We start from the raw sequence: 144,179 nt of genomic DNA on the forward strand, positions 1-144,179 counted from the left end.
CTGTTCTTCAGGCTCAGCTGTGGAGTCGATGTGGAGCTGCCCTGGTGAGAGAAAGCGTGAGAAGGTGAGGAGATTGTAAATGGGGGGGGGGGGGGTGTCTCCTACGTTTACCTGTGGAGGAGGTCACTAACTGCCAGGAGTCAGTGTCTCCATCCATCTCCTGAACTGCAATAGTTGGTTTCTTTATCAGCGGCCCTGGAGTCATCATGGGTGAACCGTCACGGGCCCGCTCTGTGATTTGGGATAGTTCCTGCACTATCCCATCGATGTAGGCCTCATCCTCTCTAATGCCTCTCAGACGTTTCACCTCCTCCCTAAGGCTTCTAAGTTCCTGCATGATGTTTTCATCCCACTGACCGACCTCCTCCGTCTGTGTAGAGACCGTGATGTACTGCTGTGGGATGGCCTCGGTCTGTGCGGAGATATCCTTTCCCGGGGCTGTGTTTTCTTCCGTCTGTGTGTAGGCCGAGTTCATCACTTTAGTGTAGGGGATGTCAACCTTGCTTGTAGTTTTCACACTCCTCGTCCGCCCTGCCATAACAAAAGGGAGAGAGTAAATGAGAGATAGTAAATGTATGAGTATAAGAGATAGTAAGAGTATGAGAGAGATTATGAGAGAAGAATAATGTTTTTTTTTTTTATACAGTTAAAGTTTAGAAAATTAGGTATACTGCTGGGATGCCTGGTCTCCTTCTCAAGGCTCCTTCGCAAAGGCGCTCTCCTTCGCTGCGCGCCGAACGGCTGGGCGCCGTTGGCTCCCTTCCTCTCAAATGACGTCGGGAGGTGGGCGGAGTTACAACCCGCCTCTTCCCTCTCTGTGTCCCGATCTGCTGCGCTTCTCTCCGCTCCTCTCTACAGCAGTCCTCTGCCTCCCCGACTGCTTTCTGCTCCTCTTTCCCACTGCCTCAGCCTCTCTGCAAGCTCTGTTGCTTAACTGCCTTCACGCTCCTCTCTCTGCCCTTGCCGCTATCTCAGCCTGCTCCCTTCACTGTTCCTGCAAGCAGCCTCACTCTCCAGTCACCACGTGCTGCTTGCAGTCCCCTTTGGCTGGCCTAGCGCTGGGAAGTCTCCGGTGGCTCGCCCCTTTTAAGGGGGAGATCGGCTGTGATGTCGGGAGGTGGGCGGAGTTACAACCCGCCTCTTCCCTCTCTGTGTCCCGATCTGCTGCGCTTCTCTCTGCTCCTCTCTACAGCAGTCCTCTCAGTTTTCATATTCTCCACTCCCTCTTCGGTGTCTACTCTGTTACAAATCTTGGTATCATCTGCAAAAAGGCACACTTTTCCTTCTAACCCTTCAGCAATGTCACTTACATACATATTGAACAGGATTGGCCTCAGCACCGAACCCTGAGGGACTCCACTAGTCACCTTTCCTTCCTTCGAGCGACTTCCATTAATCACCACCCTCTGGCGTCTGTCCGACAGCCAGTTTCTGACCCAGTTCACCACTTTGGGTCCTAACTTCAGCCCTTCAAGTTTGTTCAACAGCCTCCTATGAGGAACTGTATCAAAGGCTTTGCTGAAATCCAAGTAAATTACATCTAGCATATGTCCTCGATCCAGCTCTCTGGTTACCCAATCAAAAAATTCAATCAGGTTCGTTTGGCACGATTTACCTTTTGTAAAGCCATGTTGCCTCGGATCCTGTAACCCATTAGATTCAAGGAAATACACTATCCTTTCTTTCAGCAACACTTCCATTATTTTTCCAACAACTGAAGTGAGGCTCACCGGCCTGTAGTTTCCTGCTTCATCCCTGTGACCACTTTTATGAATAGGGACCAGACACCTTTGTCTAACTCCCCTCTCCAGATGAAAACGTTCTGGGGGAAGGTGGGGGGGATTTGCAGTGTTATTTTAAATTTGATATAATTATTAATAAGGTTTTATGTAATTTCCTCTTGATTATTACTTAAGTGGGTGGGAGGGAAAAATGATTGTTCAAGTGTCTCTATAAGTTCAATGTGCTTTCTTGTATTATTATATGTATAATTGGTTTGCACGATGGCTGTTTGGAAATCAATAAAGAATTAAAAAAAAAAAAATGAAAAAGTGTTATTAATAAATAATCTGGCAGAAGGGAACTATACAAAGTTTGAATCATTTGTACAAATCCGAAACCAATACCAAACCAATCCATTTCTTGATACATGAAGGTCTACTCTACACAATCAAAAGCCTTCCCTGGATCCAAGGATACAGAGAAGGCCGGATCATCCATGGCTTTTGTTAAATTTAGCATGTGAAAAGCCAATCTTTTGTTGTTTGAAGAATGTCTTTGAGCAACGAACCCCGTTTGGTGCATACTAATAATATAAGGGAGAGCCTTGGCCAAGCGTAAAGCCAATAACTTAGCCAGAAGTTTTCCATCTACATTACTCAAAAAAATAGGCCTGTAATTTGAAACCAATGTTGGATCTTTATTTGGCATCGGTAAAACTATAGTTAAAGATTCTGCCATAGTACCTGTAATACAACCTTTAGTCAGTTGAGCCTAATATAAATTTAATAGATGAGGTAAAAGGAAAATTTTAAATGATTTGTAAAACTCTACAGTGAACCCATCACCACCTGGAGCGGATCCAACTCTAAGGGACTTTAACACTGTTTGTAGTTCTTTCATTGATATAGGTGCATCAAGTGTTCCTTTTATATGCTTGGGAATTTTAGGCCCCTTAATTAACTTCAAGAACTCTAATCCCTCAAGTTCTTTATTTTTTAGCTTTAAGGTAATTAGCTAATACTCTTCCCGCTTTATTCGAGTTTCCATAATACAGAGCCTGTTGAGAAAACAACTGTTTCCTAGCCATTTGAGAGGAAATCTCATTGTATTTGTATTTAGCTTTTAAGAGTGCCTGTAATGTAGTTTGTTCCCATTTCAAGGCCAATTGGGACTCTAAAACCTTAATATTTTGTTCCAAATTAGGGAATTTCAATTTAAGTTGTTTCCTAACATGTGCCGAATATGAGATAATTTGCCCTCTCATGGTAGCTTTGAAAGCATCCCATAGTGTTTCTAAAGCGATTTCCTCTGAAGCATTGATTTGAAAATATTCATTCATTTTTAATTGAAATTCTTCAATAAAGTTTGAATCTGCAAGCAATGTATTATTGAACCTCCAAACAGGTCTATTACAATCTTGTTCTTCAAATTTTAATTCAATCCAAACTCCAGCTTGATCTGATAAAACAATTGAGTCTGTGCCAGCTTTGGTTACCTGTTGAACTAATTGATTTGATACAAAAACATAATCTATTCTTGAAAATGATTTATGAACATGGGAGCAAAAAGAAAACTCCCGAGCATTATAATGGAGAATCCGCCAGATATCTTTTAATCCATAGGAATGAACAAAATTATCCAATCCCATTGATTTCAAAAGCTTACTGGGTTATTTATCCAGCAATGGATCCATAACAGCATTGATGTCCCCAGCTACTGCTAGATTAGAGGCAGCTAGCGTTAGAAGTACCTGTTGAAGAGTTTTGAAAAATTCTGCTTGATTTGAATTAGGGGCATAGATATTAAACAGCATCAGAGCATGTTTCCCCAAGGTCATATTAACCTGAACCCACTTCCTGAAGGATCTGCAGAAATAAAATTAAATACAGTTGAACATTTCCTATGCACTAAAATAGCCACCCCCGCTTTCTTTCCCATAGCCGGCACAAAGAAACATTGCTTGACCCACCTCTCTTGACCCACCCCTCGGAAGATTGAACTTGAGTTTATAGGGGTGATAACTGGTGAAATGAAGCAGTGTGTTTCTAGCCACCAGTTTTCTGTATAGGGAAGTATAGAATACCCCATGGATCCTTTCGATATGAAGATCCAAAAACTCAATGTCAGTCATATGGCAGGTCATAGTAAAATTAATGTGTTCATCCCTAGAGTTCAAATATTGAAGAAATTCACCCAGATCTTCATAAGTGCCATTCCATAAGAAAAATCTTCCGATCAGCCAGTTCCTCCGGGTACGTCGTATCTGTTCTACAATGGAAGAATTCCATTCTCAGGTTTACCAACTGCAACGGAGGTTTCAGGCTAGGGGTTATCCCATTAAATGTATCAAAAGAGCATTTTTGAGAGTTAAGTATGCTCAGAGGGATCTCTTGTTATTGAAGAAATTTACATCTTCAACGGATCAACAAGAGGGTGAGCGCCCGGTTTTCGTTCTCCCTTATTCTCAGATATCCAATAAATTGACCGAAATTATGAGATCTTATTGGCATATTCTGAAGTTACATCAACCTCTTCAACAGTTTCCTATGATAGCCTACAACAGAGGGATGATGATCACCCAAAAATTGGGTTTTCAGAAGTTCCAGAGATGTGACCAAATTACTCTCAAGAGTTCTGATGAGTACCACATTATATGTGGTCGATGCCAGTGGTGTGTAAAAACCATAGAAGGGGGTGTATGGAGAGAACCGAAAAATAGGAAGTTACTTAAATCTAAGCATAAACTGATTGTAACAGCCAGCAAGTTGTTTATGTCCCTGTAAGCTGATATATATTGGTCGTACAAGTAGACCGGTTAAGCTAACATTAAATGAACATAAATCCCGGATTTTGAATAAAAATCTTCAAGCACCCTTAGTCCAACATTGGATTTAAAAAAAATCATTCAGTGGAAGCTATCAGATGGCGAGTCATTGATCAATTACTAGAAGGTAGGGAGGGTGGTAATTTGGAAAAAGTTTTGAATTTGAAAGAACAATGCTGGATCTATAGATTGCATATGGTAGAACCTGGAGGTTTAAATACTGAGATGGATTGGGTCAGTTTATTTTAATTAAGTTCACTGTAATAGAACAATGGGCCGGGGCCCCCAAAGGTAGAATGTCTTAGGGAATGGGATGGGTGTCTGTCTCTTTAAACAGTCCTATATTGAGAATGAACAACTATCAATAAAGTTATTTAAACAATTCTAAGAACGCCGCACTCATCTTCCTCTAAGCAATAGGGAGAGTCAGATGACTTTAGCAGCACTGGTAAGGCTATTTTTATTTGCGGTTGTATTATAGCTATTTCACTGAAGTTTTAGAATATGGTAAAAGATGAAATATTTATAAATTTAAAAAGTTTAACTGTTTTATTCATTTGTAGGGAGTTCCTTGACAAAGCATTTGTGAAACATGTTGGACTCCCAGGTGTAGTTAATAATTAAAGAAAAATATAAAGCTAAGTTAAAAATTTTATATTACTTATTCCTAAAAATGAATTAAAAATTAATAAATATTATTATTAAATAATATAAAAAAGAAGTCGGTGAGGATCAATCTCCCATTACTCCTAGCTAAACTACCATTGCAGTGGAGGAGGGGGTGCAACTGAGGCTTCTAAGAAAAGAAAATTGATTAAGCTATATAAGTCATTTTTACTCATATCACTTTTTGGATTTAAGAAAGAGAGGTTGTGGATTCATGAAACACAGATTGGCTAGTGATAACACCAGACTTTTTTCTCATATCATATCACTAGCTTCGTCTCTTATGCCTGATGGAGTCACAATGGCTTTAGATGCGGAAAAAGCTTTTGACCGCGTAGAATGGCGATTCATGTTCCAAACTTTGACTTGGTTTGGATTTCATACTGATTTTATACGTATGATTCAAGTTCTGTATTCTAATCCCTCAACGAGGCTTCGTATCAATGATGTATTCTCTACAGCTTTTACTCCGTCTAGAGGGACACGTCAAGGGTGTCCATTATCGCCTCTACTGTTTAACTTAGCATTAGAACCTCTCCTCATTTCCATCAGAAATGCTCAGTCAATTATTAGCTTTCAGATCAAGGACCTGACGATAAAATTATTGGCCTATGCAGACGATGTCCAAGTCTACACTACTCTGGATTCCCTCCCACATGTCATTCAAACGATAAGGGCCTATTCATCTGTGTCTGGGTATAAATTAAACACCACGAAAACTGAAGTAATGCCCCTTGCTGGTAACCCCTGTAGTGACATTGTTAAAGCTTTGAATCTGAAATATGCTCCCACCAAACTGAAATACCTTGGAGTTTATTTTGGTGACTCGATACAAGAAACTTTATTATTCAATGTGGATTATATTTCTCAAATCATTCAATCTACTGCATCGCGATGGTCACCTTTGAAACTGACGTGGTGGGGCCGTCTGGATTCAATCAAGATGGTACTTGTACCGAAAATAACATATATATTATCTATGATTCTGGTTCTGTTTCCACTGGTGGAATACAAGAAATTTGAGTCTATGCTAACGAAATTTTTATGGAACAACAAGGTTCCCCGCATTGCCTTGAAAAAATTAAAATGTACAAAAGAAAACGGGGGAGTCAATTTCCCTAGTCTTTACGAATATCATTTGGCTTTCATTTGTAGACAAGGCTCTAGATGGCTTACGGATCATCCCTTTTCATCTACCCCAGCCTGGTTGCAACTGGAACATCGCATTTTTGATAGTCAATATCTAAAATTTCTACCTTTTATTCAACCAGATGACAACATTCGCTTGAAACCTATAATACTCTCCACCAAAATTGCATTATCCACGGTTGATAATCTAGCTGATGTGCCATGGAATAATACTTATAGTTCCTCTATTTGGCGAAATCCACAATTGAAAATTCAGGGTAGATACATGGAGTGGAAATCGTGGAGAAAAAAGGGATTATGGTCAATATATCAGATCAAACCAGACGAATCTTTCATAGCTTATCCGAAGCTGGTGGCCACTTATGACCTTGAACCTAATCAGTATTACCAGTGGTTACAACTGAAACATTGTGTGTCCGCGTTTCTGAAAACACATACCCTCTCTTTTGATACCCCAACTATTTTGACATGGTCATCTAAAATTGGGTCAAGTAAAGGTCAAGCTTCATTATGGTACAAAATTCTCCACAAAAGGAAATTTCTTCCTCCTCAAGTACTGTATGATATATGGATACAAGATACTGATGCAAAGAACTTAGATCTAATATGGTCTGAGCATTGGCTCTCCTCTTTTAAAGCGTTGAGATCATCTGCTATTTTACATATGGTCCTTTTTCTTTTTCACAGAGCTTACTGGACTCCGCTAAAGCTCTCCAAATTGGACTCCTCAGTCTCTAACAAATGTTGGTCTTGTTTGCTAACCATTGGCACCTTTGAACATATGGTGTTTGGTTGTTCACATTTACAAGTTTTCTGGCAAAATGTTTGGTGCATGATATGTAAAATTTTGTCTCTTACCGATACGTTCTCCTATTCAATATTGATATTTGGAGAACAAGCGTTGAAATCACCTCTAGACAAATTTGAAGCTAGATTATTGAAATGTTTGTTGCTATTAGCACTTAAGTCAATTCTCTCCTGTTGGAAAGATTTTTCTTCGCTTAACCATGTTATGTGGTGGAACACTGTCTGTCTATTCTCTAAGTATGAGAAAATTGCTGCTGAAAAAAATAATGCCCTGTTGGCTTATAAAAAGGTATGGTCACCTGTTGTTCAATATTGCAATACTTGATTATATATATATTGCTGGATTGGACATTACTATGTTTGATCCTTAATTAATTCTATAAGAGTTGGTACCAGATTATTCTTTCTCATTTTGTGAAAATGTTACTACCTGCATATAACACTGAGCTCTTCTTGATGCCCTCTGTATGATGTGCGTTTACATTGTTGTTCTCTGTTTTTGTTCTTTTTGTTATTTTGCATAAAACAATAAAAACTTGATTGAACTTAAAAAAAAAAAGAAAGAGAGGTTGGCATCTAGAGCTCAATTTTCAGGTAATCTTGTTTAAAAGCAAATGATCTTTAACCAAACAAGTACATCCACATATCCACTTGTAAAGAGCAGCTGACCCAATAATTAGCAGTGGACCCAACATGGTCCATGTTTTGGCTCCCATAAGCCTCAGAGGTCCCGGTCAGAGATAGCTCATGGGTAAGTATTCAAAGCAAATAAAAGATACCTTGCTCAAAGATGAGCCTGGAGTGAAATGGAGTGGCTGCGGTGCAGTGGTGGTGTTGGATCCACTGATATTTATTGGGTCAGCTGGTCCTTACAAGTGGATATGTAGATGTATTTTGAGTAAAGATCATTTGTTTTTAACCAAGATCATTTCAAGAACATTGTATTCCACAGTCTTTACGTCTTTTGGATCTACCTTTACTTCTGTAGAAACCTTGGGCTTTCTGTTGTTTGTTGTAGAGCCTAGGGCTGTCTTGCCTCAGAAGATCTGTAGAATGGCTACTTTGTCTAACCTCCATACCTTTGCCAGGTTCTATAGGGTGGATGTGACAGCCAGGAAAGATTCTGCTTTTGGGTCCTCCATTCTGAAGGCAGGCTCAGCGGGGCCACCCTAGACTCTGGGGATGGCTTTGATATGTCCCTAGCATTCAGGACCACTAGATACATTGCACTAGAAAGGAAGATTAGGTTCTTACCATGACAATCTTCTTTCTTGTAGATGTGTCTAATGGTCCTGAAGCCCTGCCCTGTTCATGGGCTTTGCCTGCCTTCTGCCTCAAAGGATCAGTCTAGAGCAGACGTAGGCAAACTATGGCCCACAGGCCATATCCGGCCCGTTTTGTTTTTTAATCCGGCCCGCGGTGTCAAAGGCGGCCGTAATTTGCCCATGTCTGTGCTAGGTAAAAGTATTGGTTGGCCCATGGTGCTAGTGGGCCAATCTGCTGTCATCATTCTTAAAGGTAATAAACACTCCTCATCACAGCCGTCTTGTGAACCGCCCTACCTTGTTCATTGGTTCCTGCCAGCCCTCCCTTTATTTTGGTTGGATTGCAATGACATCCCTTTGAAATACGTTCCTCCCTTTTTACACGATGACGTATCTGCGAGGCGAGCACTTTGAAATGACGGGATGCACTGAAAGATGCATTCTGGTTACCAGGCGGTTACGTATTTTGGTAGATGGTGCCTCTTAGAGAAGGGAGGTGTTACGCGATGGCCATCACGGTATCGACTGCGATGGGGCTGAAGTGGGCTGTTGCAGCTAGGGAGCCTCCAGGGTTGAGAGTGGTGGCTTTGGCATCGTTGCCGCTGCTCTTCATTCTCTGTAGCCCAGCAGCGGCAGGTACAGGCTGCAGTGGTGTCGACAATGGAAAAACGTTCCTATCATTTTTACCCAAGTCAGAAAAAACATTGATTACCTTTCATTGAGTTCCTCTACTGAGGAGGGGAAGTTTACAGTTACTCTGGGATAGTAGAGAGGGAACTTTGGCGGGTTAAGTGTTAAAAAAAACCATAGGGAAAACTGATATTTGAGATGAATGAATTTTCGGTGCTTTCTTGTTTTGAATGGGATACTTATTAAATGGAGTCTACACCGTTCCTTGTTGATGGTTTTCTCTGAATGGGTTAGTTTTGCGCATACTGTGACAGAAATGAATTTCACTCTTGAGCCAAAGCATGTGGAGTATGACTTCATGACTGTCAGACTGATTTACTGCTAACTATCGACGTAGAATGTGTTGTAGGTGAAGGTGTTTTAAGAATAAGTTGGAAACTAGGTAGGCTGTATAAATTGCTAGTGTTCTAAGCTAGTGAAAGCTGTGGTTGTGGCTGGTGAAAGCTGTGGTTGTGGCTTGTGGTTGGGATTTAGAAAAGCTTCCTCTCCTCCACCTTTTTTTCCCTTTCATTTTCTTGGAAGACACGGTCTCCACCCCACCCCTACCCTGCTCTTGGTCCGGCCCCTATGTCAAATTTAAGACCCCTTTGTGGCCCACCAAACAAAAAGTTTGCCCACCCCTGGTCTAGAGCTTGTCACTCCAGGTCATGGCAATATTTCTGGCCTGGTGTATCCCCTTCTTCTAGAGGAACCCTTCAGGACTTTGTTGAACCCAGGCAACTGCCTAGGACACTGTTCACAGGTAAGTAGCTTTATCTTCTACCTTAAAGAAGGATTGCACAGTCAGAATGTCAAATATCTTTGATTTGTTTAGGCCACTGGCCAAACGATGATTATAGTACTTTGTGGTCAACTTAATACAACAGCAGATAACAGAGGGTGCAAACAGATTAGAGTTTTCACAAAAAGAGCAATACTCCAGAACTTGAGTATTAATCAGGCTGGTCAGCACCCCGATGTCTGTCTCTGATATTTCAATCAATGTGGCTGGCTTAGTTCTCCTCACTAGCATAGCCTACTCGGTCCAAAATCCAAAAGAGTACACAAACATAAACACCATCATAGGAAAAGTAATGTGGTCATCAAAAGAAAACATATACCAAAAAATCAAAAAATATTTCCTTCTAGTTTCTTCAGCCTCTCTCAGTAGGGCTGAGCACTGTGTCCAAGCTGTGGTAAGGTAAAGGACAGACAAGAGTCCCTGCAAAAATAAGAAACAACCAAAACCCAGGACAACTGTTATGACCACAACTTTGCTCAGTACTACATGGTCAGTTTTCTCATAACCCAGAATCGTTTTCTTAAAGGGTTAGTACTTTGCAATTGTGCTGACACCTCAGCACCATTCGCTATAATAAAACCCTTAGCACACATGCGCAATTGAAACTCCATGCGGCCGTGATCCCTAATCCGTGGCTCCGTGTCGCCGCATGGGCAGTAGGAGCCTTCGGCAGTTTGCGATGCGTGCAGCGGTTTCTCCAGCAACGTTCTTGCCCCAATATCCGACGCCTGCTGACTTCTGACGATGCCTCTCCTTCTCACCCCTGGATCAGCAGAGGCAGCAGCCGTGAGGCATTTGCTAGGCTGGCCCACTTCGATAATGCGAGGCGGGCCGGCCTAGCAAAAGCCCCGAGGCTGCCTGGCCTAGCGGATGCTGGACAGTGAACAGGTAAGGGAGAAGGTACTGGACAGGGGGGAGGTAAAAGGAACAGAGAAGGGCTACTGCTAGACAGGGGGAGCAGGAAAGGGTGCTATTGGACAGGGGGGGAGATAAAAGTAAGGGAGAAGGGAAGACAGATAGGGGGAGTGAGACAGAAAGAAAAAAAGACAGACAGACAGGGGGAAGAGAGAAAGACAGAAATGCCTAAGTCTACACATTTATTCTAGCACCTGTTAATATAATGGGCTAAAACTAGTAGTAAAAACAGCAGACTATGGTCTTTTCCTCCAGAGAATTCTCCAAATCTTTTTTAAAACCAGCTATGTTAAATGCTCTTACTACAACCTCTGGAAATACGTTCCAGAGCTTAACTATTCTCTGAGTGAAAAAATATTTCCTCATACTGGTTTTAAAGTATCTCCCAGTAATTTCATCGAGTGTTCATAAGAACATAAGAAGTTGGGACGTTGGATCATCTATTGTGCTATTGTTCCCCCGTGTACGTATCCAAAAATTCCATTCAAATTAAAAAAATATCTTACCCACCCACCCTGGACATGTATTATCAAAGGGCAAGATCAACAATCACTCCTTACAGAATTTTGTCAATAGCTCCCAAATATCCATAAGCTTCTTATATTCTCCCTATTGTATGGCCATCATACGTTCCATTTTAAAAGTGTGACATAGAGATTCCCACCAAAAAGTATAATTTAACCAAACTCAGTTTTCCAGTTCCTCAAAATAAGTTGTATGGCAACCCCTGTCATTATAAAGAGAAGTTTGTTATTCTGAGCATATATTTGGCTTTTAGCCCTTATTAACGTATCAAATAGGATAGTATCGTACATCAGTGCCACTGGATTTTCCAATATTTTGTTCACTTGATCCCAAATGGATCTCCAAAATTTAAGTATCAAAGGACAATAGTACAATAGATGATAGTCTGCTGTTGAGACAGACATGGGGGAAGCCACTCCTTGCCCTGGATCAGTAGCGTGGAATGTTGCTACTATTTGGGTTTTCGCTAGGATTGGCCTGGATTGGCTAGGAGTGACCTGGATTGGCCACTGTGAAGACGGGCTACTGGACTAGATGGACCATTGGTCTGATCCAGTAAGACTAATGTTATTATGTGAAAGAAATCCTGCTTATGCTTCAATCGATAAAAATCCTTTTTAATCAAATATACATTTTGTTTTCATTGTCTTACTGTTAAACCTGAACTCTATTGTAGTCCACAGTGAACCTACAATTCAAAGTTTATTGATAAAATGCAGAGCTCTGCCATCACATGAACAGTGTTTCTCATTTGATCAAACAACAATCAAAATCTCCCAAGCTTAAAATGCTCAATACTTAATGCGAGTCCATTAAATCACTTCAGCTGTAACAAGCAATTAGCTCAAAAAACTCTGCAGTCATAAAACTACTCATAACGATCTTTTAAAAGCAATATATTTTTCTATGTGTTTGTTAATTACTCTTTGAGAAATCAGATGTGTAAATCACATATGACACATGAGTCCCTTGTACTAGTTATAAGAGCATAACTTTGGGAGATACTAGCAGGAGGTAGACATTTAGGGCTCCTTTTACTAAGCTGCGATAACGATTTTAGCGCGCACTTAGTGCGTGCTAGATTGCCGCGCACGCTAGACGCTAACGCCAGCATTGAGCTAGCATTAGTTCTAACTGTGTAGCGTGGGTGTAGCTCACGCGGCAATTCTGCGTGCGCTAAAAACGCTATCGCAGCTTAGTAAAAGGAGCCCTTAGAGCAGGAGTAGGGAACTCCGGTCCTCGAGAGCTTATTCCAGTCGGGTTTTCAGGATTTCCCCAACGAATATGCATGAGATCTATTTGCATGCACTTCTTTCAATGCATATTCATTGGGGAAATCCTGAAAACCCGACTGGAATACGGCTCTCGAGGACCGGAGTTCCCTACCCCTGCCTTAGAGGCTGATATTTTACAAAACTGAGCTCAAAAATTAAATCAATTTTAAGTTCCTAAGTTAGGAGTTTTTGTTTTGGGGTTGTGGTTTTTTTTGCTAAATTTATGTTGCATAAAGTTTCTAAGTTATATGAAACTCAATCTAAATGTAAGATCCTAAATTTTAGAATCATAAATTCAGGCCTATTATTCAATTAGTTAGGTGTCTAGTATTGAAAATCATTTCTAAGTTCCAAACTTTTTTTTTCCTTGATTCACTCTTCCAGCCATCTATTTCTTTAGTTTCCAAATTTAGGTGCCCAGGCTGTGAAGGTACACAGATGAATTTTTTTTGCATTTTCTTTAAAATGGCAATGGGCCTGTTTCTATGAGGGTTCTTCAAAAAGGTTGGGTTTATTAAATTTTATTTTTATTATTTTAAACAATTTACAAGTTAAACCACTTGTTAATGAAATACAGTGCTAAGAAAATTATTATTGCAACAATAAATTTTTAGAAGAACAAAGGAAAATGCACTTCCTCAGACCACTATTAATTTCCAGTGGGGGAGGACCTTAATAAAGGTAATGGGAGAACCATTAAAGAAACAGAAAAAAGCTAAGACGGATTCTCAGGCTGTCTTCTTTTCTTATCTTTTAGTAGTGTCAGTTGTTGTTATCTTCTTGAGGTCCAGGAAAGACCTCAGATGTTCTGGTTGAAAAAAGACATATCTCAGTCCCAGATATTTAATTACACATTTACAGGGGTATGCCAAGAGGTAACTGGCACCTAGTTTCTTTGTTTCCTCTCTCATTACTAGGAATTGTTTTCTTCTCTCCTGAGTAGATTTAGTGACATCAGGATACAGCCATAACCTCTGACTGCAACAGAGAGAAGTACATTTTTAAAGTATATCCTCATGATTGAATTCAAGTCCTGTTCGAAAACAAAATTGACTAATAAAGTTGCTCTTTCTTTAACTTGAGAGAGGGATTCCTCCAAAATCTCTATAATATTAAGAAAATCTTGTTCTGATTATATAGCACTCATAGCGACTGGATCCATTGACTTATTTCCTGCATCCTTCTTATTAATAAGAGGTAAATGGTAAGCTTTGTTTATAGGCGTGGTATTGCTTGTGGTGGATAATTTAAATTTTCCAGCAGATATTTTTTGAAGACTTCTGCAGGTGGTAGGCCAAAAATTTAAGGCAGTTTAGGAACCTAAGATTTAGGCATTTATTATAGTTTTCAATTGCTTCGATTTTCCTATGAATAAATTTTTGATCTTTTATAACCTCGGTTATTCTACTTTTCAGAGGACTAACTTTAATTTGAATTTTCTCCATACAGTCCCTATGAACTTTACCAATGTTAAGGGAAAACATATCAACCTTAGAAATTAGTACCTCTAGGTCCTGGGCAGTCTTTTCAACTTTCACATTCATCTTCCTATGGCCTCAAGGAGTGTCCCCAAAGTGATTTATTTATCCATTACTGATCTCCCAGTCTTCATAGTAGGTTTTTCAGTTGGTATTTCCATCAGGGATGACACTACATCCAGAGCGTCCCCTGGGGGTCTCTCCTCATCCACACTCCCAGGGCTCAAATCCAGCACATGCTCCTTAGCCGGACAATGAAGAGCAGTCAATATTGGGGGGGGGGGAATGGGACAAAGAGATTTCCCATTATTCTAGGTTGAGCGCTTCCATGCTCATACCTGATGCGGAACTCAACCCCCCATCATTAGTCCAATCCATGGAAGCGGCTGACATCCTCTCCAGGTACTGAGGAATAGTTTGCTGGAGCGGGGTTGACACTAGGGCTGGTCCCACATCTCTCACAACCCCTTTCCTCTTAGAGTGCGGCATCACTATCCTAAGATAGAGGAAAAATCCACAAAGACAAGAAAGTGCAGACACCGTCACAGACCAACAGCCATCTTGGATCTGCCCCTCTCGGTTCTTCAAAAAGTTTCTGCACTTTCATATTTTTGTGGGAAATAGTTGGGGCTGGAGAAGTGGTATGAGGGTGTATTGTGGAATGCCATATGACTAGTCAGGCAAAACAGGGTGATTATGTGGAAAAGTGATACATCTTGGATACTTCTCCATAAGAAATTGATATTCTTTAAATGTAAATATTTTGTTCTCATATTGCTCCGAAAGATATGCTCCTATAATTCTCATCAATTCAGGAGTAGGATCCTCTTCTAATCTCCTATATGCCTGGGTATCCGTTAGCTGATGCTCAGCTTTTTTCTCATATGTACTACTATCTTGCACCGCCGTGGCCCCTCCTTTATCAGCCTTGACAATCACCACCTCACTCTTGGTTCACTCCACCAATGCTTGTCACAGAATTTTTTTGTTAAATTATCCTTCAACCATCTTTGTGATGACATATTATTGTCAAAGTCCTGTAATCCACATCACGATAAATTGCTACTGTTGTATTCATGACTCCTGGTGGTGTCCATGAGGGCAGTGATTTACAGATCGATTCATCATCTATAATTTGAGTATCCAATAGAAAAATCTTAATTTGAACCTTTCTCAAAAACCTAAAAAAAGCTATCTTAAGATGAAAATCATCACATGTTGACCAGGATACAAACCCTAAGCCTAAGTCCAACACACTCTTTTGGATTGTAGACAGAGTGTATCAATTCTTTTCTCCATTAACTCTAATTGAGTTCCCTGTTGATTCACCTTTTTTGAAATATCAGTAGAAAATTGGCAAAGCTGAATGACCGTGATCTGTAACGAGCTCTCAATTCTGTTAACCACTGTCCAAAGATCTTGTAATGTTTTAACTTTATCGCCCCCTTCAAAGGGGTTGAAGAACACTGAGGCATTTGGACAGGAGCTAACACCTTATTAGAATTCCTAGCCCACATTTGAGTTGAATCCATATCAGTTAGTTTAGGAGAAATTAGTTCCATTCCAGCTTCGGGTGTAGAGCCAGTTTTCTCTAGTATACTTAAAGCAGGTTGGGTGGAGGAGAAGGTTTGCCAGAGAAGAGCAAGGCAGAATGGGACTGGAGGTCAATCTTACCTTCCAGAGATGTTAACAAAATGGGATTTAGGTGGCGGTCCATCGGTCCCATGACTGGTGCCATTGGGATGACTTTAGCTTTCCTTTTTCCCATCTTTTTCTCCTTTTTCTGTCTTGTTACTCCTCGTGGCTCCTCGTGGCTCAAAAGGGGCATGTCCAGCTCCTTTGGCCACGTCCCTTCAGACTCACATCTGCGGGCCGCATTCGTGGCATAAAGGTTTTTTTGTAGTCGGGAGAAGGACTTCCCCTCCCGAGTCTTGACAGCCATTGGGTAGTGGCCGCTGGGTTGCCTGCCTGTAGGTCTCTCCTCCCTCCGGATAGGGCAACCCTCGGAAGGTGTATTTTCATCTTCGGTTAGTCAATGGACTTAGGCCTGATTTGGCAGTTCCATTGTTTAGGATGGTGTTGCAGTCTGGTGTTTGTGGGAGTGCCAGTCAGTGTTGAGTGCACTTCAGGTGGCTCAGAATTCAGTAGTATGCTCTCTATTTAAATTGGACAGACTTGAGCATGTGACGGAATATTTTCTAAGGCTGTAATGATTGAAAATAAAGGAAAAGATACGTTACAAGCTCTTGGTAAATGTTTTCATGTGCTTATAGAAGTTGGCCCCCGAACACCTGGTCCAGAGCATCTTGCTGCGTGAGCCGGCTGGACTGTTCCGCTCAATTAAGCATTGTGATCTGTTTGTGCCAGCTGTGTGGAACTTAAGGCTTTCCTCTTCCAGGAACAGTGCTTTTCACTGTATCGGTCCCAGGGAGTGGAATAACCTTCCAGGATATATTCGTCAACAGCAAAATTTACAGAGCTTCAAGAAAAAGTTGAAAAAACCCCCCACCTGTTCTGTAAGATGAAATATATAGTATGAGTTTGGCTGAGGGGGTAGGAGTGATGACTGAGTGCTGAGTGTTGGTCACAGAGATTTTTGATGTTTTGGTTTGTCTCATTTGGCATAAAGATGTTTTTCATTGAGGCATTTTGTGTGCCTTATGTAATTTTACATTTTGATGTATGATAGGGTTGGCAAGTTCTTGACCTTAAATGATGTTCGTCATTGATGCGATGTATGTCTTTATGCAATTTGATTTTATATGTATGTATGCAGTTTGTTATAGTGTTGTCTAGATGTGTTTTGTACAATAAATGTTATGTTTTAATTTGTATGTTAATATGTAACTCGCCTTGGATAAGGGCGGGTGATAAACAAATACAAACTGTTTATCAATCCTTTTATGATAAGGGTCACAGTGATAGAGATCAAAGAGATAACTTCTTCCAAGGCCTTGAGCTACCTTCTTTAACATTGGAACAGAAGGAATCACTCAACACACCAATGGATAGTTCAGAAATCCAATACGCTATAAAACATCTTAAGTTAGCCAAGGCTCTGGGACCTGATGGGTTAGGTTAAGAATTTCACACAATCTGAGGCAATAAACTGATAGCCCCTTTCTAAGATCTTAGTTATATTACAAAAACCAGTAGTGACAAAGAGCTCTTAGGGTCATTTCACCAATCTCTTTGCTCAGTCAAAATATCAAGATTTTTGCTGCTATAACTTCTTCAGGCAGCAACAGCGTTACAATTAACTGCTGTTGCCAGGTTTGGGCCTTCTTCTCTGCTGAGTCCTGCCTACTTCCTGTTTCTATGAAGGCAGGACCCGACAGAGAAGAAGGCCCAAAGCTGGCAACAGCAGCTAATTGTGAATGCTGCCTGAAGAAGTTTATGATGCCAGGCCTTGGAGCACCCACTCAGGGGCTGTACTGCCGACCGGGGACGGGGTGACAGGAGGAAAGGGAGCAGAGGAGGAGAGAATTGCTGCATCCAACTGGAGGTAAAGGAAGGCATGAAAGGAGATGCCTGAGCTTGGAGGGAAGGGAGGGAGAAAGAGATGCCAGGGCATAGGGAGGGGTGGTGACAGAGGGAGAAAAATGGAGAGGTGGCAGAGTGTGACATTTCCATTCCTAAGAAGGAACCTGTCAGGGTTAAGTCCTGTACTAAATCCATTCCTCAAGGCAGGAATCTGGTTGAAAGTAGAGCCCCAGAGGTTGTTGAGGACAGGGCTGCCTATTCTGAAGAGCATGAGCAAGAGCATGACCTAGAACCCATGCTAGAGCCAGAGCCTGCTAAAAGTGTAAGCTCCCTTGGGAAATTCAATCAGTTCCCCAATAGCAATATACCTAATGAACTGAGAGGGAGCCAGAGAGCATTCAAACCTGTGCCCCAGCCATGTAAGATAGGGAGTGGTTTTAACTCCTTAAAACAGCTCTCAAAGTCTGTGAAGCAGGCAGCACAGGAAGACCTGGCAGATAGGGCTCTTCTGGCCAGGCAAAGGCAAGGTACAATCCAGGAACCCATGGAATGGGAAGGCTGTATACCCCAGGAGACTATAGAGCTGGCAGTTCCAGAGGAAAGCATGGACACAGCAGAGTTTGAAATGCCTGAAGCTGAACCCTTGGAACCAATGGACGTAAGTTTGGCAGTTTCTTGCCAATGATTTAATTTACTCTTTTTGAATTTTTTTGTTGGAACAATTTACCAAGGAGCTGTTTGTTTTTGAAAGTTTGGTTTTTGTGTTGCACAGCAGTGAGGGCTGGGCTGAAAAAAGTGCTGGAGTTGTGCACAGCACTAATTAAGCTGCTACACACCAGCTGTGACTGAGCCAGGAGAAAGCTGGTGTAATATTCTTTTGTTGGCTGTATTGCAACCCAGTGACTTACAGGATCAGGGAGGGTTCCCCAAAGACCAAGGGTTGGGATTTTTGCAGGTGCTTGAAAAAGCCATTATTAAAAGGGGACCCAGCAATTCTGTTCTCAGTCTTCATAGGCTGAAGAGTTGCTACAGCCTAAAGAGGCAGAGGCTACAAACAGCATTGCTTTAAAGTTTATTATGTGGTGTATTGTGCAGGAGCCTAGTGAAGAACAGGACTGGATTACTAAAAGCCCAGGGCTCCAGGAAGACTTGGAAAAGTGTTTGCTTTATTTTCTGTTCTCTGGTTTGAAGCTGTGTGAAGCTGCCAGAAGGTTACCTGGAACTTATAGTTACTTACCCGGGACTAAACTTAAGTTTATTCACTGGACTACAACGGGTTTCTATGAACTATTTGTTGGAAGAAGAAAAGCCAGTGAAATAGTTTTTGTGGGTTTTTTTTGTTTTGGATGAATTAAACCTGTTGCATTTGTCTGAGCACACATGTTGGCTTATTATTATTATTGTGAAGCCAAGGAATTTAGGGTCTCCCCCTTTAGGAGCTGTGCCAGGGTCGTGCTGCCACCTGTCGGCGGTCCCCCACAGTTTCCTTGCCGGCCCGGCAGGTGACAAGAGCTGAAATCAATCATGTACAAAGGAGAGACGGGGCACAGGATAGACAGTTTATGGAAGGAGCATGGAAAGAGGGAAGATGCCATTTGGAACAGGGAGAGGACGGACAGTGGATAGAAGGGGCTGATGCCGCATGGAAGACAGAGGGAGGACAGATACTGGCTAGAAAGAAGAGAGTGAAGACAAGATGATTAAAGCAGAAACGACAAAAGGTAGAAAATATTTTTTTGTTGCTTTAGAATAAAATAGTATTTTAGTTGTATTGATGGAACTTTTATTAACAGAAAATAAGGTAATCTTTTTATTGGACTCATTTTAATACCTTTTTTTTAAACTAACTTTTAGCGACCAAAACCCCCTTTCTCAGGTCAAGACAGTATAATGTAACAGCAGTATATTATATTGACCTGAAGAAGGAGGCTATGGCCTCTGAAAGTTAATTAAAAAATGGATTAGTTCAATGAAATGGTATTTTTATTTTCAATTTTTGTTTTATTTCTATTTATTAATTTGTAAAGTGGTGATTGTTTGTCAAGTTTCTTCAAATTTACATCTGCTATATTTATATTTTGCAGAGTATGTGTCACTGTTTCTGTGGTGTTTCACTGTATGCAGTTTGGCTTCTTGGCGGTTCAGTGTAACCTTTATCTACATATTTCTGTTTTTAGTTTGTGATTACTTATTCTATACTTGGTGAGTGCGTATCTGTGTTCTGTGTGTATGAAAGACATGGTTTTCTGTTAGCGTTGACTAGCCTTGTTTGGTGAAATGTATCGGGCATGGTTCTTGGGAGCACCTTGAATTAACCCGATTTGAATCTCCTTATTTTCTGCCAATCTTCTTTTGTTTCATGTTGGATTCTTTGGTGGATTGCTTGCCTTGTTGTTTCATAACAAGTTAACATACATGGAGTGGAATGTACTAGAGGAGTTACAGATTTGGTTTTTAATACATACATATGGGTTACAGTTGGTTGACGTAGAATGAGTCAGTTGAGAGACATTGTAAACTTGTTATTAATATAGACATATTTTGGATAGTATTACTGCTTTACAATATATTTGAACACTTTTATAAATGTATGGAAAGGTTTCCCTAATCAATGTGGATCTCAAGCTTTTTTCCTGTATTTTGGTAAATAAACTTCTTCCCTATGTCCCCACATTGATATATGGAGACCAGAAGGGCTTTGTTCCAGGGCGTCAATCATGGTTGAACGTGCGTAAGATCTTACTCGCTCTGGCTCATGCTCAACAGGTGACGATCCCCACCTTGTTTGTGAGCTTGGATGCGGGTAAAGCATTTGACAATGTCTCCTGGTCTTATATGTATCAAACGTTGGATTATATTGGTGTCTCTGGGTTTTATCGAGCTGCTATAGGTTCTCTTTATGCGGACCCTATGGCTTCTCTCTTGGTCAACAGGATTGCCTCTGAGAAATTTCCTATTTGTCGGGGGACCCATCAGGGCTGTCCCCTGTCTCCTCTACTTTTTATTCTTACCCTTGATCCCCTATTGTGCACTTTACGGAACTTCGCCGCGGTGGAAGGGTTGCATATTGAGGAGCAGGAACTTAAAACTTTGGTGTTCGCGGTTGACTTGATGCTTATACTCACAAACCCGACCTGTTCCCTCTCATTGGCCTTAGATTTGATAGTAGAATATGGGTTTTATTCGGGCTTGGTTATCAATTTTGATAAATCGGTTGCTCTACCGTCTCATCTTTCCATTCGTCATCAGTGGGAAGGGGTGTTTCCGTTGCAGTGGGCCGAGGCTTCCTTTAAGTATCTTGGAGTCTTAATTCCGTATGATCTCGCTACTCTATACGCTATTAATGTGGAGCCCCTGTTTTTTTCTCTATCTTCCAAGTTACGCATGCCTTTCTTCTCTCTCTTATGGGTCGAGTTGCATTACTCAATATGATTGTGATTCCCTCTTGGTTATATATTTTCCAAGTCCTCCCGTTGTATTTGTTACATCGAGACGAGACCAAGTACATTCGTTCCCTTCAGAATTTTTTCTGGAGGGGCCATCGTGCGCGGCTATCCTATCTGCAAGTGGAACGCCCGCTTTATAAAGGGGGGTCTGGGATTGCTTAACCTTCATTACCTCACTATTGGATGTGGTATGTGCCATATCAATGATTACTTTCGGGGGACGTCTGATTTTTTTCCAACACCCCTTTAGAACTAGCTTGCTTTCAGGGGGCTCATTTTAGTGCATTTCTGCATTCCATTTCCCCCCCCCCCTTCCCCACTTCAGGTGTGTGGTTTACCCTTGCAACGGGTCTGGTCATGGGTGTGTCGGTTTCATGGCCCGCAAGTCCCACTTTTTGCCTATTAGATTTAACAGACATTTTTTGCTTGGCATGGGGGTCTCGCGGTTCACTCACTGGGAGGCAATGGGGCTGACCTATCTGTTTCATTTGGTCCATAGAGATGGCACTATGAAGTCTTTTGCACAGTTGTGTCGGAACTACGGTCTGGCGGGTATAGACCAGTTTGCATATTTGCAGATTCACCATTATGTGGCTTCCCTTCAGCGTGCTAATTTGTGTGCTGGTAGACAGGAAACACTGTCTACGGCCTATACCTTGGGTTCTCAGATGCTGGTCCCCCTCAGATTTCATCATCACTATCTGAAGGATGAGACCCATTGCCTGATTATGCCAGATACCAGACCTCCTGTGCAATGTAGCATTGCCTGATGATATTATTTTAATTGCTGTAACTAGACTGCCTGCTTTAAGGAAATATGTATATTTTTTTGAAATGCAATATAAATTGTTATTCCGGCTTTATGTTTCGCCCAAGCGTATAGAGCAAAGTTTCGCCCCTCTGCAGTTTGTGATAAATGTGGACATTTGGAAGCTACTCTTGGCCATGTGTTTTGGTCTTGCCCTGCGGTTCAGGTTTTTTGGACTAGCCTGTTCACATTTATTGGATGCATTTGGAGGATGACTGTCCATTTTACACCTGAACTTCTATTTGGAGTCTGTCTACCTCATCACCCTCGATAGCCTGGCACAAAGGCTTTCTTGCGGTGGTCTGTTCTGTCTGCCCTCAAATGTATTCTACTACAAAGGTTGGAGCCGGAAGCTCCGCTTTCCTTGTGGAGGATCCAGATGATTACTTTGCTTGCTTGGGAACGTCAGAGTGTCCTGGATTTATCTTCTTCCCATGGTTGTTGCTTTAGAGCTACTGGGAACCCTTCTGGAGCACTATGACTCCTGTGGCCAGGAGTCAGATTTTGAATTGTTGATTGGGTGATTCTCTCTATTAGTGGTTCCCCCTTTGTTTTACCTTTTAGTACATTGATTGGTTTCTTGTTCTGATAGTAGTGGACTCCGGACTGGGGAGGGGGTGGTAGGGGGGTGTTTGTATATTTGAAATTAATTTGAGCTTTGTTTATCTGAAGGATCGGTTGATTGTAAAACTATCTTGGCTCAATAAAAATCATTTAAACATAAATGTATGGAAAGGAAAGTCCTTCCATACATATGGAAAGTCTTTCCATATATGTATGGAAAGAGTTAAAGTCCTGGGTAAGTAGGTGGAAAGGGAAGGAAGGGGGATTTGTTCAGAGATGTTTGGGGGTTGCATAGAAGAAAAACTGTGCACTGGTATGCTAATCTTTGTTTTGAATTTTTTTTAATTAAAAAAAAGAAATACAAGGGGAAATAAGAAAACAGATAAATGGGAGTGTGGGTGGGGCAGGGGGCGGGGCCAGGAGGGCCCAGTGTACTTGGGTGCCTAGAGGCCCTCGAAGAATTAATCCTGCCCTGGGACTAGGGGGCATATAATGACGCTACTAAGTAGTAAATTTAAAACAAAGTGGAAACTATTTCTTCACAGAACTCTGGAATTCATTGCCGGAGAATGTGGTGAAATCAGTTAGCTTAGCAGGGTTTAGAACATAAGAATGGCCTTACCGGGTCAGATCAATGGTCCATCTAGCCCAATAGCCCATCCTCATGGTGGTCAATCCAGGTCACTAGTATATGGCAAAAACCCAAAGAGTAGCAACATTTCATGCTACCAATCCAGAGCAAGCAGTGGCTTCCCCCCATGTCTGTCTCAATAACACACTATGGACTTTTCTTCCAGGAAATTGTCGCAACCTTTATTAAATGATCTGGATAATTTCCTAAAAGAGATGGCTTGGGGAAATCCATTGCTTATTCCTAGGATAAGCAACATAAAATCTGTTTTACTACTTAGGCTCTAGATAGGTACTTGGCCACTCTTGAAAACACAGTACTAAGCTTATGCACCTCCAGTTGAGTGCTGCTCAATAGGAAAAGTTTACCAAAACCTAAACATCTTTGATAGCAAGTGTAACTCCCGATGTTGATCTTTTAGTATTTATAGTATTACTACTATTATAGTATTACTACTATTATAGTATTACTACTATTATAGTATTACTACTATTATAGTACTACTATTATTATACTACTATTATAGTACTACTATTATTATACTACTATTATAGTATTACTACTATTATAGTATTATTTTAGTGTTTATAGTATTACTACTATCCATTCAGTCATGTCCGACCCTTGGATTCGCTGGAGGCTTCCCTATTTTCCACAGCTTCATTAAAATGCTTGATGTTCATTCCCGTGTCATTCTTGATGGTATCCAGACAGAAACTGGCCTATTTTGGACATGTGATAGATGTTTATACCCCTTCTAAAATGGGGAGAACTTGTCACACACTTGTCCTTCCCAAAACATGCCCCTTCCAAATGGGGACTTGGATGTTCATGCAAGATAAATGTTTAACTGCTGGTTTGTCCTTTATATTTATATATTTTTCTTCTTGTGCACATGCGTACTCTTGTCGTACTTCTCACAAACTTTGGTATAAGTTTGCTTCTTTTGTTATGATGGATTCTTAGTCATTTGTTATGTATTTTTTAATTATAATAAATTTTATGTTATATTTGTACTCCATTAGGACCCCTGACGAAGGTTTGTCCGAAACACGGACCGTGTCGGGTCCCCTGATTGGTAAAGGGTTTAAAAAAAATTTTTTTTGTCACAAATAAATTTTGCCTGCGTCTTGTACAGATCTGCAGTTCTGTCTTGTTTGCTCTTAACTGCTGGTTTTTACATGTCTTAAATGTGAAAGCCATTCTAAAAATACAGCCATAATAAATAGGAAACCAGTGCAATGTTTTCATAGATGAAGTAAAATGTTCACATTATATGACTTTTTAGGCCAAATTAAAGAAAGATCAGCAAATCACTGTACCCCCTTACTCAAAATCTGAGGTTTTTATGCTGATATTTATTAAAATGTTTGCTTTACCACACTTCATGAAAAATATCAACAATATAATTTTTCTTGCAATAATATTTTCATGAAAAAATATTTTATTTGCAGTAATTGTCTGTCAATATCTTTATGTCTCTGTGTTGTTGGTTTTTTTTTCCTGTTATGCAGTCTCAGTCTCTCTCCCCTCCCCCCCCCCCATCTTCTTTTATTCTCACCCCTACTCTCTGTCTGTATCATGACTCCTTTATAAGGATAATGTTTTAATACTGTCCAGCAAAATGACTGATGCTGTAATGGAGAAAAAAGTCACAAAGCTATATTTTTCATTTGAAGGATTTTCAATTCTCAGTAGGATTTCTTTTGATTCGGTAGTTCATCTCCAACCTTTGTTTTTCTCTTGATAAGAAGAGACTGTAGTACTCAATTTATTTGCAAATACAGGGCCTCTTGGGGAAGTCTGGTCAAAACCTATGGTGGCTTATGCATGCCAAAGTGTAAGTCATGATAAGAAATTAAGATAAATGGTATGCTTCTCTAATTATCTCTTATTTTGCTACCAGACTGGATGCTTACACTATAAACATTAGCATCTGTTTCATTGTCAGATTGAAACAACCCACAATAGTTTTTGGAGTAAATGCATAGAAGTGAAACTTTGAACTTAAATTGAAATTTGTCACATTGTTGTTACATTGAGAATCTCCTGAGGTTTGCCACAACAGAAACAATACTAATTTCAACTATTATACCATACAGTTCTAATGGGCAAGGATATATAGACTAATCTTTCATTGTTTATATTTACTTCATACCCCATAATCTAGATCTCTAGTATTCCTTCTGTCATGGCATCTATGCTTTTTAGTAAACAACTATATGACAGAGAATATGAAGACAAATAAAAACCATAGCACCCAGTCTCTCCAAACTGCTTTCTGTGCCTGTTGTAGAACTCAGTTGATCTCCTACTTTCCTGCAATTAGGGTAATTTTATAACTGGGTACCTGGGTGAATAGGGCAGGCAGGCAGGCACTTACTTTTTTTGCCTCTAATAGAAAGGCATATAGATGGATATGATGCTTATTTTTGAAGCATACAGATGTCTCAAAAGGCTGAATAGGATGTCCATATGCTTGAAACATTTAAGTACTGATTTTGCAAAGGAAGGAAAGATATGTTCAATACTGCAATACATCCAAATAGCAGATTATTGGGGGAGAAGTCAAGATGGCGGACTGTGCTTGAAGGCATTCTGCCTGCTTTCAAACTGCTTTAATTTTTCTTCTCACAAATTATCTGAAAAATTACTTTGGAATGCCGCATTCAAAGAGGAAACGAATGGTTAGAATCACAATGTCGCCAGCTCTTTCCTCTTTTCCAATTCAACAAACGCTTCCTCAGGTCCTGGAGCGGTAGTTGGCTGCCATGCCTCGGTCAGAAAATCGGGGGTTGGAGTTCGCTGTGGAGTTGAGTGTGGGAGCACTTGACTCACTGGAACCAAACATCTTTTTGTCACCCCCGATGATTACCGTGCCTCCTTGTCTAGTGGAGGCATGGAGCTTTGAGTCAAGCTCAGGGAGAGAGAAGGGGGAAACCCTATAGCTCAATTTAGGCAGTGCTTCACCCATGGAAGACTCCAGCTTAACTCCACCTACCACATAGGCCCAGCACCTATTTTCTTTCTCCCCACAATCCCAAGACCAGATCCAGTAACAGTCTCCCTTCCCTTCAGTTCCAGTTGCCAAGCAGCCCAAACAAACCCCTCCCTCCTTCAAGGGTGCAGTAGCAGCCCCCTTGTGAGTCCAGCACCCATTCCCTCCCTATTGCAGATCCAACAGCCCTCGCACCCTCTCTTCCTGAATGCCGGCGACAATCCCCCTCCCCCAAACACAACAAACCTGCGACTCTCCTGTGTTGGCCTCTTTGTACCTTTAGGGGCAGCCTACCAGCCAGTTGGAAGCTTCCTGCATGCAGTGCTGCTCTGGGAGCCTTCTTGCCACCAAGTCCCTCCTTCCGACGTAACTTCCAGTTTTGCCAGAAGTTACATTGGAAGGAGGGACTTGGCGGCAAGAAGGTTCCCAGAGCAGCGCTGCATGCAGGAAGCTTCCAACTGGATGGTAGGCCGCCCCGGGAGGCAGAAGTGGCTGATGCAGGAGAGTTGCAGGTTTGTTGGTTTTTTCCCGCCAGCATTTGGGGAGCCAGGGAGGGAGGGTGTGAGGGCTGTTGGATCTGCGAGAGGGAGGGAGGTGGGCTGCTGGACTTGCTAGGGGGCTGCTGAGCGGGAGCGGTGGGAGGAGGCAACTTGCAGTAGATCCTTTACTGTGGGGACAAGGCCATTCACCGCTCTATGGGGCGGTGAATGGCCTTGTCCTTGTACTCGTGGCAACCAGTTAATTTCTCCCCCTGATCCTGCAGTTACCCGTGGCTAGCAATGGGAAACAGTCACCATGTCATTCTCTACTTGGAGATTACTGGCTGCCAGACCAGAGGAGGTGGTCTTCATCTGGCAGGGTTTTGGAATTCTCACCAGCCACAGCAAGGGAGATGGTTAACTTTTTTTGTGGACCTGGGCCTGGTATCCCTGTGTGTTCAGTACAGAAAGAAGTGCATATCTATTTTTATTTTTCCAGTTTTGTAATAATTGCTGAGTTTAACTTCTTGGGGCTTCCAGTTCAACTTCTGTTTGTGATCCTTTGTTCTGTATTTGGTAAAGATCTGTGTTGTGTGTAAAGAAGTAATTTAAAATTGTTTTATGTGTGGTAATAATGGGAGGTGGGAATATCTGGGGGGCGGGGAAAGAGTAAGAGAGAGGAGGGGATCTGGGGCCCCCTCCTTAATTTCTGCCCTGGGCCCCAGCATGCCTAAAAATAGCATTCTCGGAGATCCTACCAGTACCGAGGGCAGATGTGAAGAGGCAGACGGAACTACAATCAATCAATGTGTGGCTGAGGAGATGGTGTGAGGAAGAGGGATTTCACTTCGTGAGGAACTGGACGATGTTCTGGGGCAAGAACAAGCTCTACAGGAAAGATGGACTGCACCTGAGCATGACGGGAACTAGACTACTAGCAAGCAACGTCAGGAGAGGAATAGAGCAAGCTTTAAACTGAGAGGAAGGGGAAAACCGACAGTCGACCAGATGTTGATGATTCGGAAGACAGTATCCCGAAAAGATACTGAGTGGGAAAAGTGCTGGGAAGACAAGCAAGCTATGAAATACCGATGGAGCCAGACAAATCAGGAAAGGGACAAGAGGAATCTACTCCATGGGGAGGACAATAAGGGCCAAGAAGAAGGGAATGAACGTAAAGAGGAAACATACCACGCACCACAGGGGGAGGACAAGAGAGACAAGCATCAAAAATCTCTAGAACAAGAAGAGGACGGAACAAATGATGAATTGCAAGGGAAAATTCCAAGAAAACAAAACTATCGAGACTTAAACTGTATGTACACTAATGCAAGAAGCCTGAGGAACAAAATGGGAGAACTAGAAACCAGGGCCAAAGATGAAAATCTAGACATCATAGCAATCACAGAAACTTGGTGGAACGAGGACAACAAATGGGACACAGCACTACCAGGATACAAGCTATACCGAAGAGACAGGATACACCAGAAAGGAGGAGGAATAGCACTCTACGTAAGGGATACCATTCAATCGACCGGAGTGGACAAAGCAACAACAAATGGCCATTTGGAATCAATATGGGTTAAAATACCAGGAAGAAAGGGAACCGAACTAAAGATGGGACTGTACTACCGCCCACCCGGGCAATCAGAAGCAATGGATGAAGAACTGAGAGACGAGTTGAGGCGAGAATGTAAAAACGCAAACACCATAGTTATGGGAGATTTCAACTACCCGGGGATTGACTGGAGACATGGAGCTTCAAAATATTCAAAGGAATCGGAGTTCCTGGAGGCTGTGCGGGACTGCTACTTGGAACAGCTTGTCAAGGAACCAACGCGAGGGACAGTTGTTCTGGATTTAATTCTTAATGGACTGGGAGGACCTGCCCAAGAAGTGGAAGTAGTAGGACCTTTAGGGAACAGTGATCACCACACTATCCAATTCAAAGTGGAACTAAGTATGCCAAAGGGGAGGAGAACCATTGTAACAACGTTCAACTTCAGGAAAGGGAACTATGATGCCATGAGACAAATGGTAAAGAGAAAACTCAGGAACAGCTCCAGAAAGGCACAGACGGTGGACCAAGCCTGGACCTTATTCAAGGACACGGTGAACGAGGCACAAAACCGGTATATACCCAGATTTAGAAAAGGGTACAGAAAGAATCAAACAAAAGACCCAGCATGGTTAACCAAAGAAGTTAAGAAGGTGGTAAGAGATAAGAAAATATCCTTCAGGACGTGGAAAAAGGACAAAACCGAGGAAAATTGGAAAGATCACAGGAAGCACCAAAGAGAATGTCACCGAGCAGTCAGAAAAGCAAAGAGAGAGTATGAAGAGAGACTTGCAAAGGAGGCACAGAACTTTAAACCTTTCTTTAGATATGTGAAAGGAAACAGCCAGCAAGGGAGGAGGTGGGACCCCTGGACGAGGGGGACAGGAAAGGAGTAGTAAAGGAGGAAAAAGAAGTAGCGGACAGATTAAACACGTTCTTCTCATCGGTCTTTACAAAGGAGGACACATCCAATGTACCAGAACCGGAAAAATTCTTTAAGGGGGACCAAGAGGATAAATTATCGTGCATGGAAGTAAGCCTCGAAGACGTATTCAAACAGATAGACAAGCTAAAAACTGACAAATCTCCGGGCCCGGACGGAATCCACCCAAGAATACTAAAAGAACTTAGAGATGAAATAGCGGAGTTACTGCAGCAGATTTGCAACTTATCCTTAAAAACGGGGGTAATACCGGAGGACTGGAGGATAGCAAATGTTACACCTATCTTCAAGAAGGGATCCAGAGGCGACCCGGGGAACTATAGACCGGTCAGCTTAACCTCAGTTCCGAGGAAGATGGCTGAAGCGCTAATCAAGGACAGTATCAATGAGCATATAGAAAGAAATAAGCTGATGAGAACAAGCCAGCACAGTTTCTGTACTGAAAGATCTTGCCAAACGAACCTGCTGCACTTCTTCGAAGGGATAAGTGAACATTTGGACAAAGGTGACCCCATAGACATAGTATACCTGGACTTCCAGAAAGCCTTTGACAAAGTACCTCACGAGCGCCTACTAAGGAAACTGTGGAACCACGGGGTGGAAGGAGACATACACAGATGGATCGGTAACTGGCTGGTGAACAGGAAGCAGAGGGTAGGAGTAAAGGGACACTATTCTGACTGGAAAGGGGTCACGAGTGGGGTCCCACAGGGGTCAGTGCTGGGACCACTGCTATTCAATATATTTATTAATGACCTGGAAACAGGAACAAAGTGCGAGGTTGTTAAATTTGCAGATGACACGAAACTCTCCAGTAAGGTTAGATCTGTAGAGGAATGTGAAGAACTTCAAGGGGACCTGAACAAACTGAGTGAGTGGACAAATAAATGGCAGATGAGCTTCAATGTAGAGAAATGTAAAGTTATGCACATAGGGAAAGGGAACCTGATGTACAACTACACAATGGGGGGGGGGGGGGTTGTTCTGGGGGAAGGCAACCTAGAAAAGGACTTGGGGGTTTTGGTAGATAGAACAATGAAACCGGCGGCACAGTATGCAGCGGCCTCAAAAAAGGCAAACAGAATGTTGGGCATTATCAAAAAAGGTATCACTACCAGAACCAAAGAAGTTATCCTCCCGCTGTATAGGGCAATGGTGCGACCGCATCTGGAGTACTGCGTCCAGTACTGGTCGCCGTACCTTAAGAAGGATATGGCGATTCTCGAGAGGGTCCAGAGAAGAGCGACAAAAATGATAAAGGGCATGGAAAACCTCTCATATGCTGAGAGGCTGGAGAAGCTGGGGCTCTTTTCCCTGGAAAAACGGAGACTTAGAGGGGATATGATAGAAACTCATAAGATCATGAAGGGTATAGTGAAGGTAGAGAGGGACAGATTCTTCAGACTAGCAGGGGCAACAAAAACTAGAGGGCACTCAAAAAAATTGAAGGGAGATAGGTTCAGAACAAATGCTAGGAAGTTCTTCTTCACGCAGAGGGTGGTGAATGCCTGGAATACGCTTCCAGAGGAGGTGGTAGAGCAGAGTACGACGTTGGGGTTCAAAAGGGGATTGGACGAGTTCATGAAGGAAAAGGGGATCCAGGGGTACAATTAAAGGGTTACTATACAGTACTGAAGGCTGTAAAGTAATAGAGTAATAGATCACTACAGGTCATTGACCTGGGGGGCCACCGTGGGAGCGGACTGCTGGGCGTGATGGACCTATGGTCTGACTCAGCAGAGGCAATGCTTATGTGCTTATAGCCCTGCTGTTCACCAATGTTCTTAATTCTGTTGTTGTGACAGTATTACAAACTATCTATACTGTATATTCTGTCCATTGGTATAGCAACTGAGCTATTTTCATGGTTAACATCATCTAGTTGATTATCTGCAGTGTTTCCAAATTGTCAGGATTTTGAACATCTTCCTTTAGTCTGCTTTGTGTACCCTGATTCTATCTGAGTAACATTTACGTTTGTGTTGTGTTATTTGTCACTTATAATGTAATATTATTTCTTCCATTTGTCTCTAAGCAATTGATCTCCTGACTCCCTCCAAGCTCTTTCTAGTTTTCAGCATTCTCTTTTTAAGCTTCTCAGTTCTGCCATATTTTTTTAATTTTTTTATCGCTTCTAAATAATTTTCTCTCTGCTAAAGGAGCATAGGTTCTAATGTGAATTTTATTGCTTTCGTCCTCACTATATGATTTTGGTCTGGGTTTGAGTGCATTGTTTGCAGGGAGGGTCCCAGCTTTCTCAGAATATATGAGCATCAATTTTCCCTCTATATTTGTTAGATTTACTTATTTGGTCCTGTCCTTTGTGGATCCTGATTTAGGATCCTGTTTAGGCAGGCTTTCTTAAAGAGGAAGGACTTTTTGGATGCTAGTAAAAAATAGGGTGGAAAGATGCTGTTTTTAGTATTGTCTAATTTATTATGTGTGTAAAAATGTTTAGTAACTGCTTAATGGTAGTAAATGAATAAATAATAAAATGACTGCTACAATGTCTAGTGGTAGTCTTGTGGTACTACTGCTACAGGCTGCCCCTAGCGGTAGTACTGGAAGACTACCACTAGAGGTCATAGCATCTTTTTTCTATTAGGAGCCGTGAGGGGCAGGAGTGAGTGAGGTTATCTCCTGCCCCGAAGAGAGGTTAGTGCAAACTGGGGTGTGAACAGGGAGATGTTTGAAAGGTATAACATGATGTGATATATAGTATCTCCATATAAAAATAGGCCAGCATTAAATGAATAAGCCCTCTTTGTGGATGACGAAAGGAGAAGCAGTAGAGGCAATATGAGGTCACATTTTGAAGGACTTTGGTGCACAAAGGAGTTATCCACCTCAAATCACTAACCTGACAAATGCCTGACATGTACTGGCAACAAACTGCATATGCATAAGATCTTACAGCCTATCTACCTGTTATAGAAGGGGGAAGCAAAGTACACAGGAAGGTCATCCAGCTACTTGAGACACATAAATGCCCCCAAGTGCTCCCATCATGCTCTTGCCCTACCTATTTCCCATGTACCCAATGCGGCAACACTCATAGCTACAGCTCGTAGACTTTCCTCTCTGGAAAACAGTGATCTGGATTAGTGTGCTGGTCCTGAGACACCGAGAATGGGTAGAAAGAGTGGGAATATGAGAAAGGCCTCTAATCTTTTTGACACATTCCTAATGGCATCTATGAGAAATTTTTACTCTGGAGCTGCAGTGGAGGGTATGTGAAGGGAGGAGCATGAGGCTTTCTGAAACCTAAGCATGAAATGGGCAACAAAGTTGCTCCAAAAGTGTCCCAGCAGTCATCTTATTTTACATGCACTCAGTCCTTCCTAACTTGTTGGCATCTTAGTCAGTGTCAATGTGTGCTGACTTACTTGCAAACCATTATATCTATTTTTCTCTCTTCCTATGGTGACAACTCAGGCCACTCAAATAATGTATCGTCAATGGTAGAAATTTTATGGTAAATGGCAATACAGTTTTTGGGATTTGCTCTGTCACAACACGTAATACTAAATATATCACTAGATTCTTCTCTGGTATCAGGAATGTATTCTGGGAAATTATAAAACAATTATTATAGATTATGAATTATGGCAATGGATAGGGCTCTTTTTACAAACCCTTGGTACCGAGTCCCAGCCCAGCAAATGCGACACAGCCCAGAGAATTTGAATGGCCTACATTGCATTTGCTGCACAGAAAGCGCTACTGTGGCTTTTTAAAAGGAGCCCATAGATTAATAACAAGAAATAGCAGAGACCCATATTATGAATTTTTTGGAGAGAAATAGTTACCCTAGCTCCTCCCAAAAATGAATATTGTTAACTAACGCCCCCAAATATATGTAGTCTTGAATTTATATATTTTTATTTACATATTTGAATTTATATCCAGTCCTCCCAGAAGAGCTCAGAATGAGTTACAAGTTCACATATACAATAAAACATAATCCTAGGAGATATAAACCTCCATCTTGAAGACCAAATCTCTAAGCAAGTAGAAAACCTACTATCCTATCTCGATGCCTTAACCTACAAGATCTTAAACCCACAAACCACACACGAGAAAGGTCACCAGCTTGACATTGCAGCCTTCATGAACCAACAACCCATTCTACCAAAGATTCAAACCTCAAATGGAAAGTGGTCCAGATCCATCTATTCAGACCACTACACATATACCTTCAATATCAATTGGGCCAAAGGCAAAACCAAACCAAAACCCCAAAGCTTAATCCACAAATCACATACATATATTGACCCCTCCAAATTCTGGAACAAAACAGATGCTATAAAGACTTCATCTCACAATGGTGCAATATAAGTACAACTACCCTAGATGAGCTAGCCCTAATACTAACAAAAACCAGAATCAGCAGATGATCAGACAAATGGTTTAACAACAAACTACTCTTACTCAAAAGACAATGCAGACGACTAGAAAGAAAATGAATAAAAAGTAACCAAGAACACACAAGAGCAGCATGGAAAACACTAAACCAACAATACAAACTAAAAGAAAAAAGAAAGACATACTACACAAACAAAATAGGCATAGAAGCCCAAGACACAAAAAAATTATTCCAACTATTAAAAGAACTCAAACATACCAAACCCTACCTAGCCAAAAACTACAACCCTGCCCCTTCAGCCACCCTTTTAGCTGACTACTTCAAAAACAAAATTACAACTGCCAGGACAAACTTCGCAGGAACCCCAACCCACTTAGAAGAGATCACAATGCCCCCCACAGAAAAAGAATCAGCTGCAGCAGATTGAACCTGGTCTCACTTCTCCATAATACAATGGTCCGACCTCAACAAACTCTATAAAAAATGCTGCCACGCAGCTTGCGACCTCAACCAATGCCCTCCATACCTATTAAAAACCTCCAGCCTAAAATTCAGCACTCTCCTCATGCAATGGATACAAACCATGGCCATTTCCCACAAGACCTCTCCTAAATCATCGTCACCCCGATCTTAAAAGACCCAAAAGGAGCAACAGATCAACCATCCAACTACAGACACATAGCCTCAATTCCACTATATGTCAAGCTAATGGAAGGCCTTGTGGCTAAATTACTCAACAACTACCTAGAAAACCACAACTTGCTCCACCCTACACAGTCTGGATTCAGAACCAATTTCAGAACTATTAGGCTCCCTTCTGGACACAGCTAGACAACACCTCAGCACAGGCAAAAAAATGCTGATTATACAACTAGATCTCACCGCAGCATTTGACCTGGTAGACCACGACATCCTGCTATAAATACTAGATACAATAGGAATCACGGGCAAAGTACACGCATGGTTTCAAGGATTCCTACAATCCAAGCCCTACAGAGTAAAGACAAACAATGAAAAATCAGAACCATGGTCCAACCTCTGTGGCGTACCCCAAGGATCGCCATTATCCCCAACACTCTTCAATCTCTACATTGCATCCCTCGGCACCTGCCTAGACAACATAGGCTTAACCTCCTATGACATCACCATTCTCCTTCCTTTGGATCAGCCAACACCCACCATAACAGATACACTACAAAGAACTCTAGAAACAGTGGCAACATGGATGAAAGACCACAAACTAAACTGAACCCAGACAAAACAAAATTCATACTTCTCGAAAAAAATAAAACCTCAACCATAACAAACCTAATAATAAACTCAATCACATACCCCATTCAACCCACTCTAAAACTTCTGGAAATGACGATAGACAGATGCTGCACCATGCAACCACAAATCAACAAAATAATACAGAAATCATTCATGGTCATGAGAAACCTAAGGCAGATTTGAAAATTCTTTGACAGAAAGCAATTCCAGCTCTTGGTCCAGTCCCTAATCTTAGGTCTCCTTGACTACTGCAACATCCTCTATCTCCCCTGCCCCGCAACAATAATAAAACAACTGCAAACAGTACAAAACACAGCCCTGAGACTAATCTATTCACTAAGAAAACACGACCACATCACTGAGGCATACCTTGACTCACACTGGCTCCCAATTCAGCAAAGAATACTATTTAAAGTCTAATGTCTACTATTTAAATCCATAAATGGTGACAGCCCAGCCTACTTGAACAACCGCCTAATCCAAACTACCACAACCAGACACAGGAGAACCCAGACACCATTCACATACCCTCCAATCAGAGACATCAAACGGAAAAAACTATACATTAGCCTTCTAGCCACATAGGCAGCAAAACTGGACCACCAACTCTCTAATCTACTAATCGTGACCCCAGACTACAAAACTTTCAGAAAAGAAATAAAAACCTTGCTATTCAAGAAATCGATGAAGACTAACTAACACCGAATGAAACATTTCAATCCTCTGAAGCAACCTGCTCTACTCTGTAACACCTTTGGACATGTCCAGAAATCCTCTTCTGTAATCCACCTTAAACTAACTGCAAGGTAATGGCGGAATACAAATCAGTAATGTAATGTAATGTAGAGTATGACAGTATATATACGAGTGTGTATATACATATATAGAATAAAAAAATATATATATACACTCGTATATATACTAGAATTTAAAAAAAATATATATATATATATTTTTTTTTTTTAATTCTAGTTCAAAGATTTTATTGAGTTTTATAACAAACAAAAACAAAGTACACAATTAGTAACTTAGACAGGATACAACCTAGTTGTACAAATAATGTAAGCAATGATTGAAGGCTAGTGTTGCATAAGTGACCCAACCGGTTGACCAATATCAATCTTAGAATAGGAAGGTATACGTCTCATTGATAGAGTCTAAGCGTATGAAAGTGAGAAAAGAGTACGATCCCAGTGAGTCCCACATAATAAGACAATATATAGGGGAGAAAGTATTTCACCCAAAAGTGCTCCAAAAATGTGGAGTGTACCAGGTGGCCTTTCCTGGAACCTTAACCCTTGTCATTAGCATTTTTTTTGTCTGTTCTTTCTTAGTGTCCTTTCTGCTCCCTCCTGTTGGTGGTATCTGTTCTGTTCTTTCTTTCTCTAATTTCTGTGGCACACTTCTAAATTAATTGAAGGCATTACCTTAATGGGATCTCAGAGTCTGCCCTACATGATGTAGTCAAAGTAGGGAGCTTCTTGGTAGAAAATTATAACTAGTTCATGTTGATGTCATTCTACATGCCCATCATTCTGCACCTCCAGTCCCCACTAGAAACCAGATGTTTTTGCAAGTATGTGACTGTTTCTGGGGGGAAAAAAAAAGACTAAAGTCATAGATCCAAAATGTTTGAGTGGTTTTCATATCATGAGTCGATAAGCAGTCTGAAACAGTTACATGCTTGAACTTCTATTACTTTTTCATATTTTTCAAATATAAGGATGTTATTTCGATTGTCTTATTAAAAATTGGTGCGCTAATAGAATTCATCAAAGCCTCAGTTTTGTTTTTTTGGTTCTGGTGACTTTAGTCATGTTTTCTGAGAAATGGTTACACATCTACAATATTTCTACTATCTTAAACAATTAAAACCACAAGTCTTCTTCCCCTCTTGCTACAGGGGGTTCTCAGCTTCCCTTTTTCATATATTTCTGTATGGGGTAATGATAGGGGTAATGGGGCTTGATATACCCTCTTTTATGAGGTACAATCAAACTGGTTTACATTTATTATATGTTGGTATTTTTCTGTCCGTAATGGGCTCACAATCTAAGTATTGTACCAGGGGTAATGGAGGGTTAAGTGACTGGTTATATTTTGAAAATAAGCAAAATAGGCAGTCTCTCAGCTTTGTTCATGATTGGAATCTGTGCACAGTGACCATCTGCTGCCCACAGGCCTAGAGTAAATTCCACAGTCTGAAGTGCTCCATCCTCTTTGTCTATTCCAGGGGTATACAGCTGTACCATTAGAAGAAGCCAGTGACACTTTCTTCAGACAAAGCACCACTAGCAGGCCAGTGCTTGAAGACCAAATATGTTCATGAGGTTCTATGAAGGATCAGTAACAAGGAAGGATAGAAAGGCTGTCCGTTGTGAATGACCTTATTTGTAGGGTTACCATATGGTTCCAGAAAAATGATTATATATTTAATTTAATTTAAATTTAATTTAATTTAATTCTTATATACCGCTAATAACCGTGAGGTTTCTAAGCGGTTTACAAAAATGAATGCATTAAAAGATACAATAAATAAGATAGGTACTTGGAAATTCCCTAACTGTCCCAAAGGCTCACAATCTAACTAAAGTACCTGAAGAGACAATTTATGAAAAATAAAGATAAAATATAAAGACAGAGATAGATATAGTGATTGAAATGAATATTCTACCAAGTAATGAATAAATAAATTTAAAGATAGAATTAAAAATAAATAAAAAATAGAGATAAAAAATAAGTATCAAGAGAAATAAAAAATATATATTTAAAGTATTCTCCCCTGCTGGATCGGGGGAGGGGTGTAACTGTGATCAGGTGCCCTGCTGGAGAGGGGCTCCCGATACTGCTGCTGGTCTCGGTGAGCCGTTGGCACCGCTTCTTTTGAAAGTGTTTTTAATATGTTTTAATATGTTATAATTAAAAAACTTTCATCCTCTGCTCTTACAAATTCGTCAATAATTTAATTTCAATTAAGTTGTCAAACAATATGAGGGGAATAATCGAAAGGAACGTCTAAGTCCGTTTTCGTCTAAGTCGCAAGTCGTCCAAAGTAAAAAACAGCTTAGGACACATTTTTGAAAAATATGTCCAAATTTTTTTTTGTTTCGAAAATCGTCTAAGTATATGTCCTGTCGATCTGATCGTCCAAGTTGCTAAATCATCCATCTTTATACCACATTTTAATCCAACTTTTCATCCAAGTCAAAAATGTCTAGAACAAACTCTGTTGGACATGGGAGGGGTCTGCAAAGTGATGGACTGGACACCCAGACATGGCACCTAAATAGTGGGGTACCTTACAGGGCACTGCTGTGAACTTCAGAAAAACAGTGCCATGTCTTTTTCTCACTACAGCTCCCTTATAGGTCATGGTGAGCCCCCCCAAACCTCCTCCAGAATCTTCTAGACCCACTTATCTACCACCCCAATAGCCCTTATAGCTGCAGGAGCCATTTATATGCCAGTACAATAAGTTTTTGGGGTTGTATAGGGGAGTGCACATGTTTCAATATCAATGTAGTGATTACAGGGGCATGGGTCCTCCTCTCCATGGGTCCCTAACCAACCCCCAAGATAGCTTAAGATGCCTCTGTGCAGCATGACTAGGCTTTCCTATGCCAGGCTGCCAGGTGATGATATTCTGGAGGCACAATTTTCAAGTTGCGATAAATATTTTTAGAGGAGTGGGGGAGGGTCAGTGATCACTGGGGTAGTGTTTGGGGGTCTGTATGATGTGTTTGCAGTGCTTATCTGGTGACTTTAGGTGGGTTTTTGTGACTTAGACCATGTTTTAAATAGTCTAAGTCACAACGTCCAAGTTCCGTCAGTCCTGGGCTGTATAACTTTCGGTTATACATGCAGTGCGACTAAGTCTAAGCCGACCCATGTCCCCCCAACTCCTGCCCTCGACACTCCTCCTGAAACGCCCCGTTTAGCTATGGTCATTCAGCGGCACTATGAAAGCCTAGGTCATTTAGAAATACATCCAAAACCCGTTTTTATTATTGGCACTTGGATGTATTTTGACAATGTTCGTCCAAGTGCCGACTTAGGCTGGTTTTTGGATGTTTTTCTCTTTCGATTAAGAGCCCCTATCTATTTCTATGCACAATAGGGATAATTCATCAAGTCTTTTGTGGATCATTGTTGTACGTTGAGGGTTTTTGAGTCTCTTCAGGGATGAAAATGAGCATTCTGTTGTGCAGTTTGTGCATATTCTTAACTTTAATGGTTACAAAGCAATTTCAAAATTTGGAAATACATACTATCAAAGTCTCTACTTGATCTTCTACTCAAACATATCTTTGAAGCTTAAACCTGTGGTTGTACTGAGGCTGTATTCTATTAAAGAGAGACTTCAGATCCTTAATCCAAACTTCATTTAATAATTGATAACAAATTAAATACCGTATTTTCATGCATATAACGCGCATACGTGTATAACACGCATACGCGTATAGCGCGCGGGTCCAAAGCATTTCTGTAAAAAAATTTTTATATAGCAACGCACACGCATATACCGCGCATGCTGCTATAACCTCCTCCCACTCCCGCTTACTCTTCTGGCCTGCGAACCGGCATCCTCCCCCCCCCCGCTCGCGTCACCCCCCATCCCCCACGATCCTACATCCCCCCCAGCACCGCAAAACATCTCTTACCCAATTGGGCACCGGCACCAGCACCAATGCACAGGACGTGCCAGTGCCAGTGCCCGAAGATCCTCCCTCGTTGTTGCTGGGCTGGGCTGGGCTGGGCGATGCGAGGGAGATCCTCCTTCTTCCTTGTGCCGGGCTGGACTGGGCTTTGAGCATTTGCGCATGCTCAAAGCCTTCTGGTCTCGCTCTCTCCGAGATTCTCAGATTGAGAATCTCGGAGAGAGCGAGACCAGAAGGCTTTGAGCATGCGCAAATGCTCAAAGCCCAGTCCAGCCCGGCACAAGGAAGAAGGAGGATCTCCCTCATATCGCCCAGCCCAGCCCAGCCCAACAAGGGAGGATCTTCGGGCACTGGCACGTCCTGTGCATTGGTGCTGGTGCCAATGCCCAATCGGGTAAGAGATGTTTTGCGGTGCTGGGGGGGATGTAGGATCGCGGGGGAGGGGGTGACGCGAGTGGGGGGGAGGATGCTGGTTCGCAGGGGGGATGCCGGATCGGAATGAAAAAAAAACATTGTACAACGCGCTCACGCGTATAACACGCAAGGTTATGCATGGTTTGTAAAAATCGTGTATAACGCACGCGTTATATGCGTGAAAATACAGTAATCAACAAGTCATTTGCAATAATAAAGCGGGATCAGGATTCTGTCCATACAGAAGGAGTCTGCTTGAGTAATTTCATTCTCTCCCAGAGAGAGTTGTCAATGGCTAATAAAGCTGTGCTCACACACCAGTTCCAAAGACAGAAGCTATATCAGTGGGCATAATTGATCTCCCAGTCCAGTTATTAGTCTCCAACACACTGAGATAAAAACGCTGTGGCCTTCTATGTTTAACAGGGAAATAAAGCAACTGGGGGTCGCTACCTCAATATGGAGTGATTTTTTTTTGGTACTCGGATACAGTGGAAGCTAACCGTCAGCCCTGTCAGTTGCTATATCTTTTATTTTCTCCTCAGATCAGGCAGAGGGAGTGGGGAATTCTGCTCCTCCCAGCATGCCTAGAGGCAGGCATCACAACAAGCCTCGGGCACTGAAAACAGCACAGATGCCGATACAGGCTAATCACTGAGGAGCAGAGAAATGCAGGTCTCAGTTCATTCAGATATCCAAATGTGAAACAATATTAAACATATATGCAGCAAAGGCTGTCCCCATGTAGTGGGACCAGCACATATACAAATCTATACTCTAATACAGTAGTTCCCAAACCTGTCCTGGAGGACCCCCAGGCCAGTCGGGTTTTCAAGATAGCCCTAATGAATATGCATGGAGCAGATCTGCATTCTTGGCATCTCCATTATATGCAAATCTCTGTCGGGCATATTCATTAGGGCTATCTTGAAAACCCGACTGGCCTGGGGGTCCTCCAGGACAGGTTTGGGAACCACTGCTCTAATAAATAAGCACTGGAGAGTACGAACAATAGGGACACTAGTACACTTCATCTGTAGAGAACTGCCTTCACAATTACTACAGCTCCAACTTTTGGCAATGTATTAAAACTGATGCAAAACAATACGTCACTATGAGCCTCCAACATTCGATACACTTCCGTTGCCTTTCAGATTCCACGAAAAGGAGCTCTTCACTTCATGTGCAATACGTCTCTGTTTCTAAGAAAGAAACAGTACTCCTGAGAGAGACACTGAGATAATTATGCGTTTCAATTGCAAGGGAGGCAGCCGTAGGCGTTGAGACCATATATTTCAATGGATTGGTTGAAGTGGTTGGAGCCTCGTAGCTTAAACAATCTTGCTCGAGGGTGACCTATCATGCACTTCTACTTCTGGCAGACACTTTCTTGCACACTGGAGCTGGTGGTGCCCTTCCAATGTTCTTCTTGGATGTTTCTTGTGCATTATCTGTTTTGGACAACTGGTGCTCCTTTTATTGCCGATTCCCTAAGCATGTGCTTTCCTTGCTTATTGGGTAATCTATCAATGATGAGAGTTAAGAAAGGATTTGAGTGTTCTAATTTTATGTAAAGCTATAAGCATTTGGATGAGCCAGGAAATGCGAAGTTTAAAACACTGTATTGCTCTTCCACAATAATTGTCCTACATGAACTACCCTTTCAGTTTCCCCAATGCTGGTAACTGGTATGCATCAGTCTGGGCATTAAAGCTGGGCGCTGTGGTTAAACCTCCGATGCTCATAGAATTCCGAGGAACATCAGAGCTTTTACCACAGTGACCAGCAATACAAAAAATCCTAATCCAGTTTGATAAAAGGGGGCCTAAGTTATGCGCATAATTTAGACACCTCTTATAGAATTTCCCCCTTAATGTTCCATTACATTTATTGATTTCTATTCTGTCTTAACCTTGCAGTTCTAGGCAGATAATAAAAAATGCAGCTAGTAAATTCCTGTGAATTATAATTAAAAATATAACATAAACTTAACAAAATCATAAATTAACATATTTCCTAAATAGCATTGTTTTATTTTCTTCCAAAAGACTTTATAATCTGGCGTAGTAAGTAAAAGGCATTTCCCACACAGGAAAGCTAGGGACCTCCCTCCACTTCAAAATCACTGAGCTCTGGAACAACCTTACCTCCCCTCTTTGGAACTTGAGCTCTCTCCAAGTTTTCCGCAAACATCTGAAAACCTGGCTTTTCTCAAAAAATGTAAGTCTCCCTCCAACTTAGGAATCAAGGAAACTCTTATATCTTGGCATCCCAAGTCCTCTAAATTTTCTTCACACTTCTATCTCTAACCCTCTGTTGTAGTTCCTTCCTATTTCTCCTACTGTAAACCGCGTCAAGCTCTACGAACGTGGAGATGATGCTGTATACAAACCTAAGGATTAGATTAGATTAGATTAGAACATGTTTGCTGTTTTAAATTTTGACTTGTTTCTTTTTCTATTTGGAAAGCAAATTTGTTTTTATTATTATTATTATTTTTTTTTGGGAGGGGGGAGATTGAAGTTGTAAATATATTATTTCATTTCCTGGATGGTTATGTTTGTTGTTTTCCATATATTCATAAGCTGTTTTTCCACTTTTCAAGGGTTCTTGAACTCTATTACGATTAAATGACATAAAAAAAGGAGTTTGCATGCATAAACTGACATTCTTATGAATACATTGAGGAACTGAAAAATTATGGTATTTTCTAATTTTAATTTAAAAGATCCCCTCTTTACATAGTAACATTAAGAGCTCCTTTTACAAAGGCGCGCTAGTGGTGTAACGCGCGTAATAGCGCGCGTTAATCCGCCAGACGCGCTAGCCACTACCGGCGCCTCTTGAGCAGGCGGTAGTTTTTGGCCAGTGCAGGGGTTAGTGCGTGATGAAAAGTCACGCGCGTTAACCCCGCTAGCGCGTCTTTGTAAAAGGAGCCCTAAATCTTCTCTTGAATGTGCTCAATATGGCCAGATTAACATCATTTTCGCAAGACATATAGTAGGCCATGTACAGCTCAAGGGGTAGAGGCAGATAAAAAGTGTTGGGAGAAGCTGCTAAAAGTTGGGAGAAATATGAAAGCTAGAGATGCCAGTGGAGCACCTGCTGCTTAGCAGCCACCGAGCCAAGCTTCTGCTGGAAGGACTGACAAAATAACAAGATTGCTCTTTGTGATAAACGCTGTCAGCGTGTTCAGTGGGATGGAAAGTTTTGATCTGGGCTTTATCTGCGTTGCACCATCAGTAATGCCATTTTAATGTTCACCGAGGGCACTTTTAAAGGGCCATGAAAAAAACATGACCTCACCCGTGTTAATATTTAAATGCATGCTAAAAGCGCCTAGCTCAAAACCCCCACAGTGTGCCTGGTGGGAGTCTCTGTGCAATGAAAGGCCCTTGTTTTGCAAAAGAACACTGGTCCCTTTCGGAAATTAAAAAGTGAAAGCAGGAAAAAAATGTAACGAGTTGGTTTATGGTATCCCATAAGCAGGCTTTGTAGTCCACATTGTTGAGTTATATTTTTCATAAATTTAAATAAAGCCCAGTGGTATTCTACATTGTCTATAATAGCTGGTGGTGCTGATTGCATTTGCATAGTTTATACTAAATTTGAATTATGAATTTACTGTCTCGCGCTATAACATGCACCACAGAGCCTACTTGTTTATTATATTACTGTAATATTATTTCAGCAGTATATCATGCATCTAACTCCGAGCAAATGTGAACCGTGACTGGGCAAACTCTCCGATGAATACAGAGCTAATGTCCTTTCCATAGGAAGCTCTAGTATCGAAAATTGCAGCTGAAGACATTTTTCATGTAACAAACACAATCCCAAAGACATAGACATTATCCAGTGGCATAGTCGACATTTAACTTTCAACATATAACTTATACATGTAAGACTATACATATTTTTAAAATGCTTAGACCAATCTATGGGGGGTCCTTTTACTAAGGCACGCTAGTCCATCTTAGCGCTCTCTAAAAATTAGTGCGCGCTAAATGCTAACGCACGGCAACGCACTCATAGGATATAATGGACACGTTAGCATTTAGCGTACGCTAAAATGCACTAGCGCGCCTTAGTAAAAGGACCCCTATGTATCTTCAGTTGCACTATCCATGTATGTGCTGGCATTCAAAACCCACATTTAACTATAGATGACCAGCTGTATGTTTAAAGTTGATTTTTATCAATTTATAGTCTGCCTAAATACTCTCAAATTTTGTGCATGGCGCCTAAAATTGTATACATATACACACAACTTAATTGATCAATTGGGATAATTGGCATCAATTGACACCTCATAATTGATGCTAATTGGGACTAATTAAAAGTTATGAGCACAACTCAGAAAGCACAATTCTGTAAAAAATGTTCAAAAGTGTGCGAATTTGAAAAGGGTGTGTGGCCAGGGGCATTGTTATAGAATATGCCCGATGCACACATAACTTAGGTGCAGGCATTTAGGCCTGGGTTTATCTAGCCTGAATGCCTGTACCTAAGTTGTGTGCTGCATACCGGTGCAAAGCATTATTTTATAAAAAGTATGTGCACCTTATTGAATCACGCTAAGCGCTGTTATAGCCAGTACTAGAGAATGACACAGGGACAAAATTTCCCTGTCCCCGTGGGATGTCTCTATCCAAATCCCGTCCTGCGAGTTTTGTCCCTGTCCCATTCCTGTAAGCTCCGTCCTCATCTGCACATGCCTTAAACACTTTAAAATCATAAGTGTTCAAGGCTTGCATAGTTAAGGAAGGCTTACAGGAATGGGACAGAGATAGACCTCGCAGGGATGGGATGGGGATATTGAGATCCTGTGTGGATGGGAACAAATTTGTCCCCATGCCATTCTCTACCAGTACCATTTTTTTTTTTTTTAATATATCCCTAAGTGGATTACAATAAAAACATACATAAAATAAATACAAAACCACCGATAAAAAACAACATACATCAAAACAAATAAGGGAAAGAGCTGAAAAACTCACATCATTGTGCTTATGCTTCACTTCAAACCAGAGGATATGCAAAAAAAAAAGAAGAAAAAACAAATAGGTTATGGTTTTAGCTGCTAGTTACCTGTATTCAACCTATGTATTCAATGCCTGGATTTCACCACTGATCATATTTTGGGTGCTGTTCTTGCTCCTCTACATAAATGCTCCCCTTTTTTGGGATTTAGATTTAGCTCATGCTTTTCTCAGTAGCAGCTCAAGGTGAGATACAATCAGATACAGTAGATATTTCGGTTCAGCTTCTATAAAAGGTGCCTAGATTACAGCGCTTAGACGATCTAAGCAACTAACTTAATTATTAAAAAATTTTAGTTGGAGCCAAGAACAAGCCATTAGTACCTCATAATTGACCTAAATTAAAATTAATTGAATGGTAGGCACTTAACTCAGTAGGCACCTTCCACTTTCAGGTAGGCATCTAGTCCACAGCGCCTACCAGAAAGTAGGTATGGTTATGGGCTGCTCCTCTGTAGGGTTACCAGATTTTTCCAAACGGAAAATCAGGACCCCCCTAGCCCCGCCCCCTAAGCCCAGTTCCACCCACCCCCAATCCCACCCTAGCCCCGCTCCCACACTGCCTGCTCTCGTCGTGCAAGAGGACATCTGCACAAGCACAGATGCAATGCGATGACGGTGATTTGTTAGAAGCTTTTCAAAACCTGGACAGTGTCGGGTTTTGAAAAGCCGTCTGGTCCCCCAGGGAAATCCGGATGTCTGGTAACCCTACTCCTCTGAGAGCATTTAGCCAATGTGAGTCCCCACCAATTAGGAGTTAAGCCACACCTGTCAGGCTAGTTAAGCAGGGCAGGAAAGCCAAGGTTAGAGAGCTGCACAGGATACACTGGGGATCGGAAGGTGAGCAGACAGCCTGTGCCACTTCCTAAAGGAAGCCAAACCAGAAGGGTTGGAGAAGCTAAGGGTAACCTAAATCCACTGGAGCCTAGAGTACCCAAAGATCCAGTGCCAGTTAAGGTCCCTCCTAATGAAACTCAAGAAGAGTACATGTTCTCCTGTTCAGAGGAGGAAGAAAGAGTTTCAAGTTTCAAGTTTATTAGTTATTTGATTAATCGCCTATCACAATTACTAAGCGATGTACAAATAATAACATAAATTTTTAAAATATACAAAAAATACAAGGTAAACAAAAACAATAATATAAAAATCATTAAAAAGTGACAAATTAAAACAAGGTAATTAAAACTATTACAAGGAAACAATGGGGTAGAAGGGAAAGAAATACAATTTATGATAGGAAAGAGAGTTTCTGTGGGAGAGGAGCCTATGGAGCTTGGGGATGATTTTTCTGTAACCACAGAAGAAGAAGCAGAAATGATCTGTGAGCCAGATGAATTTGGGAGAAGTGCCTCGGGAAAGATATTGTAATTTACTGGTTTAAGGTTACAGCTGTACATTGCACTGAAAGTAGATGGCCACAGTTGAATAATGTAAAATGCCAGAGCAGTATTCTAGTTGTTCGCAGAGTGTGGAAGGTTTGGTGAGGAAAATGCAGTTTTTTAAATCCTGCCCTTTCAGGCTTAATGGAGTAAACTACTGTGGGGGGAGGGGATTAAAAGTTTTCTTCTAAAGGCTGTGTTAGCAAAGCCAGAGCAGGCTCAGGTAGAGGCCAAGCCTAAAGGAGCCAGGGTCCTGAACAGCTTTAGGGATGAGCCAGGCATGGAAGGCTAAGGACCAGATGGTGTCCCCTGCCCAAGTTGTGAAAGGGAGGAGGTGTTTAAGTACAAACCTTCTTGTTTCCTCAGTGATCATGTAAGAGCTCTGGAATATTTTAAAGCAGTCAGAAGGGGAACTTTAGGGTAGATAGGTTCCCTTCCCACTGGGTATATAAGGTGCCTAGCAGTCCGCTCCTGCCGCAGCCCTTAGGTCAAAGACCAGTGCCCTAACTGAGTCTAGCCTTACCTGCATACGTTCTGGTTTAGCAGGAACTTATCTAACTTTGTCTTGAATCCCTGGAGGGTGTTTTCCCCTATAACAGCCTCCGGAAGAGCGTTCCAGTTTTCCACCACTCTCTGGGTAAAGAAGAACTTCCTTATGTTTGTACGGAATCTATCCCCTTTCAACTTTAGAGAGTGCCCTCTCGTTCTCCCTACCTTGGAAAGGGTGAACAACCTGTTTTTACCTACTAAGTCTATTCCCTTCATTATCTTGAATGTTTTGATCATGTCCCCTCTCAGTCTCCTCTTTCAAGGAAGAAGAGGCCCAGTTTCTCTAACCTCTCACTGTACGGCATCTCCTCCAGCCTCTTAACCATTTTAGTAGCTCTTCTCTGGACCCTTTCGAGTAGTAGTGTGTCCTTCCTCATGTACGGCGACCAGTGCTGGATGCAGTATTCCAGGTAGGGACGTACCATGGCCCAGTACAGCGGCATGATAAACTTCTCCAATCTGTTCTTGATCCCCTTCTTAAATATTTCTAGCATGGAGGAAAAAAGTGTGATTTATCAGACATTGAAAAAGGCATGATCTTGGGCTACCAGGCAAAGGACGGCAGCATTTTTGAAAAAGTATTTGTGAACTGCTCACAGACTGCTGTGGTTAAAGTGTACCATGAGTGAATGAATGGAACCTTTTCAATGACCTGATGTGGTAACTGTGGGGTAGCACGAGACATCAGCTGCGCAGGTTGGTGTGAGCCGATTGGCACGTTACCATGGAGCAACTCACCGTCCAAATGAACCACGGGGCTTCCAGATGTGTGTCCAAAATGACTGTTCAGCAAACCCTGTTGCAAATGGTGTTTCAGAGTAGAGAATGACACGGTGACAAAATTCATCACCGTTCCCGTCCCCGCGGATAACCGCGGGAAACCATCTTCATGTCATTCTTTAAAGGAAGAATCAAAGTATAATTGGACACAACCACTGACCTGCAATCTTTGCTTTGAAGAATGCTGATGTAGAAGGACCGAGGTTGAAATAGACACTAGAAAATGACATGGGATTATTTCCCGCGGTTATCCATGGGGACGGGAACAGTGATGAATTTTGTCACCGTGTCATTCTCTATTTCGGAGCAGACAGCTAGTAACTGACCCATTCTCATGAAGGTTCATCACAATAAATGGCTGCAGTTTGCACAGGAGTACCTATATTGGTCTTCCTCTGACTGGTAGAGGGTTGCCTTCTTTGAAGAGTCATGTTTTGAGCTCCATCAAAAGCATGGATGTTGGCATGTCAGGCATGAAACCGCCGAGAATAAACACCCAGCAACCATTTTGGGATGTACTCAAGCTGGTGGCAGAAGCGTTGTGGTCTGGTAAACATTTTCTTGATTTGGTCTGGGTCCCTTAATACCTCTAGAAGGCACTCTCAACCGATTGGGTATCTTCCCATTCTTGCCTATCAAGTACATGTTGACGGACTTCCCTGTGGCCGATGGGATCTTTCAACAGGATAATGCGACTTATCATACCACCACAATTGTTCATGAGTGTCTCACAGAGCATGACCAAGACTTCCAGCTACTTTCCTGGCCTCCAAGTTCCCCAGATCTTAACCCAATTGAGCACATTTGGGATCATCTCGATCAACATGTTCGACTGGATCCACCACTATGCTGCATGTTAGTGAGTAGGAGAGAGAAGGGAAAGATGCTGAAGGAAAAGTGGGGAGGGGAGAGAGAGGGGAGCACATACTGGATGGAAGGAGGTGATAAAAGAAAAAAGGTCACATGCTGGATTGGGGAGACGGATACCAGATCTGAGGGGAGGAAAGGAGGAGAAAGATGCTAAAAACCACCTGGGGGAAGGAAGGGAAGAGGGAAGGGAAGAAGACAGAGCTGCCAGACTATGGGGGGAATGGAGGGAAGAATATGGGTACCAGACCAATTGGGGGGAGGGGGTGTTGAGAAAGATGGAAGAGTGAGGCACAGTAACAGAGCAGATGCCATATGGAAGAGGTAGAGAGAAGGTAGACAGTGGATGGAAGGAATAAAATGACGAGAAGATGAGGAAAGCAGAAATCAAACAACAAAGGTAGAAAAAAAAAGTCTTATTTCTTTTCTTTTTTTTGCTTTAGAATAAAGTTGTATATTAGTTGTGTTGATATACATTTATAAACAAAGCCCTGCTAGCTGAAAATCTTTCTCTGGTTCGGCAGCCAGAATTTTGATTTATAAAATGACAATTGTACAGAATATTGTTTCTTATTATACTTTAATAAAATAAGTTCAGTATAAACTATTTGAGGCTTGTTTGGATGGGCTCAGATGGATTGCGGAGACGGGGACTGAGCTCGCAGGGACAGGATGGGGACAGGGACTGAGCTTGCGGGGATTGGACAAGGAAGGGGACCAGGCCTGTGGGGATGGGATGGGAATTAAATCACAGGTATGGGGCAGAGATGGGGACAAATTTTTTCCCTGTGTCATTCTCTAATCGTTATTCTAGATATTAGCAGGTATACATAATAATGTGACTCAACTGTGTAGATATATACCAGGGGTCTCAAAGTCCTTCCTTGAGGGCAGTCGGGTTTTCAGGATTTCCCCAAAGAATATGCATGAGATCTATGTGCATGCACTGCTCTCAATGTATATTCATTGGGGAAATCCTGAAAACCTGACTGGATTGTGGCCCTCAAGGAGGGACTTTGAGATCCCTGATATATACTGTATACACGGATGAGTGGAAATAAATATTTCTATATACATTGAGGTGGGCAACCATGATTCTCAAGGGTCACAATCCAATCTAATCTTCATTTTATATTCTAAATCTACTCCCTAAGGAGCTTAACTTGGTTTACAGGTCGTTAAAAAATGAAACATAACAAGTAAAAACTGTGGGATAAAAACAGAAATTGGTTAGATTAGATGGATGGAAAAAGTTAAATTTTTGAGATTTCTACATTGAATATTTATGAGATCTAGTTGCACACAATGGAAACAGTACATGCAAATCAATTTCATTCATATTCATTGTGCAAATCTTAAATACCTGACAGGGTTGTGACCCTAGAGGACTGTGGTTGCTCATCCCTGGTACAGATAGATATAGATATCCCTGTAGACCAGTCCTTTAGTTACATATGTGCCTGATCATGGCTTTGGTATCCTTTTGAAATGGCCAAGTCCAACCATTCTTCCAATTTTATATTATGTCATACATCAATGTGTGGAGGAAAGAAAGGCAGTAGGTCTTCACAGACAATGTCCCAAACAGCAGACTTTTGTAGACTACAAAAACATTGCTGTTGCTAACACTGAATAATGTATAACATAATATAACATAACAAACCATTTATATCCCTCTCAAAACCTCTCAGTTTGATGGGGTTAACAAATGCAAGAACTGCACATGCACTGGGAATTACATATTTAAATTACAGAATACTTATTTATAAAATGTGGCAAAGAGATGAGTTTTGAGCATTCTTCTAAAAGTTTGATATGAACAGAAATTAGATATCAAGTTACTAAAATTCTTGCCCCAGAGGCCGACTGTCCTGTTAGGTGTGGAGATAGTGAGTGACCAAATTTATCATTACATTGCATAGGAGCATTCATGAGCAGTCACTGACACCTAGTATAATTATATCCAGCCAGATCAGTATGATTTTTTTAAAATCCTAGCTTTGGAAAATGTATCAAAAAAAACCTTTTCCTCCTTTTTGCTCATATAAAACAGCATGCTTCCAATAACAAGTATCAGTGTGTATCTTCATATGAAGATTATGCCAGAAGCAATCATATCAATTGTTAACAAATTATCAGCGGAAGCCTATCGGCCTTTTTTACAAAGCTGCGCTAACGGCCCCGAAGCCCATAGAGATTTAAAGGGCTTCGGGACTGTTGCCGCACAGCAGCCGCTAGCGCGGCTTTGTAAAAGAAGCCGTATATCTCACTAGATTTCCTCAAGAAACCTTTTCTTTTAGCAATTCATTTCTCATTTACTTTCTCATATTCCACCTTACATTCGGGTCTAAATTATACTTTTCAATTTAAATATTAATTTCAGAGCCACTGAAATCACAGTAATATATCTTATAACTTTAACTAACTCTCGCTAGGGAATATCTTGGGGTGGGGTTTCTGGCAGGAGGAACTGGGCATCCCTCATGCTGGTCATCTTCACGGGGGATGGGTTCTCTGCCATGGCCACTAAACTGATTGCGGCAGGAAGATTGCCTTGCTGCGATTGACTCAGCGGCCACGTCTATTTGAAATGTAGACCAGCAGCGGGAGAAATGGCCACTCCCACCGCTACCGTTAATTCACCCCCCCCAGCACGGCAGCGGAAAAGATGTCCCCTCTTTCCTGCTGCCAAACAATGCACCCCCGATACCCCCCCCTCCAGCAACAGGAGAGACGCCCATTCTCTCCCATTGACATGCAACCCCCCTGTGCCTCTGACAACCCCCTGCTCAGTGGCATAGTAAGGGGGGGCGAGGGGGTGGTCCGTTCCGGATGCCATCTTGCTCAGAACAACAGCACCCCTCCTTCTCTCCGCCCCCCCTTCCCACTCCTCCTCCTGCTACATGTGTACCCCTTCCCTTCCCCTGTACCTTTTTCAACTTCAGTGCAAGCAGCTAACAACTTGCTTCCTGTGTCGGCTTCAGCACTCTCTCTGATGTCACTTCCGGGACCTGCACCTAGGACGTTATGTCAGAGAGAACGCCGATGCAGGCAGTATATTGGTGCTGCTCATGCCAAAGTTAAAAAGGTATGGGGAAGGGGCGTGTGTGCACAGCAGGAGGGCGGGGAAGAGGGTGAAAGAGGGGGCACTACCCCGGGCGCCGCTCACCCTCACTACGCCACTGCCCTGCCCCCTCCTCCTTACCTTGCTTAGGATGGCTGGCTGGAGGAATGCCTACTCTCTCCAGCCAGCAGTGTTGGAGCATTTACCTCGCTGGCCCACGGTAGAAACTTCTAATGTGGCTTTGTAAAAGGAGCCCAAAGATAGGTTTGACTTTTATGTGGTTTTATTTATCTATTTATTTGGTTTTATATCCCATCCTAATCTAATCTTTGATTTTTTTTTTTTTTTTACTGATTCATCCCAACAGGAGGGCATGACTCGGTTTACAAAATGTTAATAAAATTATACAGGAGAACAGAAACTATATCTTTTAGGCCAGAATTTTATCTTTTATGATTGATTATTTGAAAAAGAAGGATCATAAGTAAAGTTCTGAAATAAATATGTCTTCAGTACTTTATGAAAAGTAGGTAGATGAGAGAGAACTCTAATTATAGAAGGAAGGTCATTTCAAACATTTACGAATAAAAAAGAAAATGATCGACAAAAATTGGCCATAGTTTTTATTCCTTTAACAGTGGGAAAGCCAAGTTTATATTTCTGAAAGCTCCTAGAATTAGAGATTTCTTGTGAATTAAATAAGACAGGAACCAAAGGAGAAGAAATACCATATAGGATTTTGCACATTTAAATTGGATCCTTCAGTAAACAGGAAGCAAGTGAAGGGATCTCAGTAAAGGTGTGACATGACCATATTTAGGTTTACTGTATATCAGTTTAGCCGCCTTATTCTGGATAAGTTGTAGCCTCCTCAAATTACATTTCCTTAAACAAGCATAAAGTGAGTTGCCATAGTCTAGCTGAGATAAAATAATGGCCTGAACCAAAACTGCAAAATGTTGCTGAAAAAAAAGATGACGTACTCTTCTAAGCATCTTTAAACTGAAAAAGGATTTTTTAGTAACATGATTAATTTGATTAGATAATGAGAGTGAAGAATCCAGAATAAAACCCAGAATTCTAGATGAAGAGTTCAGAACAGTTATGCGGGAATTATATGCTGAATGTCAGCATTTAACCAACCTAGTGCTACCCCCAACTCCCAAAATAGCTGGTTTTAAGATAGGCATTCACCAGACATTTTCAGTAGCACTAATTGGAGAAACCTAGTGCTACCCCCAACTCCCAAAATAGCTGGTTTTAAGATAGGCATTCACCAGACATTTTCAGTAGCATTAATCGGAGAAACCTAGTGCTACCCCCAACTCCCAAAATAGCTGGTTTTAAGATAGGCATTCACCAGACATTTTCAGTAGCACTAATCGGAGAAACCTAGTGCTACCCCCAACTCCCAAAATAGCTGGTTTTAAGATAGGCATTCACCAGACATTTTCAGTAGCACTAATCGGAGAAACCTAGTGCTACCCCCAACTCCCAAAATAGCTGGTTTTAAGATAGGCATTCACCAGACATTTTCAGTAGCACTAATCGGAGAAACCTAGTGCTACCCCCAACTCCCAAAATAGCTGGTTTTAAGATAGGCATTCACCAGACATTTTCAGTAGCACTAATCGGAGAAACCTAGTGCTACCCCCAACTCCCAAAATAGCTGGTTTTAAGATAGGCATTCACCAGACATTTTCAGTAGCATTAATCGGAGAAACCTAGTGCTACCCCCAACTCCCAAAATAGCTGGTTTTAAGATAGGCATTCACCAGACATTTTCAGTAGCACTAATCGGAGAAATGCCACTGAATATGACTGTTTGACACAAAACAACTGAATTAATCAGCCAGAAGCCATTTCTGGCCAGTTAAATTACCTTGAATATTGACATTTACAGTATAAAAAATTTGGGGGCTTCATATTTCATTATTAGGGCTTTAAAAAATTTATGAGTATTTTATGTAAAAAGCAGAGGGGGAAATAAAGTACAAGCCACACATGGAGCAAAACAAAAGCACAAAGAGCCGTCAGGTTCTGAGCAATCAGATGCCAATTTATTGATGAACTATCCAATATCATTTTGTAATTGTCACATCATCATTCATGATTTTATTTATCATTTGTGCATGTATATTATTTTATGTAGACCTCTGAACAGGCGGGTATGCTGAAACACAGCCCGTGTCAGGTTCATCAGTAAATTGCTGTCTCATTGACCAGAACCTCACAACCCTTTGTGCTTTTGTTCTGCTCCTTTTATTATTTTATATAATATTCCCACATGTAAAAGTACATGAAATGGTAATAAAGAATTCACATGTTAGAGGAGCATTTTTAAAGAGGGCGATTTCACAAAGAGGAGCATTTCATATAAATACATTTATATTGCATGACCTGGCCTATAGTTATTTTATCTTTTTTCCCCTGAGCACAATTTTATTTCTTAGGCTGCAAAGTTTGGTGGAACTGCTTCTAAGATCCTTATATCTGCTGACATGAAATATCCTGATCTGCATTTATTAAGAAGAAAATCTTGTTTCAGACTCAGAGCTGTTAAAACACCAAGATAATTCAGCTCACATTGTATTTGCAGTTCAAGGCAAGAAGCCTTCAAATTATCCACAGATCTTTCTTCACATAATAATCCTGCATCTTAGAAGCAAAATTCATCTTACACTGTTTTTTTGTGTTTAAAATGTAGTCTTTTCTAATGGTGCTGTTAGATACTTCAAAAAATTTACAAGTATAATTCAATTTGTTCTGTTGGTTGATTTTGTGCAAAATAAGTTGCAATATGTCTTTTCATTCAATGCCCTGTTGAAATATTTTGGGGAAAAAACACATTTTGATTGTTGTCAACATCTGTGCCAGACTTACTTTACTGTTTAATGTTTTTGAAACGCTTGAAAAAATGGAACATCCCTTTGGCAAGTGAACATTCCTCTTGCTGAATGACTAATATGTGGTTAGGAAGCTTTCATGAAATATAGGCTACCTCATAGTACTAATGCACAAGATTATTGTTATCAGAGATACCTAAGGGCTCATAATTTCCCTGCAGGACTGGCATTAAGGGGGGAGGGTAATTTGCCCTGGGCCCCACAGTTCCAGGGGGGTCCCCATGGGTTGGGATGTTTTTTCCTTCTCTCTACCCTGTTCTGAAGACCCCATCACCTTTTAAAATGCAAAGGGGTCACTGGTGCAGCAGTGATTCTCTAGTATTGCTCATGGTTTCCTTGGCACTATTCCCCTGCCGTGGTCCACCTAAGCAGAAACAGGAAGTTGCATCAGATGAGGTGGACCGATGCAGGGGAACAGCGCCGAGGAATCCATGAGCAGCGACAGATAATTGATGTTGCGCCAGCAACCCTTTTACATTTTAAAAGGTGAAGGGAGCTTTGGAATGGGGTGGGAAGAAGGGAAGGACATTCAGGTCCAGGGGGCTCCCTGTAGCAGTGGATCTTTAAATGAAGAGAGGGATACTGGATGGGAGGGCATGTGGTGGACCTGGGGATGTGAGAAGATGGAGGGAGGGAATGAAGGAGGAGGAAGGGAGAGATGCTGGATGAGAGGGCATTTGATGATTGGAGAAATTGAGGGAGTGGCAGAAAGGAGAGGAATTAGGGGCTCCTTCCTTAATTTCTCCTTCTCTCCATTTCTCTCTTTCCCTCATGCACAATGGTCTCCCCTCTCCATCTCTGGCTCCTCTCCCCCATTTAGCATGCCCCTTCTCTTTCCTCTATCCAATCCCATATCTTCCTTGTCCTCTTTCTCATCCAGCATTGCTCCATCCCTTTTCCTCTCTGTGTCTTCCTCCCTCCCTTTCCAGCATTGTGCCATCTTTCTTTCTCCAATCCAGCATCGCCTCCCTCCTCTTTCTGTTCTCCATATCCCCTCCCCCATGCCCCACCTCTCTGTTTCTTTTTCCTTTCTCTCTCCTCTCTCGCTACCCAGAATTACTTTGTCTCTCTCTTTTTCTTCCTCCTGCTCTCCCTCTCACTGCCTTCCCAGGTTGGTGATAACAGAGGTAAAATCTACAGGAAAGACACAGTGGACCATTTCCCTTTACACACCGCTGCTAGTTGAGCTGGTTACACCACTTCCGATGTAACTTTCTGTGTTGCAGGGGTATGACTAGCAGAGCCAGCAGAAAAGGTCTTGTTTGTCATTCCTGTAAATTTTATTGCTGCTTTCAGCAACAACTTAACCTAGCAGGCCTAGCAGAAGCAGCAGCAATAGGGTGAGCAGGAAAGAGGGGAAGGTCACAGTTTGGGCTGGGGCTAAGCTTTCCTAAGCCTCTTACGAGGGGCCGCTGAAAAGTTCTCAGTCCAGCCAAGAACAGAATGATGTGGAGCCATGAAATTTACAAGTTATTCCACACTTTTCTTGACTCTTTTCATTTCAATGAGACAAATGTATCTAGCAAATGGGCACAGGTATAGGGAAACCAAGCCATTGAGACATCACTGATGAGGCTGGCTCTTAGGCATTGGTGGAATGAGGCATTAGGACATTACAATATGAGGGGCCACTGAAAGGTTATCAGCCCAACCCGGAAGGAAATGATGTGGAACCATGAAACCTACAATTTATTCTACACTTTTCTTGACACTTTTTTGTTTCAATGATATGAAATAAGAAAAGTGTGGAATAAATTGTAGGTTTCATGGCTCCACATCATTCCCTTCCGGGTTGGACTGAAACATTTCAGCGGCCCCTAGTATATGAGTTACAGGTTGCCTATGAACCTCTCACTTTATTTATTTTTTTTTTATAAGAGTTCATTTAAGTTTATGTGGCCACATACACTTGGGAATAACTGTATAACTAGGGTTACCAGACATCTGGATTTCCCTGAACATGTCCTCCTTTTGAGGACATGTCCAGGGGACCAGACAGCTTTTTAAAACCCGGCACTTGGTCCGGGCTTTGAAAATCTTCCAACAAATCCCCATCTGGTAGGAGGGCATCTGTGCATGCACGGATACCATGCGATGTCGCATGCACGCTCGACATCATCGCATCGTATCCGCGCATGCCCTCCTGCCCACCGAGAACAGGCAGTGGGGAGCAGGGCTGGGGTGGGGCTAGGGCAGGATTGGGGACGAGACTGGGGCATAATGGGCCAGGAATGGGTGGAATTGGGCAGGCCTAGGGGTCCAGACTCCAGATTGTCCGTTTGGAAAATCTGGTAATCTTAACTGTATATACTACCTAGTAGGGAGATATACAATGTTATTCTGTGATATTTATTAACTAACTATTAATTATTATCACAGCTCTTTATATACAAATTAAATTAAATTATTGTTAGTGAAGTGTTCAGACCAATACCCATAATTCTGTGATCTCACTGAACTGGGGAATCTTAACTGTATAACATTATGTTCATAATTGATAAACTGTGAATCACTTAGTCAATATTTGTATCTACTAACAATGAAAACCAAATACCAAGATCAGGAGAAAAATAAAATCCAAAATACTTTAAGGTTTTTACTTCCCCCTCCTTTTTTTTCGCAAAAGCGTGGAAGAGGTTTTTAGTGCCGGCCGGTGCGCTGAATGCTCTGCGCTGCTCCGACGCTCATAGGAACCCTATGACCGTCGGAGCAGCATAGCGCATTCAGCGCACTGGCCGGCACTAAAAAACTCTTCCGTGCTTTTGTAAATGGGGGAGGTTAATCAGAAAAGAGCTGTCCAAGCCAAAAGTCAGAATAAAGCTTGTAAAACTAACATATTGTGTATTTGTACCGCAGGGAAATTCTCTGCTCTTTTAGTTGGAAAATTGAATAACATGCTGAAAGCAACATTGAGCCAGATGTGTATGCAAGAAGGAGATCTCCCAATGTAGTTCTGTGGCAAAAAAATGGGAAGAGAGCCCCAGATGTGTGTAACTAATTCATTGTTATTAGATCCATAGCTTGCACTCCCGGGGCAATAGTGTGAAGAAGAACTCATCCATATCTCAGTGACACTTGGAAAGGAACAATTCTGAACAAAGCTTTCGGCAGGGCATACTTTGATTTTGCTGTTCACAACTGAAATTAGATGTTAACAAATTACAACAATATACTTGTTTTTTCTGTCATTCAGGAATGCATGTCTCAAAATCAATTAAAACTTAATATTGATAAGACCAAGGTGTTATACATTGGCCGTGGAAAGAACTTGGAGACTTGTTCTTCGGAGATTTCACTTGCAGGTGAAGTTGTTCCTGTACAAAAGCAGTGTAGATACCTGGGGGTTGTGTTTGATTCCACGCTGTCCTTTAAAGCTCAAATTAAGGCTGTTATATCTGCTGTGTTTTTCAAGTTGTGTTGTGTACAGAGGTTGCTCGACTATCTTTCAGACGATAACTGTCGTACAGTCATCACGTTGATGATAACGCCTTTGCTTGACTATTGTAATTCCATTTCCTTATCAACAGCAGCAGAGGAATCCAGAGACTAATGGGATAATACACATCTACCAGCAGGTGGAGATAGAGAACTGATTAACAGGTGGTCCTATTGGTTGGCACGCTCTCTGTATCCTCAGTATTCTCTGTATCCCAGTGGTCGCTGTTCCACTAACTCCTGGATTCTAGCTGGATTCTTGTTTCTTCTTCTGTTTAGATTTTTTTCTCTTCAGGTAGATAGAGGTGTTTCGCTGAGCGGTGCCAACTTTGGGAGTTACACCTGGGCCCCCCAGGTCCCTTCTCCATCCTCCTCTCTAGTGAATTGAGGTTTATTCCTGGTCCTCTGTGTTTTTTCTTCTTTCCCAACAAAAAAAAAAAATTGAAGCCAGAATGCTGTTGCTGGACAGTGCTTTCCTGTCAGTTCCAGCCTTAACAACGGTGGACTCGGGTGAGAGAAATTTTCCTTTCTAGCTTCTTTGCAATTGTTTATTTGGTCTGCCGGTTTGGTTGCTGGGGTTTCTGCCATGCGGTTTGGTTTGGATGGCTGCAGTGCTCGGCGGTTTGTTTGGAAATGGCGGCAGAGGCAGTTAAGAGGTGTTCCCGCTGTGGGAAGTGGTGAGCACCATCAGGCCTCTGTTCAGCGGGTTGCGCAGACGCAGTGGGGGAAGAAGTGCAGATTGCGCCTGATGTCTCTGTCACTTCCTGCGCAGTTGAAATCGGGCCTGCTTCTCCTACACTCGCAGCTGCTTCCGTTCCACTTTGATGCACGTCGGCAGCTGCACCGGCGGTCAGCTGTTTTTCTTCTTCCTTTGCGGGGCCGGTTTCTGGACAGGAGAAGATTCTTTCACTGCAGGCACAATCTAATCCAGTGGCGTTTTCCCTGGAGTTTATCATGCTGATGCACAAAGCTTTCTTAATGCAGAACTCTCAGCCTGCTCAGCAACAGGAGTGTAATTTGGACCAGGTGTCAGTGCTTCAGGCCAGTAGACCTCCTCTGGAGTCTCAGGCAGCTAAGAGGTGCAGGGTGGCGCCTTTGGATGGCGGTGACCCTCCATCAGACTCTGCCTTATCTCTGGCTCTTCCAGAATCTCTGGAGGATAGTGAGGTGGCGGATTTAGAGTTTGAGGATGCGCTGGCTAGGGAAGTGGATGATCCTACCGCGCTCCATCTTTTTCATAGGGAGGAATTGCCGTCTTATTTCCAAGGCGCTGCAAGGCCTTAATATTTCTCAGCAGGATCCGCAAGCAACGGGATTAGCTAATCTTCATATGGAGGGCATGAAAAAAACCTGCTAAAGCATTTCCGGTCCACAAAGCAGTACATGAGCTTATTTCTGCTCAGTGGGACACGCCAGAAGCTGGTCTCCGGGTGGCAAAGGCTATGCACCAGTTGTATCCCGTATTTCAGGACGAGCTGGACAAATTTAAGAACCCCAGGGTGGATGCTTTGGTGGCTGCGATTACCAAGAAAACTACCTTGCCGGTTGAGGGTGGTATAGCGCTCAAAGACATTCAGGATAGGAAAATGGAATATTCCCTTAAGCTGTCCTTTGATGTGGCGGCAGTTAACTTGCAAGCAGCAGTGTGCAGTTCCTATGCGGCACGGGCTTGTCTGCAATGGGCTCAAGGTATGGCAGATAAAATGATGGAGACCGGGATGCCTGTGCCGTCCGACTTTCCAAATATGGAAACAGGTCTAGCATATAAGGCGGACGCCCTCTATGATATTATTCGAGCTTCGGCAAAACAAATGGCTCTTTCTGTTGTTTCTCGACAATCATTGTGACTCCATCACTGGGCGGCGGATGCGGCCTCCAAGCTTAGACTCGTGAGGCTTCCTTTTAAGGGTCGTTTGTTATTTGGGGATGATTTAGACAAATTGGTAAAATATTTTGGGGATACCAAAACGCAAAGGTTGCCGGAAGATAAACCTAAAGCCCCTTTGAAGGCATTGTCTGCCAGAAATTGTTTCCGGGATGTTAAAAGATATAGGCCTGGAAAGCCGTCCTTTCCACCATCTTACGGTTCTTCCTATAATTTTAGGCCTAGGGTTACACCGAAGAATTCCTTTCATCCTACAAAACCCTAAACTGCCCCGCCAGCCCAAATCCCGGCCTTACGTATTTCCCAATGACGGGAGGGCAGCTCCCTCCGTTGTGGCCATTGGGGGTCGGCTGTCTTCCTTTCTGTATGCTTTGGTGGCTGCGATTACGTCTGATCAGTGGGTATTGGACATTATTCGAGACGGTTACAAATTAGAATTTTCCTCTCCCGTCGCAGATTCTTTCTTAATCTCCCCTTGTATGGGGGCTGCCAAGAGAGAATCGGTGCGGTGCACCCTTCAAGTTCTTTTGGAGATTGGGGCTTTTATTCCAGTCCCTCAGGCAGAGAGGGAGCAGGGAAGGTAGTCCATTTACTTCATCGTGCCCAAAAAGGGGGGTTCGATCAGACCAGTCTTGGATGGAAACAGTGAGGTCAGTCATAGCAGTGGTTCAGCCGGGGGAATGCCTTACGGCACTGGACCTCAAGGAAGTTTATCTGCACATACCAATATGGTCACCACATCAAAAGTATCTTTGCTTTGTAATCCTGGGTCAGCACTATCAGTTTCGAGCCATGCCATTTGGCCTAGCCATGGCTCCGCGGACGTTCTCAAAGGTCATGGTTGTTGTGGTGGCTTTCCTTCACCGGGAAGGGATTCGAGTGCATCCTTACTTGGATGACTGGTTGATCCAAGCGTCTTCCAGACAGGAAAGTTTGTCAGTGACCCAATGGGTAATATCTCTTCTTCAATCCTTAGGGTGGGTATTCAACTTTCCGAAGAGCTCTCTTACACTGTCCTAGTCTTTGGAACATCTGGGGGTGCTGTTTGACATGAAGGTGGGGAAAGTGTTTCTTCCTTACGACCGGGGAGAGAAGTTACGGTCTCAAGTTCGCCTACTTCTACAGTCGCCCAGACCAAGAGTGTAAGTTCTCGGCTCAATGGTGGCTGCGCTGGAAGTGGTGCCTTGGGCGCACTTTCACATGAGACCACTGCAACAGTCACTTCTCTCTTGGTGGTCCCCAGTGTCTCAGGATTACAATCGCCATCTGCAATGGACGCCTCAGGCTTCACACAGCATGACTTGATGGCTCAGCGATCTCAATCTGTTCAAAGGCATGCCTCTGGTGACTCCGGATTGGATGATAGTTACGACGGATGCCAGTCTGTTGGGCTGGAGAGCTCACTGCCTTCAATCCTCAGCGCAGGGAGTCTGTTCTCCAGAGGAGGCTCAGTGGCCCATCAATCTTCTAGATTTGAGAGCAACCAGGCTCGCCTTTCAAGCGTTCCAGCAAATAATTCAGGGCCATCCGAGGATTTTTTTCAGACAGTGTCACAGCAGTGGCATATATCAACAGGCAGGGCGGTACCCGAAGTCCTCGGTTGGCAGACAATGCGATGCTTCTCTTTCAATGAACCGAACTTCATCTTCCTCTACTCTCGGTAGCTCACATTGTGAATCAGGCAAATGTTCAGGGGGATTTCCTCAGCAGAAATCTTCTAGATCCCAGAGAATGGGAACTCTCCAATCAGGCGTTCGACCTTGTGGTGCAAAGGTGGGGTTTCCCGGACATAGACCTCATGGCCTCATTGACAAATGCAAAGCTTCCTCGATTCTTCAGCAGATGCAGGGAGCAGGCATCATAGGGAGTGGACACGTTGGCTCTTGCATGGCCTCCGAGTTATCTCCTTTGTGTTTCCTCCTTGGCCGATGATAGGTCGGGTGTTACATCATATAACTCACTTTTCTGGCTCGGTAATCCTAGTGGCTCCGGATTGGCCGTGTCGTCCATGGTATGCGGACCTGATACATCTGTCCACAGGTGATCGGTTGATATTTCCAGTGACTCCGGACTTACTCACTCAGGGTCTAATCAACATAGAAAATCCATCCTGCTTTGGTCTTACGGCCTGGCTCTTGAAAGGTCACGGCTGAGACGTTGGGGATATTCAGAACAGGTTATTTCCACTCTTCAAGCCAAAAAGAGATCTACCTCTGCTACGTATGCTAGAGTCTGGAGGGTTTTCAATTCTTGGTGTGCTACTCAGGGTATGTCGCCCTTTCAGGCTTCTCTCTCTACCATTCTTTCTTCAAGATGGAGTAGCCAAGGGATTGGCATATAATTCTCTTAAAGTTCAAGTGGCCGCTATTGCTTGTTATAGGGGCCACATGGCTCGTTCTTCCCTGGCGTCACAATCGGATGTCGTTCGCTTTCTCAAAGGGGTGCAACATATTCATCCCCCTGTTAAAAAGATATGTCCGGAGTGGAGTCTTAAAGTAGTCCTTGGGGGGGGGGGGATTTTTGCAAAAGCCTCCATTTGAGCCTTTGTCGAAAGGAGGGATGTGACGTTGAAAGCAGTTTTTCTTGTCGCAATGGCTTCAGCCAGGTGGGTGTCTGAGTTGCAGGCGTTATCTTGTAGAGACCCTTTTTTGCGTATTTTGGATTCAGGTGTGTCGGTTAGGACTGTGCCATTGTTTCTTCCTAAAGTGATATCGACTTTTCATGTGAGCCAATCTCTCTTTCTTCCAGCCTTCTGGGAGGAGGACTGGGGGAGAAATTCGCTTCACTGCATTTCCTAGATATACGTAGGATTCTCCTTCATTATCTCTGGATTACTAATGATTTTCAACGTTCAGATCACCTTTGTGTTGTTCACGGGCTGCAACAAAGGTAAGGCAGCATCCAAAGCTTCCATTGCTCGATGGGTCAAGGAAACCATTGCTTCCACTTATCTGACGTCCGGTAAGCGGTTGCCGGACAAACTTCATGCTCATTCCACTAGATTAATGTCTTCTTCTTGGGTGGAATGCAGAGGTTTTTCTTTGGAGGAAATTTGTCAAGCGGCTACATGGTTTTCGCGGAATACTTTTTCTAAGCATTACCGGTTGGATGTGGCGATGCATGCGGAGTCTGCTTTTGGTGCTTCGGTTATTGTGGAGGCGGCGTTCGCTTCCCACCCAGATTGAGGATTGCTTTGCTATATCCCACTATTCTCTGGATTCATCTGCTGCTGTTGATAAGGAAGAAAAAATTATGTTCTTACCTGTTAATTTTCTTTCCTTTAGAAGCAGCAAATTAATCCAGAGCCCCACCCTGTCTGGCTCTTTGATCGTTGTTTGTGTTTTGCGAGTTTTGGAAATTTTGTTATCGTTGGTAGTTGTTTCTCTATTCTTACATTTGCAATTTATTATGGGAAAGACGTTTTTTACATGTTAACCATATTTCTGGTTCCAGATGCTTGGGCAAGGAGCTATACTGAGGATACAGAGAGCATGCCAACCAATAGGACTATCTGTTAATCAGTTCTCTATCTCTACCTGCTGGTAGATGTGTATTATCCCACTAGTCTCTGGATTCATCTGCTGCGTCTAAAGGAAAGAAAATTAACAGGTAAGAACATAATTTTTCCTTATTTAGGTCTGCCTAAATATGTCTTGCGAGCGTTGCAGCTGGCGCAAAATGCTGCGTCACGCCTTATCATTCACACTTCTAAATCTGATAGCATTATACCGATACTTTGAGAGCTTCACTGGTTGCCTATTGGCATAAAGATTCTTCAGTATAATTGCCCGTCAAGAGTTCACTCTCTTCTCCAGTGACATTGTCTTTTGCGTGAGTTACAGTCTTCAGATAGCTCGAGTTTAAAAGTTACATCTTTAGCGGTGGTGAGGTTTACTGGAATTCGTAAGTCTATGTTCTCTGTCCAGGGCCCCGCACTATGGAATGCTTTACCTTTGTTTCTGCGCCAATCTGATATGCTCTGGTATTTAATTTGAGCGTTTTTTTGGTGTGAGCAATATTACAGTGTGAGTTGAGACAGTTCTTCTTTATCCATTTTTTTTTTTTTTTTGCTGTTTTGTATTTGTCTGCATTATTTTAATGTGATTTTGTTCCTCGCCAAGACTATTTTCTCCCCTCAAATACTGCCTGTTTGTTTAAATCACAGTTTTATCTGGATAAGAGATGAGTAAATGACTTCAGGTCCACCATATTCCCTTTATTAATTAGTATACTCAGCTGCCCCATATATTCTTCCTCAACACAAGAATACATGTGAATTGCAGAGTTACAATATTTTATCTTCTCCCATCCCCCCTCAGCAGGTATATACAGCTACAGGTGCACTTACAAGATCATGGATAAAATGAGCATCTCGAGCTCTTCAAGGTTCTTCTGTCTATCTGGTCTGCTTCTGTGGATTCCTTTCTAGCTCTCATAGCAGTTTGGTTAAGTTTCAGCACCTCATTGGATCTGCTGCACTCATCTGTTCTGTCCTCTTTTGACTTCTAGGTCCTTTGGGACATTTCTTCTCTAGTCTCTTTGTAACTGAGGACTACTCTGAATCCATTTCAGAAATCCTACTTCTACCACATTGGAGGCAATTCAATAAAATGGTGCCTAGATACAGGCACCCCATAGAAGCCAGTTCTATAAATGAATGTAGCTGTTTTGTCTGTCTTTCCAAATGATAGATCTTCATCTTGCTACCAGTCTGACTTCTCATCTGCTTTCACCACCAGTTTGCACATTTAATACAGGTGCTCAATTACTGTATTTTCACGTAGATAACGCGCACCCGTGTAAAACGCGCACACGGGTATAGCACGCAAAAAACACAAATTTATGTACAGAAATTTTTATATACCGCGCACACCCGTATACCGCGCATGCTGCCCGACTCTCCTTTTGCCCGCCCCGACTCTCCTCTGGCCACCCCAACTCTCATTTCGCCCGCCCCGACTCTCCTCTCCCCCTTGAATTCCTGTCCCTACCCTGAAAGCCTGATGCCCCCCGACGTCCGATTCACCCCCCCCGCAGGACCGCTAGCACCCCACCCCAAAGGACCGCTCGCACGCACCCGTACCCCCACCCCGAAGAACCGCTCGCACGCACTCCCACCCGCACCCCCACCCTGAAGGACCGCTCGCACTCTCACAGCCTCCCGCCCCCCATCATGTAGAAGCTCCTACCGGTGTCCTGCTGCTTCCTCTTGGCGGTCCCGACTCCCCGACACGATCGGGGCAAGAGGGAGCTCAAGCCCTCTTGCCCCAGCCAACCGCGGCACCCCGGACACGATCGGGGCAAGAGGGAGCTCAAGCCCTCTTGCCCAAGCCAACCGCGGCACCCCCGACACGATCGGGGCAAAAGGGAGCCCAAGCCCTCTTGCCCCGCCGACTCCCCAACTCCCCGACAATATCGGGCCAGGAGGGAGCCCAAGTCCTCCTGGCCCTGGCACCCCCCCCCCGCTAGTTGTTCGGGCAAGGAGGGAGCCCAAACCCTCCTGGCCACGGCGACCCCCTACCCCCACCCCACACTACATTACGGGCAGGAGGGATCCCAGGCCGTCCTGCCCTCGACGCAAACCCCCCCCCCCCAATGACCGCCCCCCCCCAAGAACCTCCGACCTCCCCCTAGCTGACCTGCAACCCCCCTGGCCGACCCCCACGACACCCCCACCCCCCTTCCCCGTACCTTTGTGTAGTTGGCCGGACAGACGGGAGCCAAACCCGCCTGTCCGGCAGGCAGCCAACGACGGATTGGCCCATCCGTCCCAAAGCTCCGCCTACTGGTGGGGCCTAAGGCACCTGGGCCAATCAGAATAGGCCTGGGAACCTTAGGTCCCTCCTGGGGGCGGGGCCTTGGGCACATGGTCGGGTTGGGCCCATGTGCCTCAGGCCCCACCCCCAGGTGGGACCTAAGGCTCCCGGGCCTATTCTGATTGGCCCAGGCGCCTTAGGCCTCACCAGTAGGCGGAGCTTTGGGACGGATGGGCCAATCCGGCCTCATTCCGTCGTTGGCTGCCTGCCGGACAGGCGGGTTTGACTCCCGTCTGTCCGGCCAACTACACAAAGGTACGGGGAAGGGGGGTGGGGGTGTCTTGGGTGTCGGCCAGGGGGGTCGCGGGTCATCTGGGGGGGCGGTCGGAGGTTCTTGGGGGGGCGGTCGTTGGGGGGAGGGGGTTTGCATCGAGGGCAGGAGGGCCTGGGATCCCTCCTGTCCGTAATGTAGTGTGGGGTGGGGGTAGGGGGGTCACCGTGGCCAGGAGTGTTTGGGCTCCCTCCTGTCCCGAACAACTAGGGGGGGGTCGCCAGGGCCAGGAGGACTTGGGCTCCCTCCTGGCCCGATATTGTCGGGGAGTTGGGGAGTCGGCGGGGCAAGAGGGCTTGGGCTCCCTTTTGCCCCGATCGTGTCGGGGGGGGGCAAGAGGGCTTGAACTCTCTCTTGCCCCGATCGTGTCGGGGGTGCCGCGGTTGGCTGGGGCAAGAGGACTTGAGCTCCCTCTTGCCCCCATGGTGTCGGGACCGCCAAGAGGAAGCAGCAGGACACCGGTAGGAGCTTCTACATGATGGGGGGTTCGGGAGGCTGTGGGGGTGCGGGTGGGAGTGCGTGCGAGCGGACCTTCGGGGTGGGGGTGCGTGTGAGCGGTCCTTCGGGGTGGGGGTGCGAGCGGTCCTGCGGGAGGGGGGGGGTGAATTGGACATCGGGGGGGGAACTATGTAAAAAAAATTTTGTACAACGCGCTCACGTGTATAACGTGCAAGGGTATGCGCGGTACGTAAAAACCACGTATAACGCGCGCATTATATGCGAGAAAATATGGTACTTTCCTGTGTGTTCTGTGCATTTCTGATTTCTTAGCACATTTCCCAGGCTGCCTATCTCTCATGTGAGCTCACTTCCTGTCAGTTCAGGATTCCCAGGAACTATGGATGGATGGATTATGCCACCAAGTTGGTCACTGACTCATGGCAACATGCATGGTGAGGAAACCAACCTGTGATGTTTCATGGCAGAGTGAAAGAGTGGTTTGCCATTGTTTTCTCTTGTGCAGTGTGTGGCTCCACAGAAGAAGTTGACATCAGAGGGGCTGGGAACTGGCAGAGCCAACGGCCACATGCAAGTGAACCTGTAGACCTGTGACCACTCCAGCACACCTAGACTCCCTTCACCTAGAGTAGACTGCCCTCCCGCACACCCTACCCTTGGTACACCACCGCCTAAGTTTAGTCAGCTTGGAATCAATCTGTAATGTTCTGTAAAAAAGGACAAATTTCAAAATATCAATGTACTGGTTACAAAAGCAAAGTTTGAGGGGTACGATAGCCATTTTCTATACTTTTTGTGGCATAGGCAATTAAGAAAAAACACTTATTACCCAGGAACAAACCCCCCCCCAAAAAAAAACCATAACATTTTGTAACATAGAGGGACATTTTTGATAGGACGTCTAATTCTGAGTTTGGATGTTTTGGGAAAGATTTCCAGAAATCCATTAGAGAAAACGTCCATTCTCTTCAACATATTTATAAACGATCTGGAAATTGGTACGACGAGTGAGGTGATAAAATTTGCAGACGATATGAAGTTATTCAGAGTAGTGAAGACACAGAAGCATTGCGAAGACCTGCAACATGACATAAACACGCTCGAGAAATGGGCCGCAACATGGCAAATGAGGTTTAATGTGGATAAATGTAAGGCTATGCATGTCGGTAACAAAAATCTTAAACATGAATACAGGATGTCCGGTGCAGTACTCTGAGAGACCCAAAGGAAAGAGACTTGGGAGTACTGGTTGACAAGTTGATGAAGCCATCCGTGCAATTCGCAGCGGTGGCGAAAAGGACGAATAGAATGCTAGGAATGATTAAGAAGGAGATCACGAACAGATTGGAGAAGGTTATCATGCTACTGTACTGGGCCATGGTACGCCCCCACCTGGAATACTGCGTCCAACACTGGTCGCCGTACATGAAGAAAAACACAGTACTACTCGAAAGGGTCCAGAAAAGAGCGACTAAAATGGTTAAGGGACTGGAGGAGTTGCCATACAGTAAGATTAGAGAAACTGGGCCTCTTCACCCTTGAAAAGAGGAGACTGAGAAGGAACATGATCGAAACGTTCAAGATAATGAAGGGAATAGACTTAGTAGATAAAGACAGGTTGTTCACCCTCTCCAAGGTATGGAGAATGAGAGGGCACTCTCTAAAGTTAAAAGGGGATAGATTCCATACAAACGTTAGGAAGTTCTTCTTCACCCAGAGAGTGGTGGAAAACTGGAACGCTCTTCCGGACGCTGTTGTAGGGGAAAACACCCTCCAGGGATTCAAGACAAGTTCCTGCTGAACCAGAACGTACGCAGGTAAGAATAGACTCAGTTAGGGCACTGGTCTTTGACCTAAGGGCCGCCGCGGGAGCGGACTGCTGGGCACGATGGACCACTGATCTGACCCAGCAGTGCCAATTCTTATGTTCTTATCAAGACATCTATCTTTTTTTTGTTCTTTTTGTTTTAGATTGAGCTTTGTAGACATTTTTGTCCTTAGTCTTATATTTTTTGACCGTTCTCAAATATAAAGACGTCCACATGAATAACGCACAAAAGCAAGTTTTCCGGACTTTCATGAAGCTAGCTTTTTAAATGTCTGTATTAACATCTGAAGCTGCTTGGGCTGAGAACTTTTCAGCACCCCCTCCTTATACAGGCTAGAATGTACTGGGGGTTTTTAACGACTTTGGGTGGTGGGAGGGGGGTCGGTGACCACTGGTGGAGTTGGGGGGGGGGTCATGCTTTAATCCATCCAGTGGTCATCTGGTCAGTTTGGGCACCTTTTTAACATTAGATGCTTTTAAAACAGGTTTATCTCCAAAAGTCTAAAGAAAGTCCAGGACCTTTTGTTAAAGGTTTGTTTATGCCTGAAGAACTTCTAAGTTCTAATCCCACACAACTCTAATACTCCCCCCCCTTAAGATTTGGACACACTGGAAACAAAACAACCAGAAAGACACCTAGAAAGTCTGGGACATTTTGACTAGTAAGACGTCCAAGTGCTGGTTTATGCTGTCTTTTGGACATCTATCTTTAAAAAAAAAAAATGCCCCTAATAGTATTATACATTTATAGCTTTTCCACTTAACTGAATTCATTAGACATAAAAAGATACAAAGAATTTAAGCAATTTTGTGCTCATGTAAACATTAGCAAATTTTCAATGAAAATGTACTTTTTGATCGTTATGCAGACACAAAAATATTGTGGACTTTGCCATTAGGCTACTTAGAGAACGTTTTACCCTTTTGTGCTTGCTGGTCTTTTGTTTCTGTGAATATTGTGGGTGGGGATTTCATTCTGCAATTTGGGGTAGTTACTATTATGGGTTAAAGGAATAATGCATAATATTTGCCACTTAATGTGAATTAAAAGCAAACTTGTGTGCTACAGTATAATCTCGTTATAACCGACTTCAAGGGACCTGGAAAAACGGTCCATTATATCCAGAGTCTGTTATATCCAGGGTTACATTTTTTAAAAACTTTATTTAGGTCAACTTGAAACAGCGTTCAATCAATGAACATCAGTCACTGCACAACCATATCAGCAACATCAAGAACAAAACTCAGCAAAACATTGATATGTGTGACAAACCTAGCTCTCCTGCTAGCTTTGTACCAGGTTTCAGGAGAACATAAGAACATAAGCAGTGCCTCCGCCGGGTCAGACCATAGGTCCATCTTGCCCGGCAGTCCGCTCCCGCGGCGGCCCAAACAGGTCACGACCTGTCTGAATCACCAGAAGGGGCTCCCTTGCCACCTTGGTTTCTCATTTAAGTCCTATCTTCCCATCGTAGTCCTAACCCTCCGGTCTTGCACATGGACGACCTGTTGGGTTTCTTTACTTATTTCCTGGTTAGCTTTCTATACCTGTGTTACATCCCAGTACCTCTCTCAGTATCCCACGATCCCTTTATCCCTCAGGAATCCGTCCAATCCCTGTTTGAATCCCTGTACCGTACTCTGCCTGATCACTTCCTCCGGTAGCGCATTCCAAGTGTCCACAACCCTTTGGGTGAAAAAAAACTTCCTTGCATTTGTTTTGAACCCATCTCCCTTCAGTTTCTCCGAATGCCCCCTGTGCAGGAGAGCTGACCAGGTTAGAGAGTGTGGCGCAGTGGTTAAAGCTACAGCCTCAGCACCCTGAGGTGGTGGGTTCAAACCCACACTGCTCCTTGTGACCCTGGGCAAGTCACTTAACCCCCCAATTGCCCCAGGTACATTAGATAGATTGTGAGCCTGCCGGGACAGAGAGGGAAAACTGAGTACCTGAATAAATGCATGTAAAACCGTTCTGAGCTTCCCTGGGAGAACGGTATAGAAAATTGAATAAATAAATAAATAAATTATAGTAGTACTAACCTCCTTTGCACGAGTGAGGATGAACTAGACAGAGACTGCCAGGTAGAGCTTAGACCAGCTGTAGTACACTCTGTCAAGCTTGCTTTTAGCTTAGCTAAAACTTCAGAAGCTATAAGACTACATATCCCAGAAAGGCAGAGAATCAGCAGGAAGCTGACACGAGAGCAGTCACAGCTGCAGAGGGAGCTTTCTCCCTTCCCCCTCTCTAGGTTAGGGAGGCGTGACTTAGAGTCAGTTAAAGTGAGGCAACTCAGAACCATAGAGGAGGAAAAGCAAAGGGAGCTGCAAGGAGAGCCTCAGAGGAAGCAGTGCTTGCCTCCCCAGCTGAACTCTGATGAGCTGGGGAAAGATTGGGAGATGGTGGACATTTCAGATGTGCCTTATACTACAGGTGAGAGACAGCTAGAAGGCTGGGAACCCATGGACATTGGTGTGCCGTTTATTCCTGAAGGGAGACTGGAAGCAATGGATACAAGCTGAGAAAAGGTTGGGAGTGTTTTTTTTTTATTTTTTGATTCTTACCTTTTTGCCTGAAAGTTTTGGGACTATGCTTGTTTTGTATCCTGAATTGTTTGAGCTTCCCAGAGCTAGGCTCTGAAGAATTCAAGTACATGGACTTTTGCCTTGAACTGTGTAACATTCCAAACTAGGCTCTGCTAAGCCCAGTGGTTTTTTTTTCCCTCCTCTCAGCTAAGCTGGAGGCCAATTAACTAGAGATAAGGTACTGCAGGAAACGTAATACATGGTGAACTCCGTTTGAATGAGTTCCCGATCTGCAGGCATTCTGTGTGAAAGCTTCAAGGTTAGTGAATTAACTTATTTGACAAAAATTCTCCCAAGGTTTTGTTCTTAACTGGGAAGAATCTATCCAAGGCTTTTTGGAGCAGTTTCCTTTTTGTTTTTGGTAAAGCTTTATTTTCATATAGCAAGTATTTTGTTTGCTACTCTCGCCTGCTCTTAAGACTATCTTAACCATATAGGGCTGGTGAAGAGGACTGATATAGAAAGACTAAAGCCCAGCCACAATTCTTGTATGATTTTTTTTGTTTTGAATTAGAGCCAGGCTGTTAGTTTGTGAAGCCAGTGTGGCCAGGTTGGCTCAGAGCTTTATATTTTGGTTCTAATGCAACTGTATTGAAAAGTACTGCAACCTGCTGATAATATCAGTGCAGGCTGACCAGGGAAAAGAAATAAAGTGCACCTTTTTGTTTTGTACAATCCTGGGTGTGTGTTTTTCTTGCCTAGTATACTGTGGTAATTTACCTGACATTATTCACTATAGGCTTGTGCCTAGGGAAGAGCCTGAAGGGTTCCTTAGTTGGACAGTATCGGTCGCAGAGAGCCTGGCTTGCTGTGCATATCAGGAGCTGTGGTTGCAACATAGGGCACGAAATGATTGCAAAACCAGAACACTAAAAGATGTTCTAAAGCAGGGGTGTCCAACCTTTTGGTTTCCCTGGGCCGCATTGGCCAAAAAAAATGTTTCTGGGGCCGCGCAAACGCTGCAGCAAGACAGAGGAGGGAGTGGGCAAGACGGTAAACACCCGTGGACAGCAGAGGAAACATTGCATCGCACTTGACCGGGGGCCGCACAAAATACTTCACGGGGTTGCATGCGGCCCTTGGGCCGCAGGTTGGACAACCCTGTTCTAAATCATTATGTCGTACTGGAAAGAAAAATATTCTTATCATTTTCTTCTGGGCTGCATTTTGATACTATATCACCGGCATGCCATGTGCCTTGTAGGCGGAGCCTGCATGTCCGTTATAGCCGACGAAAATTACAGCTAAAAGTGGCTCTAGGGACCAAAATATATCCGATGATTTTCTGTATGTTTATAATGGCGCACGGCCGGGACCAGCGGACCTCATCCGCTATAGACAAAGTTCCGTTATAAGCGAGTCCGTTATAACGAGATTATACTGTATTACTTTTAACACACATTAGTTTAGGCATGGATTCTCGGCCTAGTCCTTGGGACACACCAGCCAGGTTTTCGGGATACACAAAATGCATATGCATGAGATAAATTTGCATGCACTACCTCTGCCTATGCAAATATATCTAATGCATATTCATTATAGGCATCCTGAAATACTAAACTGGCTGAGTATGTCCCGAGGACTGGGTTACGGCAATACAGTGGCGTAGTAAGAGGAGGTGGTTCACTCTCTTGGTGAGGGTGCAGGCACCTGTCCTCCTCTCTGCCCTGCCCTGCCCCCCCCCCCCCATTGCCGCACATACCTGCCCCTTCCCTTCCCCTGTACCTTTGTAACATTCTTGGCATGAGCAGCAACCCCCAACCTGCTGTCGTGCCGGCATCATCTCTTCCTCTGATGTCACTTCCAGGACCTGCGCCAAGGAAGTGAAGTCAGAGTAAGAGCTGATACTGGCACGACAGCAGCATGGGGATTGCTGCTCACACCAAGAACATTACAGAGGTATAGGGGGGGGGGAAGGGAAGCAGCTCACATGCGGCAGAAGGGGGTAGGGATGGAGCGTGTGGAAGTGAGGGGACAGGGGAGGGGTGCCACCGCCCTGGGCACCTCTCGCCCTGGGCACCTCTCACCCTCGCTCGGCCACTGAGGCAATATATGCTATATAATGAGATGAAAACATGCAAACACATGGAAAACACATAATTAATATGCAAATTGGATGATGCAAAATGCATTGAGATTTGCAAACTGTTATTCATGGGAAAATAATGCTGGTTTGGAGCTGGTGTTATTTTTCCTGCCCTGGAGCATCTTAAAAAACTAATGGTAAATGAAGTGGTGTGTGAATTCCCTCTTTCCAGTAAAGACCCCTTCACCCCCCCCCCCTGGAGCAGACCTTACTACTGGATAAGGTGACCATACGTCCCGTTTTGAATGGGACCGTCCCGTTTTTGGATTCTCTGTCCCATTGTCCCCACACACAGCTTCGGGATGCCAAAATGTCCCGTTTTTCAGGGAAAGCATCCCGAAGCTGTGCGCAGGGACAATGGGATAGGCGATCGCTTCTTGTCCCTCCCTGCCACACACTGTGGCGTTGCCGGTGACGGGCTCAGGCTTAGGCCCCGTTCACCGCTCAGCCACGACCGATTCCCACGTGCCTCCAAGAGATGTTGGAGGCCCTGCTGGTCAATAAGAAAAATAAACACTTAGTTAGACTCAATAAAGTTATTGCAGTCACTGGTGTCTCCCTTTATTAACTAGGAAACACTTTATCCCTGGTTGTATTTTCAACTTTAAAGAAACATAAATGAAAAAGGCAAAAACAAAACCTGGGCTCTAAAAATGTAGGCCACACCTTCCTGGCAGGTACAAACAGGTAAGTCCCACAAACAGTCTCCAGAAGCTCAGCCTTATCAAGTCCAATGTCTGAGCTACTAAAAGGGAAAAATAAAGTCACAATAATTATCCAGGTTTGTAAGAGTCTTTCCAAGGTTGCTTCACTTCTTGAGAGCAATGCTGGAGTGGCCTGGTTTGCAACCGGCCGTCCCAACCAGCTAGGAACGCTGGTGGGGGAAGGGAGTAGCCGAATCCACCTTAAATTAGCTTTTAATCAGCTTGCCAAACATGGCCCCACAATCCCAACCCTAGGATGGATGGTAGATTCTTCCACTACTGTTCCTTCCCACAATCAACATACAATAAGTCCCAAACACTTTGCAAAAAGGCAGAACAAAAACTTGCCAAACAAAATACACCTGGCTTTAAAGTCCAAGCACAAAAACAGGAACCCTCGTGGCTATGAGCTCAGCACAGCTCCCTTAGCTTCACTGTGTTGCCTGTAGCAAGTCACAGCCAAAAATCACCACAGTTTAAAACCCATAAGGGAAAAATAAAGTTAATGCACTTAACTTTCATCCATTAATGTGTCTTCCAATTCCATGGCAGTATCCAGAAACTCCATGGGTTCAGGGTTGGCTGTTTGGCTGGCCTCAGGGACAGGAGCTGCCTCAGACATCTCAATGTCCTGGCTTTGGGCAGCTTCAGGAGACCGGTCCTGGGGTCCTGCTTCCTGGGATGATCCAGGGTAGACTGCCCTAGTTCTCCTCAGGGCAGCCTCTAGAGCATGCAGCTGACCACGCCCTAGCTTGCAAGGGGGTAGGGCAGCTTGCTGCTTACACTGGGCTTTCCCTGGGGCTTTAATCAGTGCTGGCAGCTGTGCACTACCTGTCCTAGGACTTTGTTTCCTAGGCTGTTCCTTTAGGCGACACCCCTCCTGCTGCTCTGGGCTATTCTCACATTCTTCCTGCCCTCCCCAGGGCTCAGGAACTTGGTGTCTCAATTGAAACTCTGCTCTTAGCTGTGAACTAGAGTTTGCCCTGTCACATTGGTTAGCCCTTTTTATGATAAGGCTAGGGTTAGGAGAAGACTTGCCTGGAACAAGCTTAGCTTTAAGGCTAGGGTTGTGACAACACACACACAAAAAAAAGTCTCTCTACATGCCTGATTTAAACCTCCCCCCTGGTCCTCCGCCGCTGCTCCTCTGCTTACCTCCCTGCTAATCGCGCCCAGAAGCCTTCTTCCCGACGTCGATTCTGACGTCGGAGAGGACGTTCCCGGCCACCCAGGCAGCGATTGGCTGGCCCAGAAAGTCCTCTCCGACATCAGAATTGATGTCAGGAAGAAGACTTCGGGCGCGATTAGTAGCAGGGAGGTAAGCAGAGGAGCAGCGGTGGCGGACCGGGGGGAGGTTTAAATCAGGCCTGGATGGATGCAAGGAGGTAGGCTGGCTAGCTTTGTCGTGGCAGAGAGGTAGGTTGGTAGGCAGGCAGGCTGGCTTTGGGGGAGGCAGGGCAGGTGGGGGCTAGGGCGGGATTGGGGGGTGGGGCTAGGGCAGGATTTGGGGCGGGACTGAATATTAATAGATGTCCCGTTTTTGATGAAAAAAATAAATGGTCACGTTACTCCTGGAAGACAGGCAGCCATGGACCTCTCTCCCCCCACACCCGATTTGTTTGTTTTTTTTGTTGCCTCTTTTCACCTAAATACCCCCTTACAGTTCCTATACCTAATAGATAAGAACATAAGAATTGCCATACTAGGACAGACTGAAGGTCCATCAATCCCAGTATACTGTTTCCAACAGTTACCAACCCAGGTCCCAGCTAGATCCCAAGTAGTAAAACAGATTTTATGCTGCTTATCCTAAGAATAAGCAGGGTTTAAAGTTACAGCCTCAGCACCCTGAGGTTGTGCATTCAAACCCACGCTGCTCCTTGTCACCCTGAGCAAGTAACTTAATTCCCCCATTGCCCCAGGTACATTAGGTAGATTGTGAGCCCACCGGGACAAATAGAGAAAATTTCTTTGAGTACCTGAATAAATTCATGTAAAACATTCTGAGCTTCCCTGGGAAAATGGTATAGAAAATTGAATAAATAATGGCCTAAGGACTTCCCTTTTAGGAATTTATCCAAACCTTTTTAAATCCCGCTAAGCTAACTGATTTCACCAGATCTCCCAGAAAGACCCCTGCTTTAAAGTACCTGGACCTCCACTTCCTTTGGATCCCTTCCTAGGTTTCCCTGGTGTCTAGTGGCTGGAGCAGGATTGATCCCCATTTGCTTCTGTCCCATGTGGTGCTGTAGTGAAAATGGTGCCTGTTGACTCCTATGTGTAATTTTGCAGCATCATGGCTAGCTGTTAAGCTGCCAATAAGGGCACATTTTCAAGATGGTAGAAGGGCTGCAAGGAGATGATTTTGCTGAGGGGTGGAGGAGATCTACAAATGGCTCCCTGTAGTTCAGCTTCTTTAAGATGCCTCCTGGAGCATCTTGCCCCATGTTAGTGGCCTGATGGTCTCTGGGCGAATAACTCTTCTCATGAGGTTGATTGCAAATTGTGTTAATCATTTACCTCTGGAGTTAATAACTTATGGGACTTAGAAACTCCTGTGATAAATTAAGCTGGGGCTCGGTAAATTAGCTTAGAAACTAGGTGGCTTATGGAATTGTGCACAGGTTTACCTCACGAACACCAATTTAAACCCGGGTTTCGGAGGCTTATTTGAAATGAGATGGCAGCTCCAATCTAGTTCAGAGTGGATCCACAGTGGAATCATTCATATAGCAGGTCATGTCAGATTATATACCCACTGTACCTGAATGCAACTTGCCTTTTTGGCTACTATTGAAAAAAAAGGTGTGTGCTAAAATCTAACATCCTCCCTGTACACACAGAAATCTTTGAATTCTGCTGTTTGCCTTATCACTGACTCGTGACAAGAACTAAATGAGAGAAAGATTCCTCCTTTACAAAAGGTCAGATTTCATTAGGTGCAGTTTTGTCACCAGCAATTGTTAGGAATTTGTCTAATAATCTGTCACTCTTTCCAGGCTGAAAGTAACTAATTCCACTGTTTTCTAGAGATCAATCAAATATATTGAGCGATATTTTATTTGTTCTCTATATGGCTGGGTGATCATATTTTTCTTCTGTATTTCTGGATGTGTGAGTACCGTTGAGTACCCCCCTGGTTGCACCCGTCAACTCCAGAACGACAGACGATCTTACTCCCATTTCATACCAAGCCACTGGAATCAACTGCCCCCCTCCCCCTCAGATCAGACCTCTCGAAGGGCTTCTGAACTATAGGAAAGCAATAAAAACATACCTCTTCACTTAACCCTATTACCCAATGCCCATACGATTAAACAAGAAATGTATACTAAATGTAAGTTGAACTAGATCCTCTGTATATGTCAAGTTAGAATGAACTCATTGTATTATAAGTATAGAAAATTGTAACCAGTTTGACCATGTATACCTGTCATCCATTCTGAGCTTGTTGGGGAGAATGTGAAATAAAGCGAATTAAATAAATAAATAAATTCTTCTCTCAGAGTCCAAAGTTACTGTATATTTGGCTCATTTTTGTTGTGACTATTAGAATGAATAAAAAAAATACAAAACTTAGATCGTGAAAGGAGATGATACTGTTGGACCCCTTCGCCCAAGCCAAGGCTCAGAACTGGAGCCGTCAACAATCAAAGGCACATTTGAAGCTCTTTCTAATTTGCTTGTGAAATAGGGCCAAATATAGTTGAGTCAGTTCTGTAGCTTATCCTTGGCATTACTTTTTTTTTTTTTTTTTAGTTCAATAAGTTTTTTATTATAATTTGAATAATACCAATAACAAAAGGGAAAAAAAAGAGAATCTACAATCAAAGCACGTAATACATCATGCATAAATTCTTTTTAAGCCCACTAAATGGAGGGACAGGGTACTAATAGAGCAAGAAAAAGTAAAAGAAAAGGTAAAGGAAAGATACTCAGCTCACCTTCGCAAACCTTGTATCATTCCTTACTGTTTTAGGGATACATTGCTCCTCAAAATCTTAGGAATGAAACAATGCAAAAAGCGTGATACTATTTCTGCTCACGAGCAACTAGAAATTGTTGCAGTTGAAAGGGATCCCAAAAAACATATTCAACATCATGTAACTTAACTAAACATTTACAGGGAAATTTTAAATAAAAAGATGCCTCTAGGGCCAAAACTCTAAGCTTTAACTTCAAAAACTCTTTCCTTCTAAATTGAGTAGCTCTAGAAACATCAGGAAAAATCCGAACTTAAGTCACCACAAAATTTAGTTAACCTATTTTTAAAGTAGAGTTTCATGATTAACATTTTATCTATCTCACTCATGCATATCTAAATGAGATGTCAATAACACTTTTATCTTTAGCACAGAGAGCCAACTGTCAAGATCAAAAGGCAGACAAACCTTCCCTTTTGCATCCCCATTAATGTACATTTAAATAATTTACTCCTAGCTCTGAAGAAGGCAAGAAAATAAATAAAAGGTCTTATATGAAGAGGTGTGAGACCAGTGACCTTCTTGTTAAGAGTTTTGGCTAAGGAAATGTTATTACTTTTCTTGTCTGTGAACAGTTGTGCTAGATTTCCTAAAGCAGAAAAGGACCTACCATTTCTTAGGTATCTAGTAATAAAACCAGTGAAAAGAAAATCAAAAAAGTAATCAAGAAGAGAAGATACTTTATTTTTAAAAAATCTTTATTGATTTTACGATCTTCAATAGTGCAATACATAAATATATCAAATATAATAAGTCAATATAAGCACATTTAACTTTCAAATATACATAACCAATCAATTTTTCCCCTACCCTTACCCACCCACCTAATAATAATTTAATAAAACACAGAAACATAGATTTCCCAATAAAGATACTTTATAATGTTATATACAGCAGTGAAACTGATTGCTGGTACTTGTTACTATCATTGTATCACACCTTTAATAGAAAAGGAACACTGGATTTTGAGTTTGGTATACAGAACAAGTTCCTCTCTTTGGACATCCATTGTTTCTATCTCCGTTCCTCAGATAAGTTGCTCTTAGCTGTACCCTTCTCCTCCACTGCCAATCCCAGACTTAGTTCCTTTCATCTAGCTGCCTCCTATGCCCGGAATAAATTACCCAGGTTTGTCCATCAGGCCCCTTCTCTTACCTTGTTTAAAAGCAGTCTTTTTGATATAGCCTTCAATCCTTAACCCTACTCCCCACTGCCCACCAGCTCAGCCAGCTGATTAACCGTTCTCCTTAACTGTATCCATGACATCCTGACATCGTGTTTGTCTGGAAAGCTCAGTCGATCTTTTGTTTTCAAGTTTGTAGAGATCTGGAATGAACTGCCCGACTCCATTAGGCTTTTAGGCCAGCTGCAATTATTTCATAAATTCCTGAAAACATTGTTCTCACAATTTTTAAATGGTTTAACTACAGCCTCAACGAAATGATAATATAATAGTTATTTTTCTTTTGCTTTTCTTAGTTTAGTTTTTAACTTTAGTTTTTAATTAATACTTCCTTCTATGTTTTCTGCTATGTACTCTAGTCTTAATTATATGTGAACCGAGTCGAGCTCCACTGGGAGATGACCCAGTATATTAACCAAAGATTAGATTAGATTTAAAGCACTTGGACCCACACTTCCTTTACCTCCCTTCCTAGGTTTCCCTGTACAGCAGAGTAAACATAAGAACATAAGAATTGCCACTGCTGGGTCAGATCAGTGATCCATTATGCCCAGCAATCCGCTCACGCGGCAGTCCTCTGGTCAAAGACCAGCGTCCTAACTGAGACTAGCCCTACCAGCGTACGTCCTTGTCAGCAGGAACTTGTCCAACTTTGTCTTGAATCCCTGGAGGGTGTTTTCCCCTATGACAGACTCCACAAGAGCGTTCCAGTTTTTACTACTCTCTGGGTGAAGAAGAACTTCCTTACATTTTTACAGAATCTATCCCCTTTCAACTATAGAGAGTGCCCTCTCACTCTCCCTACCTTGGAGAGGGTGAACAACCTGTCCTTATCTACTAAGTCTATCCCCTTTAGTACCTTGAATGTTTTGATCATGTTCCCTCTCAATCTCCTCTGTTCAAGGGAGAAGAGGCCCAGTTTCTCTAATCTTTCGCTGTACGGCAACTCCTCCAACCCCTTAACCATTGTAGTCGCTCTTCTCTGGACCCTTTTGAGTAGTACTGCGTCCTTCTTCATTTATGGTGACCACTGCTATACGCAGTACTCTAGGTGAGGGTGCACCATGGTCCGGTGCAGTGGTATGATAATCTTCTCCGATCTGTTCGTGATCTCCTTTCTTATCATTCCTAGCATTCTGTTCACCCTTTTCGCCGTCGCACATTGCGCGGACAGCTTCATCAACTTGTCGATCAGAACTCCCAAGTCCCTTTCCTGGGAGGTCTCTCCAAGTACTGCCCCGGACATCCTGTATTCGTGCATGAGATTTTTGTTACCGACATGCATCACTTTACACTTGTCCACGTTGAACCTCATCTGCCATGTTGATGCCCATTCCTCGAGCCTGATTATGTCACGTTGAAGATCTTCGCAATCCCCCTGTGTCTTCACTACTCTGAATAACTTTGTATCGCCCACAAAGCAATGTTACTTACCGTAACAGTTGTTATCCAGGGACAGCAGGCAGCTATTCTCACTAGTGGGTGATGTCATCAGACAGAGCCCCGGTACGGACGTCTCACAAGCACGTGTTGCTTGTAGAAACTTAAAAGTTTCTAGATGCCCGCACCGCGCATGCGCCGGTGCCTTCCCGCCTGGAGATCCGGGCGTGTCTCCTCAGTTCAGGTAGCTAGCCTGAGAAGCCAACCCAGGGGAGGTGGGTGGGACGTGAGAATAGCTGCCTGCTGTCCCTGGATAACAACTGTTACGGTAAGTAACATTGCTTTATCCCAGGACAAGCAGGCAGGTATTCTCACTAGTGGGTGACCTCCAAGCTAACCTCAGTGGGATGGAGGGGGAGTTGGCGACTTAAGAGAATAAATTTTTCAATACTGTTTGGCCAAACTGTCCATCCCGTCTGGAGAGAGTATCCAGACAATAATGTGAGGTGAATGTGTGAACCGAGGACCAGGTGGCAGCCTTACAAATCTCCTCGATTGGTGTTGATCTGAGGAATGCTACTGAGGCTGCCATTGCTCTGACCTTATGGGCTGTGACCTTACAAGGAAGTGATAATCCAGCCTGGGCATAGCAGAAAGAGATACAAGCCGCCATCCAATTAGAGATGGTGCGCTTAGATACGGGTCTTCCCAACTTATTAGGATCGAAGGAGACAAAAAGTTGAGGAGTGGTTCTGTGTGGCTTGGTGCGATCCAGGTAGAAAGCCAAAGCACGTTTACAGTCTAGAGTGTGAAGGGCCGATTCTCCGTGGTGAGAATGGGGCTTAGGGAAGAATACTGGAAGTACAATGGATTGGTTGAGATGAAATTCGGAGACCACCTTAGGCAGGAATTTCGGGTGAGTGCGGAGGACCACCTTGTCATGATGGAATACTGTGAATGGTGGATCCGCCATCAATGCCTGGAGTTCGCTGACTCTGCGAGCGGACGTAAGGGCTACAAGAAAAAGCACTTTCCAGGTGAGATACTTAAGAGGGGCCCTGTTGAGTGGTTCAAACGGGGGCTTCATGAGACGGGAAAGGACTACATTGAGGTCCCAAACTACTGGGGGTGGTTTGAGAGGAGGGTTAACATGGAAGAGTCCTTTCATAAATCTGGCGACCACCGGATGGGCCGAGAGGGGTTTCCCTTGTAGGGGCTGGTGGAACGCCGCAATAGCGCTCAGGTGGACTCGTATGGATGTAGACTTGAGCCCAGATTGAGATAGGTGTAGGAGATAGTCCAGCACGGAGGATAAGGAAGCTCGCTGAGGTTCCTTTGATTTAGAAACACACCATGAGGAGAATCTAGTCCATTTCTGGGAGTAGCATTATCGAGTGGCGGGCTTCCTGGAAGCCTCCAAGACCTCCCTCACTTCTTGTGAGAATTGGTGAGGGGTTACGTTGAGAGGAACCAAGCTGTCAGGTGGAGAGACTGCAGGTTGGGATGAAGCAGTGATCCTTGATGTTGAGTAAGTAGTGAAGGAAACACTGGAAGTGGTACTGGTTCCCTGCTGCTGAGTTGAAGTAGGAGGGAGAACCAAGGTTGTCTGGGCCACCGAGGAGCTATTAGAATCATGGTGGCCTGTTCGAGTTTCAGCTTGACCAGAGTCTTCTGGATCAGCGGGAATGGTGGGAACGCATATAGAAATCGTTTCCCCCAGTTCAGTAGAAAAGCATCTGCCTCGAGGCGACGAGGAGTGTAGATCCTGGAGCAAAACCGAGGCAGTTTGGAGTTGTGGGGAGCCGCAAAGAGGTCTATCTGAGGCGTCCCCCACTGTGTGAAGATTTGGTGAAGGGGGCTGGAATGGAGAGTCCATTCGTGCGGTTGTAGCAGACGACTTAGTTTGTCTGCTAAGACGTTGTTCTCCCCCTGAATGTAGACAGCTCTGAGGAAGGCGTTGTGGCGCACCGCCCAGTCCCAGACTCGTAGAGCTTCCTGGCAAAGGAGGGCCGAGCCCGTGCCTCCTTGCTTGTTGATATAATACATGGCGGCCTGATTGTCTGTGCGAATGAGGATCACCATGTCGTGAAGTAGGTGTTGGAAAGCTTGGAGCGCATTGAAGATGGCTCTGAGCTCCAGTAGATTGATTTGATGTAGTCTTTCCGCACTGGTCCAGAATCCTTGGGTGCGGAGACCATCCAGGTGGGCCCCCCATGCATAGTTCGACGAATCGGTTGTGAGAACTTTCTGATGGGGGGGAGAGTGCAACAGCAAACCTCTGGATAGATTCGAAGAGGTCATCCACCAAAGTAGAGACTGCCGAAGAGCAGGTGTGACTAAGATGTGTTTGGTTAGTGGATCGGACGTCTGATTCCACTGTGATGCCAGGGTCCACTGGGGGATCCTGAGATGGAGTCTGGCAAAGGGTGTCACATGTACTGTGGAGGCCATATGGCCCAGGAGCACCATCAGTTGTCTCGCCGGTAGGGTTTGGCGAGTAGACACCGACTGGCAGAGATGAAGAAGAGACTCCATGCGTTGCAGAGGCAGGAATGCTCGGAGTCGAGTGGTGTCCAGGACCGCTCCGATGAAGGGGAGGGACTGGGTGGGTTGTAGATGAGACTTGGAAAAGTTGATCTCGAAGCCCAAATTCTGGAGGAAGTAGGCTGTAGCCAAGACCGCCGAAGTGACCTCTGGGGCTGACGGGGCCTTGATGAGCCAGTCGTCGAGGTATGGGAACACCTGTAGACCCCTGTCCCGGAGTGCCGTGGCCACTACCACCAGGCACTTTGTGAAGACTCTGGGGGACGAAGAGAGGCCGAATGGTAGCACTCGATACTGTAGGTGCAGATTTCCCACCCGAAATCTGAGGAACTTTCGGGAGGCCGGGTGAATGGGGATGTGAGTGTAGGCCTCCTTGAGATCCAGGGAGCATAACCAGTCGTTCTGCTCGAGGAGGGGGTATAGAGAAGCCAAAGTCAACATGCGAAACTTCTCTTTGACCAGAAACTTGTTGAGGGCCCGAAGGTCTAAAATGGGTCGCAGGTCGCCCGTTTTCTTCGGGACGAGGAAGTACCGGGAGTAAAACCCTCGGTTCAATTGGTCTGACGGGACCGGCTCGACAGCCCGAAGCTGAAGTAAGGTTTGGACTTCCTGAAGAAGAAGGGCGGTCTGTGTCGAGCTTGAAGGATACTCTCTTGGAGGATGGTCCGGGGGGACCCGATGGAAGTGAAGAGAGTATCCTTCTCTTATGATGGTAAGGACCCATAGGTCCGTGGTTATGGCCTCCCATCGATGGTAAAAAAGATGGAGGCGGCCCCCTATGGGAGAGGCTGAGGGGTGCAGAACGGTGTCGGTTATGCTCCCAGGAGGGGAGTCAAAAGGGCTGGGGAGCCTTAGGTGCAGCCGGTGGCTGAGGTTTTTGCTGAGACTTCTGGGGAGGTTGTCTCTTCGCAGGTTGTCTCGCAGCAGGCGTTTGTCTGGGCATGTAACGCCGCTGGTAAATCAGGGGTGGCCTGGAAGGTCGAGACTGTTGAGGTTTGGGTTTGGGCCGCAGGATGGATTGAAAAGATTTTTCGTGATCCGACAGCTTCTTGGTAACAGTTTCGATAGACTCATCGAACAGGTCAGCTCCCGCACATGGTACGTTGGCGAGTCTGTCCTGGAGGTTGGGATCCATATCGATTGTACGGAGCCATGCCAGGCGACGCATGGCTACCGCGCTTGCGGCAGCACGTGCCGAGAGTTCGAATGCATCGAAGGAGGATTGCATCAGCTGGAGGCGTAATTGGGAGAGGGAGGCTACCACTTCCTCGAACTCGAATCGAGCTTGGGTGTCTATGAACGGAGTGAACTTGCGGAGCACCGGCAAGAAGAACTCCAGATAGGAAGAGAAAAAGAAATTGTAGTTCAGCACCCGTGACGCCATCATGGAGTTTTGATAGAATTTTCTACCAAATTTGTCCATCGTTCTCCCCTCTCGGCCCGGCGGTACAGAGGCGTAGACCTGAGAGGGATGAGAGCGTTTAAGAGAGGACTCGACCAGTAGGGATTGGTGGGAGAGTTGAGGGCCCTCAAACCCTTTATGGTGCACGATGCGGTATCGAGCATCGAGTTTGCTGGGAATCGCCGGTATGGAGTACGGTGTTTCGAAACACTGCATGAAGGTCTGATCCAGCAATTTATGCAGAGGGAGCCGAAGCGACTCCGTTGGAGGGTTAGGTAAATGCATGGTGTCCAGATACTCTTTGGAGTATCGGGAGCCCGTGTCAAGGGTCACATCCAGATCATCCGCCATTTGTCGGAGGAATGATGAGAAGGAGAATTGATCCGCCAGCGTCGGTCTGTGAGACGGGCTGGAGGAGGAAGAGGCCTCCGGATCCATGGACATCGGGGAGTGGCAAGGAGAATCGGGTACGGGTGTCTCCTCGTACTCCGGTCCCTCCGGAGGGGACACCTCTGATGAGGAGTATCCCATACGTTGCAGTTTTTTCTGCGGTGACACCTCCGAATGGCGTGAAGAGTGCCAAGATGAGTGTCTTGATCGGTGCCCGTCTCGGTGGCGGGACGGGGATCGGGATCGTCTGTGCATCGCATGGTCTCCCGAGGCCCCCAAGTGGTGGATAGGGCTGGAAGCGGTGGATCGCAACTGGGGTTGCGATGCGGATTCTTGCGATGCTACCCAAGTCTGGTAAGGAGTGCGGAAGAACTCTTCCTGACTATGCCCAGGGCATTGAGTATCGATCGGAGGTCTGGTCCCATGTTGGCGCGGAGGCGTAATGGGCTCTAATGGCGGCATATCGGTAAGCGAGGCTTGCCGCATGGGCATCGCCGCCCTCCCCCGTTCGTCCTCGTCGGTTTTCGAGGTCGAACGGCGTGGAGGAGGGGGAGGGGGCGGACCGCCCCTTTGGACCGGTACCGGGAGGTCACCCTGTATGGCAGCGATGAGCCCGGGTCCGATGGTCTGCATGAGCTCAACGAATTGAGCTTCCAGCATGGACCGTAGCGAAGCCGATAAGGAGGGATCTGCACCGAAAGGGGGTCCTCCTGCACGGTCATCGCGCTCCTTCGAGGTCGAGTGCTTCTGCTTAGTAGCTTTCGGCACTTTGATGACCACTGGTGGTACTGTGGAAGGAAGAGGTACCTGAACCGAGGAGACCGGGGCAGGCACCGACGTCGAGCTCGTGGATGTTGTCGGGATGAACGATGCCGGTTTCACCACACTCGATGCAGGAGGGGTCGATACCGGTTTCGCCCGAACCGGGGAGGTATCAGATGAAGTGGAGGCTGAAGGATCCTTAGCTGCGTCCATCTTGAACATCGATTCCCACAATAGGCAACGACGTTTGAATGAGCGTGCCGTAAGGGTAGAGCAAGGCCTGCACGATTTCGGAATGTGGTCAGGACCCAAACACTGCAAACAGCGACGGTGAGGGTCCGTGAGTGAAATCGCGCGTTGGCACTTGCTGCACTTTTTAAACCCGGTGATTGACCGGGACATAGGCCGGAAAATCTCCGCCGCGAGGTCGAAGCCTGTGGGCCTGAGCCACGTGGCCGGCCCGTTCGACCCGCCGGAGGAAATAATCTTCTTTTTTTTTTTTTTTTTTTTTAAACTGAAAAAGAAATGTACTGTTAATTGTAATTAAAAGAAAGCGAAAACGCGGACAAGGAAGGCAAATTTAACTGAATTCAGCTAGCGCATGATGAAGTTGAACTTCTCAGCTCCGCGGAAAGAAAAGAACTGAGGAGACACGCCCGGATCTCCGGGCGGGAAGGCACCGGCGCATGCGCGGTGCGGGCATCTAGAAACTTTTAAGTTTCTACAAGCAACACGTGCTTGTGAGACGTCCGTACCGGGGCTCTGTCTGATGACATCACCCACTAGTGAGAATACCTGCCTGCTTGTCCTGGGATAAATTTTATTACCTCGCTCGTCATACCTATGTCCAGATCGTTTATAAAAATGTTGAAGAGCACGGGTCCAAGCACCGATCCCTGTGGCACCCCACTGGTGACGCTCTTCCAGTCCGAGTATTATCCATTTACCCCCACTCTGGTTCCTATGTTCCAGCCAGTTTTTAATCCACGTGAGTATTTCACTCTCAATTCCATGAGTCGCAATTTTCCGAAGTAGTCGTTCATGCGGAACCTTGTTGAACGCCTTCTGAAAGTCAAGGTATACAATGTCGACCGGATTGCCCTTGTCTATCTGCCTGTTTACTCCCTCGAAGAAGTGCAGCAGGTTTGTTAAACAAGATTTGCCTTTGCTGAAACCGTGCTGGCTAGTCCTCATCAGACCATGTCCGTTAAGGTGATCAATGATGCAGTCCTTTATCAGCACCTCTACCATCTTTCCCGGTACCGAGGTCAGACTCACCGGTCTGTAGTTTCCCGGGTCTCCCCTCAAATCTTTTTTGAAGATTGGCGAAACATTTACCACCTTCCAGTCCTCCGGAATCTTTCCCGTTTTGATCGACAGATTGGCTATTATTTAAAGCAGTTCAGCTATGGTCCCTTTCAGTTCCTTGATGACCCTCGGATAGATGCTATCCGGTCCCGGGGATTTATCGCTCTTAAGCCTGTCAATCTGCCTGCATGCCTCTTCTAGACTGACCGTTAACTCTGTCAGTTTCCCGTTTTCACTTCCAGAATATAGCCTGATGGGTTCCGGTATGCTGTGTATATCCTCTTCAGTAAAACAGTGTTTATCTTCTTCAGTAAAATAAGTGTATATCTTTTTCGGTAAAACAGTACTACAGCTATGTATTTATTGATCTCATCCCTCTCTCATCTTGCAGATAATGACAGTTTATTCGGACAGTCTGCCGAATAATGCATTGCAGAATCATGTAAACATTGACCACATTAAAATGCTTTGAGATAACAAAATTTGAGGGTCAATTACTAACGATGTATGCTATTACCATTAATGCACATTATTTGCAGCAAAATCCATATTTTACAATTGGACATGTGGCAAATAATGCACATTAATGGTGTTAAAACATGTTTTAGGGCTCCTTTTACAAAGCCTTGGTAGAAAGTACTGGTGCAGAAAATGTGAAGCAGCCCAAAGAAATTGAATGGGCTGCATTGCATTTGTATGCAGTAGGGTTGCCCAGAAAAAACCTAAAGTTGGAATAATTGTGTGAATTGAAGTTTTTCCCCATGAATTTGATTGTGTTTGATCAGAAAATAATATAACAAATATATGTTAAAGCCCATCCTGGGGTCACTTAAAGCCACTGATTACATAAAGCTCTATTTTTCTTAAAATTCACTATTTTTGATTAATAAGAAATTTCTTTGGTATTATAGCTAATGTTTTCACCCTCAACAATGATACATTTATAAAAGGACATTTTATGCAAAAATTCTAGCAGTATTTTATTAAATGAACCTTCAATATCTGCACTTTATTGAGGAAAATAATAGAAATTTAACATACTTTGCAAATAGCTAAACACATGGAGGGGCATAATCAAAGCATACGTGTAAGTCCGATTTGGGCGTATGGCGCTAGATGCCCAAAGTCTCCAGTGGGAAAATGCCAATTTTTGAAAAATATATATAGAATATATATATATATATATATATATATATATATATATATATATATATATATATAATATATATATATATTTGAAAATAGTCTATCTGGACATCTAGGCTATTGTTCATCCAGACCGCCAGGGCATCTATATTTATACCACATTTTCAACCAAAATTTCATCCAAGTCCCAAAAGCCTAGAACAAGACAATTTGGATATGGGAAGGGTCAATCTTGTAATGGACTGGCCACCCAGACATGGCAACAGAGCAGTGGGACTGTAGGTAGCTTTATGGGTATAACAAATTAGTGCAACACAAACAAGTTACATGCATATCTCATTGCTAGGCAGCCCATAAACACCTCGGATTCTGTATTTTTGCCAGTTTATACTAAGAATAGAGACCAGGACTATATGAAATATTTTATTATAGAAATAGAAAAATATATTCCACAAGCCACTAGTAAATAATAACTAGATATTTGTTCACAATGTCTCTGAATATATACATATATCTCATTACATAATTATTATACAATAACCCCTAAGTATCTGAGTAAATATATAACTAATTCTTACACACTAGGTAATTACCTTATAATAATAAGAATTCCTGAATAGCAGCAATCTAAAAATAGCTTATCATCACAGGACCTAACTATCCTTATCCCAAACAATAGAACTTTATCTGACCCAGCTGAGAATATAGATAATTCCTTATTCTCACCAGTTGAAGGCTATACCTCATCAGAACAGGGAGATGGAATTCTTCGTTTCCTCTAGCGTAGCAGATGTGAAAATTCCTCTGATCAGGAACAGTCCGTTAGTCACTGGAAAAGCTGTAAATTAGGTCTGCCTCTCAGTCCCTTATGTGAGGTGAAAATCAGGTCTATACAAAAAGTCCTGTTTCTTCACTCTTTGGTAGAGCTAATCACAAGAGGTAACTTATCAGATTTTATTATTATAGAAGGTGTGCAGAGAGACCTATGCTAAGATCCAAGTTCCCTTACACCTCAGCACAGACTAATTATTAAATTAGGCACCTTCTCCTTAGTTCTTATCAGATGACCTCCCTCTGACCAATCCAGAAACAATCCTAATTAGGAGCCTTTCCTCAATTAGTAGCTTTTCTGTATATTTGTGTACCAGCCTTCAGAGAGAGGTGCCTCAGTAAATAAGAGAGCGACACATACTGATCATAATAGCTTATCCCTCCTACAACTTTCTCAGGAGCTGAGCTGGGCAGATGTCCTTGACTGAAGAAACAAAGAGTTCTTGTAAACAAGTCCAGAATGCACCTGGCAAGCAGCAAAGATGATTTCTTCTTTTCTCTTCTTGCAAAAGATGGTTCAGGCTTTGTGACATCATAGAGGCCTAACCCCAGGTGTGAGAAGAAGGAACAACCCCTACAGGACACTTTACAGGGCACTGCTGTGAACTTCACAAAAAGGGTACCACATAAACATCTCACCAGAACTCCCTTGTAAGTTATGATGAGCCCCCCCAAAAAACACCCCCAAAACCTGTCTATAAGGTAGGTGGCACCTATATGGCAGTAGAATAAGGTGTGTGTGTGTTTGGGGGGGGGGATGGTGGGCGCATATGTTCCACCTAAATGTAGTGGTTAGAATGGCTTATGGGCCTGGGTCCTCCTCTCTATGGTTCACTAGCCCACCTCCCAGACTATTTAAGACACCTGTGTGCAGCTCTACTAGGCTTTCCTATACCAGGTGCTGATGTTCTGGAGACAGGTATGCACTTTTTTATTCTGATCTTTGTGGAGGTGTGAGGGGGGTCAGTGGACACTGGAGGAGTGTGTGTGGGTCTTTAGTTTGTCTCTATAGTGGTTATCTGGTCACTTTGGATAACTTTTAGGCACTTATACCTGTTTTTACATCATCTAACTCACAATGTTTAAGTTTCATCCAGGATATCTAGTAAAACATTTGATTATCCCTGCAGGACGGCCAAGTCTAAGTCAGCCCCCATCCTGCCCACGTACTGCCCTAACCACTCCTCCAGATCTGCCTCTTTGAGTTCTGGGCACACAGCGGCATTCAGAGGCATAAAAAGTCCCAAGGCATGTCCAGAAAGTTGGTTTGATTATTGGCACTTGGACGACCTAAGAACATAAGAACATAAGAAGTTGCCTCCGCTGAGGCAGACCAGAGGTCCATCTCGCCCAGCGGTCCGCTCACGTGGCGGCCCATCAGGCCCACTGCCTGAGCAGTGGTCCCTGACTAGCTCTATAACCTATCTCTACTCCTATTCCTATACTTACCTCTACTCCTATCCCTACAACCCATATCTACACCTATCTACACCCATACCTCTACTCCTATCCCTACAACCCATATCTACACCTATCTATACCCCTCAATCCCTTTGTCCTCTAAGAACCTATCCAAACCTTCTTTGAAGCCCTGTACAGTGCTCCTGTCTACCACGGCCTCTGGAAGCACATTCCATGTATCCACCACCCTCTGGGTGAAAAAGAACTTCCTAGCGTTTGTTCTAAACCTGTCCCCTTTCAATTTCTCCGAGTGCCCCCTTGTACTTGTGGTTCCCCTTAGTTTGAAAAATCTGTCCCTGTCTACTTTCTCTATGCCTTTCAGGATCTTGAAGGTTTCTATCATGTCTCCCCTAAGTCTCCGCTTCTCCAGGGAGAACAGTCCTAACTGTTTCAATCTGTCAGTATATGAGAGATTTTCCATACCCTTTATCAGCTTTGTTGCTCTTCTCTGGACTCTCTCAAGTACTGCCATGTCCTTCTTGAGGTACGGCGACCAGTACTGGACACAGTATTCAAGATGCGGCCGCACCATTGCACGATACAGTGGCAGGATGACTTCCTTCGACCTAGTCGTGATACCCTTTTTAATGATACCCAACATTTTGTTTGCTTTCCTTGAGGCTGTGGCGCACTGCGCCGACGCCTTCAGTGTTGTGTCTACCATCACTCCCAGGTCTCTTTCCAGGTTGCTCACCCCTAGTAGTGCTCCCCCCATTTTGTAGCTGAACATCGGGTTCTTTTTCCCCACATGCATGACCTTGCATTTCCTTATGTTGAAGCTCATTTGCCACTTTTTGGCCCACTCTTCCAGTGTCGTTAGATCCTTTTGGAGATCTTCGCAGTCTTCCATGGTTTTAACCCTGCTATATAGTTTGGTGTCATCCGCAAATTTAATGACCTCACATTTTGTTCCCACCTCTAGGTCGTTTATGTAGATATTGAACAGGAGCGGTCCCAGCACTGACCCCTGCGGTACTCCGCTTGTGACCCATTTCCAGTCTGAGTAATGTCCCTTTATTCCAACCCTCTGCTTCCTGTCCGCCAGCCAATTTTTGATCCATCGGTGGACCTCCCCTTGCACCCTGTGGTTCCATATCTTCTTAAGCAGTCTTTTGTGTGGTACCTTGTCGAAGGCTTTCTGGAAGTCTAGGTAAATGATGTCTATAGATTCCCCTTTATCTACCTGGCTGTTTACCCCCTCAAAGAAGTACAATAAGTTTGTAAGGCATGACCTACCCTTACAGAAGCCATGCTGACTCGACTCTAGCTGCCCATTGTTTTCAATATGTTCACAGATGCTGTCCTTAACCAGCGTTTCCATTATCTTTCCCGGGACCGAGGTCAAGCTCACCGGCCTGTAGTTTCCTGGGTCACCCCTTGAACCCTTCTTGAAGATGGGCGTGACATTCGCTATTTTCCAGTCCTCCGGGATCTCTCCAGTTTTTAAGGATAGGTTGCATATTTGTCGAAGTGGCTCTGCTATTTCGTTCCGTAGTTCCTTGAGTACCCTTGGGTGAATGCCGTCTGGACCCGGCGATTTGTCACTCTTTAGCCTGTCTATCTGCCTGAGGACATCCTCTTGGCTTACCTCTAATTTGACCAGCTTAACGTCTTGGTCTCCATTTACGATCTCTTCAGGTTCTGGAATGTTGGTTGTGTCTTCTCTCGTGAAGACTGACGTGAAGAACTCATTTAACTTGTCCGCTATCTCTTTTTCATCTTTTACCACTCCCTTTCTGTCTCCATCATCTAATGGTCCCACTTCCTCCCTTGCCGGTTGCTTTCCCTTAACGTACCTGAAGAATGATTTGAAGTTTTTTGCTTCCCTCGCCAGTCTCTCTTCGTATTCTCTTTTTGCTTTTCTAACCACTCGGTGACACTCTCTTTGGTGTTCTTTGTGCTCCTTTTGGTTTTCCTTTGTTCGGTCTCTTTTCCATTTGTTGAACGATGTTTTCTTGTCACTTATCGCCTTCTTCACTGCATGTGTTATCCACACTGGGTTTTTAGTTCTATTTTTTTTGCACCCTTTCCTGAACTTGGGGACGTACAGGTTTTGTGCTTCGTGCACAGTGTCCTTGAGTAGGTTCCAGGCTTTTTCTACGGACTGCATTTTCCTTGCATTGCCGTTGAGTTTCTTTCCCACCATTTTCCTCATGGCATCGTAATTCCCTTTTTTGAAGTTGAGTGCCGTCGTTGTAGTTCTTTTCACCTTTGATGATCCAATTTCTAGCCTGTACTGGATCGTGTTGTGATTGCTGTTTCCTAGGGGGGTTAATACCGCCACCTCCTTTGCGGGTCCCCCTAGTCCGTTGAAGATTAGGTCAAGAGTGGCATCTCCCCATGTTGGCTCCGTGACCAGCTGTTCCATGAAACAGTCCCTCGTGACCTCCAGGAATTTGGTCTCCCTCGTGCAGTTTGAGTGTCCAATAATCCAGTCTATCCCGGGGTAGTTGAAGTCCCCCATCACCACCACACTTCCGCTTTTGCACATCTGCCTTAGTTCGGCCTCCAGGTCCTGGTCGATTTCCTCCGGTTGTCCAGGTGGGCGGTAGTACAGACCCAATTTTATGTCAGCTCCAGTTCCTCCCGGCAGCTTAACCCATAGTGATTCCAAGCCATCCACCCTTACTTTTGTTTCCATCCTGGTTGAGGGTATGGAGTATTTTATGTATAGCACTAATCCTCCCCCCTTTTTATGCGTCCTGTCTCTCCTGTATAGTTTATACCCTGGTATGGCCACATCCCATTTATTGTCATCAGTCCACCACGTTTCTGTGATTCCAATTATGTCTAGGTCCTTCTTACTGGCTATGACCTCCAGCTCTCCCATTTTGGCCCTTAGGCTCCTAGCATTAGTGTATAGGTGATGTAAGTCCCGGTTGCTTGCCCTCCCTGTTGTTTTTCCTCGTGATTTGGCACTCCTGCAGACTCCCTCATGGGTCGTCAGTCCCTGAGCCTCGTCTCGGTCATCCTCCTCCTGCGGTGTGTCTGTGTCGTCCTCTGCCTGTTTCCCCGTTTTTGGTTGCCGCTCTGGCTCCCAATGCTCTCCGTTGATCCTGCTTGCTAGTGTCATTTGTGCCCTGGGCCCTTGCATTGCGTCCTTAGGTCCTTTTTCCAAAAATTCCCACTCAGTCCTGAGCCCTCTTTCACAAAGTCTTTGCCCCTCTGGTTCCTGCTGTTCTTTGTTGATCCCGCTTGCTAGTTCCATTTGTGCCCTGGGCCCCTGCAATGCGTCCTTAGGAACTTTTTCCAAAAATTCCCACTCAGTCCCGAGCCCTCTTTTACAATGTCCCTGCTCAGTATCCGTACTTGATACTGTTGTCCGACGTGTCGAGGCCAGATCGACTATCGGCTTTCCCCTTCTCCTCAGTTTAAACTCAAGTCTATGACGCTCTGGACGTTGTGTGCTAGCATCCTCGTCCCAGCCGTGCTCAGGTGCAGTCCGTCTCTCCTGTAGAGCTTGTTCTTCCCCAAGAAAGTTGTCCAGTTCCTAACAAAGTAGAAACCCTCCTCTTCGCACCATCTCCTCAGCCAATCGTTCATTGCTTGTAGTTCGCTCTGCCTCCTTGTGTCCGCTCTCGGTACTGGCAGGATCTCTGAGAAGGCTATCTTCCTTGTCCTCAGTTTCAGCTTCCTCCCCAGGATCCTGAACTGGTCAGTTAGTGTAGTCCTGTTGAAGTTCCTCCTGCTGATGTCGTTTGTTCCAATGTGGACTACTACTGCTGTCTCCTCCGTCTCAGCTCCCTCCAGGATCCTTCCAATTCTTTCGATGACGTCCTTCGTTCTTGCCCCCGGGAGACATGTCACTAGTCAGTCCTCTCTCCCTCCAGCTATGTGACTGTCCACTCCTCTCAGGATTGAGTCTCCAACTACGATAGCTGATCTCCCTTTCCTCAGCTGTCTCTCTGGTCTCAGATCTGTGTCGTTTGCGCAGTCCGCTAGTCCTTCCTCTGGGCTCTGAGGAAGGACTAGCGGACTGCGCAAACGACACAGATCTGAGACCAGAGAGACAGCTGAGGAAAGGGAGATCAGCTATCGTAGTTGGAGACTCAATCCTGAGAGGAGTGGACAGTCACATAGCTGGAGGGAGAGAGGACCGACTAGTGACCTGTCTTTTAAGTCGTCTAATGGCTGACTTGGGTGGGTTTTTAGACGTGTTTAAGTTTTGATTATGAGCCCCATACACTTTGATGTAGTCATATACCAATGATATTCCAAACACTCGTATCTGTTAAGATGTCTTGACATTTTAAGTAGCATAAAACTATAGTATGTACTATTATTTAAATATTTTTACTGTTGTAATTATCTTATTGCTCATGTCCAGCTTATTCTTGCTATATAGCACCTTGGTTGAATTTCTTGAAAAAGGTGGCAAATTCAAATAAGTAAATGGCTTTATTTTATGTTTAAGGCTAATGGTGATAATCTGAGTGTGCTCCAGTGAACGACCTACTAGTTGAGAATCATTTGAAGCCATTCCCTAGCAAGAGCCTGTAGATGACTCAAGCTGAACAGCCTCCATCTCAGTGTCTCAAACTTTTTTGAGCTGGGGCACACTAAAGGTAATGGCCACGGGTTGAGGCACCCAGAGGTGCGCGGATGTAATCGTGATGACATCACACATATGCGTGACATCATCAAGTCGATGTCTGTGCACATGCAGAGGCCCTCCAGATGGGCCCTGAGACGCTAATAGGGGGTGCCAATAGGGAAGAGGGCCAGAGAGAAGGAGAGGCACTGGTGCCAGCTGATTGCCTACAGTAGTGTTTCTCAACTACTTCAAGCTAAGTACCCCCCTAAGTCTAATAAATATCAACTGAGTACCCTAACCACAGACCTCCCTAGGCCCACCCAAGCTCTGCCCCAGATCCCATCCCCTTTACTAATTGTAATGCAATTTTTTCCATTCATTTTTCATATACACACAATATACACACCGGCGATCCTCTGCAGGCTGCTGTAATTAGCTTTAAAGGTAAGACCGGGAGGCCAGGGGGGAAGTCAGAGGACGCTAGAGAGAAGGGGGAAATATCCAGGCCTTCAGTGAATCGGGCAGTGCTGGCGCTGTACTGCTGAGGGAAGTCAGCTGGCAGGCGCCTCTCTTCCTCCTTAGTGTGCCTCGGTACACAGTTTGAGATACACTGCTCCATCTGTTTGAAACCTGTATGTTAACAGCGTAATTCACATCAGGAAAATATCCAAATCATCACAAAGAAGACAAATGATTTGCTGTCTCTCCTTCAAATAGTTTCCAAGAATTTTTCATGTCTTCTGATTGCTTGCTTCTTTCCAAAGCCAGCAATGGCAATTTTTAGCAAGCAGCACTTTCCTAATTAAAAAAATGAATTCTGTGGAAAATGTTCCATTAGCTAACTGCCAAATACAAATTTCAATGCATAATAGCAAAGACTGAGGAAGTTTTAATGATAAAACAAAGACCTCTCCCCAAAAATGAAAATACCAGAAAAGGACTACACATCTCACTGTAGCACAGTGGTCTCAAACTCGTGGCCCGGGAACCACATGTGGCCCGCCAGGTACTATTTTGAGGCCCTCTGTTTGTTTATCATAATCACAAAAGTAAAATAAAACAGTTTCTTGATCATGTGTCTCTTTAGTTTTAAATTACAATATTATTAATAAGACTTAGCCAAAAGGAAAGATTTATAAACTATAAAGAGTTTTACCTCATGCAAAATTGTCATTTCTTTAATAAGACATTAACTATTTTTTCTGAGGTTCTCCAAGTACCTACAAATCCAAAAGGTGGCCCTGCAAATGATTTGAGTTTGAGACCACTGCTGTAGCACAAAGGGACTGTTGGAAATATCATAGTTTTAAACCTGATAAAGATATGTTTTCAGCATTAGAGTATTTTATATTTAGTATTCTAGCATTGGAACATGTTTGGTGTTATAAACTATGGGGCTCATTTTCAAAACAGGAAGATGCCCAAAAGATGGCATAAGCTGGCACTTGGACATTTTAATCACCAAAATGTCCAAGAGCTAATTTTCAAAACACTTCCTAGATGTCTTGCTATAGTTTTTGTCTATAGTACATTCAAAGATTAAGAGTGCATGTTGGAGGTGTTTAATGGGTGGGTTTAGGGCGTGCTTAGCGCTTGGATGTCTTTCGGCGATAATCGAACATTTACCAAGGCTTTCAGGACACCATTTAGATGATCAGGAGCTAGACCTGATTTAAAAGCATCTAAGGACCAAAAAGGTACCCAAACTGACCAGATAACCACTAGAGTGATTAAGTCATGACCTTCCACACACCCTCAGTGGTCACTGATTGCCTCCCACCACTCAAAGATCTGAGTGAAACATAGAAACATAGAAACATAGAAAGGTGACGGCAGAAAAGGGCTACAGCCCATCAAGTCTGCCCACTCTACTGACCCACCCCATTAAGTCTGAGTGCTGCTCGACCCACGTAGGGATCCCACGTGGATGTCCCATTTATTCTTAAAGTCGAGCACGCTTGTGGCCTTGATTACCTGCATCGGAAGTTTGTTCCAGTGATCTACCACTCTTTCTGTGAAGAAATACTTCCTGATGTCACCTCTAAATTTCCCTCCCCTGAGTTTGAGCGGGTGCCCCCTTGTGACCGAGGGTCCCTTGGGAAGGAATATATCGTTTTCTACCTCGACACGACCTGTGACGTACTTAAAAGTCTCAATCATGTCACCCCTTTCCCTGCGCTCCTCTAGAGAGTACAGCTGCAATTTGCCCAGTCTTTCCTCGTATGAGAGACCCTTGAGTCCAGAGACCTTCCTAGTGGCCATTCGCTGGACCGACTCAGCTCGAAGCACATCTTTACGGTAATGTGGCTTCCAGAATTGCACACAGTACTCTAGATGAGGTCTCACCATGGTTCTATACAGTGGCATTATGACTTCAGGTTTGCGGCTGACGAAGCTTCTATTGATACATCCCATCATTTGCCTCGCCTTGGATGAGGCCTTCTCCACTTGTTTGGCAGCCTTCATGTCTGCACTGATGATCACTCCCAAGTCCCGTTCCTCTGAAGTCCTAGCTAGTGTTTCTCCATTCAAGGTGTATGTTCTGCATGGATTTCTGCTGCCGAGATGCATGACCTTACACTTCTTAGCGTTGAAGCCCAGCTGCCATGTCGTGGACCATTTTTCCAACTTGATCAGATCCTGCGTCATACCATCCGTGGGATTGCTTCCACCCACTATATTACACAGTTTGGCGTCATTGGCGAACAGCGCTACTTTACCCTGAAGCCCTCGGGTCAAGTCCCTTATGAATATGTTAAAAAGGGATGGTCCCAGGACTGAGCCCTGAGGCACACCGCTAGTCACCTCCGATGTCTCAGAGAGGGTGCCATTGACCACCACTTTCTGAAGTCTTCCACTCAGCCAATCGTTGACCCACGCCGTTAGTTTCTCACCTAACCCCATCGATTTCATCTTGTTTAATAGTCTACGGTGTGGGACACTGTCAAAAGCTTTACTGAAATCCAAGTATACTATGTCCAGAGACTCTCCCGAGTCCAGCTTTCCTGTCACCCAATCAAAGAAGCTGATGAGATTGGACTGGCATGACCTCCTCCTAGTGAATCCATGTTGACAGGGATCCCTCAGATTCCCCTCATCCAATATTGTGTCTAATTTCTCTTTAAGTAGAGTTTCCATGAGTTTACACACTATTGATGTGAGACTTACTGGTCTGTAATTTGCGGCCTCCGCTCTGCAACCCTTTTTGTGCAGAGGAACCACGTTGGCAGTTTTCCAGTCCAGGGGGACTCTCCCCGTATTTAGGGAGAGATTGAAGAGTATTGCTAATGGTTCCGCCAAAACATCGCATAGCTCTCTGAGCACTCTTGGGTGCAGATTGTCCGGTCCCATGGCTTTGTTCACCTTGAGTCTTGACAGTTCTTTGTAAACATCAGCTGGTGTGAACTCAAACTTCTGAAATGGGTCTTCCATGCTTTGCTTTGCTGCTAGCCGAGGCCCGTGCCCTGGTGCTTCGCAGGTAAAGACTGAACAGAAGTAATCATTCAGTAGTTTGGCTTTATCGGAGTCTGTTTCTACATAATTCCCGTCTGGTGTTCTAAGGCGTACTATCCCGTTTGCGTTCTTTTTCCTGTCGCTAATGTATCTGAAGAAGGATTTGTCCCCTTTCTTGATGTTCTTTGCTAGAGTTTCTTCCATACGAATTTTGGCCTCCCTGACTGCTGTTTTGACCGCTGCAGACTTTTTCCTGTATTCAATGTTTGCTTCTTTTTCCCCCGTGCGTTTGTATGAGAGAAATGCTCTTTTCTTCTCCTTGACGAGGCACGATACCTCATCTGTGAACCATTGGGGTTTCTTTTTTCTTTGTTGTTTGGTTACCGATTTTATGTAGCGGATAGTTGCCTCATGAAGGATCGATTTCAAGCTTGACCACATAGCCTCCACATTAGTAGTTACTTCTTGAACCTGCAGCGTCTGATAGACGAAATCTCCCATGCGTGCGAAGTCAGTGCCCCGGAAATTGAGTACCTTTGTTTTTGTTTGTGATCTAGGAAAGCCTTTCTTAAGGTTAAACCATACCATGTTATGGTCACTGGTGGCTAGCGTCTCTCCCACCGAGACCTCTGAGACGCTTTCCCCATTCGTAAGTACCAGGTCCAGGATGGCCTGGGCCCTAGTGGGCTCTAGTACCATTTGTTTGAGCCGTACTCCCTTCATGGACGTTAATATCCTCCTGCTATCACAAGTTGTCGCTGATAGTGTGTTCCAGTCTACATCAGGCATGTTGAAGTCTCCTAATAGTACAGCCTCCCCCCGTAAGGTGATATTCTCAATGTCTTCAATTAGTTCTGCGTCCTTGTCCTCCGATTGTCTTGGAGGTCTGTATATCACACCAAGGTACAGGCATTTTTCTCCGCCTCTGGCCAGGTTTACCCAGATAGATTCCCCAGTATACTTGACATCCGTGATCCTGGTTGTCTTAATGTTTTCTTTGATGTATAGTGCTACCCCACCTCCTAACTTACCCTCTCTGTCTTGTCGAATCAGGTTGTACCCTGGTATAGTTATATCCCACCCATGAGAGTCTGTGAACCATGTTTCGGATATTGCTACTATGTCTAGATCTGCATTAACTATTTCTGTTTCTAGTTGTAGAAATTTATTCCCTAGGCTGTGTGCGTTAACATACATAGCTCTCCACTCTTTCTGTTTACTAACCTCCTGTAGTGAGCCTCCCATTTGAGTCAAGGTGTCTCCTAGCAATTCTTTTGCAATAAGGGTACTTACCTCAGACTTAGAAGCGTAGTGTTGGTTCTCCACATCAGGATAGTTACTTACTGCTCCGGTGTAAAAGTGGGTACCCACCCCCGACTTACCTAGTTTAAAGCCCTTCGAAGTAGGCGGGCTAGTCTGTGTCCGAAGACATTCTTACCTCTGTTGGTCAGGTGGAGTCCGTCTGGTCCCTGTAGTCCCTGCAGTGTCTCTCCGTGATTCAGGAATCCGAAGTTCATCTCCCGGCACCATCGTTGTAGCCACTCATTCGTCTTCAGGATGCGTTCGTCCCTGTCCCTTCCTCTGCCCCTAACAGGAAGAATGGAAGAGAATACTACCTGTGCTCCTGTCTGCTTCAGCCTCTTTCCCAGAGCTCCGAAGTCTCTAGCTATGTCCTCCAGGGTGTTCTTAGCAGTGTCATTCGTTCCGACGTGGATGAGCAGCATGGGGAAGTGGTCCTGGGGCCTGAGAAGTCTATCGAGACAGGTGGTCACATCTTTTATTCTGGCTCCGGGTAGACAGCAGACCTCCCTCGACTGCATATCCGGTCTGCATATTGGTCCCTCAGTGCCTCTCAACATGGAGTCCCCAATGGTTATTACTCTACGCTTCTTTTGGGGGTGTCGATCCATCGTCCCTGGAGATGGAGATATGCGTTGATCCTGGTCCATCTCCCCGTCGGTAATCTCTTCCTGCAAGACCTGGAATCTGTTCTTTAGGCTCAGCTGTGGAGTTGATGTGGAGCTGCCCTGTTGAGAGAAAGAGAGAGAAGGTGAGTATATTGTAAATTGGGGTGGGGGTCTCCTACGTTTACCTGTGGAGGAGGTCACTAACTGCCAGGAGTCAGTGTCTCCATCCATCTCCTGAACTGCAACAGTTGGTTTCTTTGTCGGCGGCCCTGGAGTCATCATGAGAGATCCATCACAGGTCCGTTCTGTGACTTGAGATAGTTCCTGCACTATCCCATCGATGTAGGCCTCATCCTCTCTAATGCCTCTCAGACGTTTCACCTCCTCCCTGAGGTTTCTTAGTTCCTGCATGATGTCTTCATCCCTCTGATCGACCTCCTCCGTCTGTGTAGAGGCCGTAATGTACTGCTGTGGGATGGCCTCTGTCTGCACGGAGGCGTCCATTCCTGGGGCTGTGTTCTCCTCTGTCTGCGTGTAGGCTGAGTTCAACTCCCGGATCACCTCAGGGCAGGGGTTGCCACTCTTGCTTGTAGGCTTCACACTCCTTGTCCGCCCTGCCATAACAAAATGAGAGAGAGTAAATGTAAGAGAGAGTAAATGAGAGAGAGTAAATGAGAGAGAGTAAATGTAAGAGTATGAGAGATAGTATGAGAGTATAAGAGAAGAATGAGAAGAGGAGAAAGTACTTTTATTTTTTTATTTTTTTTTTTTAGTTAGGTTTTTTTAAAAGAAAGAAAGAAAAAAATGTGAAAATTTAAAAAGAATTTGAAACTTAGGTTTGCTGTTGGGCTGCCTCGCCTTCGTCGCGCGCCGAACGGCTGAGCGCCGTTGGCTCCCTTCCTCTTAAGGGGGAGCCCGGGCGATGACGCTACGCTGACGCGGTGCGGTGGGCGGAGCCTCCTCGCCGCTACCCGCCGCTGGAAACGCCGGTTCTCCTCCTTCCTGCACCGGTTCTCCTGCCCTCCTGTTCCTCTCGCCGGCTCCCCTGCCTCTTCGCCGCTGCTACACGGCTCAGTGTAGCCCTCGCGCCGTTGGCTCCCTTCCTCTTAAGGGGGAGCCCGGGCGATGACGCTACGCTGACGCGGTGCGGTGGGCGGAGCCTCCTCGCTGCTACCCGCCGCTGGAAACGCCGGTTCTCCTCCTTCCTGCACCGGTTCTCCTGCCCTCCTGTTCCTCTCGCCGGCTCCCCTGCCTCTTCGCCGCTGCTACACGGCTCAGTGTAGCCCTCGCGCCGTTGGCTCCCTTCCTCTTAAGTACATACCTGCCTGGGCAATCCTGCATGGTCTGTGTCCTGTGTATGGTAATTTGGTTTAGGATGAGCTGGGGGGGTGAGGGGGGGCTTTGATAGAAGCTCCAGTGACAGGATGATTAGGATAGGCTGGAGTGAGCTTCAGTGACAACTCCAGTAGTGGGAACTTAAAGACAGTACCAGGTGGACTTCTATGGTTCTATTGCCCAGAAATATTAAAGGAAAAAAAAAGACAATTTAATCATGAATGTATAATGAGTGTGACTACTGGGCAGAATGGATAGACCATTCAGGTCTTTATCAGGTCATAGAATTCCTATGAGCGTCGGAGCAGTTACTGCCGCTGCCGGCACTAAAACCCACACTATGCGTTAGTAAAATAGGGGGTTAGTGTATTAATCATATTAACTTTTCAAGCTCTGTAAGGGAAGGAGGGAAAAAAGATCCTTATTCCTGAAGATGAATCTTATTTATTCTGGCTTGTTATCCTAGAACATAATAAACAAAATTAGTATATAGTTTTTATCATATAGATATTTTCATGTTTGCATTAGCATATGTTACATGCTAAAATTTAACCGAGGAGCACTTAGGGCCAGATTCTGTAACTGGTGTTCAAGTTGGTGGCCACCTTAAAAGCGGCCATTGGTTGCCTGTCAATCAAATGAGGGTGCCGGTTACAGAATCGTGCCTATTCAGTCAAGATAGGTGGTTGATATGTAGGCCTGGAAAACCCTGGCCTACATGTCAGCCGCTTATCTTTGCCGCTAGACCGCAGCAGCCGATCGTGGCAGGGGAATTTCCCCCTCCCCATCAGCTGAGCAGCAGAGACTTCCCAACAGACACCCTAGAATAATTGACAGGCAATCTGACTTGGAGGCTGGCTATAGAATCGCGGCTTTGGGAAGCTGATACGGTCTAGTGGCAAAGATAGGCGGCTGAAATTTAGGCCAGGGTTTTCCAGGCCAACATTTCAGCTGCCTATTTTGGCATGATTCACAGCTGGGTAGCCGCTTTAGCTAGCCGAACAGCACTTTTGGCATTGGGCATGCCTACTTTGGCGTTCCGTGGCCTAAAGCAGCTACCTAACTGCGATTTTCAGCGGCCATTTCATACTCATTTCAGCTGCCTTTTATTAAGGCATCGGTAGTCACTTCAACACTGCTCTTTCTGGGACTACATTTTTCAATTTCTTAGGCATTGGCAAGGTGCCTACCGACACCTAAATTTAAGCGCTGGCTATGGAATTTCCCCCTTGGTGTCTCCAGTTAGGAGGGTGTCAAATGCTCCCACATGGCCAATTCTAAGCCATTCAATTGGCATGCACTAATGCAAGTAAACTGTTTACTTTTATTTAATAATATCTTTATTAGGTCAAGCAATATAACCATAACACAACCAAGAACAACACTGTGACAACAATCCAGAGCAGAACAATAGGACACGTACATAAGAAAAAGCAATCAATCCTTCTACAAAGTAGCTCCCAATATAAGGTGTCCGGCGTTTCAAGGCCAACAACCTGGCCAGTTTTACAGTAGACAAAATACAATCAAGTAAAACAAGCCCCCCTACAAAATCCATTTATTCAATTTCCTAGACAGTTCTCCCGGGGAGCTCAGGATGTTTTACTTAAATTTATTCAGGTACTCGAGCATCTTTCCATGCCTGCTCCTGCAGGCTCACAATTTAGCTAATGTACCTGGGGCAATGGGGGATTAAGTGACTTGCCCAGGGTCACAAGGAGCAGCATGGGTTTGAACCCAGAACCCTAGAGTGCTGAGGTCATAACTTCAACTACCAGGAACAAAATATGAGGTTATTAAATTTGCGGATGACACCAAACTATACAGCAGGGTTGAAAACACAGAGGACTGCAAAGATCTCCAAAAAGATCTGACAGCGCTGGAAGAGTGGGCCAAAAAGTGGCAAATGAGCTTCAACATAGGGAAATGCAAGGTCATGCATGTAGGGAAAAAAACCCGATGTTCACTTACAAAATGGGAGGATCACCGCTAGGGGTGAGTAACCTTGAAAGAGACCTGGGAGTGATGGTAGACACATCATTGAAGGCGTCGGCGCAGTGCACCACAGCCTCAAGGAAGGCAAACAAAATGTTGGGCATCATTAAGAAGGGTATCGCGACCAGGACGAAGGAAGTCATCCTGCCACTGTATCGTGCAATGGTGCGCCCGCACTTGGAGTACTGTGTCCAGTACTGGTCGCCATACCTCAAGAAGGACATGGCGGTACTTGAGAGAGTCCAGAGAAGAGCAACTAAGCTAATAAAGGGTATGGAGGACCTCTCATATGCTGACAGGCTGAAAAAGCTGGGGCTTTTCTCTCTGGAAAAGCGGAGACTTAGAGGAGACTTGATAGAAACCTTCAAGATCATGAAGGGCATAGAAAAAGTAGACAGAGACAGATTTTTCCAATTATGGGGAACCACAAGTACAAGGGGGCACTCAGAGAAATTGAAAGGGGGAAGGTTTAGAACAAATGCCAGGAAGTTCTTTTTCACCCAGAGGGTGGTGGATACTTGGAACGCGCTACCGGAGGATGTGATAAGCAGGAGCACGCTACAGGGCTTCAAAGAAGGTTTGGATAGGTACCTGGAAGACAAAGGGATTGAGGGGTACAGATAGGAGTAGAGATAGGTTATAGGGAGATGATTAGAGGCAGTTACAAATTAGTCAGGGACACTGTTCAGGCAATTGGGCCTGATGGACCGCCGCAGGAGCGGACCGCTGGGCAAGATGGACCTCTGGTCTGCCTCAGCGGAGGCAACTTCTTACCACACCACACTTTTCAAGTTTCAAGTTTATTAGGATTTTATATACCGCCTATCAAGGTTATCTAAGCGGTTTTTACAATCAGGTACTCAAGCATTTTCCCTCTCTGTCCCGGAGGGCTCACAATCTATCTAATGTACCTGGATTTTCCTGGATAAGGCTTTCCTGCCCTTAATACTCTTCCATCGGGGGAGGGGGGAGGGGGGGAGGGAGGGAGGTAGGAAAAGGGAATGAATGACAGGCAAATTATATACTGCAAAACACTTTGATGCTTAATATGGTTTAGTAAAAAAAGGCCTAGGACACCAAAAAGAAAATCCTCTGTTCGGAGTCCCAAATTACAGAGTACCAGGGTTCTGTATTTTTCCTGCAAATAACTATTTAACCCTTTAATTGGCAGATGGTTGAATGAGAGCAACAGTGCCAAGTAGAAAACACATGTTGCTTCTGAGCAACAATGCCCAATAAAGGGTTAAAGCAACATCTTCTAGCTGCTTATAATGTAGAGGAAAAACAAATCTCTAATCCTTCCTATCTGGTGATGCTGCTAAGATTCCTCCAGCCAAGCTGTAAATATCACATTCCATGAGAAAAGCAACCATCTCTAGGCGCCAGACAAACACAGCGCTGTACGAAGTCACATAGAAGGCAGTTCCCCCTCGAAAAAGCCTACAATCTAAACAGATAAACAAAATACCAGGGTGGGGATACTGCCGAAATTCCTTCAACAAAACTGTATATAAATCCTTTTGGACACGGAAAAGCTGTCCTCCACTTCAAATCTTTACTTATAACATAAGATTTCTTATTTCATTTATTAACAAAGCCATAATCATTTACTTGTTTGCTTTCCCTATCCACAACGAGGGCACGTGCCATGCATGCTCATAATAGCCCAAACAGCCACATTTTTTTCATTAGTAGGTCACTCAGATTCAAGAATAGACCTTGTGTTACACCCCCTCACTGCTAATTGCCACAAAATACTATCTCATGATTTATAATGAGATCAAAAGGCTTCATCTATCACTGGTTAAAACCCAGCTATCTGCTACACCTTTTGTCAAAAAACATGCCAAATTTTAGCTTCAAAATAACAGAATAAATGACGTCAGATAAAGACTTAAATGGTCTACCCAGTCTGCCTATATTAATACATTATAAATTTATGATTAAATCAAATTATCTTTTTTCTTAAACATTTCTGGGCTAAAGACTTAATGGTCTGCCCGGTATTATGCTTAAATTCTTATATATACATCTATAATCCCCTAATTAGAGATCCTTGGCAGCTTGCACTCTGCTGCTTGTAAGTACAGTAAAATCTTGGATTGCAAGTAACTTGGTTTGCAAGTGTTTTGCAAGACAAGCAAAACATTTCGTTAAATTTTAATTTGATATACAAGCAATGTCTTGCAATACAAGTACCGTATTTTCACCCATATACCGCGCACCCGTGTAAAACGCGCACACGGGTATAGCGCGCGGGGAACAGAAATTTATGTAAAATTTTTTTACTATAGCACGCACACGTGTATACCGCGCATGCCGCCCCGACTCTCCTTTCGCCCGCCCCGACTCTCCTTTCTGAAGGACCGCTCGCACCCCAACCCCGAAGGACCGCTCACACCCCCACAGCCTCCCCCCCCCCCGCATGAAGAAGCTGCCTACCGTTGTTTCCGGATGCCAGTGAGCCCAGCTGCTTCCTCTGCCGACGGTCCCGCCCCTTCTCTGAGCCCTGTGCTACGCTGCTTCCTCTTCCGGCAGTCCCGCCCTTTCTCTGACATCAGAGAAAGGGCGGGACCGCCGGAAAAGGAAGCAGCGCAGTGCAGGGCTCAGAGAAGGGGCAGGACCGCCGGCAGAGGAAGCAGCTGGGCTCACTGGCATCCGGAAACAACGGTAGGTAGCTTCTCCATGCCGGGGGGGGAGGCTGTGGGGGTGCGAGCGGTCCTTCGGGGTGATGAATCGGACGTCGGGGGGGGGGGGAAACTATGTAAAAAAAAATGTGTACAACGCGCTCACGCATATAACGCACATGGTTATGCATGGTTTGTAAAATCGTGTATAACGCGTGCGTTATATGCGTGAAAATACGGTACATACAGTATAAACACATCACAACTGAGCCAATGGTTCTTCTCTCTCTGATGCTGCAAGAGTGTAGTAACTGTTCTAAACAAGCAAAGTCTTGCAATATGAGTACATACAGTATACTGTACACGTGTCACATCACCACAACTGAGTCGATGGCTCTTCTCTTTCTGATGCCTCAGGAGTGAAGTGACTGTTCTAAATGAGCGAGGTCTTGCAATACAAGTACGTATAGTATTTTGTATTAAAGTTTTTGGGTTGTGGAACGAATCGTCTGAGTTTCCATTATTTCTTATGGGGAAATTTGTTTTGATATACAAGTGCTTTGGATTACAAGCATGCTTCTGGAACGAATTATGCTTGTAAACCAAGGTTTTACTGTATCTACTTTATGCATTAATGTTTTTCTGACACCATCACTTAATTACCCGACATCTTGAGATTACAACTTTCCTTTCCTTTAACAACAGAAATTTGTTCAAGGCAATTCATCACAGCTAAAGTTTAAAACTTCCCTTTCAAACCTCTTCTGCTCCAATTTCTAAAAGCAACACAGGGCCAATATCCCATAGAGACTATCATTCCAGCTTGGAATGTTTACAATCTCCGGCGAGCCAGCCACAGAAGATGACTATATTGTCTTCAGCTCCTTCTGAGCTTTCCCTGTAAGCATTCCAGTCTGGGTTTTCCCTTTCTTAAATATTATATTCTGCTCTTAATCTTGACAAACAGCGCAATATGTTCTGCTTAGCTGTATGGGGGGATGGGGGGCAACAAGCTAGATATTTCACCTGGCCATATAAGGGGCAATAGGCCAAGGTAAACATAGTTTTATAGACCATTGATATTTTATGTAGATTATTCTGTTTTATCCTAGCTGTTTCTTACAATTTAATATAGCATATATTAAATATATTAATATATTAGTAAAAGATTGGTAAAAGAAAGAAATAGCAGAGTATTTACAAACTAAAGAAACAAAACATTACCTTGATAAATGACTGCACCTTCTGGCTTAAAGAAACAAAAGACCAGGAAGTCCCAAAGTGAGGTCTGGCCGGAAGAGCTCACAGGAAGGGTCCTGGGAAGTAGTGCACTTACTCCACAGGTGAACTTCGAGCCAGCCACGCTGAGAGGATTACTTTATACACACACAAAGCATAAGATGACACATGTTCCCAAAATATGAAACTAATAAGGTAAACACAAGACATCTGCTCATAGAGAAGGAAAACAGGTCAGCATGTTAAAGTTCCCCAGCGGTGAAAGCAGATGTTCTGACTGAATCTCACAAACCCTAGCAGACTCAATAGGCTTTACTGATAAGAGTTTAAATTCCAGCAGTGGATTCAATTCTCACCAAACACTAAACGTTAATGTCAGCAAACTATGCTAATAAACAGCTAGCCATAGTCAAGTCAGTACAAACAATGGCCAACTCACCATGTCTACCTGTGACACTATGTAGCTTATAACCTTATGCAATGCTATCCTACATAGCATATAGGCCCTAGGATAGGACTTGGGCGCTGTTTGTAGAATCGTGCCTAGGTGTGCCTAACTTGATTTGGGCAATGGTAGGTGTCATAATGTTAAGCACCAGTATATTAGGCCAGGGTTTTCTTGGCCTAATTTACTGGTGCCTAACATCAATGCCTAAGGCAATCCATGCCCAACCGCAACCCCTAACTATGCCATTGTTTTTCGGTAGGCGCCTCTGTCTAAACTCCTACATGGTGCCTACCAAGTTATGCATCCATCTAAAAATTTATTTTTCACTTTTTTTTTTTTAAAGGTGCTGTTCAATTAAACAGCACCAATTGAACCAATTAAAAAATTAACCCCCCCTTTATGAAGCCGCATTAGGTTTTTTTTTAAAATTGCAGGCTGTGGCGGTATAAGATCCGAAGTTTATAGAATTCCTATGAGCATCGAAGCTTTTACTGCTGTGGCCTGCAATAAAAATCCTAATGCAGTTTCATAAAAGGGAGTGTGGGAGTAGGGTGGTAAATTAGGTGCCAAGGTTGGCTAGGCACACTAATCGAAGCGCCTAAAGGTAGGTGCTTTTTATAGAATCAGGGCCCAAGTGTTTATTTCAGTGGTTTTTAGCACAGTAGTGCCCTGGATTATTCGTATTTGAATTTAAATCGGTATTCAGTCAAATCAAATATGAATATATGGTACAGCCCAAGAAGAGAATGATGTGGATATGGTTCAATCAATGACCTGAAAAAATGTCAAAACATAGAATTTCATTCCTGCAGATTGGCACTTAATGACATTAGATAACTCTTTTTAGCTATAGGGCCAAAATAGTGCTCAGAATTTAGGTAGTTGGTTGGTTGGGCTGAGAACATTTATATGAGGGGGTGCTGAAAAGTTCCTAGCCCAACCAACCAGCTTCCTAAATTCATAATGTCATAATGCTTCATTCCACCAATAAGAGCCAACTTCATCAGTGATGTCACAATGGCTTGATTGTCCTATACTTCGCTCACTTTTATTACGTAAGAGGGGGTGCTGAAAAGTTCTCAGCCCAACCAACTTCCTAAATTCTGAGCGTCATTTTGCTACTGTAGCTGAAAATAGCGATATCTTATTTTGTTAAGTGCCAGTTTTCAGAAACAAAACTCTGTTTTAGATCATTGATTGAACCATATCCACATCATTCTTTTCTTGGTTGGTCTGAGAACTTTTCAGCATACCTTCATACTGTGGACTCATGCTCATATATACAGTATGTATGTGTGTGTTTGAGAGAGAGAGAGAGACTCACTGCGTGCCAAGATACTAAAGGTGGGGTTATGAATAATAGAGATAAAGGTTTGGAGATGCAACTTTCATTTTGGAAAATGTTGTGTACTATAGGGTCAGTAGAAAGGGAGCATGCAGTTTTTTTCACAACTTTGATGTCTTTTGTGTTCTATTGCCTAAAAATTGCAGGTACCTAAATTTCTGGGAAAAATTACTTTTTTCATTGATAAATGTTTATCATTGTTCAAAAATTGTACCTTCAATCAGTCTAACAAAGCTTTTATTCATGAAGGAAAATCATCAGTCCTCATACAACACCCTTCATTATATCTAATTACTACATATTTTTTGTGAACCATCAGAATGTGAGTATTTCTCAAGGAATTTCCGAACATTCACTCCACTCCTCATTAGTCCATTTTAATCTTTTTCTTCCTGATATCCTTCTTAAAATCCTTTCTAGAATTAATCTTCATATAACTCAAATTTGAACTATTCACTTATCTGAAATCTCCGGTATTCATTTAGGCCCCATTTTATCAAGCTGTGTTAGGTTTTGTTTTGTATTTTTTAAATCGCGGGACACTGCAGTACTCATAGAATTCCTATGGGTGTCAGAGCTTTTATCAAAGTAATGTAATGTAATGTAATTTATTTCTTATATACCGCTATATCCTTTAGGTTCTAAGCGGTTTGAAGAAAATATACATTAAGATTATAAATGAGAAGTAAGAAGGTACTTAAAAAAAATTCCACCAAAGTGACCCGTGATAAAAAAATTCCTAATGATAAAAGGGGGCCTTAGTTTCAAATTTTCAATATTTTTCTTTAGTCCTCATATACTTACTGCTCCCGACATAGTCCTATATTTTGCTGCAATGCTGCATCAGGGGATTGCCCTTTAAGAATAAAAATCTATCAAAAAGAGTTTCTTTATCTCATCCACAAAAATATATCTAAAGTCACACTTACTACTAACATATAGATGCCAGCTCTCTTTCTTCAAAAAGGAAAAACATCAGGGTAGTGTTTTAACCCTTCTCGTCTTAAAAATGAGTCATTCACTCCAATTGTTCTTTCACAAACCTCTAGATTCTTTATCTTCTATACCAAAATGGTTCCAAAGAAGCAGTATTCAAAACTTCTTCTCAGTATCCCAAGGACTGGGTGGGTTTTAATACATACTCACTCAGATTTTTTTTAAAACCTAAAACTAACCAAGGAGAGAAACATCAGAAATTCAACATGGGACGGGGGATCATGATGCCTCTTAAAGCACACAGCTATTTCAGAACCCATGTTATGATTTGAAGCAGCAAAACTTCACAATGGTTCTCTAAAATGACAGCATTATAATAAAGGAATAGCTTTTTATGTTATTTAATTACCAGTTTTTATTTATACCATCAGGTCGTTCTTTGTGCATTCCTTCATTTTTGGCTTTTCCGTCCACAGAGGGCTGCTCTTATAAAAGATATGTAGATCAGCAACTTTCCTATGTCTGCCAGCTGGGATTCTGAGTTTTGACCTTTAGTATTGGCTTCATCATCTTTTGTGCATTTTAGAAAGTTATTAAAAACCTATCTGTATTCTAAGATTGATATGAGCTGGCAAGATATGCTAATTGATGTGTTAGTCACTAGATTGTTCAGTTCTTTTGTGAACCACATTGAACTGTAAGGGCTCCTTTTACTAAGGTGGGCTAGCGTTTTAGCGCACGCACAAAATTACCATGCGTTAAACCGCACAGTACGCTTCTAGAATATCGCCAGCTCAATGCTGGCGTTAAGGTCTAGCGCGCGGGACAATTTAGCGTGCGCTATTCCACGCGGTTAAGGCCCTAACGCACCTTTCTAAAAGGAACCCTAAGGTATTGCGGTATATAAATAAACTTTTAATGTTATGTTTTATGTTTGTATCTTATGTTGTTAAGTGCCAATTTGCAGAAATGAAATTCTATGTTTTGACATTGTTTCAGATCATTGATTGAACCATATCCACGTCATTCTCTTCTTTGGGCTGAGAAATTTTCAGCAGCCCCTCGTATGCATGTACTATTTTATTAAATGCCTTTTCTGTGTGGAAAACAGACTTTATCAAATCCTCCTATTGTATATTTGTCATAGACTAGTACCCCCAAAATGCATGTGATTTCGTGTGGAAACGTTTTCCTGTTGTATTTAAATTGCTTAGTTTAGTTTCATTTTCCAAAGCCCAGGGGAAAAAAGACTTCAAGGGCTCATGGCTACCTGACTTTAGAAAACAGACTTTACACACAGAAACACATTATAGAATAAACCCCACAGCAGGTAGTTTAAGTAAGCTTTGCTTCCTGTGTGTGCTGAATATTTTCTTTGGGATTTTCTAAATAACTTTTTGAAAATTTCAAAATGGCCCTAGAAGTAACCGTCTCCATTATGACTATAGCTATATGGCCAAAAGAAATGTGACAGCATTAGTGGCTAAACTAGTGTGGCCCTAAGTTAGTCCAATTTAAAAGTAATATATAGAAATCAAACAAAACAAAATTAAGATGATACTTTCTGGATGATACATTTTTTTGGCTAGTTTATGAAGATCATCTTATGCTCATTCCTAACCTCAGGAAGAAGATTTTATCTTCAAAAGCTAGTGACAAAAAAAATTAGTTAGTCCAATTAAAATGCATCTTTTTCTTTGCTTTTTTTTTTTATTACTTTCAGTAGCCAAATGGGTGCTATTGTATTCTCTAACTGGTATACAAATAACTGCAATTTAAATTTTCTTTTCTTCTTTAGATTTGCAATTGCCAAGTTTCCTAGGGTGGGCCCCAGTAGAATAGTTTGATAAGTGTTTTGTTCTCAGTATTTATCTCTTAAAGTACGCTTTGGCTTATTTTTATTCCTACTTGCCAGTAATCCTAACCAAACCCTATTCAGACTGGGATTTATTCATCTGCCATTTTGTAGAAGAATGGCCTAACAGTACTCTTTCATAGTTCTTTAGAGGCATTTTCTACATGAATCATTTTATATAGCTCTGGAAAACAATGAAGAAAGATTACTGCGAACAATGGGCATATCCTTGAAAGCTAGTGTAAGCCCAAAAAAATTGGATTAATTATATAAAGTCTAGAACAGCTGAAATTGTATTATGATTATCATTCCTTTTTCAGGTTGGATTAGCCAAAATTTGGAAGCTGTCCTGACCCATCCATGCATCTACCATGGCCATGTCCCTATTGAGTTGCACACAATGAAATTTAGGCATGCATGTTATAGAATAGGGCTGCATGTAACTCCTAATTACAGGTACAAGATCCTTTATCCAAAATTCTTAAAACTGAAAAGCTCCGAAAACCGAAATTTGAAGTGAACCAGAAGTTAATTTTCCCGACATAACAGATGCTGAAATCAATGCAGATGCATGTGTTTCTCCTGATCTCTGCAAAAAACAAAAAGGAAAGACTAATTGTTATTGCTTAATTGCCTAATTTCTTTGTGCACGGATCTTGGATCCACGTCTGAATTTGAGTAACCTATTCAGAAACTGGGTCACAATCAGTACCATTCTTGATTTAAGTAGTGGCTAGCACTGAACATATGCCTTCAGCAGTGACAGCTACGGCATGATCCATTTCAATTTAGGGCAGATCTAAGCCAAGTGAACAACTTTTTTTAACCTCAAAGATTACTATAATGTGGGCACCAACATTTACTTGTTGATTACGTGTATAAATGTTTAGGATAATAGCATAGAAGTGAGTATGTGTTCCATATATGAACATAAATACCAAAAATCTGGCCAACTCTTGTTCTGTGAATACACACGTATGCTACATAGTACATATTTTATAGGTAGGCAGACATATAGGTATGTGGTGAAACATGAGCAGGATTCTCAATTTATATATATAACATAAGAGTATTATAAATTACATTATGCTGTAGTCTGTTGCAGTTGTGTGGGTTTCGTCATGTTTGGGTGGGTAGTTCTGACGTTTCAACCATCAAAGTTGAAATGTTGGTTCTACCTACCTAGAGACAGTAAGACCCGGACAACTGCAACAACCAAGACAACAGCCACAGAAGCCTGAGAACGCACCGTTATAGAGTTGACAGAGCAAGTGGGTGCTTGTTGTGGGCCTGTTTGATAAACAGACATGTGACATATGTTTCTTTATAAAATTCCCCCACAAAAGGTGCAGAGGTCAAGGCTAAACTGAAGCTGAGGACTCAGTGGCAGGTGCAAATTTTTGTACACAAGTGGCCAGATTCAGTAAATGGCGCACAATGTTGGATGACCTTAGGAGCCATGCTAAACATCAATTCTACAATGGTCACTTAGCACTAAGTAGTCTTTATAGAACAGCACTTACTCCTAATTCTGTAAAATGTGCCAAAAATTGCAAATACTCAAATTGCACATGAAATTTATGTTTAAATGATTTTTATTATTCCAGCCGTAAGAAGCAAATACAAACAGTAGTACCATTCAGGAAATAACATTTTCAACAATATAATCAGTTCCCCTCCCCCCTCCCCAAGAATCCATGGCCAGTCCAACAGCTGAGAGTGGGAATAAAATCTTAAAGATTCAAAAGTCTACTGCGAGCACGCGGTGTGAGGTCCTGCCAGAAGTGCTCCCACACCTGACAAAATTTGCGACCCGGGCCAAGAGTCAAGTCTCCCACCATGCGTCTCTCCAGTGTTGCGTGCACTATCATTAGGGATCTCCATTGTGCATATGACGGGGGATCACGGGAGAGCCAGTTGGTGAGGATGGCTTTTTTTCCCATCAAAAAGGCTCTGGATATAAATGCTGACATTCCCCTGGGTTTGGGCGAGGCTATATTATAAAATCCAAATAATGCCCTCAGTTGCGGAAGCCATCGCCTTCCACAAAACGATGGGGTATATAGGCCAAGATGTCTCCAAAACTGTTGGATTGCGGGGCAGGCCCAAAACATGTGACTCAAAGATGCGTGAGCCTGGTTGCATTTCGGGCAAGAATGTGATGCAGTAATCCCCATCCGACCTGCACGTTCCGGTGGAATGTAAAGTCTAAGAACAATTTTCAATTGCATTTCCCAGTGAGTAATATTGGGTGACACCTTTTGAATGTTCTTCAGGACCCGTTGTAGCTGTTGAGCAGTCAACTGGCAATGCAAGTCCTCAGCCCACGCTGTCGCTAATATATCCAGATTCGTGCTTGGTTGACAATCCCGGATCCCCACAATATGAAATCGTAGAGGAATCCTCTGTTGGGCTGAAAGGCTGAAGAGTTTCGAGAGTGCCTCCCTGCGGACTTCAGTAAGGGCAGCCACTGGGAGGGACTGAACATAATGACGGATCTGGTAATAGGCGAAGAGATCATTAGCCTGTAGGTCAAAAGTTCGTTGCAGCTCGGCAAATATGACCAGACTCCCCTCCTCCGAAAACAGGTGAAAAATATATTGTAAACCTTGTGCATGCCACCTAAGAAAGGTGGCATTTTGCATGCCCGGCTGAAAAGCTCCATTGCCCTGTATAAATAAATATAAAGATACCCTAGAAGACAATTTGGCTGCTTTACAGACCCATCTCCATGTCCTTCTGGCCGGCGTGAAAATGAGGTAGTGAGACACCAAAGGACGCATCCTCAGATCCGCCACATGTAGGAAATAGCTCACATGGAACGGAGCTCTCTCAATATCCCCTTTCACCATCTCTCTTATCTAGCATTTCCCTTGATCTCTCCTTCTACCTAGTCTCCTCTCCAGCACTGGTCCCCAGTTTCCCTTTCCACCTACCCTCCTTTACAGCATCTCTCCTTTGTCTTCCGGCTGCCTTCTTTTACAGCATTTCCCCCTGATGTGACCTTCCTCCACCTTCCTTCCTGTCCTGCATGCCTCCACCTTGTCTCTCATCTGCCACCATGTTAGTATGTCCCTTGATCTCCCCTTCCATCATGTTTCTCTTCCTTCCCCCTTCCCCTTCTCCATGGTCTTCTGTCCTTGGCCCCAGAAAGATTACCTCAACCCACGTTCAGCCAGGGGGTTGGCACTTTTTCCCTGTAGGGCCCTGCTTACCTGGAAATAGGAAGTTGTCATAGTAGGCAAGCCCTGCAGGGAAAAGCTCCTGACCCACTAGCTGAATAGGGGTTGAGGTAATCGTTGCCAGGGGCAAAGACAGAAGACTGTGGGGAAAGGGGGAGAAGAAGAGAGAGGAAGCAACTGCAGTAGAGAGGTGGGAGAGGAGAATAAAAAAGGTTTCCATCTTGGTGCTGTTACTGCTGGGCCCTGCCCACTCCATGCCCCACTGCCTCTTGGATTGGAGAAGGGAACTGGCTGGGGGTGGGGTGCTAAGATCCTTCAAATTGAGCTGGCTCTGGCTGTGTGCTAGGGATTCAATGCTACCTCTGAAGGCCCTGGGAGCATGTTCCTTTGGCTAATGCAATTTGATTGGTTGAGCATGCAGCAGGCTGAAGCTATTGTAGCTGGAACTGGACAACTTTTTGGGGAAGAACAAGCTCTTCAGGAGGGACGGACTACACCTGAGCAAGGCAGGAACGAGACTGCTAGCAAACAACGTCAAGAGAGGAATTGAGCAGGCTTTAAACTGAGAAGAAGGGGAAAGCCGATAGTCGACCTGACGTCGACGGTTCGGACAAGAGTATCCAAAGAAGATACTGAGCGGGAAAAATGCTGGGAACAAGCAGGAGACGAACAACAGAAACTGTTGACCAACAAAAAGGACAAACAGATAAAATTAGAGGAACAGGAGAGATCAGGAAATCAGGTTGCAGACGAAAAAGATATACCAAAAATGAGGAAGAAAGGAACAGAAATGAGGGACTGGCAGCCCAAATAGGGGAAGGTAAGAGGAGCAAAACACATGTAAAACCAGCAGAGAAAAGAAAAGACCAGGACTTAAATTGCTTGTACGCAAATGCAAGGAGCCTAAAGTCCAAAATGGGAGAATTAGAAGCCATAGCCAAAAAAGAAAACCTAGACATCATTGGAATCACGGAAACATGGTGGAACGAGGATAACCAATGGGAGGATACAAACTCTTGCCAGGGTACAAACTCTATAGGAGAGACAGGACCCACAAGAAGGGTGGAGGAATAGCACTATACATAAAAGACACCATTCCCTCGTCCGGAGTGGACATAGAACCAAAGGCGGAAGGATTGGAGTCATTATGGGTTAAATTACCAGGAAAAAGTGGCCTTGACATAAGATTGGGTCTATACTATCGTCCACCTGGACAAACGGAAGCAAAAGACAAAGATCTGGCAGCAGAATTGAGGCGGGAAGGCAACAACAGGAACGTGACAATAATGGGAGATTTTTAACTACCCCGGGATAAACTGGAATATTGTAAATTCAAACTGTGCGAGGGAAACAGAATTCTTAGAGGCTGTGAGGGACTGCTTTATGGATCAGCTTGTCAAGGAACCAACAAGAGGAAATGCCACTCTTGACCTAATCCTCAACGGAATACGGGGACCTGCAAAAGAAGTGGAAGTAGTAGGACCACTAGGAAACAGCGATCACAGCATGATCCAGTACAAATTAGGAGTAGGTACAGCAAAAGGGAAGAGAACCACAGTGACAACGTTCAACTTCAAGAAAGGGAACTATGATGCTATGAGAGCAATGGTAAGGAAAAAACTCAGAAACAGCTCAAGGAAAACAGAAACTGTAGAGCAAGCATGGTCTCTATTCAAGGGCACAGTGCAAGAAGCACAACATATGTACAACCCCAGATTTAGAAAAGGGTGCAAAAAAAACCGAACAAAAGACCCCGCATGGATAAACAATGAGGTGAAGAAAGCGATAGGAGAAAAAATCATTCCAGAAATGGAAAAAGGACCAAACTGGGGAAAACTGGAATGAACACAGGAAACGCCAAAGAGAATGTCATCAAGTGGTTAGGAGAGCGAAAAGAGAATACGAAGAGAGGCTGGCAAGGGAGGCAAAAAACTTCAAATCATTCTTCAGATATGTTAAGGGGAAGAAACCGGCGAGGGAGGAAGTAGGACCGTTGGATGATGGAGACAAAAAGGGAGTGATAAAGGAGCAAAAAGAGGTAGCCGACAGGTTAAACAAATTCTTCTCGTCAGTCTTCACAAGCGAGGACACATCCAGTGTACCAGAACCCGACGTGATCTTCCATGGTGATCAAGAAGAAAAACTGTCAATAATAGAGATGAGCCATGAGGATGTCCTCCAACAGATAGATAGATTGAAAAGCGACAAATCACCAGGCCCGGACGGAATCCACCCTAGGGTACTAAAAGAACTAAGAAATGAGATAGCGGGAATACTCCAATGAGTTTGTAACCTTTCCTTGAAAACTGGAGAGATTCCGGAGGACTGGAAGATAGCAAATGTTACACCTATCTTTAAAAAGGGGTCAAGAGGAGACCCGGGAAACTATAGGCCGGTAAGTTTGACATCGGTTCCAGGCAAGATGGTAGAAGCACTGATAAAGGACAGCATCTATGAGCACATCGAAAAAAATGGGCTGATGAAAGCGAGCCAACATGGCTTCTGCAAGGGAAGATTGTGCCAAACAAACTTACTGCACTTCTTTGAGGGGGTGAACAGCCAGTTGGACAAAGGGGAACCCGTAGACATCATTTACCTTGACTTCCAAAAGGCCTTTGACAAGGTACCCCATGAACGGCTACTTAGGAAGCTGTGGAACCACGGGGTGGAAGGGGACGTACACAGATGGGTCAAACACTGGTTGGCAGGCAGAAGACAGAGGGTTGGAGTAAAGGGTCACTACTCGGGCTGGAGGAAGGTCACGAGCGGAGTTCCGCAGGGGTCTGTACTTGGACCGCTGCTGTTCAATGTTTTTATTAATGACCTGGAAACGGGGACGAAATGTGAAGTTCTAAAATTTGTGGATGACACTAAACTCTGTAGAAGGGTTAGAACTACGGAAGAGTGTGAGGACCTACAAAGGGACCTAAACAAACTGGAGGAGTGGGCGAATAAATGGCAGATGAACTTCAATGTAAGGAAATGCAAGGTCATGCATATAGGGAGAAAGAACCCGATGTTCAGCTATCAAATGGGGGGGATTAGTATTAGAGGGAAGTAACCTTGAAAGAGATTTGGGTGTTCTGGTGGATACAACAATGAAGTCAACGGCACAATGCGCAGCAGCCGCGAAGAAGGCAAACAGAATGTTGGGTATTATTAAGAAGGGTATTATGACCAGAACAAAAGAAGTCATCCTGCCATTGTATCGGGCAATGGTGCGCCCGCACCTTGAGTACTGTGTTCAGTATTGGTCACCATACCTTAAGAAGGGTCCAGAGAAGAGCGACATGAATGATTAAGGGCATGGAAAACCTTTCATACACTGAAAGATTGGAGAGGCTGGGGCTCTTCTCCCTGGAAAAGCGGAGACTCAGAGGAGACATGATAGAGACCTACAAGATCATGAAGGGCATAGAGAAAGTAGAGAGGGATAGATTCTTCAAACTTTCAAAACATATAAGAACAAGAGGGCATTCGGAAAAATTGGAAGGGGATAGATTCAAAACAAATGCTAGGAAGTTTTTCTTTACCCAGCATGTGGTGGACACCTGGAATGCCCTTCCAGAGGACATAATAGGACAGAGTACAGTACTGGAGTTCAAGAAAGGATTGGACAATTTCCTGCTGAAGAAAGGGATAGAGGGGTATAGATAGGGGGCTACTGCGCAGGTCCTGGACCTGTTGGGCCGCCGCATGAGCGGACTGCTGGGCACGATGGACTTCGGGTCTGACCCAGTGGAGGCATTGCTTATGTTCTTATGTTCTTATGTTCTGACTGCTGAACCAATCACATCCAGAATAGTGGAAGTAGGGCCTTCACAGGGGCTTTGTGAATCTCTAGTCCAGCTGTGGTTTTTTATTTATTTATTTTTTTTTACTACATTTTTGCTGATACAGTTTGGTTGAACAGGCAGCCTGCTCAGCCAATCAAACTGCACCAAATAAAAAGTAAACACATACAAAAAAGCATGGCTGGGTTAGGGATTCACTGAAGGCTCAGACGGCATACCACTATGCCACATCTTAATTTAGGCACAGAAAATCATATCATATAAGTCTTATCTATCAACATAGACCTCAGTAGTACCACCTAACTTTAAGCACAGCTTATAAAATATTGATTTTTTGCAGCACCAATATTTTGGATGTTATATATAGAATTTAACCCTTAGTGTGGATTCCCACGCCTGACTTTGGGCACTAGGATTGAAGTCTGCTGAAACCTGGTGTAATCGCTGGTGTACAATTAAGGGCAGTTGGGTGTATAAATGACTGTCCTATAAAACACTGCACCTAAAATTTTGGGAATGTTTCTGACCTGTCCATGTTCCTCCCCTGGCCATGACCCCTTTTGAGTTGCATGGGAGACATTTTAGGTGCAGCAAAAAACGCATATATGGCCTGAAGAATAGGGACCAAGATATTCTTTATTCAAAAGACTTGACATGGCCTGTATTTTGGTGAAAAGCCTGCGCCGGGGGGTCTAAAAGACAGTGTGTCCTTATTACTACCAGCATGTCAAAGATAGCAAAGTCTCATAGAATGAATATCACTATTCTTGAAATGAGAGAGAGGGAGATATACAGAAAAGCTGCTGAGGGTAGGGAGTACAGGGTTCAGTTATAGCGGTCCATCAGTAGCATACCTAGCATATGTGACACCCGGGGCCCATCATTTTTTGACACCTCCCTCATCTATATGAAAAATATGATTTGTAGTAACAATCCACATATCGCACAACAAGAGTGTACCTAGGAAAAGGCAGCATTTTAAACACTGCAGTGAGCACTAGAACACCAATACATACATTGTAAAACTAAACAAGCCAGATCCTGCACAGTCAATGCCAACTGAAAACTATGTTCTTTTCATACAGACAGAACAGAGATACACCTTCACCCAATATGGAATAATCACAAATTAAAAATAGAAATATGTAGACAAAAGTTAAACTGAACCGCCAAGAAACCAGACTCTGCATACAATGCAACACCACAACACCACAAAAACAGTGACACATGTCCCCTAATACTAAGCAAAATATAAAGACAGTAGATGTAAATTTGAAAAAACTGATACATAACAATCACCACTTTACAAATTAACAAATAAAAATAAAACAAATAATGAGAAATAAGAAAATACCATTTTATTGGACTAATCCATTTTTTCAATTAGCTTTCAGCGGCCAAATCTTTCTTCAGAACAGTACAGTGTACTGCTGTTATGGTATCCTGTCCTCATCTGAGGAAAGGGGTTTAGTCCAAAAAATTGCCTTATTTCCATTTCCTATTTATAAACTTTTATCAATACAGTTACAATACTACTTGATTCTAAGTAAAGCAACAAAAATTTTTTTCTATCTTTTGTCGTTTCTGCTTTAATCATCTTCTCTTCACTCTCTTCTTTCTATACAGCGTTTGTCCTCTCTCCCTTCCATGCAACATCTGCCCTCTCTTTGCTCCTTCCACCCAGCTTCTGCCCTCTCTCTCTACCCCTTCCATCTACTGCCCACACTCTCTCTGCCCCTTCCATCTACTGTCCACCCTCTGTCTCTTCCATATGGCAACTTCCCTCTTTCTATGTCCCTTCAATAAACTGTATATCCGGGGTCCCTTCTCTCCTTTGCACATGATTCATTTCAGCTACACCCCCTCTCCATTTTTCTGTCTCCACCCCTCCCCTATGCTTTGGCATCTCTCTCTCTTTCTCTTCTCTTCTCCTTTCCTTCCTACTCCACACCATGGTCTGGTATCTCTATCTCCTTCCCTTCACTCCCCCCATGCCATGGCATCTCTTCCTCCCCCTCCATGGTCTGGTATCTCCTTTCCTTTTTTCCTTTCCTTCCCTCCCATGGACTTGGCATCTCTGGTTCCTCTCCCTTGTCTTCCTTCCCTCTCTCTCCCCAATTGGGTGCTGCAGCAGCAGCAGCATTTCTCTCCCCCCCTTGCTTGTACAGCAGCAGCATTTCTCTCCCCCTTGCCTGTTCAGCATTTCTACCCCTTGCCTGTGCAGCATTTCCACTCCCCTTGCCTGTGCAGCATTTCTCCCTCACCCTTGCCTGTGCAGCATTTCTACCTTCCCCTTGCCTGTGCAGCATTTCTACCTTCCCCTTGCCTGTGCAGCATTTCTACCCCCCTTGCCTGTGCAGCATTTCTACCTCCTCCTTGCCTGTGCAGCATTTCTACCTCCTCCTTGCCTGTGCAGCATTTCTCCCTCCCCCTTGACTGTGCAGCATTTCTCCCTCCCCCTTGCCTGTGCAGCATTTCTTCCCTCCCCCTTGCCTGTGCAGCATTTCTCCCTTCCCCCTTGCCTGTGCAGCATTTCTCCCTTCTCCCTTGCCTGTGCAGCATTTCTACCCCCCTTGCCTGTGCAGCATTTCTACCCCCTCTTGCCTGTGCAGCATTTCTACCTTCCCCTTGCCTGTGCAGCATTGCTCCCCCCTAGCCTGTGCAGCATTTCTACCCCCCTTGCCTGTACAGCATTTCTACCTTCCCCTTGCCTGTGCAGAATTTCTCCCTCCCCATTGCCTGTGCAGCATTTCTCCCTCCCCATTGCCTGTGCAGCATTTCTCCCTTCCTCCTTGCCTGTGCAGCATTTCTCCCTTCCTCCTTGCCTGTGCAGCATTTCTCTCTTCCTCCTTGCCTGTGCAGCATTTCTCCCTTCCCCCTTGCCTGTGCAGCATTTCTCCCCCCCTTGCCTGTGCAGCATTTCTCCCCCCCCCCTTGCCTGTGCAGCATTTCTACTTCCCCCCCTTGCCTGTGCAGCAGCAACATTTCTGTTCCCTGCCCAGCATTTCTGGCTGGTTCCCCTGCTCAAAGCTGTGGGCGTCTACACCTCACGTCAGAAGCCTTCTCTCTGACATCAGAGGGAACGCTTCTGACGCAGCCTCAGATCACGTGAGGAGCCGACGCCCGCAGTTTTGATCAGGGGAACCGGCCAGAAGCTGAAGAACCGCCGGACACCCCTGTTTACAGGTTTACTGTCGCTGCTGCTGGTTAAGCAAAGAGGCTGCGGCAGAATAGGGAGGGAAGCCGGCTGTGCACCCCCTTAGGGCGTGCACCCTGGGCAGATCGCCCCCCCCCCCTTGGTATGCCACTGCGGTCCATACCTCAGTTTGAAACCTGTGAGAGAGGGTTCTAAAAGAGAACAGTTATAGGCAAATGTACATTTCAAGAAAAGTGATTCATTTCATGAGACTTTACTATCCTTGGCACGCTGGAAGTAATAAGGGACACATTGCTTTATAGACTCCTCACACTGGCTTTATACTGAAAGACGGGTCATGTTGGGTTGTTTAAATAAAGAATATTTTGGTTCCCATTCTTCAGGCCATTTGTGATTTTTTTTTTTTTTTGTTGTTGCATGTTGTTTAGCTTTGCACATTGGATATCCCTTTCTTTGTGCTTTTTTAAACAATTTTGAGGAAGTTCTGTAAATGGTGTCTACAAAGATAAGCACCAGTAATATAAGCCAGGGTCTTAAAGGCCTACATTATAGGCGCCTAAGGCTAAGATTCAGTAAAGATAGTGATTCAATCGCTGTTGGCTGTTTCTCTGGCTGATTTTCAAACAGTGATTGATTCACTGCATGGAGGTGCAAATCATTAGCATGCAAACTCACCCATTCAATTGTTCATTGAGCGATTGAGTCAGTGCAGAGCCCTGACAGTAGTTTCTGGAGAAGCAGCCTCCTGTTTCTGCTGTCAAGGCTTCTGCCATTTTGGTTTTTTTTAATAGCACAGATATTTTGCGTGTATTACACATGCAAAATATCTGTTCAATAAAAAAGAAAAAGCCCCCAACCGTAACAAAGCGCCCCTCCCCCTGAATCCCCCAAAATGTCAGGAGGGATGCCCATTCCCGCCAGCAACCAGACGCTCTCCCCCTGACGTTCCCCCCCCCCACTGTGCGAATATGGCAGGAGGGATGCCTACTCCCTCCTGCCATCAGGCCTCCCCGCCATCGGGTTGGATCAGGCCCCCGTACTTTTAAGCTGGGAGCCGGAGGGGTGCTCAGTCCCTCCTGCTCCTCTGCCATCAGCAATGCTGGACTTAGGCCCCACCCCGGTGCATCATATGATGCACGGGGAGTGGTCTAAAACCCTGATTGGTTCAGGTGCCTCAGGCTCCTCCCTAGGGAGCAGCCTAAACAATGACCAATCAGGGACTTCCTTAGGCTTCTCCCTAAGGAAGTCTCTGATTGGCTCAGGCACTTCAGGGAAGAGCCTGAGGTGCCTGAGTCAATCAGGGTCTTAGGCCCCTCCCCGTGCATCACATGATGCACCGGTGTGGGGCCTAAGGCCCACATTGCTGATGGCAGATGGCGGAGGAGCAGGAGGGACTAAGCACCCCTCCTGCTCCCGACTTAAAAGTATGGGGGGGGGTACTGACCCGATAGTTGAGGGGGCCCAATGGCAGGAGGAAATGGACATCCCTCCTGCTATATCAGTTTGGTACGGGGGGGGGGGTGATGGCATGAGGGAGCATTGGGGGGAGCATATGGTGTCGCGGTAATTGTTGGGGGGGGTTGTGCGATTGTCGTTGGGTCGTTGGGGAGGCAGTGGGTCATTGGGGAAGCAGCGGCAGTGGGGGATTTTTTTTTTTAATGGGACAGATATTTTGCGTATGTAATACATGCAAAATATCTGTGCCATAAAATTATTATTATTATTTTTTTTTTTATACAGCAGACCTGTTGGTAACACAGTTTCCGACAGGTCTACAGCAGTTGGGTTTTAGGATCGTAAAACCCGATGCAAAATAGCCAAGCAAATGTTAGTGAATCAATCGCTTGACTATTTTGCATGGGGTTTTACAAATTTGCATGGCCAGATTGGAAAATGGGCGATTGAGGGGAAAAACATGCAGTGGGCCGTTTTGTGAATCGTTGACTTTAATGAATTGGGGCCTAAGTCCTTTAGAGAATCACATGCAAGTCCTCCTCTGCCCCTAAACACACCTACTTTAGAGTTAGTCACCATTAGGCAGCATGCAATAGGCATCTATCTTTTGTAGAATCGTGCCTTAGAAGATAGGCAACTGTCACCCAATTAATTTGCATTTTTTTCAATTGTGAGCTTGTTAAAGGTGGACAATGTTACAGAATAGCACATAAGCAGATCCATCTGCTTCCTAAAGTAGAGATAGTCATTTGTTAAACAAAGCCTTTCAGGGAGTGCATTCCAGAGCGTGGGGGCTACTCTAGAGAAGGCTCGCTGGTCAGTATCACATCGCAACGTGTCCTTTGGAGAGGTGCAGTCACTCTGGCATAGTAAGGGAAGGGGGCAGACTACCCCGGGCACTGTCTCGATGGTGGTGTTGGCTCCTCTCCACCTCCCCATGCCACGCTCGCACCCTCCCTTCCCCATCCCCCCTTACCTCTTTAAAATATTCACCAGTGCAAGCAATTACTCTAGCCTGCTGGAGGCCTGGCTCCCTGTGAAATAACTTCCGGGTCACGGGGCCAGGAAGTAACGTCAAAGGGAAAGCCAATGCCAACACGAGAAGCAGGCTGGTGAAGATTTAAAGAGGTACAAGTGTGGGAATGGAGGGCATGAGTGTGGTGTGGGGGTGCAAAAAGAGCGAGGGAGGGGGCGGAGAGGGGTTGGTACAGAAGGAGCAGGGAGGGGCAGAGAGGAAGGCGTGGGGGGTGCTTCCGCCCCAGGCACTTCCTACCCTCGCTACGCCACTGGGTGTGGTTAGGGATACTCTGTGGTAGGATCTTAGTGACCTTGGAGGTGTATAGAGGGAGATCCTCTTCTTCAGGTACTCTGATGTCTTCAAGATTAAATTTAGTCCTGTATTGTACTCGTAGCCAGTGAAATTTTTTTTCAAAAATGGTTTGTTGTGATTACATTGCTTACAACCTTCTATCAGTCATGCTGCATCATTCTGAATCAATTGGAGCTGCTGCAGATCCTTGGTAATTAGACCAGTGTAGAGTGCAGTACAGTAATCCAGTATTAATGTTATCACGGCATGTACAAATGAGACAAGATTTGCTTATTCAAGGTAAGGAGAGAGACAGTAGTATAGCTGTTATAACTGATAGAAGCTGTTATAACTGATAGAAGCTCATGAAGGCTGCTTGGATTTGGGGGATCAGAGTAAGAGTTGAATCTAACTGTATTTCAAGGTTCTTGACTTGTGATATGAGAGGAAGTTCATATTTCCCTAAAGAAATTTTGAAATCAGGTATTTGCTCACTTGTGTTAGGGACCCATAGAAGCTCGGTTTTACTTGGGATCCGGCACAGCTTGTTGTTTTTAGCCCATTCTTGAATAGATGTTAGATACTGTAAGTAGATAGTTTATTCAGGGCTGTGGGCAAATCAGGTTCAATGGGTTTGAGTAGTTAAATGTCATCCGCATAGCTTGTCTAGTGGCTTGAGGTAGATCTTGAAGAGAATAGGTGACAGTGTCGATCCTTGTGGTACCCACACGTCAGTGTCGATGGAAATGATGAAGTACTGACAAACAGTATGGACTGTTGTCTGATAGAGAGGATCTGAACCGAGCAAGTACTTTTATTTATTTATTTAACTAATATATTTGTATCCTGCATATCCAACAATTCTAAGAGGGTTCCAGGATGACATACATAATTTTTTTTAAAAAAGCACACAATATACACTGACAGACCATCAAACAGAAAACATCCAAGCCCATACAAAGCAGGAACAAAAAATAAAAACATGGATCTAAAATATTGTATGCAAAAAGAAAAACAGATTATACCATTGATACCTGTTTCTGCAAGTATAGTAATAATAATAATAATTTTTATTTTTATATACTACCTAACCAGCAGTTCGTAGTGGTTTACAGTAGGTACTCAGCATACAATATGATAATAACATCGTACATAATAAAATTCTAAGTAACAAATACAAGCATTAAAACTAATAAATAAGGAAAACACAATATAACTAAAATAAGTATAGGTAAAAAGATTAAAAGTATATTATAACCACATGATAATATAAAAATCAATAATGTATATTATATTGTTTAAATAAATGGGCTTTAAGATCTTTTTGAAATTGATAGTAAGTAAGAAATGGAGAAACAAGACGATTCAAACATGAATTCATTAATCCTGCTTGGAATGCTAAGGTCCTATCCAAAAATTTTTTGTAACCACATGCATTTGCTGAAGGAAAATAAAACCAACCAGATCTACAAATATTTTTCTTAGAAATAAAAAAAACTAAAATGAGAAACAAGGTAAGCCGGTGCTAAGCCAAATAAAACTTTAAAACAAAAGCACAGTACAAAAAGTATAATACTCTCGTAATACAAGATCATTGCCATGTTAAATAAAGTCAAAAGAGGGAATAAAAAGTTAAGAATGCTACAGAGGTAAACCTCTCACACTGCTAACCTGTTTTATTTACAGCATGTTTGGCTGTCAGCATGAGATTAATATTCAGCATCAGTAGTTATCCTGGGATTTAAAGCTCTCAAAGTCATTGTAGGCATGCAATGAAGCATGACCTGCTGCACCATTCTCTCTGCTCTCAAATAATTGCTATGTATTTGCCAGCTGCATGGGAGAGGATTTGGAAAAAAAAAGTATACAGGTTGCTTGTACAGATAGTTTCCTGTGCATGTGAGAAAGAAAAGCAGTGTTCTATAAATCCTGAGATTTCCATTAGTTTGGGTTGTGAGCCCATTAGGGACAGAGAAAGTATCTGTATTTCATATGTAGACCTCTTTGGGTGGTATATCAAATCCTTGAACTATTATGGGACCAATTCTATAACTAGGTGTATCATATGACTATCCCCTGCTTTTACTAAGGTGCGCTAACCAATTAGCACACGCTAATTGATTTAGCGTGCTAAACACTAACGCAGCCATAGACTAACATGCACGTTTTAGTGTTTACATAAGAACATAAGAATTGCCATCTCCGGATCAGACCCTGGGTCCATCAAGTCCGGTGATCCGCACACGCGGAGGCCCCACCAGGTGTACCCTGGCATAGTTTTAGTCCTCATATCACTATATGATTCTCAAGGGAGATGCGCATCTAATTTACCCTTACCCGTATCACTTTATGCCACTCTTAAGGAGATGTGCATCTAGTTTACCCTTAAATCCTAGAACGGTGGATTCTGCAATTACTTCCTCTGGGAGAGCATTCCAGGTGTCCACCACTCGCTGCGTGAAACAGAACTTCCTGATATTCGTCCTGGACCTCAGCTTCAGTCTATGTCCTTAGTAAAAGAGGGCCTGTGTGTGTGTGAGCGCAGGAAGTATGGCATGCATGGGGGTGTGCATTGGGACGTGGTGTTTTTATGGTTGTGAGCAGGTAGGCTTCCCTTGTCAATACTCTCTTGCTGCCCTACAGTTTACTCCGGCTCTTCTACTTCTCTTGCACTCTTCCCGTTCATTCGATGCCACTGTCTCTTGTACTTTACCTCCTACTTTGCTGTCTTTCCCCCTGCCTTCCCTACCACCTGTTGAACTCCCTCCCTCTCTCTTGCACTGTCCTACTCTACAACTTCATTGCACTCATTTTCCCCCTTTTACCCCATCTTGCTAAACCACGTGTTATACAATTTGAAAAACTTTCTGGAAAGGGCATGGCATGGGCAGAGTATGGGTATGGAAAGGTTAAACAGTTAGAATGTTAGGATGTGTGCTACCAGGCTAACATAGAGTTAATGCAGAACCACTTAGGCCCAGATTCTATGAAAGATAACTAAAGTTAGGCACCTAGATTGATGCACCTAGCTGATAGAAGCACCTAACTTAATTTTCTTAATTAGCACTGACAATTGAAAGCGCCATTAAAACCCAATAAAAATTTTGAAAAATTAATTAGCCAGTAGACGCTTAACTCGGTAGGGGTCTACCATGTCAAGGTAGGCATCTACAATGAGGTACCTACTGGCAAGTAGACATGGTTAGGGGCAGATTCAGGGCAGATAATGGGCATGATTTCACTTACACTCATTTAGGACAAGAAATCCTGTGCCTAAAAGGCAGTGCACCTAAGGTTTTAACACCTACTGGTGCCTAAAAATGCTTAGGCATCACTAGGCACAATTCTATAAATAGCGACTAGTGGATGATTGATAATCATGCTCAACAGCCAGGGCAGGATTAATTCGTCGAGGGCCCCTAGGCACACAAGTACACTAGGCCCCTGTCCCGCCCCACCCCACCATGCCCCCAGGCGGAAATAGGAAGCTTCATCAGAGGGAAGCTTTGGGCAAGCAGCACCGCTTGCAAAATTATAGTTCCCGTTGACTTTCTTACCTGCGTTGCTTTCTTGTCTTACTTTCCGTCAATGGGAGGCCGCATTGTTGATCTGGGGGGCCCGCGTTGCTGTTGATGCTGGAGGGGCCCATCGCTGTTTGGAAAAAACAATGTTGATGCCCTCCTTCATCGGGCCCCCCTGAACATTTTGGGCCATAGGCACATGCCTACTTAGCCTTTTGGTTAATCCTGCCCTGTCAACAGCGCCTAGAAGCTAGGCACCATTTATAGAATCAGGACCTTAATGCCTAAATAGGAGGCGCTAAGTGCTCCCACGTTAACATTTTATTATAATTTCCAAAGGTAAATACAAAATCATGCCAAATAAGATAATAAGCCAACACAAAATGCCAGATAAAAATGCAAAAAAAAAAAATAAAATTCCTCTGAAGAATCACAATGGTCCAATAACTTCCCTTTACTTTCCCTTTAAGGTACCATAAGACCCCAGTCTTCAAGTATTTTCTCATACTTCCTAAATAGGCAGACCCAATGCCACCATAAATTAACATGCATTAAGCCCAAATATTACTTAACTTTAGTAAAAGGGCGCCTATGTATTTTGAACTGTGTGCAAAACACAATATCAAGTTGCAGTTTGTGAGTCACCGAGTGGGACTGAACACATAAAAACAAAAACAAATGAATCATGGATCATTAAAATATTTTCACACATAATGATCAAGAGAATAAAAATTTTGGAGCATTTCTTTCATTTCCTTTCTGAATTCAATGATGCATCTATTGTACAGATTATAAAGCTGCACAATGTTACCATAAATTTGTATATAAAGTAATACCTTACATCTCTCCAATACATTTTCTAATCATAGCTGACCTCCAAAATGTTCTTCTCCCCTTGGCAGATGGGACTGTCAATTTTAATGTTCCTCACATTGGTGGAAAAGTGCTAGCCTGCCTTTGCAAGATTTTTATTTGCCTAATTTCACATCATGGGCTTATTCTGTTGATAAAAACAACCCTAAAGTCTTTCATATATCTGTTCTGTCAAGGTCATTCACATACAGAAACCTGTACAAAAGATTTACAAACGGATTCTTGGGAAGACATGTTTATTTGCTAAACACCTGGAATTTTATTATCTAACCCTTAGCTGTCGAATGATTGACAGAAAATTAAATCTCTCTGGGCATTAAAAGAATTGGTTCCATTTTAGTATCTTTATTGTAGGAGCACTAAATTGTTATTCTATAAGAGCCGCTGAAAACCTTCTACAGTATATGCTAGTAAACAGTGCAAATGTTCTCACATAAATAGCAACATCCTAAATGTACAGAAGGAATGTAGGTTAGGGTACTTTTCCGCAAAGAAATAGGCGTATTAAAGATATGCGTTTGTTTGAAATGACATGGGAAATGCTTATTTATGTATGTTTCTTATATACTGCTTCTATTTGAAGTGGTTTACATTCAGGTACTCTTAAGTATTTCTCCCTATCTGTCCCGGTGGGCACACAATCTAACTATTGGTACCTGGGGCAATGGAGTGTTAGGTGGCTTGCCCAGGGTCACAAGGAGCAGCATGGGGATTGAATCTACAACCTCAGGATGCTGAGGCAGAGGTTTTAGCCACTAAGCTACTCCTCTACTATAACCTGAAAAGACAAAAAAAAAAACAAAAAACCAACCCAACAAGAAATGTAAGTTTGTTTTTTTTAATTTCTGTGTCATCAGTGGTGGACACCATTATACAATAATGCACACTAGTCATCAAATAATGGACATTATTAGCCGCTATTCTATTTTAGAAAGCAACTGAAAAGGGGGCATTGGCCATGGGAGGAGCATGGGTAGGTCGGGGACATTCACAAAAGATGCACGCAATATTATAGAATTCGAGGGATCAGCGCCTAATTTACAGGCACAGATTTGCACCAGGTTACAGTTGGTGTAAATCCGTGCACCCAAAGTTAGGTGCTGATCTCAGCGCTACGCAGTATTCTATAAGCAACGCCCAACTTGGAGTGCTTTTTATAGAATAGCCCCCGGCACTCAATTTTTTGGGTGCCATTTAGTCCTAACTGCTAAATACACTTCAGTAAAAGTGGCCTCTATTTTGCTTTAAAATCCGTTAGGCAGTTATAACCAACCCCCCCCCCTTTACTAAGCCGCCCAGAGTGCTAAGGAGCAAATTTTATAAATAGCGATCCCAATTTTAGGCGGCCTAGCACTGCCTAAAAGCCAATCGGGACACACGTTTTTGAAAAAAACCTCCCGAGGCAGGCTGCCAACGTTGGAGGCACCTCCGGGAACCTAGTGAGGTGCGAAGGGCCGCCTAAGCTCGCCTAAGGCTAGGCTAGGCGTGGTTTCACCTGGAAGTGACCTTAGGCGAGCTTAGGCGGCCCTAGGTGACCTCAAATGTCTGCGGCAGAGAAGTGCCCAGTCCCTCCTGCCGGACCCCTCCCCCCCACCATCAGTTCAGCGGCAAAATGATTCTCTAACCAGTACCTGTAATAAGGGCACCGGTTAGGCGGTTTAGGGCGATTCAGTATAGGGCACTCGTGTGCGGTTCTCAAAACCCGCTTAGGCGGCTTCTGAGAACACTGCCCTATGCTGAATCCGGGCCTTAGTGCCCCAGGCCACGATAGAAACCTCGACCTTGGCTTAATAAAAGAGGGGGATAGTGTCCTGTAATCATGAAAAGGCAGCATATATTCTTTTATCCTCCTCCCTTCCCCCTCTGAAAAAAAAGATATTTCATCTTGGTGCTTTTATGTGCTTAAGAGAATTTATTTTCCAAAGTAAATGATGTTGTTTTATTTATTTCCCTTTTTTTGACTTATTTTATTTTGCTGTTTAAATTCATTGCTATTTAATTTATGGATTAGAATGTTTTTAATTTGTGTTTCATAACATGCTGTTCTCTGTTGAGATTAATATTGTTTACATCAAGTGGAAAACAAATTAGAATGACTATATAAATGAATGCATGCACTGCTAAGTGCCATCTAATAGGTAGTAACTCTTGGCTGCTCAAAGGCCAGCTCTCTCCAAGGCAACTTATCATGTACTGCTTTCCAACATATTGTACAGACCCATATCAGCAACTTGTTTGACCCATCTGTCCTCTTTTCTTGTTACTTTGTAGTTTCCCAAGTATAATCTCCTTCTTTCCTCCATTGTTTGTGTACAGCACATGCTAAAAAGAATGTCAATTTATGCTATACTATCATACACTCAAAGAAACAGGTTAACTTTGATTGATCCAGGATCGATAGATTTATTTTTCTTTCTAGCCATGGAATCTTGAGCAATTGCCCCAACATCACATTTCAAAAACATCAGTTCTCATCCTTTCTTTCCTTCACCCCTCCCCCATTCCAGCAGGGGAGAGAACTACAGGAGGAGCAGCGCTGACGGTGCTCGGCACCAACTGCCAGTTTCACTAGTGGCCAGATCGGAAGTCCTTTCCAGCAGGGCACCTAGCATCATCTACACCCCTCCTCCGTTCCAGCAGGGGAGAGAACTACAGGAGGAGCAGCGCTGACGGTGCTCAGCACCAACTGCCAGTTTCACTAGTGGCCAGATCGGGAGCCCATTCCAGCAGGGCACCCGACACCATCTTCACTCCTCCCCCATTCCAGCAGGGGAGAACCGACAGAGGAGAGCTGCAGTCCAACGCTCAGACCAACGGTCGGTTCGGGAGCCCGTTCCAGCAAGGTACCCGACACCATCTTCACTCCTCCCCCATTCCGAAGGGTCTACCTCTGAGGATCTCGCATCATGTATGTCAGCGGTGGAGATTACCTTGCCAGAGATGTCGCCTGTTCTTGGAGGAAACTCGGGACCCAGATGATAGCCATCGGAACTGGGGTTGACGGCAGTTAAAGAATAGAATGGGAATGGTGGTTGAAGTGATTTGGGATGGAGATGGAGATGGGTATGGAGAGGGATAGGGATATGATGTATTCCGGAAAGGCATTTAAGATCTGGTGTTAAATGATCATAATAATTACAAGTCAAAGATCTTGATGCTTTTTTGGAATGTGTTTCTGTTTCTCTCTATGCTTATTTTTATCTCTATTTTATTTACTTTAATTATTATTTTAATTCTATCTTTAAATTATTTATTCATTACTTGTTGGAATATTTCATTTCTATCTCTATCACTACCTCTGTCTTTTTATTTTTATTTTTCATACTGTTTCTTCAGGTACTTTAGTTAGATAGTGAGCCTTTGGGACAGTTAGGGAATTTCCAAGTACCTATCTTATTTATTTAGTTTTTATTTATTTTATCTTTAATGCATCATTTTTGTAAACCGCTTAGAAACCTCACAGTTATTAGCGGTATATAAGAATTAAATTAAATTAAATTATATATTCTTCTCAAGCGCCTTAGATGCTGCCAGTCGGCTTCAAGGAAACAGTCCTTATACTTTATGATAAGACGAGTTATATGGACACCCGTTAAACTAAATAAGATCAATGCCAATATCTCCCCTTTATGTTGGTCATGTGGGAGTGAAAAGGTACATTAAATCACATGCTATTTCACTGTCCCCTACAACATGTCTTTTGGCAGCAGGTATGGAGTTTCCTTAACATATGCGGGAGCAACTTTTATATCTTTTTGATGCTTCTGTTGATATAACTAATGATAACCAAGAAATTAATAGCAATATTGACAGCTGTGGCAATTCAAACTATTTTGAAAACATGGAAAGATGCGTCGTTACTATCTTTTCAGTTTTGGTGGAACTCAGTATGTTTGACTGGAAAGTATGAGGCAACCATAATGGAAAAGAGGGGTACAAAGGCAAAGTTTGATAGATTCAAAACAATTGTTCACCCTCACAAACCAACTCTTCACCAGCGCCCAAAGAAAAAGTCACAACAACCAAACAGAACTTGATAGCGAGACTCTCTCGGACTTCTTCCAGTCCAAAATACAAACCATCCGAGATAATCTTGACACCAACACCAAACCCACTCCTATTCAGCCCCAACCGATTCCAAATACCCCACCCTCCGCCGCTCTCTCCCAATTTCATACAGCCACTCATGCCGAGGTTCTCGAAACCCTGAGAGAACTCAAACCCTCCAACACCATCCTCGATCCCTGCCCATCCAGCCTCCTGCTGTCCACAGAAGACGCCATGGCAGAATCCATCCTCCCCATCATTAACACTTCTCTAACCACTGGGACTGTACCCCTCAGCTGGAAGTCAGCTATTATCAAGCCCACTCTCAAAAAACCCACCCTTGATCCTAACGAACCCGGCAACTATCGCCCAGTCTCCAACCTCCCATTTGTCTCCAAACTCCTTGAACGAATTGTGCTCCACCGACTTCACCCTTTCATTGAAGAACAAGCTGCTCTATCCCCTGTCCAATCCGGCTTCCGAAAAGGCCACAGCACAGAGTCAGTACTCCTTGATATCATTGATGACAGCTGGGCAATACTCGACAAAGGCAGTGATGCCCTACTAGTCTTACTTGACCTCAGCGCTGCCTTTGACACAGTCGACCACCACCTCCTCACATCCAGACTCTATGACCTCGGAATCAAGGACACAGCCCTCCAATGGATCACCTCCTTCCTCCATCAAAGGACCCAGACTGTCCTACTAGGAACACACAAATCTCGCCCCAAGCCTATCAAATATGGTGTTCCTCAAGGCGCCCTTCTATCCCCCCTCCTATTCAACCTCTACATCAGGCCTGTCATTGATATAGCGCAGAAATATAGCATTAAAATCCACTCTTATGCAGATGACATCCAGCTGCTCCTCCCACTAGGCGAGAACCGATCGTCCCAAATTACTAACCTCCAACATTGCCTCTCTGATATGAAAACTTGGATGTCAAACAACAAACTTCAACTAAACGCCTCTAAAACAGAACTCTTATGGATCAGGAAAAAAAGCACCAAATTCACACGTCCTACCCTAGCATGGGACTCCTATCTACTAACGGCAACAGATCAGGTACGCAGCCTAGGAGTAACCTTAGATGGACACCTATCCCTATCTGCCCACATATCCCAAGTAATCTCCACCTCCTTCTACTACCTCCGCCAACTGAAAAGGATCAAACCCTACATCTCCACACCTGACCTCGCCCAACTCCTCTACGCATATGTCCTCTCCAGAATGGATTACTGTAACTCCCTATTTAATGGACTAACCAAAAATAATCTCAAACGCCTCCAACGTGTCCAAAATGCAGCTATCCTCCTCCTACACAACCTCAACTACCATGATCCCGTCTCCCCAGCACTCCGCGCTGAACACTGGCTCCCAATTAGCCAGCGCTGTGCTTTCAAGGCCCTAGCAGTAGCCCACAAGAGAGTTTATGCCACCACCCCCTCCTACATAAAATCCAAGCTTCCCATCTACACCCCCACTCGCACCCTCCGCTCAAAATCGGAAATACGCCTATGCATTCCCCCTGGAAGGTCCCTCCTCTCAGAAACTGCCCGCAAACGATCCTACAGCCACTTCATCCCACATCTCTGGAATAAACTCCCCCCCCAACTTAGGCAACAGAACTCTTTATTGACATTCCGTAAAATGGTAAAGACCCTCCTCTTCAACTAAAGATCTCCCTCAGTCTACACCTCCCCTTAAACCCCACCTCTCTCTTCTCTCCCCTATTTAACTTCTCCCTAAATTTCTGTATAGTCCTCTCTTAGTCTGTACTCTGATAAATTGTCTGTACTCTGAAAAATTGTTTGTACTCTGATAAATACTGCACAATCTTGTATGTCCAAGCATCTAAACCTATTGTACATCTTATTTGTCTAATTACTTCTACTGTGTATGTTTACTTGTAGACTGTTCTGAGCTACTGGGAGAACGGGATATAAATCTAAATAAATAAATAAATAAAAAATAAATAAATTGTGGGTGCCTATCCAAGAATATGTGAACAGCACTAAGGTCAGTACACACATTATCAGTGAAGGGGAATATATAATAATAACTTTATTTTTCTATACCGCCATAGTCAAATGACTTCTAGGTGGTTCACATTGAAAGAAGGCTGGACAATCAGCGAATTACAGAATGCATGAAGAAAGATGTTACATAATATATTGGGGTTACATGGGGAAAGAATACATGAGAGAGGTCATCTGATTAGGCAAGGAATTTGTCAAATAGAACATGTAATATAATTTTCAGTGAGCATTACATATTGACAATCTAAAAAAGAGGTGATCAATATATATATTGAGCAGTATACTCTGAATTACTAAGTGTAAATTTTTTTGAATAATCCAGATTATTTATTCCACATAAAACTGATGTGGACTACAATAAAAAAATCACAATATCAGCACTTAAGCACAACAAGCATACACTTCTCCCTCCGGATTCGCGGGGGATAGGGGCAGAGCCGGACCACGAATGGTGAAAAACCGTGAATATCCGGCTCTGACCCACCCCCCCTCCCTCCCGTCTTCCCGGCCTTACCTGATGGTCTAGCGGGTTTTCGGGCCGGAGCGATCTTCCTACGCTCCTGCCCCGTGCAGATCGCCATTAGGAAATGGCTGCTGTGAGTTCCCGTAGTCTCTCGAGACTAAGATGGGAACTCCCTACAGCTATTTCCTAATGGCGATCTGCATGGGGCAGGAGCGTAGGAAGATCGCTCCTGCCCCGAAAGCCCACTAGACCACCAGGTAAGGCTGGGATGCCGGGGGGAAGACTTAACGATGTTTTGTTTTTTGTTTTTTTTTCTTTTTTCCCCCTCCCCAAAAAGTCACGAATATGTGAAATTGCGATTACCGAAACCGCGAATGGGGAGGGGGAAGTGTACATTCTAAAATCATCCCTTGTCATCTATTTATAAACTCTGACCACATCTTTTCCATCATTGTACTGATGAGAATGCCCTAACAAACAAATATTGGTTTCAAATACTTCTTCAAAGTAGACCTCATAGTACACAATCATAACATTCCAGACAGAGTGTTCCATAACACTGGAGCTGCACATAACAAGGCTTTTTGCCTTTTATGTTTATGTGCTGCATTACTGATATCCGTATCCAACTTCATTGCTAATTCAGATTTTAAAATTCACCTTGGGTGGTAAACGAAAAGTTCTCAGCCCAACCAACAAAGTTGGGGGGCAGTCTCCATCAAGGGCTACACACTTAGGGCTCCTTTTACTAAGGTGCGCTAGCGGTTTTAGCGTGCGCTACAATGCTGTGCGCGCTAAACGCTAATGCCTCCATAGAGCTTGCATTAGTATTTTTCATTTAGCGTGCACTGAAAACGCTAGCGCACCTTAGTAAAAGGAGCTGTTAGTCCAGCGATTTTTCCACTTTTTTCGTTCCACTGGAAAAATATGGAATGAAAAAAGTGGAAAATCGCTGGACTAGGCGCTCCTTTTACTAAGCTGCGCTGGCATTTTTTGAGCACGCTGCAATGCCACTTGCGCTAGATGTTAATGCCTCCATTGAGCTGGCGTTAGTTTTTTCCGCATAGCGCGGGGGTTAACGCACGCTAATCTTCAGCACGCACTGAAAACGTCACCGCAGCTTATTAAAGGAGCCTTAAGTGTGTAGAGTTTTTGGGGGGTTTCTCTGGATTTTCTTCTCTGTGGATATTTTGGGGGTCAATTCCTTTTGTTTTTTTCTCTTTTCCAAGCCCCACAATCATTTTAGCTGCAGATGTCTGCTTAACCTTTGTCTTCGGGATATTGCTCTACAGTGCTAGTCTCACTTTTTTTAAGCTAACATTTATTTATCTGTTGGGATTTATAAACCACCTTTATGAAGAGATTCACCCAGGGCAATGTAGAGCAGTTCAACATAAAACTTACAATTTTGTTAACAGCATAGCAGTATTAAAATGACCAAACATAAACATAAATACAACGAGGGGTCCTTTTACTAAGGCGTGCTAGCCATTTTAGTGTGCGCTACACGCTAATGCGTCCATAGACCATAATGGATGCGTTAGCGTTTAGCCTGCGCTAAAACGGCTAGCACACCTTAGTAAAAGGGACCCCTGAATGAGATAAACTTAAAATCAGATTGAAACTTAAGGGGTCTTTTACTAAGGTGCGCTAGCCGATATAGTGCGCGCTAACGATTAGAACGCGCTAAATGCTAACTTGCCAATTATATTCTATGGACGCGTTAGCATGTAGAGCGTGCCAATCTGTAGCACATGCTAAATCGATTAGCGCATGCTAAATCGGCTAGCACGCCTTAGTAAAAGACCCCTTTAATGAGAACTACTATTAAACATATTCAAAAATATACTTATTTAACAGCATTGAAATTCAAATAGCAGAGATATAAAACAATGTCAGCATAATTCTTTTGAAACACCTAATAAGCACATATTTATTTTTTGGGGGGGATTTATTAACTGCCTTTATGAAGAGATTTATCCAAGGCAGTATAGTTCAACATAAAACTTACAATTTTGTTAACAGCATAACAGTAGTACAAAGACCAAACATAAACATAAAAACAATGAATGAAGTAGAGTTAAAATTAGTAAATTTAAACTTAATAATAGGACTACCGTGTTTCCCCAAAAATAAGACCTAGCATTATTTTCGGAGTAGGTCTTAATGTAAGCCTTACCCCCAAAATAAGCCCTAGTCCCAGATTCAACGGCAACTCTGCAACCCACCCCCCCGCCGCCCACCCCCCACCGCGTAACTGAACCCCTGCTGACCCTCCATCCTGCCCTCCCCACCAACTGCGAGCGAGCAATACCTCCGACCGAAGCAGTATCAGGCCGCCAGCACTCTAAACAGGCTGCTTGGCCTTGTCTGTCGGGGATTTCACTCTGCCGCATTACTGATGACAAGGCCAAGCAGCCTGTTTAGTGTGCTGGCGGCCCAATGCTGCTTCAAATGAAGATAGGGCGCGCTCGCAGTAGGCGGGGACGGAAGGATGGAGGGTCAGAAGGGGTTCGGCTGCACGATGGGGAGGGGGTGCTCAAGGGTTCTGCTGCACAAGAAATGGGAGGGAGGGGAGGAAAGATGCTGCACGTGTGGGGGAGACAAAGGAAAGAGGACGAATTGGTGTGATGGAGAGGAAGGGAGAGATGATCATGTGCATACCCCGAAAATAAGACCTAGTACATTTTTCAGCCCCAAATGAATATAAGACACTGTCTTATTTTCGGGGAAACACGGTACCATGAAACAGTATATACTTAACAGTGAAATTCAAATATAAGAGGTATAATACGTACTAAAAGGGAGACATAATACGTATGAAGCATCTAATAAGCACAAATCAGAACATTCAGATGACATAGATAAGATGCTAATGCTTTTCTACAATAAATTGCAATTATTAGATGAGGACATGATGGGTGGTACAGAATAAGTTAGGATAAACAGATTGGAGGCTAAACTCGAGGCAGGATGATTATACTGTTAAACAAGGCATAAGGAACTGATCTAAGTTACAGTATATGTGGCAAGCTAGTCCAGGTGCAGAATGAGTGTATAGTTAGTCACTCTGGGCTAATATTCAGCGCTACTTAGCTGGCCAGGAATGACTTCTGGTTGGCTAAATAGCACATAGCAGGCTATTCTATGACATTCAGTGAGAGATAGCTGGCTATCTCCAGCTGAATATCTAGCTTAACGGATCGGCTGGTGACTGGCTATGTTGCATGACATAGCTGGTCCCCACCAATAACTCAGTAGCTAACTGGCTAAGTTCAGTGGCCAAATACAGCTGCCAAAATGGTGGGTTGTCTTTGGCCATTAAGACTTAGCCGGCTAGCTGCTGAACATTGCCTTGTCAGTTCTTCTCAGCCGGCCCAAAATAGCCATGGAAATTTAATGCCATCACCGGACGTGGCACCAACATTGAATTTCTGGTATCATTGCGGACCACAAGAAATCACGGGTAATTTCCAGCAGTCTGAATATCAGGGGCCAATGTACTAATGGCTTGGAAGAAGAGCCAGGCTTTCACCTGCTTCCTGAAGTAGAGGTCTTTGTGCGTTAAACATAGCCCCTCTAGAAGTAAATTTCACAGTATGGGGGCTAATCCTGAGAAGGCTCGCTGGCGAGTATTACATCGTGCAATTTCTTTTTATGATAGTGATGCTCTTTGAGAGGACCTGAGACGTCTCAAACTTTAAATTCAAATATACACTGTAAAACAAGATGAAACAAGAATAACAGCAACAATTAAAAAAATAAATAAATGCATAAACATAAGTAAGGCAGCAAACAGTATGGCAGCAACAGGTAACAAGTAACAGCTAGCCCAAGGAAAAAAAAAACAAAAAACATTGCAGAGATAGATACACTACTCTAGGGTGCCAATTCAGCAAATATTTGAATGGCAACGAGCTCTAGTGGGCAAAAACAATTTATATCTATAACTTAGGCACACACTTTTTATACTATTAGCAGACATTTATTTAGGTCTCCTTTATTTTCAGCTATTAGGATAATATCATCTCACCGCAGCATGTGACCTGGTGGACTACAACATTCTACTACAAATACTAGATCCAATAGGAATCACAGATAAGCTATACACATGGTTTCAAGGATTCCTACAATCCAGAACTTACAGAGTAAAGTTGAACAAAGAAAAATCAGAACCATGGTCCAACCCCTGCGGCGTACCCCAAGGATCTCCACTATCTCCAACGCTCTTCAATCTCTAAATTGCATCCCTTGGCACCTGCCTGGACAAATTAGGCTTAACCTCCTATTGCTATGCAGACAACATCACCATTCTCCTTCCTTTTGACCAACCAACGTCCTCCATGACAGACACATTACACAGGACACTTAAAACAGTAGCAACATGAACAATCACAAACTGAAACTGAACCCTGACAAGACAAAATTCATTCTCCTCGAAAATAACCCCTACCATAACAAATCTAGTAATAAACTCAATCACATACCCCATACAACCCACTCTAAAACTTCTAGGAATGACGATAGACAGATGCTATACCATGCAACCACAAATCAACAAAACAATGCAAAAAAATCATTTGCGGTCATGAGAAACTTAAGGCAAGTTCGAAAATTCTTTGACAGAACACAATTCCAGCTCTTGGTCCAGTCCCTAGTCCTAGGTCTTCTAGACTACTGCAACATACTCTTATCTCCCCTGCCCCGCAACCATGATAAAACAACTACAAACAGTTCAAAACACAGCACTAAGACTTATCTATTCACTGAGGAAACATGACCACATCACGGCGGCATACCTAGATTCACACTGGCTCCCAATATAAGCAAGAGTACAATTCAAATTCTACTGCCTACTGTTTCAAACCATAAACGGAGACAGCCCAGCCTACCTAAACAACCGCCTAATCCAAACTACTTCAACCAGACATAGGAGAACCCATAAAACATTCACGCATTCCCCAATCAGAGACGTCAAACAAAAAAAACTGTACGATGGCTTCCTAGCTACACAAGCAGCAAAACTAGACTACCAATTCTCCAATTTACTGATAACGACCACTGACTACAAATCGTTCAGAAAAGAAATAAGAGCCCTGCTATTCAAGAAATCCTTGAAGACAAACCAACACCGCAAGACTCGTCCTAGTTCTCTGAAGAAACCCACTCTACTCTTCAATTCCTCTGGAAATGGCCAGATAACTCCTTTTGTAATCCGCTTTGAACCACAAGGTAATGGCGGAATAGAAATCACTAATGTAATGTAATTAAACTGTATATTTCTGTATATTTTTTGATCCTTTACTTAACCTCTTCCAGATCATTTGCTCTGCACTGTACATTCTCCTTAATTGATTTACTTTTGCAGTTATTCAAAATAATTCCCATCCTCCCCCCCCCCTGTTTTACAAAACCAAGGAAAGCATTTTTTTAGCACAGACCAGCACGCTGAATGCACTGTGCTACTCACAACACTCATAGAGTTCCTATGAGCATCGGGAGCAACACAGAGCATTCAGTGCACCGGCCTGCACAAAAACTCACTGTGGGGGGAGGGGGGTGTTGAATAGCCATTTTGAAGGGTTCATAGACAACGGCGCGAAAGACAAAAGCACGTGCTGACAATTGAGCACAGTGTGGAGGTGCGCGCCGCACAAAATTACAGTTTTTAGGGGCTCCGACGGGGGTTTTTGTTGGGGAACCCCCCCAGTTTACTTAATAGACATTGCGCTGGCGTTATGGGGGGTTTGGGGGGTTGTAACCCTCCACATTTTACTGTAAACTGAACTTTTTCTCTAAAAACAGGGAAAAAGTTAAGTTTTCAGTAAAATGTGGGGGGTTACAACCCCCCACACCCCCCACAACGCGGTGCGATGTATATTAAGTAAAGTGGGGGGTTCCCCCATGCCCCCCCGGTGGAGCCCTAAAAACAGTAATTTAGAGTGGCGCGCGCCTCCGCGCTGCGCTCAATTGTCTGGGCGCGCTTTTGACCTGACACCATTTTGAAGTTCACCTCATCGATTGTATTTGGTCATTTTTACTATTGTCATGCTGTTAACACAATTTTGTAGATGCATTTCTTTGAGCAATTGATCTTATGTAAAGATTGAATCTGTCTGTTTTTGTTTTTATCTTGCTCTGATTTTTATCATATTTTATGTATGTAACTCTGTAAACCGTTCTTGAAAAAAAAAAAACAGTCTAGAAATTTTTTAAATAAAATGAATAAATAAATAAATGTTCACTTCCTTGGGTGAATCTCCTCATAAAAGTAGTTAATAAACACCACTAAATAAATACCCCGTTCCTTTTATCAAGCTTTATTAGAGGTTTTTCGCGTGGGCTGCCTAGGTAAGTGCTCCAGCGCTCATAGGAATTTTATGAGCATTAGAGCACAGTTCTTCAATCGCCGGTCCGCGGACCGGTGACGGTCCGCCAAAAAAATCTTGCCGGTCCACGAAGGATTCGGGTCCCCGCCGCAACGAAAGGTGCCGGCGTCAGCTGATTTGCAACTTCCTGTTGCCATCGCTGTGCCGGGACTCCTGCCTTCGCCGGGACTCCTGCAGAATATACTTCCTGCCTTGTCTCCGCACTTCCAGACCAGCAGCGGCAGCTCTGTGTGCTTTTAACTTCGGCACAGAGCTGCCCCTAAGCAGTAGTTTAGAGCGGTTTCATGAGGCAGCCTCGGGGCCAGCTTCGATGATGCGGCGATGGTTTTTAAAAAAAATTTCAGTCTTAGTAGTTTGCCATTCCACGAAATAATTATTTTATTTCCGCCGGTCCATAGGTGTAAAAAGGTTGAAGAACACTGCATTAGAGCATTTATCGTGCTGGCCTGTGCTAAAGACCTCTAACGCAGCTTGATAAAGGGAGCCTTAAATAAATGACCAAGCATTTTCAGTGGCCCTTACTGCTCCTAAAAATGCCCAGTTAGCGGCCAAACCAAAACTGGCTACTTTGGGGTCATTCCAGTGGCAGAGTTAACACTTAGAGCCCCTTTTACAAGCCATGGTAGAGATGCTGCCACGGTAAATGTACCGAAGCCCATATATAAGAACAAAGCCGTACTGGGTCAGACCAATGGTCCATCAAGCCCAGTAGCCCGTTCTCACGGTGGCCAATCCAGGTCACTAGTATGTGTCCAAAACCCAAGGTGTAGCAATATTGAATTGGCTTTGGTGCATTTCCTGCAGCAGCATTGCTACCACAGCTTTGTAAAATGAGACCTTAGTTGGTTGCTGTATATACTCGAATATAAACAGATTTTTGGGCCCAAAAATCACCCCAAAATGGGGGTCTCGGTTGATATCCGAGTCAGCACTCACCCCCAACCCCTCCTGTTGCAAGCCTCCCCTGGGCCTGTTGTAATCTCTGGTGGTCCAGTAATGAGCTGGAACAAGACGGATCCGTCCCACCTCCTGTCCTGGCTGACTAAAAAAATCTCATTTCCCTTCTGCCTCCCATATCTCTGGAATGCCTACCTTGAAAGCCCTGGTGGTCCAGCAGTGAACCGGGGCGGGAGTTATCTTCCTAAACTCCTGTCCCATGCGAGCTGTTTTGGACAACAAAAGTCTTACGCTGCATGGATAATGAATAAATGATTGCTCTTCAACAAACAAGATAACATTCTAATTTACTCAATGTGACTGTTAAGGAAAAAAACCCATCAACTACTGCTATGTGAATTTCAAGGTTATTTGTCTTGCAAATAAAATCATCTTCCAGCAAAGTGCCCAAACTATGCATCCAGGAATGCATATGCATAGATAACATAAAAATAGACACAATCTTATAGCGTGCCTACATTTATATATCTGTCTACTTCTGTACAATTTTGTGAAGGGCATTTTAGAAAGTAAGGATTTGCCTTTATTTGGCTGATTGAGCCACTGCTTGCCCTGTATCGGTAGCATAGAATATTGCTACACCTTGGGTTTTGGCCAGGTACTAGTGACCTGGATTGGCCACTGTGAAAACGGGCTACTGGGCTTGATGGACCATTGGTCTGACCCAGTATGGGTATTCTTATGTTCTTATGTAGTGCTGTGAGACTACCACCAGTTTCCATAGTTTTGCCTATAGTTTTAAACTTGAGCTTTCTGCCAGAGATAGAAACTTAATTGTCAAAGCCGAAAGCAGTAATAGCCTCTTGAAGGCACAGCAGGGTCTTATTCAGTCTTCATTCTCACCCACCCTTCCAAACTCCTGTCCTTCCCAAGCACAGCTCTTCATTTACAGTCAATTATTCTAATTAGGCTAATAAGAGGAGAGTTTTCATTATAGAGTTTTAATTAGATTCATTGCTTGCCAAATAATCTTAAGGCTTTTTACAAGGGCGAATCAAAAATTAAAGGCAATTGCTAAATTACGCAATAACCAGAACAGAGCTAGCGAAATGTACTCGTACGTTGCTTTTTCGATAGTTCATCCACGCACAATGGCAGCGCTCGGCCTTTTAGTCATGAGGCAGCCACGAGTTCAGAAACATGGACACTCCATTACAAGACTGCACCGTCAAAGAACGACATGTAGTAGTGTGTTTTCTTTGGGTAGAGGAAGTGAAACCTATGGAAATTCACCATTGGATATTGACTCAGTATGGACATAGCACCATGAATCAATGAAAGGTTTATGAGTGGGTAAAAAGGATTAAAATGGGAAGAACAGTCTTTCTGGCTGCTCAACAGAGAAGTGTCTCAATGGGTTACAAATTTGGATATCAACTATGGATCTGCATTTGCCATTATTTATTTATTTCGATTTCTAACCCATTGTTCCCCAGGAGCTCAGAACAGGTTACATGTTTAACATAGATAATTTCTGTACAAGTTTACGATACAAGCTTTTATCCTTACTTGATACATACTAGGGTCTAATATTAATATGCATAATATACAGTTTACTG

Source organism: Geotrypetes seraphini, chromosome 1 (assembly GCF_902459505.1).
Source record: "Geotrypetes seraphini chromosome 1, aGeoSer1.1, whole genome shotgun sequence".
NCBI lineage: Eukaryota > Metazoa > Chordata > Amphibia > Gymnophiona > Dermophiidae > Geotrypetes > Geotrypetes seraphini.